The sequence below is a fragment of the Paramormyrops kingsleyae genome, chromosome 15 (genome assembly GCF_048594095.1).
Source record: "Paramormyrops kingsleyae isolate MSU_618 chromosome 15, PKINGS_0.4, whole genome shotgun sequence".
Lineage (NCBI taxonomy): Eukaryota > Metazoa > Chordata > Actinopteri > Osteoglossiformes > Mormyridae > Paramormyrops > Paramormyrops kingsleyae.
The window spans coordinates 20,160,397-20,285,764 of NC_132811.1; the positions used below are offsets into that span (position 1 = coordinate 20,160,397).

Here is a 125,368-nt window from a genome sequence, read left to right on the forward strand (position 1 = left end):
GCGTCTTTTGATGGCGACTTAGTAGGACGTGGGCACCAAAGCTGCCTCCGGTTGTCAACTTTCACCGTGGACGACAACTTGCCTAGGGCGCCACATGGGCTTCGACCGCTTCTCGATGTCAAATCAGTATATTATCGAATACAGGGTACTTCCTATAAAAGACCACTGGGAGGCGATAATGCTTTACAATTTCATTCAGGCGTAATCAAAGTAATTCAAAATCATGTGACAACAGTTATTCCCCGTAATGTTTAAATCGTATAATATAAACAATGATTGAATTATGTTTGTAGAAATGATTTGAAATTGTGAAATAAACCCTAGTAATCGTACTTTTAAAAGCCTAACACAGAAGTACTATCACAAATAGAACAAATATCCGAATAACACTAAGAATACATGTATTAAATATTATCACTTTGAACAAAATATTTGTAGGAAAAGTAAACCACTTGATTGAAACTAAAAGGTAAAAAAATAGAAGCATTTCAAATATTTTACTTTTGGTATGTGAGTTTGCTTGATTCTACCAGAACTGTAATCACCCATCCATCTGTTTAACCAGTACAGGGTGGTCAGGGGTGGGGGAATCCATACCAGGAACATGAGGCACAGGGCAGAGGAACATGCTGGGAGGGATGCCAGCCTATCACGGGCCAATTCAGAGACACCATTCAACTGTGAGAGCCTGCAGACATCGAGCAAGGCTGGGATTCAAACCCCAACACTTGCGGTACAGGGTAGCGATGTTTTCCAGTGAACCACTGTTCAACTTTGACATTACACTGTACACAAATCAAATCATATTCATGGGAAATCCTGGCATGTATGCTATATATAGGTGAGCCATCTTGGGGGGGGTATGGCCGTGCAAAGTGTAAGAAAATGTAAAAACTAAAATGGTTCAAAAAGAGCAAGTTGCATAATTATAACACATTTTGCCACTCAGAATCTCGTAAAGTATAGCAGTTTGAGGATGAATATCATGAAAGATATTATTCAAGATTATTTATTTAATATTTTAGCACAGGGATTTTATCACAGCAGTAACACATTTAATGTGTACCTCTAACACAGTCCTGGTTGAGCTGTGTTCAGCTGTTTGGTGCTGTTCGGTATATATGAGCCTATATTAATATCATCTCTCTCTTCTTCGAACAGACGGCACAGATTATATCCCGTAGCCCACGTTTTCCAAAAGGGCGCCAGCATGTGTTTCCTTTAGAAGCGGCGAGCCTCAGTACATTCGGTGGCTTTTTTGTCACGCCGAGTTCGCTGATACGGCTTCCCCGGCTTCCCCGGCTGCCAGCAGCCCCTCTCCCAGCAAAGTGTGTGGTCCTGTACGGGCGGCTGAGCGAGAGTGGAGGGCAGCTTGAGGAGCCAGAAAAAGCCGTCTGCTGCCTTGAAGTTCATTCCAACGGTGTAGATTTCACAAATCATGTCTTTAAGTCTTTAGTGATTTACTTATCATCTCATCTCAGTTACCAAAAAAATAAATAAATCTAGGGAAAAAAACGACAAAAAAAAACATTTAGTTGTATTTGCTCCAAACTGAACCAGTAATACAATGCTGATGTAAACAGGAGATCATTTCATTTTCATCTACTAGTCTTCTTCGCTATCAGGGAGTTGTCGGTTACAGAAGTAATCCATTTCTATTCTCCATGCCGACACATGCTGTTGAGATCTCACACAGACATCTAGATGGGGTAGCTAAGAGTTTTACAACTGTAATCATACTTTTTGGAGATATTTAGTGTTCATGATTTATATGTTTATTCTACAAAGTCATGGTAATCATGCGAGTGTGCATGTATAATTTAAGTGTATTTTATTTATTGCCACTGAAAATACTTTCATATTAGTTCAAATTTCCTGTGGCCCTGATCAGGATAAGCAGCTGGAAGATGGATGGATGGATGGATGGATTAGTTCCACTTATGCTACAGAATCAGACAGACAGGACAGCCAGTATCATGGGATGAAGGAAAACTGATTACCAAATAAGCAAGACACTCCACAATCAACACATGGTCCTAGAGTAATACGAATATTCAAGTGCAGATCTGCAGCTCCCTGTATGTCGTCTTAGTAATACTAAAAGAATACAAATGAAATAACTTTGCAGGCGCCTTGTTGGCTGTGCGGCCAGAACTGGTCCGTTTCATTGCGCTACTCCCTGAAAAGAAGATAAAACATTTAAATATGCCATCGTTACTCATTCAAACGCTTTTCCTGTTAGAAGCCTATAGTGTCTGATGTTGATTTGGTACCAACTTCCTGTCTTAATTGAAGCCATTATACTGGCAACTCGATGTTGCAATTTTACATAACACGCTGACTAAAGGATTAGTATAAATTGCTGCCAATTCATTATGTAAATCCGACATCCCCATGCCGTATCCGGATGCGCTAATAAATATGCGAGTTTTCGTCCTAAATAAGCCCTTAAATACTACACCGAACTGTGTCGAGTTATTCTCCTAATTGATTTGTCCCCTTGCCAGCGTTATTGCCGCTTTTAGGGAATAGCATAATTGCACACTGCCCTGGCAGGCCAGAAATAAATAACGATCCGTTTTTTTTCCCATTTGAGGATCAAGCTGAACTGATCTGGGTTGCAAGCGGTTCGACCAGGCGACCTTAACAACGGTACACCACATGGTAAATTCCACCCATCATTCGATGCTTAAGATCTCTTTAATCTTTTTAATGCCACTAAATCATCTTACGCAAAAAAATAATGCATGTCCTGGTCAGGGGTCTGAAGGCCTGCCTCTGATAACAAAAAAATTGGAAAAAATGAGTACCTGTGGATACCGTGTACCTGCTTACGTGGAGGTGGGATTTTTTTATGTATTTTTTTTTTAGTGAATTGTGCTGAAGACAATACCCTGGACTTTCCTGTTCTACAGATAAAAGACAGCAGCACATAAGCAAAAGCTGTGAAGGTACCACTAAATGATGCGCTCATATGTACCGTGGGCTTTCCTATACGGCACGCTTCCTCCGTGGAAAAACAGCGTCTATTCCGTGACAACTCGCCAAACGTGCTGATCATTTACATTTCTGAGCCGGGGATACCGCTCTAGGCAAAAGGCGGCACTCGGAGGACTCATATCATAATGAGATGATATGCAGGTAAATGACTATACATAAAGTTTGCCCATTACATATATATGATACTATTTATATATCTAATCACTTCTTATTATATATAGTGCCGTTGATACATTCAAAAGTATGTCAGTCATATTTCAGAAGGCATATAAAAGTGTATTAAATTTTAAACTATTAAAAGAACAGTCACCACTAACTGATCAAATGCCTACCACCCAATAGTTGTGACGCACGCGCAGTATCCCCCACAATCCAGGGATCCGATATTTTATTAAGGAAGTAATTGTTGCCCGATCAACTGCCCGAATATTTCCCTTAAAAGTTTAACATTGTCGTGTATGAATATATATGTGTGTATGCCAGGTCTCATAAATCCGTGTTAAAATGAAATGCACGAAACTAATTGCTTATTGGCTTGATGAAAATGTGAAAACAAATTTGTGTGGCTACTGACAATTACGTGACAGTGGACAACTTTGTTTTTTACCGTAAATCTAGCTCGATTAATATCTTCGCCGACTACCAGTTAGGACACAGGGAGACGGTTTAATTTGTGTATGTGTGGGTGGGGGGTTATCTTGCGCTCCTCGCCTCAAGGACTTTGGTACAGGCAGTGGGAGGTCTGCCTATCTGATGGGTCCTTCGGACTAGGGCTTGTTTAAAAGGAGCGTGAACAGCAGCATGTGAGCAGAGCAGCGGGGAGCTGTCAGTGTCAGGGGGCTCCTAGTGCAGCAGCAACGGTGGCACGGCTCTTAGTGCGCTCCCAGCCGGCTTTCTGTCTGCATGCATATGTATTGGTACTTGGGAATTCTTTGCGTTTCCCACTTTTTAACTAGGTTTTTTTTTTCCAGTAAATTGATCGCACTGTAGTTGAATTGTAGTTTTGCTAGGTATCCGAGTATAGGTTTTGGTACTTTTTACCTGTTGAATATTTCCAAAGGGGAGCGGCTGACTTGGCAGACTGCAGCTGATTTATTTATTTTTGTGCAAACACTAGTTGCAGGTGTACTCCCGTTTAAATCTCTGTTACTGTGTCTATTTTTACAGACTTAGAGTGTCAGTAGTTGCAAGAGCCGGCGAGTGTATTTCTACTATATTTCTCAAGGCTGATCAGCGCACCTTTAGGGACCTGTAACTTATTTAAGTAAAATACAGAGAAGCAGGTTGCTCGTCCGTGCACCGAGTAACTTATTTAGGTAACGTTACGTAAAGGACAGGCAGCTTGCTTGTTATTGCACCAAGTCCCTCCTTTTTGGACACTTTGCTCCGTGCTCCTGCTCCGGACCTGCTGTCCCTCCCCCTCGCCACAACCGTCACCATGATCCACATCCTCGGGGAGTTTTTCGTGGTCATCCTGAAGGTGCTCTGGGCTTTCGTGATGGCCGGGCTGCGCTGGCTCATCCGGCCGAAGGAGAAGAGCGTGGCCGGCCAGGTGTGCGTGATCACGGGCGCCGGCGGTGGCCTCGGTCGCCTGTTCGCCCGGGAGTTTGCCCGGCGCCGGGCGGTGCTGGTGCTCTGGGACATCAACAGCCAGAGCAACGAAGAGACTGCCGAGATGGTGCGGCAAATCTACCGTGAGCTGGACAGCCCCCGACCCAAAGACGGTAAAGCATCGCTGGTTCGCTGGGCATCTCTATAGCGCCCCCTTCAGGACGCGCAACTAGCGCGTAAAACTGCTTCTTATTCACAAGTGCATATTGTCGATAATCTATTTCTGATTAACTATAAATAAATCAAACTGCACCGGAGCCGCATGGCTGTGTAAAACATGCGGGAAGGGGGACCTGTGCGGGTCTGCCTTAAAATGACAGTCCCGCTTTCCACCCGAAAATCCATAAAAACGGCTTCTGTGCTGCCGCACCGCCGTTCAGACGTAGGGTTATCTGCGTCCGTTTGCACGGGTCAGACTTTCCTTCATCCCCGGGAAGCCGGGGCTCTGCTGGGTATCTGCACTCTTCCGGGGCGGTATCACTTCCAGCAGATTCCCTTTTCCTGCAGATTGCTCTTTCCTTCCAAAATAATGCGCGGTGAGATCCTGAGTGGCCCGAAACTAAGGCCGGGTTTCTGTAGGCATTATGTAATACACTGTATGTATGTCTCATAGTCTTGATTGTATTGCTTTTTCACAGCTTCGCCCTGTTATTCCATTGTATATAGTGTCGTTGTATGACTGTTTAGTGTTTAATTCTTCGGACTGCACTGGCACGTCGTTCCGGTTTGCACATGTATTTGTTCTTGGCCATGACAAAACAACTTATTCTGACAGATGGAGTGAAATGAAACTAATGACCAGGAGGCTGCTTTAGTCAGACCACCAGCTTGGTGGCTGCCTGGAAAGGCAGGCTGCTCGAGTGGGGTCACCCTGTCCCCTCACGTTCTCCCGTTCCCGCCCGGCCTCAGGAGCAGTGGGAGGCATCGAGGAGGTGCCCGCGTTCCAGCCCCAGGTGTACACCTACGTGTGCGACGTGGGCAAGCGCGAGAGTGTCTACTCCACGGCAGAGCGGGTGCGGCGGGAGGTGGGCGACATCGACCTGCTGATCAATAATGCCGGCGTGGTGTCTGGCCACCACCTTCTGGAATGCCCCGACGAGCTCATCGAGAGAACCATGATGGTCAACTGCCACGCCCACTTCTGGGTGAGTGGCCCCGTCCTACGTCTCCTTCACGTGGCCTCCTGACTGGAGCCATGATGGTGACTAAACCCTCACGGCACCCAAGCTTTCTGAGAACCTGCTTAAAATAAACGGGTTAACCTAACTTTAGGTTATTCTACAGAGAATAGGTAGAAACGCATTATGTGAAGTTGGCTTTGGCAGGGCCTCTTCGACAAAGGCCCCTCCCCAGGCAATTTAGGGGAAGAGTGGTGTTAGACTGGTATACCCCCCCCCCCCCCAACTTGGATGAAGTCATGTTTTATTAGATGTGTGGACCTTTCTGTAATAAGAGCGAGGCCGGCCAGGCACAGCATGCTCCCTGCTCTGTGCTTTCCCAGGCCGCTCTCGGAGTGTGACGTCTCGCTTTGAGGAGAGGCAGGAAACTGGATGTTTATCTTAAAATCTCCACCTTAGAACAGAGAGAGCCGGCGCTGTGCAGTTTCAGATCCCCTGCTGCATGTGTAACACTCTCTCACATCCCGTTCGTCGGCGATGACGTGATGCCCAGCCTTGCGCTTAATCCCCAACTTGAGAGGCAGATGCGTGTGCGTTCTGGTCATAGTAAACGTCAGAGACTCCCCGAGCCCCCCCCCCCCCCCCCGAGCCCCCATCCCAGCCGCTCTCTGAACACGGCATTTTTTCATTAGTTTGATACGGCCTTTTGCGATGTCTGCCAAAGTGAATATTTGTGTTAGCCTGGATTTACTGTTAATATAAAAATCTAAAGGCTTTGTCAGAATGACAAAGAGGAGTTTCCACAGGGTCGGGTCGCAAACCCATCTATCTCTGATATAAACAAACTTCAGAGAGCAGAGGTGGATTTAGTCAGACCGTCTGTCTTGGGAATAGCCGTTTTGTCCAAAGTCCAATGTTCTCCTAACCCTCTGCGGATGGAGTAGGTATCACGGCTCACGGCCGGTCCCACCCCCTCCCGCTGCTTCATTAAGGGAGCGCTTTCTTCGCCAAACGAGTGTGGAGGCCGTAAACGGGTCCGGGCCGCTCCTGGCCAGCCACCTTTCTAAGTGCTGTGACAGTCGCTTGAATGTAACTGCTGCAGATTTGGCTCGGAGACCAACGAGCATGTCTACCTTGGGGGGGTTTGTGAACAGTTTGTTAGTGCTCACTTCCTTTTCTCTACTGGCAATTGTAAGGGGACTTTTCCCTTTGTGTCGCTGACTGACTGGTGAAATGGACCGTGAGAACTGTTTTTGATGTCTTTAACAAAGGAGGCTTCTTTCACTCTTTGATAGTTAAACATCTTCATTTTCGTTCAGGAGTCTTTTGCTAGCCCATGGCCCCGTCAGGCGGCCTGTATGGTCTGTGGGGATACTCATTAGTCTTTTGTCATGTTTTCGTTCGCTTAATGCGGAACACGGTCTCCCTTGGGAATAAGATGAAAGCGCGGGCTAATGAATGGGGACAGGAGACGGCCGGGAAGCGAGGCCGCGCTTCATTAAAGCCGCGCACTGGCTCAATGCGCTGCGACCAAACGCTTTTTGTTTGTGTAGCCAAATAAAACTCAAAACACACGCATGTAATTGGGCCGTGCATGCAGACGCCTAAAGCCTGCTGCCTTCCTATTTTTATTTTTAAATGTGAAACCAGAAGCATGGGTCTTTTTAGTGGGGGTCTAAGCGCTGGTTGGGGTGGAACAACCCCCCCCCCCCCCCCCCCCCAAAAAATAAAAAATCCATCTGGTGGCTCTGCCCCCTTTGCTGAATCTGCCAATCCGGATGCACTGTGCGTCTCCTACGCTGACAGACTGCATGAAGACGTTCAAATCTTCTGGGGAGAATGGTGAGGTCTTAACTGATTGTGTGACCACAGTATGCAGGGTATCCCGAACCCCCTCGAAAAGCCGGCCAGAGTGGTGTTTGGTTCGTCGGGGGCTGGCGCGGTGAACGGCGAGGTGGTCATGGTTTACTGGCTAGCTGGCATTCTTCGAGTGGCGCGACCCAGAAACACTTGTGGTCTGTCACGGTGTCAGTCAGTACAGCTGTGTCCCGTGGGCTCGCAGTGTGGTGGCCCCTCATTCCTGCCTGACTGCAGCCAACGTGACCTGGCGGGGTGGTCTGTGGGCCCGACTGTTGCATTTTGGGAGGGTGGGGTGGATTCCAGATGGAGGGCCGGTTTTTTGGATTACATGGTGGGAATGCGGCTCAGATGTGCGAGCGAGCAGGAAGTGAGGCAATTATCTAAGCATGGTAGTCTTCCAGACTCGCCCCCCCCCCCCCCCAGCTGAGGCCCAGCACCTCCACTCTAATGTACCGGGAAGGTTTTGGGGGTGGGGGGCTGCAGCTGCATGTGCAACAGGGAGCAGCGCCAGCTGTCTGACCCGCCATGACAGTTTGAGCAAACTTAACGCTGGGGGGGGGGGGGCAAGAAATTGCACAAGTGGCTCGCCTGGACCCACACTCATGAACACACTGAACATATCTGCTGTCAGCCAATCATGTTGCCTGGCTCTCAAAGCATTATTAAATTTTTTTTTTTTTGGGGGGGGTGCTTTTAATCAGAGGCTTGCTCGTTAATACTTTAAGTTCAGCCTCTTTCCTGGAGAAGGGTTAAAGGTTCGTTTGGTCTACTGAACATGCAAGAAAATTGCAGATGGCAGGTTTTAAAGGAGGGCTCCGCTCTCAGGAATGCAGGGGACCGTATTGTGTGTAATTTTCCTACATTGTCCAAGTCCTGTGATTTTTTTTTGGGGGGGGGGGGCAAGGACTGCCTAGGAATGCATCCAAGCGGGCCGTGGATGCGGCCGCACTGGTAATGAGGATCTGCTGCCCGACCCACTTATTCCACAATTGGTTTCTTGTCCGGGGATCAGCTTGATGAGGTGCCAGGCGGCGGGAGCGGGTTTCTCCGATCTGCATTCCTGCCCGGCCTGGAGAAAGGGGGCAGCCAGGCAGAAGGAGAGGGGGAACGAGGAGGAGGAGGAGAAGGAGGACTCTTATCTCAATGGGTTCTATGTGGTGCTGGGCTCGGGGCACCTGGGCCCCGTGTCAGGTCCTGTTCCAAGTCAGCTTCTCTGTTCGCGCTCGGGGTTCCAGTCCAGGTCCTAATCCCGGTGTCCTGCTCGAACCCGTCCCCGTTTCTGCAGCGCCTGATCCGGTCGGCCTGCAGAACAAGGCAGCGCTTTGCGACACACGCAGCTTCAACGGCAGACGCCGGCAGTGCAGCCATCTGCGTTTTGTTTTTGTATTTGATAGCTGAGTAAACTGAGATCTTAATTAGTTCACACCCCACACCCCCCCCATCTTGGTTTCAAAGGCCAAATGATCTGGGCATGTATGGCGGGTTTGTTTACGGTCGGGTGATACGTACCTTTTGCGTAGCCTGAAAAGTAAGCCATGCTAATTGCTGTTTCTCGCCTTGTCTTTTCATAGGGCCGGCGGGGGGTAGGCTGCAGGGTTTGGGGGGGGGGTGGGGATGGTGGTTCTGCAGGGTGGGGGGGGGGGGATGGTGGTTGCTGGGTCTGTCACGATAAGTACTTTTTGTTGGAAGACATTGTCCCAGAAATAATTGCGATGAACAACATTATCATTTTAAGACCATTTTATGCCACTGATATAATATAATGGCGTGATGAAGCAAGCACACCCTTTCAAAAAACAGTGCACTTTCAATTCATAAGAATATGCAGATATTGTAATTGGAATGTCAAAAAAAATCCTACATAAAACCACACAATGCTTTGGGTGTGTAGCTGCAGGTTTCTGATCTCTAACATCTGACTGCGGAGTCCAGTCAGCAGTGATGTGATGTCATGTATGGTCAAGCTGATGTATAGGGACATATTTGAGCTTGACCACATATCAGTGGTATCAGAGTAAAATGAGATGATATTCTGCAGGACATTTTGTTGTACATCTCCCAAACTGACATTCCAGAATTGTACGTTTTCTTTGCTTTTTCGGCTGTGGTTAATGGCTGCATTTCTACAGCTATATAGTGAATTACAGTCCCCGTGAGCATGCGCCGTTTCATGCGGTCACGTTTATATTTGCACTGTCAGGCAAGGGCGTCCGTGACAGACAGCTGTTGCGATGGCCCCTTTCCAACTCCCACTGCAGTTTTTGTTCCCAGCTCGGAAAACTGGGTGGTAGTTATGTTTTAGATGAGTTCTTGGGTTTGTTGTATCGCCACTTTTTTGCCAGTCGACATGCCGCCTCATTCACGTTAATGGGCTCTCCTCTCATTCGGCTTAACACCAAAATGTTCCCACACTGAAGCTGTAGAATGTGGTTTTGAAACTGAATCCATTTGGACTTATTCTTCTGAACTTTCTAGCTGGAATTATGCAGTGGGGGAGGGGACACACCTATTAAAACATGCCCCGATTAGCCTTGAGTAACACGTTTGAGTAACCTTCACCTGTCACTGTCCGCTGTGTGTGGAGGAGCTGTCTGTACTGCATCTGCTGCACAGAGCAGAGGTCTGCATTCCCACAGGACCCGTGGCAGTAGAGTACAGTGTGATACATTTTCACTTTTCAATGGGGGAGCAGGAGAATAGAAATGGTGTTTTGTTTTATCAAACTTATTCATGTTGTTGAGTGAACAGGGCATTGAGTATAATTAAAAACAATGTTGCAGTAGTAGTTTAATAATAATGATAATAATAATAATGATAATGATAATAATAATGACAAGCAGGACGAGACGTAAAAATTGTGGGTGGGAGTGGAACAAAATATGACAAGTGGGTGGGTGCGTGGCAGAATGTTGCGGGTGTGGGCGGGAGCGGAATCTAAATTCCGTCGTGCAGACATCTAACGCAGAGAGCGGACGAGAGCAGAAGCAGCACGACTGGCTGTTGGTGGCGTTCATTCTTATGTAAACACAATTTGACAAAATCGCGGTCAAAAAAAGTATCGGTCATGTGCGTATATCGTTCGATAAGTTGATAGCGTAATTATCGCGGCAGGCCTGGTCGTTCCGTTGGCTAAGCAGCTCTGGAATGGTAGCGTTAGCTTATTGATCCCGGATGCTGATCAGTTGAAACCTGATGATGGTTTTTGTCATCACCAGAGTTAAACCGGAGACGGGCACTTAACCTGAAATGCCCTCGTTTATATTTTATTAAGCGGCTGTTTTGGTTACCACAGGGTGAGTAACTACGGCCATCTGGCTCGTCCAGTACTGGTCCGCAGAGCTGGCTGCGTGTTCGGCTGCTCTGATCCACGGCAAAGCTGCGGGCGAAGCTCGGACGGGGCTCTCTGTGCGGGGAAACGCAGTTGCCAGAGAGCTGGTGTTTGGACCGGGACCGCCACGTCCCTGAGGAGTTACTCTACTGTTTTGGAGGGGCCTGGGGGGGGGGGCTTTGGTATAAGTGCTGGCATTTAGAGGGAAGACTGCCACAGTGAAGCTGCTCGGTGCAGCGTCCGGGAGGCGAGCCGGGTGACCTGAACTCCGCAGCACGGACCAGAATATAAAGTGAGGCTGGAACGTGCAGATCCCCACGAGCTTCAGAACCGGCGGCGGGGTGACACCCCCACAGATGTCCTGCCTAAGATGGGGTGCTTGACCAGTTGAAGGCCCCCTACCCCACTATCTCACTCTCTTTCTCTATCACACACACACACACACACACACACACACACACACACACACACACACACACACACACACAGACACACACACACAGACTTTTCATTTGGGGGGAGGGGGTGTGTCTTGGACAGCTTGCTAAATATAGTGACACCGACTAAACGGCTTGGTGCAGTGGGGTTAAGTTTGGCCCCTGTAATCAGCCAGGTGCAGCACAATGTTAATAGGTGTCTCTCTTTTGGGGGGGGGGGGTTTGTAATGTACTAAATGGACTGTGTCATGCGAAGGCAGCCTTGATCATATCTCCGTGACTGCCTGGGGGGGGGGCTGTAATCATGCTGGGGTCTCCGGGGCCCGAATCAAGCTGCTCCGATGCAGAATTCATTCCGCATTTGTTCTCCACGTTTAGCTGAAGTAATGTTTAATTTGCACGCACCCCCCCCCCCCCCCCCCACCAGCCTGCCTGTCAGACTATCATGCAAAGACTGAATATTTCATCAGAGTGGCTGTTCTGGTGCAGGCTGGGTGTGAGTAACGCTCTCCGTTCGACCAGCTGCTCCAGCTCAGCTGTGGAAATTCCTACATACGTTGTACTGGTTGGTACTGTTTTTCGGGGGGGGGGGGGGGGGGGCTTGTGTTGATGTAAGGGCTCTCTTTATAAGCTGCATATACCTCCTGAATGATCCCACATCTGTTGTGTGAAGAGCACCCCCACCCCCCACTGATGGTATGGTGCTGTAGTTGGTGGTCACACACCAAGGGTGTGAACTGCTGTCCTTGAGGACTTGTGAACCAGACAGGAGTGGTGGGAGGGGCTCCGACATTAAATCACAAGCTTTTACCCCCACGATCAGGCCCAATTCAGTCATATCGTGTGTGCGTGTGCGTGCGTGTGCGTGTGACAATGCCACACCATCAGCTGAGCAGGAGGACTCTCACCCTCATGAAAACCATGGGTCCTGTTTTTCTTCCACATTTTTCTCCTGCGGCAGAGGTGAGGTGTAACGGGTTCTGTGGTTCTCCTCCCCGCCCTGGTACAGTAATGCGGGCCTTTATTAAGTTTGCACATCCCTGCTTTGGCCTGTCACTGTCACTTTTGACCTGGTGTTCCTTTTAAAAATAAAAGCTCCCTCTCTGTCCCCATCCCCATCCCCACCTGCAGACCACCAAGGCGTTCCTGCCCAAGATGCTGGAGATGAACCACGGCCACATCGTCACAGTCGCCAGCTCCCTCGGCTTGTTCAGCACAGCTGGCGTGGAGGTTGGTGTTCTGCGGGCCTGAAAGCAGACCGTCACCCCAGAGCGCGGGGCTGGGGTGTTCCGCTTGGTAGCCTGGCTCTGTTGCCAACTGTGGGATGTGATTTGCCAGACCCCCCCCCCCCCCCAAGAGGGGAGCTGTTTTTTGGGGCTGGTTTTCACCTGTGGGAACACAGGCATCCGGACTGGGGTGTCAGGGGTCCTGGATCGGAATGTTGGACACGGGCCAAGCCTGGGGGTCGCCTCGTGGATCTGGAGGCCGGCTCCGGTTCCTGCCCGCTGGCCAGCCTTTTGCCAGCGCCCCCCCCCAGAGAATCGAGCCGCAGCCACGTTGTTGTGCTTTCTGTCATCCCACCTGTTAGGAACGGCTCAGGCTTTATAACTCTCCTGTAAATATTAATGCTGAGGCCCTCTAGATCATACCCAGATGTTCCCCCTTTCAGTCTCGCCCCACCAGCTCCGTTTTCCCAGCGAATCGCCTGCTTCCGTCCTTCTGCCTGTCCGTGTCTACTAGTGTAACTTAAAAGAAACCACAGCATTTTTTTAACCTATCCTTCCCAGAATGCATCACATGATTTTTATAAGCTTGCATGAATTTTGTGACTGAAAGTACCTGTTTTATGTTGTGGGCACGGTCTCTCTCTCTTTTTTTTTTTTTTTTTTTTTTTTTTTTTTTTTTTTTTTTTTTTTTTTAAATCCATTACGGTTTATCTCAATGCGTCTGTGTTTACTGAGAGCTCTTTGAAGATTATTACCATGCAGTACCACATCAAAACATTCCTGCAGAGCTAAAGCTGCTCTTTAACGTAGACGACTGAAGCTGAGGGCCTCGTTCTGGGGTGGGGGGGTGGTGTTTGCCTATGGACGCCATCTAATGAGCGTTCCGGCGTACGGCTTCACCCTCTGCTCTCTCCTTGCCAGGATTACTGCGCCAGTAAGTTCGGCGCGATTGGATTTCACGAGTCCCTCAGCCACGAGCTGAAGGCTGCAGAGAAGGACGGGATCAAGATGACGCTGGTCTGTCCCTACCTGGTCGACACCGGAATGTTCCGAGGCTGTAGGATCAGGTGAGTAACCCCAGACTGCTGGTGTTTCCCCATGAAAGTAGCCCGGTGTAGGTGACACCCCCACACAGGAAACGATGTCCTCTAGACATTGCTTAAGTCTAATCCTGTGCTGAGCATGGCAGGGCTTCAGGGATGATGTTTTCTGAGATCCTACACACCTTTTCTTGTTGGCTGAAGCATCCTTTAAGTGGCCAGGACTTTCACCTTCAGCAGGTGTTTGTTTTCAGACCGTCTGATAACCGTTGACCGTCTGGTTATGCTAACTCCCCCCACCACCCCCCTTTCCAGGAAGGAGATCGAGCCGTTCCTGCCCCCACTGAAGCCAGAGTACTGCGTGAAGCAGGCCATGCGGGCCATCCTGACAGACCAGCCCATGATCTGCACGCCTCGCATCGTCTACATGGTCAACTTCATGAAGAGGTGGGCCCTGCGTGGTTTTTCGATGATCTGGCTCTGAAGGAGCTTGGCACTGTCCGCTCCTCAGCAGGCTGTCTTTCCGGAAGGCTCTTAATGTTGCTCTTGCTACTGGTTTAAACAGTACTTTTGTTAGGTTCTTGTTTTGCTTGGTAGATGTGTAACTCTTGTTCTAATACTACTTACACTTGTACCTGGGCATCCATTGTAAGCTCAGCTTAGCTCAGTAGGTCCTGATACCTTTCCACACTGCTTTCAGCCTGCCACATTCATTATTAGCCTATTAAGGACCTGATTTAAGGTAGGGTTGGAATGAAAACATTCTGGAAGGGTGGGGGGTAGTAGGAACAGGACTGAGAACTGCTGGCTTAGCCGCAATGAAGCCTAATGGACTCCTTGATGGCACGTGCTGTTTGTTGTACTTGGACAAAAGCATCTGCCATATAAAGTAAATGTAATGACAGTCCCATCATGAGGAAGCTTACTCTTCTCTTGTTTTCCCCCCCCCCCTGCCTTTTCCCAGCATCCTCCCCTTCGAAGCCATCGTCTGCATGTACCGGTTTCTCGGAGCAGACAAGTGCATGTATCCCTTCCTGGCTCAGCGGAAGGAGGCCATGAACAACAACGAAGCGAAGAACGGCATCTAGGGGGCGCTGTTCCTAAGGGTGTCCATTTCCTGTAATAAAGAGGATAAGACCACTGAAGGGCCCTGGGAGAGAGACTGCTGCCCACCTGCTGCACTTGCATTGTGCAAATGCAAAGGTTCAACATATTGTTCCTCTGGAACAACGAAAGCTGTGTGCTACACTAAGGATTTATTTGTTCTCTTTAAGGTTTGTTTAAAGAAACCAACTGTCTATATACTGTCAATAGTTTTGAAATCATACAAGGTATTCAGTAATTAACTACTTCCGTAACGTAGTCTCCGGTATCACTTAGCATTTGGGGATATACAGTATGTTACTGTGTGAAGAGCGAGTCTCGTCACTTTGATGTAGAAATGCACTGTAACTGCACCTCCCACACTGCCGGCCGCCTCCGTAGAGCAGGACTGCATCAGCCTTCCACTGCACTGCTTCCGTGCCGCGGCGACGGAGCCCATGTCAGACTCCGCAAGGGGGTGGGGGTGTCCGTGTCAAATACAGTGTCTTGGATCCCAGTCCTGAAATACGACATCAAACTGATTCGACCGCTAACTGCTGTCAGATCAAGTCGCCATACTTTCTCCTCCCGGAGAGGTCAAAGGTCAATGCTCTGCGGCTGTACAGCTGAAATTTAAACAGTCGCTATGTGAATAACAGCGGCTGTGATATTTACCTCTCGCCTGCCTCATCTCTTCCCATTTTTTTTTTTTTTTTTTTACACACAAGTAAACTGGTTAGAAAGTTTACCTGAATGGTTGGGCTCAGCAGTGGGCATTAACTGGTTAACAGAATTTCTGATACACCCTAACGTGGTGTACATCCACGCATTGGTATGTCCGGCCCGAGTCATGGAGTCATGGAGAAGCATTTCATCGATGCATTAAGTTGTCAGGCCAGGAGGGAGGTTAATACTTCACTATGGTGATTAATGACTGCCCAAAAGGGGGGAAGGGGGTGCGGGTAAACATTTTGGTTCTCTTAAAACGTCATCTTCAGAGGCACAGATCTGAATTAACTACATTCCAATAGGGTTTTTTAATTGACTGTTATCAGCCTAAAACTTCTACCTCTAATTGTATGCCATTTGTTGACAATTATGACAAACCTCCTTTTGTAATTTTCTTTAAAGACTGCTCATTAGAGGAGCAATTTTTATGTGGTTATGATGTTTAGTGTCTGTACCTAACTTAAATTAATAAAATGATTTTAGATTATTATCTTTGTGTGTGTGTGTGTGTGTGTGTGTGTTTCTACCCCAAACCACACCCCTTGTGTTCTTTGTTGGTATCTAGCTGTTTAAGTGCTCTTAAGAAATGGATATTGCTGGGTTCCATTTACCTCTGAGGTTGGAACTCGGAACTTTGAATAATGTCACACCTGAATTAACTGCGTTCCAGTACAGCAAGTCGGAAAGCTACTTAGTAATACCAGGGACCAGTTTCAAAAAACAGGTTTTTTGCTTAGCCGGATAACTTTTCAGATTCGAGGTGCCCCAGTTTAAATGGACTTTATTTTCATTCACTTACATTTAACCCAGACAACTTTTAAACCTGATGTTATCCGGCTAAGCAAGAAAATCCTGATTTCTGAAACCGGCCCCAGTTCTAACCCGGTGAATTGCTAGCCATTGTTAGAAATATCAGTTGATAATAATGCATTACACAGTATTTTGTGCATAAAACACTGTAGCAAGATACATACAGATAGCGGCCGGACAGTATTGGGTGTGCGCCCGATTTAATGAGCCACAAATAAGATGCAAGTGATAATAAACAGTATATAACTACAGCTATAACTTTTATTGATAAAGGGCGCAGCCATCTTGAATTCTGAGCTTGGGGTTGAGTATATTCCTCCGGCTTCACGAGTCGGAATTCCGACTTCAGGGGGCATGAAATTTACGACTAGGAACTCAGAATTTCCGAGATGCTTACATTCATGTTTCCCTCACTTCCTGTGTGAGACAAGGCCAACATATATGGGGGGGGCGGGGGGGCAAGGCAGCAAGGCCTCGGTATTGCAGTCACACACACCCCCCCATGGCAACCGAGGAAGGGAAGCTTGACGCCATTCCTTTGGGTAGTAAACACTGGTAACAAAAGCATTTAACTGTGAATGTGTGCATGACCTGGGCCAATATCACCCATAATCTTAACTTGGGAAGGATGGGTGGTCATTAACTTCAGTCATCTTCCCATCATGCACTGCAGCATAGGTGGGTGCCACACAATGACTCCCCATTGGTTCTGCAATGCGCTTCGGCTGTCTTGAAAAGCGCTATGTAAAGTAACGTTCATTCATTCATGCAGTCAAAGGCCGATATCCCATGTGCCAAATGTGAACCAGAAAGCGAGGAACGCACCAGAGTACAATAATACAACAAGCCTTTTCTGTACATAGTCCTGGTATTAACCATCACTCAACAGAACAGGGTTTTAAACCGATGACATCCACACAAGTGAAGAATCCGGCATTGTCATTATCATCGCCCTCATTCTTACTCTGATTATTTCCCCTTCAGTCCCTCCCTCCCAGCATGGCTGACTGATGCACCACAGCCTGTCGGAACTGGAAACTGGGAATAATGTCACATCTGAGTTAATCGTGTTCCGGTACAGCGTCTACACCGAGCGTTACAGCACACTTTAGAGAAGCCTGGTGCCATTCCTGATAAACCTGCGTGTGACATGCCCCTCGCCATGCTGCCGGGTGTTGTCACCCCGCTTGGGTCACGTGACTCACGGGGGCCGTCTAATCGCCTGCACCGCCCCCCCGGTTAAGGAGCAGGAGAGTAAGTGCACACTGACACATGCTGATCCTGGAAGCAGATAAGCCACAGGCAGCCCCTGCAGAACTCACAGAGAGACCCGTGCGGAATGTTCTAGCATGCAGCTCACTTTGGAGAGGCACTAACATCTAGACATCAATGATGAAGAACGTCCATCAATACCTTGTGCTTCCTAATGAAGCTCTGATTGGGCTGATAACCCAGATTAGCAGAGCAGAAGAGTACAGCTACTTAGGATGGACAGAACCATCCGGACACGAGGAATGAATCTGTTTCAGAAATTATCAGTTCTCACAATTCTCCAGTATGAGTCAGAAAGTGGCTTACTGGAACTGGAATGTTCTGTTCTGTACACACTGACAGATTGGTTGGCAGTCCACCTAAGAATGGACCTTTTCAGGTCCCGATAGGTTACAACAATCCAGAACTGCATTTGATCCATTGTGATCCTCCCTTAGACGTGCTGATCTCTAGGATCAGGTGATAGGTTGGGATGTGTTTGGATCTTTGTCTTGTGTTGGTCAGTTTTGGTGGTTTTTAGTAATGATCTGTTTATCTATCTGGGAAACCATGAAATAAAAGACACTTTTCAAAGAACAAAGACTGGGAACTTAACAGCGAACTGGAGCAGAAACCAGCCCGGTGCCCATGGCCCATTCTTCAAAGCGGACCTGCACCTTTGATGTCGAAATAAGACACAATGCAGGTTTTCAAATGTGAACTGAAGTGGTTTTACTGCATTTTCCATTCAGTTACAGACACAATTTCACAACGCACCCAGTCAGAGGACATCCCATGTGTCAGAAAAACTTTTTTTTTTTTAATATTTTTTAAACCCTCTTTCATAAACATTTTGAAAGGGCATCTGCGGGCCCTCTTCCGATCCAGCCACGCAATCATTAAAACACATAAAATGGGCAAAGATGTGTAGTCGACAAAACTGGGAGGAGTAGGGGTGGCCATAGATATTGAATTACTAGATTGGTTGTGTAGTCCGTTTGGCTGCCCTGCTAACCATAGGGTTCCTAGACGAAGGCACACACAGTTACCCTGGCATAACAGCAGCTTGTGTCGTCAATGAGGAATTACATTCTGATCTAAAAATGCTTACTTTTCTGATATGTGGATTTAGATGCCATACACTTCAGTATGGTCGGGTGTGCTTTTATGTTGAACCATTCTAGTAATTGTATCTCTATGGTGAGGGGTAGAATATGTTTGTCACCCAGCTTAAAAAAACCCACCTTCAGTTTCTGTGGAATAGCACCTCGGTCAACATCTAACAGCGGCTCCTGGCCCGTAGACGTTCTGTGCACCGTTAATCTGATAAATCTCTTATTTTTTCTTTTTTTTTTCTTTTTCTTTTTTTGCGTATGGTATTCTGAGAGTCATACATATCCATATAGTTAGATGAATGTCAGCATAGAAGCCGGATCACTATATATGAAAACAATCACTAGAGCTTTCACTGCACTGGCGCTGGTTAATTAACCTCAAATACTCAAGCATGTTATTCAGTGATAAAGGATAAAAACAAGGTGAGAAGCTAACGCTAGCTCGTCGCTAACCCTTAAGGTACCAGCAGCTTATTTTTTTTTCTTCTGATACAACACTGGGCAACTAGCAGAAAAAAAATCTATCAAAAGGGAAAATTTTCTAGTTATATTTTGTTTGGTTTCCCTTTATTTAACAGTACCATGCATTAATTCATTTCTCTTAAACTTACTTAATGACTAATTTCTCTTTACAAATGATCAATAAGAGTAATGCTTTAGGAGAGGGTAATCTTCGCATGGCGAGTTGCGTGTTGAGGAAGTGGCAGGGCCAGGGGCCGGGGGGCCAAGGGCCCGCTGGGTGGGGGGACTCTAAGCGACGGCCTTTGATTCCTTGCAGTCCTGAGAGTCTGAGCTGCTCTGTTTATTGTCCATCCTGCCTCCCAGATGTTGCGGCTGCCTGGAATACGAACACACACACACACAGCATGGTGAGGCCGGGACACAGTTATACACCACCTCCGGCCCCATGCCAGCGCTGTGGAAGGGGCCATGCCATCTATAGGCCCCTGTAGAGTCACCCGTCTGCCACGTCAGGACGGAGCCACCGCTGGAAACATCTCCGTAACCTTTTTCCGGGCCCCACCTACTATGAAAATATTCTTGAATCGTTCCAGTGGCTTCCTTTTGTTTCCAGGCTCGTGTCTCACCTGCCCTCCCCCCCCCCGCCCCCCCCGGGCTTTCGGGAGAGGAGCCTGCCCGGGGTTATCTGTCCCTTGATGGCTGGTGATCAAGCCCTGATAGGAGGCATGCAAAGTGTCCGATTAAAACTGCAGAGGGAAGCCCAGTACAAACAGGCAGGTGTTATCGGGCCATCGGAACCCCGAGCAGGGACAATCCGAAATGACGGAGGTACCCATACTGGGAATTGTGATCCAGTATGGCAGCTGGTGGATGGGGGGGGTGATCCCACACTCTCCTAACAGTGACATTTAAAGGGCAAATGACTTCCATGTCCGGGAGCCATGGGCAGCTGCCTTTCCTACACGACTATTATGGCTGGCCAGTGGCGGACATTTAGGACGCGGATGAGACGCCAATGACGGCCTGGCCTACAACCGAGCCCTGGAGCTGCTGTTCCTCCCCACCCAATTCTCGCACCATTTAATACTCACGGTTCTGCCGGAACGTACTTTTCACGCGACCCATTTTCTACCTTCGTCGGTCCATCCACAGGGTCCAGTCCTTGTTCTGACAGCTGTTTCAAGGCACTTAAAGCAGCCTGTTGGGAAGAAACAGAGGAGGACATGAGGGGAGGGGAGGAGCACCCCGTTATAGAAGCAGGTGGGGGTGAGGGGTGGAGAAGAGAACCCCATTGGAGAAGTAGATGGAGGTGAGGGGTGGTCAGATATAGAAGCAGGTGGAGGTGAGGTGGAGGTGCCCTTTAAATGCATGATAGAGAAGCAGGTGGAGGTGAGGGGTGAAAAGCGGAAGGAGGTGAGGGGTGAAAAGCGGAAGGAGGTGAGGGATGAAAAGCAGAAGGAGGTGAGGGGTGGCCCAATAGAGAAGCGGGTGGAGGTGAGGGGTGGCCCAATAGAGAAGCGGGTGGAGGTGAGGGGTGGCCCAATAGAGAAGCGGGTGGAGGTGAGGGGTGGCCCAACAGAGAAGCGGGTGGAGGTGAGGGGTGGCCCAACAGAGAAGCGGGTGGAGGTGAGGGGTGGCCCAACAGAGAAGCGGGTGGAGGTGAGGGGTGGCCCAACAGAGAAGCGGGTGGAGGTGAGGGGTGGCCCAACAGAGAAGCGGGTGGAGGTGAGGGGTGGCCCAATAGAGAAGCGGGTGGAGGTGAGATGTTGCCTGTTTGAAAAGTGGATGGGGGTTAGGGGTGGAGAAGAGCTTAAGAAACATGGTGAAAAGGAAATCTGACAGAATCGACTCAAACCAGTAACATACTGGCCCACTCAATGCTTCTGATAACCCCACAAGGGAATGCCGCAGTGGGAATATGGTACTAGACCTGTCTGATCCATGAATAATGTGTTGGGGTCTCAGACATGGCCCCCCATGAGCGAGATGTCAGACGGTTGTCAGGTGGGGGTCCGGCTGGCCTCTGCCATGAGTCAGCACTCAGGCATGTGCCAAGATGGCCGCTGGGGTCGTGGGGGTGACGCGTGTGACGACGCAGGCATGCCATCAGAAACAGAGTCCAGATCCTCTTACGCAAATGCACATGCAGGAATGTTCTGTGTTTTGATACCTCAGGACATTCAAAGTCACCAAAACGTTTCGGCCATTTTTGTAAAACTACACCTACATTATTACAGACAAACTCACTCTATGATATTTTAAAAGTAGTCTGCCACAGGTTTGAAGGTCAGGTCACCTCTGGCGCACCATGAGGTGTAAGCAGAGTATTTAAATCCTCCGTAACACCCTCCCCCGCAGAGGCGTGCTCTGTCCCCAGTCGCCTCTCCGTCCCTGAGCGAGCTAGCGGCCGTGTAGCGAGAGCGACGTTCAGGAATAAATTTTATTCTGCAGGAAAGGCGATCGTGCTGAGATCCGATCTCTTCTGGGAAACATGAATCTCCTCACATGGAGCTGATTTGTGCAGGAATACCTGGTACCGTATCAGACCGGGCCCAGCCAGGCCCGAGCGGGGTAAGCGTGGCTGGCACCGGCTGACACATGCTCTCTGGCTCCTGCCGATTGGGTCCAGATGTGCAGAGCGTCCCATGTGCCGGGGGTGGGGGGGTGACATAAATCTCCCGAATGGTGCGAGCTGCACGCTGAGTGGCCCCCGCCCCCACTACTTAGTGGGGGGGCCAAAAGAGGTGCAGAAATCCTGGGCAGATGTGTGCATGCACCCCTGCCCCCTAAATCCTCGCACAGCCCCCCAGGCCCCCCCCCCCCCAATGCAAATTAACCAGGAATTAGCAGCACTCCAATTAGGGATTGATTCTTCTGGTGTGAAAGTAATAACGCCCCCACCCCCCTCCCGCCTCTGGCCCCCCGTGGCAAAAAACTCCAAATAGAAACACTAATTCTTATTTTACTTTTACGGTTGGATCTGGACATTAAAGTTCATCTTTTAAGCAGAGAGATGAACATAGAGCAGAAATCTATGTTGACAAATAGCCCTGAAACGTCCTTGCAGAAAAGCGTGTAAAAGTGCGGCTCAGCCAGACACCATATCTCAGCACATTTGAGGGCCTCACTGACAGCACAATAAAGAGTCAAAAATTAGCAGCGGATCAGCACACAAAGGAAGCCAGGTGGTCACACCCAGAGCCACGGATCAGGTTCATGAGTGCGACACAATGTGGACGAGTGTGTGCTGATATGGAGGGGAAGGAGGCTGTCGGCACCTCCATCTCCATGGATGCTTCCAGAAAAGCTACGGCTGACGCTCCAGAGACACCTCTCACCCTTCCAGAAGGGGAGTTTTTGTCAAGAAAATCACCCGGCAGGCAGATAACCGTGACCTAAACCCAAAATGAAAATGCATTTCTGTTAGGCTTAAAACCCAATGTGGCCCTGAACACACTGCCAGGGGGCTTGTTTGAGATGTGTACAGATAACGTCACATCTGCTGAATATTGACTGTGAACTGAAAAAGTGTTATCATCCTCTTAAAGGGACCCTACAGAAATACCCATCATCCTCTCAAAGGGACCCTACAGAAATACCCATCATCCCCTACAAAAGGGCCTACAAAATTACCCATCATCCTCTCAAAGGGACCCTACAGAAATACCCATCATCCCCTACAAAAGGGCCTACAAAATTACCCATCATCCTCTCAAAGGGACCCTACAGAAATACCCATCATCCCCTACAAAAGGGCCTACAAAATTACCCATCATCCTCTCAAAGGGACCCTACAGAAATACCCATCATCCCCTACAAAAGGGCCTACAAAATTACCCATCATCCTCTTAAAGGGACCCTACAGAAATACCCATCATCCCCTACAAAAGGGCCTACAAAATGACCCATCATCCTCTCAAAGGGACCCTACAGAAATACCCATCATCTCCAGACACCGGGGTGGACAGCGCGGGTGGCCCTCATCACCCTGCCGCCCGTCGCCATCTGATGGTAAGGATGGCCCCTGGGTTTCCCCTAGAACAGGGCTGGCAGGTCGCGGGCCATGGCGTGCGAAAGGCCGCCCTCCATACGCAGCGCAGCTCTTCCTCTTGCTGGCAGATAAACACCATGAATCATCAGGGGGGATCGGGCCCTGATAAAGGCCAGGCAGAGCCGGCCCGCACAGCCCCGGACAGTGGGCCCTAAAATAAATAGCCCGCTATCTGCCACAGCATCAGCCACTGACACCGTTATTTTTCTAATGAGATAAAGCGGCCATTGATGGACACCAAGTGTGACATGGACGCGATGAAATATGTTTAGTCTAGCAGACAGGCCGGGAAGCCAGACATCTCTGTCAACGAGGAAATGAAAGGGGGGGGGGGTGTCCAATCAAACAGCCCCCCCCCCCCCACCCCCAAACGCCTCACCCTGCCTTTAGATAACAATGGCCAGCAGGATTAGGTTGCAAAATTAAGATATTTGACTTTCATTCATCTATTAGGATGCAGTTCAATGGCTGTAAAATAATACCTGAATTTCACAAGGGCTTCACTTCCGTGGCGGAGGAAGGAGGAAATCCGTCATTCCCGGGAGCCTTAATGGTTTTCCCGATTGCGGCTTCATCACAGCGGTCGCTGGTCCCACACTCGGCGTTCTGGGTCAGTGCTGATGGGGGGTGCTGGGGGGGGGTGATGAATGTTCCGGCTAAGCCTCTCCATTCTCAGAGGTGGGGGGGGCATTCATCACTGGGGGGGGGGGGAGTGGGGCGTTTGGCTTAACGGGCTGGTGGATGACTTCAGTAAAACTGGGGGGGGTGGTGGGTGGGAGGGGTACCTCGATCAATGGTGTTGGTAATGGCCCAGTCGTGTATAATTCTGTGATAATTCTGTGACTCCAGCCTGGCTCTGCCTCCCCCGCCCCCCCCTTCCCCATCAGGGGCGCTGACGCAGATAGAATTTGCATCAAATGCAATTTCTCATGGCACTGGGTCCAAAACCATCAAGCTGCCCCCCCCCCCCCCCCCCCCCCCACCCCACCTAACACGCTGTTGTTTGGTTTGGTTGCTACCTCAACGCAGAGAACAAAGCTGGGAGCGATCCGGCCTTTTCCCGAGGCGTCTTTGGTGGGGAGACGGCGATCGGCCCAACCCTGCCGCAGTGCCCACAGGGCCAAGCCTTGTCTAATCATTGAATGCATCTTCCTTCATCCAAAGATAAATATTTACACATTTCAAGGAAAACAAACATTTAGAGTCTGTACTATCAGTGTCCAAGGAACGGTATATGAGAAAAGTGAAGCTGGTCTGGCGTCCAATCGCTGACAGCACATTAAAATCGCTTCGCCCCCCTATGATGCACAAATGTGTCAGGCGGCGTGACGCTCGCAGTTACTGCACTCTGCCAGTCGGGAACTCTGCTGTCACTCCAGAGAAATCCGTGAGAAGCTTTCTAAGGCCGCGGCGGCGGATGGGCCCGATCGTTTACGAGGCACCGGGTCATTTACAGAAAGCCGCAGCAAAGCGGGACTCTGGCGGCCTCCTTTGCCGCAGGAGGTAACTCGAACCCGGGCTGGGCGGGGGGCTCCTGTGACGCACGCAATCGCTCACCACATCAAAGCCCCGGTGGGTGGGGCGGCTGGCGGCATGCTGCAGAACGCGGGGTTCACCTCCCTGAAGGAAGAGGAGAAGGATGTGCTGGAGGAGGCGCGGGAGGAGGCGCAGGAGGAAGAGTGGAGCCAGCTCAGCAGAGGAGACAGAAACAGGACATACCACAGGCCTCCGCTCAATGAGCTGTGAAATCACCCAACAGGAGGGAGAGCAGGAATGTCAGGCCGCTCTCCGGGCCGGGGCTCCGGTTTCCGTCCTGGGGGGGCGGGTGCCCGCTACATTCACCCTCCATACAGCAGGGCAAGTCCCACCAGACCTGGTCCACCAGCTAAAACACACGGTTTTGCATCAGGCCGGTCTTTAACCTCTGTGATGCCCGTGTCATGCATCTGGCCCCGCCCGCCCATCGCACCGCCCTGTAACGTTCCCGTCCAAAGAGACTCACGGTGTTTATTTACCCAGAACATCCGTTTAGCTGAAGCGACTCGCCCAGCTTCAGCCATTTGTACAGCTGGATGTTTAATGGGGCAATTTACCGAAATAGTGGTTAGGGTTCCAGGTTCTAGCCTCGTTCCTTAAAACACTCCCAAGACAGCGAGGGGGTGGGGGCCAGAAACCAAGTCCCACAGAAGCTGAGTGAGAGTGATGGGGGAAGAGGGAGGAGCAGAAGAGCAGGAGGAGAGGGTGTTCGCAGGGGGCGGAGAGAAGCAGGTGTCCCCTGTGCGGTAACATGTGCTTTTGGCGTTTGCGGCTAAGCGACCCCCTATCGGGGCACGGCGTGATCAGAGCGGCATTAGCAAGTAATGCGAGATCCATGTAGAATCGCTCGGTTACACATTCTGGATGGAAAGAGGCGGGTAGAGGAAGGGCGTCCAGATAACCAACTCCGCAAGGCCGCTGCGACGCGTTCTCGATGCGGCTGTTACGGCCTTATCATCTTCTCGGGGCCTCAAAACAGACAGAACCGCGCCACATTATGCTGCCTTCATTATGAGCGCTGAACTCCCAGTGCAGAGAGCGTCCGCAGGGTTGGTGGACTCCAGCGACATGTGTGCATCTCCATAATATGAGGACCCAGAACCAAGGACGCCAGCCAAGTGGAAATGGTTCATGAGGACCTGCATTCATACATCCTTATTGAAACCTAAGAGGCATGTGAGAGCGTAGAAGGCCATGCAGACCTCTCTAAAGCACACGATGGTTATTGATTATCTTCCTAAAAAACACAAGTGGAACCAATGTTAAATAAATATTAATGTTCTTCATAATACAGACGAATTCCCGTTAAATCTACTATTGGTTTGAAATATCTCCTCAGCATATAACCAAAATTTAATACCCCAAAATAACAGTATTTCAATCAAGAGAAACAGCTTCTTGGATCGGTCCTTATATTACACTCCTTGTAGCTTTGAGAAACGTACTGTAATCAATAAATATCCATAAATTTAGACAGGTAATGAATGACCAACTATTCAAAAACATAAAAAGTGTTTAAGGTGTTTCAGTATTTTTGAGAGATGCCGTTAAACTGCCGCAGGATGACGTCCGTGTCGCAGAGACACGCAGGACCTGTGGTCTCGCCAGGCCACAAACTTTGAGGCAAAGCAGTCTGCCATGGCACAAGATGTATAAATACACATGCAGATATACATACAGACACACACATGCAGGCAGGAGACAGGAGGCAGACCAAGGAGATGGATTTTACTAACAGAGGAAGACATAAATTATGGGTGGACTGCAGCTGCATGTCGTGGATCACTTGGAAGGAGGAGGCACGGACCTATTTCCAGGATCCCCATCTCAAGGCGGGACGCCCAAGACGGGGGGCAGGGCATCTAAGGCCCACCACAAGGGACTGGAAGGGGGGCAAGGTTCCGGCAAACACGAATGTCCCCGTGAATAAAAACAGGAACAATAAAAGCAAAATTTAAAAAGAACAAATTTTCCTGCTTCAGAAATGAAAAAGGTGAATGAGCTTATGCGAGTTTGTTTGGACTAGAAACAGAAACAGCCAGACATGGCCCAGCTGCCGAAAATACCAGGAGCAGAGCTACTTTCCAAAAGAGATGGAGGTTATGTTTGTAATATGGGAAAGCGGCTAAGCGATAGTTAGACGACATCCAAAAACATTCCGCGATAAAACTCGGCACGTCGCTCACAGACCCCAGCAGGACGGAGCAGACAGACACAGCCCCCAAAAGATGATCCCAGATGGTCTCTCCCATGCTGCACACCGGGCCGCTGCCTCCGGAGATGTGGAAATGAGCTTCGTCCGCGGGTCAGACCCAACACCGTCAAACACGGCTGCTCTGGAAGCAGCCGCGTTATTAACTTGTCAACAGGTTTGAGGCTAATTTTGTAATGAAATCACGAAGTAGAATTAACAGGGAAGAACAACAGGGACGGCAGCCAAAGCACACACTTAACCTCAGCACGGGCCGAGGGGTCGGACTGATTCCCAGCAGATGTTCTGCTTCCACGGAAACATGCTAAAGGCTATGTTGCTTTGCAGGCCTTTCCGGGGGATTCCGGCTGTCTCCCATTCCTTGGCGAGCTGTTAATTTGGTCATTCTTGTGGGTATGTCGGTAATTAACTCGCTTAATGATTAAAAGCCAAGGGAGACGGGGAGATTTTCAATTGTGAATGATTTTCCCAATCCCCCCCGCCCCCCCGCGTGGCGCCTCGTTTGAATGGGAATGCAGCGAGCCTGCATCACGACAGTGGGCCCGTGCTGATAACGTCTGTATGCAAACAGAGGTTCCTCTGGAAAGACCTTTGCATCACAGAGCGGATTAGAAGCGGAACCAAATCACTTCCTGGCATTTAAAGGAGTAATGACCGAAATATCACGGTTACTCCTCTTAAGCGGAGACCTTACGGAGGCTCATTTGCTTGGTGCTGTCCCGCGTACCCACCGGCCCGGCATTTTGCTGGGACGCTGCCTTATTTGGTGACAGAGGTCCGGAGCGTGGGATGGTGTGAAGGCGGATCGTTCCGGGTGACGGGGACGATACAGGAAACCGCGGGAGGTGACAGGTGAAGGACGTGGTTATGGGAGAGCTGATCAAGGTGCTGAAAAGCTGCATTTCTCAAGGAAAAGCCTGTGAAATGGCCGCAGCGAAACCGACAGGATGCATGTGAGAGCTGATGAAGCCCCATCGCAAGGAGGCGTTTGGGAAGGGGGGGTAGGAAGAGGGGACGCTGGGCTCTGACAGGCTGCAACTCAATCATACGGGTTGAGAATGCCCCCCCTCCCAACCCGGCGTGGGCAAGGGGAATGCCAATGAAACGGGCTACTGTTCTGCACAATGTGTGTGTGGGGGGGGGGTGTACCTGTAATAATAACTGGCCTGGACCCCACAGACGAGCTGCCAAGTTCCCAGCAACACCGAAGCCCCGCAGAGTCACCCCATTCTGCAGCACGCCGGAAAGCGTGACAGCGTCGCCATGGATACCCGTGGGCTCATTGTGCAGCTGGTGATCAATAAGGTCTGTTTACTGAAAACAATAAATCCTGACATAGAGGGGCGGATGGACAAAGGTGTCTGCCCAGGAACAGCGTGGGACACAGGGGTGGAGGATGGTAAACCCCCGTACCTGAGCTTTCGGGTGTGTGTAGCATTAGCCTTATGACTGTGTGCCCACCATACCTGCATCCGAGAGAACCAATCAGCCAGTGACACGCAGCCATGGATTTCTGGGGATTTTAGGGGGTAGGGGGGTAGAGGAGCCAAAATAAATAAATGAATAAATGAACAGCGCATCCTGCCCCAGAAAGAGGCAGTATCAGGTGGGGGTGATGTTTCTTCTGTTGAAGGTGAACTTTCCTCGCACTGTTTATTACGAGTCAGGCAGACCCTGAACACCAGCTTCTGTAGTTTAGCGCACAATTAGAGTGCACTAATCACAGGCAAGGCAGTAAAACGGTGGGAGCGCTGGAGGGAAAGCGGCTGTGAGCAACTCTCACCGGGGGAGGGGGGGGTGCAGCCCCCACCCCCTCTACAAAGGGCACCCACAGTCCTGGAGGTCAGGGTACTAATGGTAGACCTCCTGGCCTTCCCCCAGCCCCAGAAAACATGCCGTCTCCCCGCCTCGCCATAAATCAGCAGCCCTGCCCCCCCAGGCCCGTGCCACCCCTGTGATGTCCCTGGACACGGCTCATTTCAGAGCCAGGTCACATGACCGTGGGTTAAGCCGGGCCTCTGATGGGGCCCGGGGGCCCAGGGAGGGACGAATCCAGGAGACCACCGTCCATTTGGTCCAGTTAGTGAACATACATTTAGGAAACAGCCAGTCACAGCGTGTAAGCGGGGTCTCAGATCGCGGGGTCCAGGTTTAAAAAGTAACCCCACACCTCGAGCTGCAGGGCCTCAGGCGGCTGCCAGAACGTTCTTCAAACGCGTTTCATGCACTACGCCTCGGACGCAGGGCCGTCACTAATGAGTTTCACCTGCCACACGCGGAATAAAATCACATCTGAAGGCATTGAGGGCTGACAGGTCACAGCAGGGAGAACCATCACCCTAAAAGCAAGATTCACTGTCCATGTTCTGACGATGCTTTTTTGGGAAAGGGCCCTGCTTCCTGTGGCTCGTGTTTCATTCATTCGTTTAAATTTTCATACCCGGGGTCAGTTTTCCCAAGCAGACTAATCTCTATTTACCCATGAACGGGTGAGTCCTTTTCCCAGACACTGTGCTTTATCTCGGAATAAGCAAAATGCTGGAGGCTGGATGAAGCGGCAGGTTTTTTATTATCAGTCAGAAAAATAACAAGCAAGGCAGCGGTGGGGGATGGCAAGCGTTGCGTGGTGGGGGGGGGGGAGCTTCTTCCTGTTACTTACCCCAAGGATCCTATTGCATCACAAGATGAGGAGGCTGGATTCTCTCAATTCCATAGTTTATTTCCCTGAGAGGCAAAACTGTCTGCCGGAGGGGGGGGCAGGGGGGGGAATCGCCAAAAGACTGTTATAAGATACCACCTGGGCTTCATTTGGGGGGGGGGGGGTAATCACAGCTCACACCTTGACAACAAGCTTTGTCTGTGTGGAGGTGGTGGAGGTAGGGGGGGAAGCGGCACGTCTGCTAACGAAGGCCTCATTTTCTCTGGCGGTGGGGGGGGGGGGGAAACTGCTGAGGCTCAAGGTGGCTCTATACTTCAAACCAAATAGACAGAACTGATATCAATACGACGCGGTATCGCCTCTGGTCCCTGACGAGAAAATCCAACCGGGTGATGAGGGGGGGGGTTTACAGGCATGCAAATTAACCCTGAGAGCACGAGAGCGCAGGCTGCACTATTGTTTACATAAGATAATGGGGGGGGTGGGGGCTGATTCGACGCCCCCATTAAGGAGTTAACACCTAGCCACCAAGTGCCATTTGTCTGACAAAGAAAACAACTGCGGAAGAGTGTACTTTTGTAAACATTTCCCTGTATTTTGGTAAGGCGGAGTGTCAGAGGAGAGCCCTTCTTTGCCGGTAAATCGGCGGTTAATCATTACAAACAGAGATTACTGTGGAGGGTGGGGTTTGGTCAGCAGTGAGCAGTTTGGTGAGCAGCGGCGTAACGGCCCTTTGCGGAGGCTGCCCGGCATGATTAATGCCGAAATGCTCGTAACCGCAACACGCAGAGGCAAAGAGCAGCAGGTTTATCATGGTGCCGGAGTGGCCCGCTGCAGCAAGAGAGAACATTGGTGCCACTCGCCCCGCAGAATCACCTGGGCTGCGGGAACGAGCAAGCGTCACGTGAGGAAAGGCGACCCAGCACGTGTAAAGACGACCTTGGAGAAAAGAAAGTGTCCCTGGCATTTACCTGAATCTTTTGTAAGTGAATTTCGACAATGGAACAGAACATCACAGTCCTATCTGATACAATCCAGCAAAGTGGCTGCTGTAATAACCCATGCCTGATGCCCTCGCAGGCGCTGGTGGGACAGGGGCCGAAAGGGACCCCTGATTAATGGACGTGGGGTGTAAAAGGTTTGCACAGTTCAGTGAGAGCTGCAGCAACGATCAGTAAATTTGCACACCTCCTTTAATCTCCCTAATTAATGGGCACAGACGGATAACCTTGTTAACGCCTCTCTTATACAGTGCGGAGTTGGGTAGAAAGACAAAGATCGCTGTTTCTTTTACTTTTAAATCAAATCAAATACGTACAGTCAGACAAAGAACCTATGCGGACGTGTCACTTCAGTCTGGAATCTTCTTCAAGGACGACGTCCCTGCTGACTTTGGTGTACATGTGGGGTATAAAATGATCAGGCGGCCGCTTCCTGAGCTGCCCCACTGTGTTTCCGCAGCAGAGGAAGTGGCAGCCGGCTGTCTCAGTTGGAGCTGGTGTACTGAGGTGTACAGCGTGACTGCTTGATGGAGCGTGTGAGCCGGGCAGATCCTGCGGTCATACCGCTGCACTGCTGCTTGGGGCTGGCGGGTAGGCAGCCTGTCCCTCAACATTGCAGTATTTCCAGCACTTGAAACAGCTTGACGACGATTAACGTCAAATTGGCTTAAGCTGCGAATTTAAGCAATAAATTTCATTACATCGCTTCAAATCTCAACAAATCAGGAGCACACACATTAACACTCGCATCTCGGGCTTCGCACTTGCATATCAGGCTTGCATCGCTGGTGCTGCGTTTTCGGGGCCCAGGAAGATTGAGGGTGTGGACAGACGGGACCTCAGAGGGCAGCTTAGCTCATGTCAGGCCCATCCTTGTGTGTGTGTGTGTGTGTGTGTGGGGGGGGGGGGGGGGGCTTATCAGGTGTTTTCATTTTGAGAAGCCACTTAAACTATCAACAAGTTCCCTAATGCGCAAGTTCATGTTTATATTTTTGTAGCGACAATCACTTCCTTTGGTGGGTCAGACTGAAGCAGTCTTAGTGAGGACTGCCCCCCCCCTTGCCCCCCAAGTGGTTTGCTGGAGTTCCCAGCACTCCCAATCTCCTGACTTGAAAGTCATTTCCTAAGTAAAACACATGACAGACAGGCCGCGTGACTGATCGTGTTTGTGTCCGCACCTTGTTTTCTCACGGGGGCGGGTGCCTGTGCCCCCCCATCCCTTCCTTGGGGAACCTCTCTTCAAACATGGCCTCATGCAATCTCATGCCGGTACCCTCCAGGTGATGAATGGGACCCAGATCAGCCCCATGCCTCCCACTGAAGTGCCCCCCCCCCCGCACCGATGCCTGAACCAAAAAGAGAGAATTCTACTGGGAGGTCACTGCTGTAAAGGAACGGAGGGGAACCATCGCTGTCATGAAGACCACATTTCAGCTCGTTCTCTGAAAGGCCTCAACAAGGGTGTACAAGTATGTGACAATAAATAAATTCCTGGGGTATGGGGGTAAAGTTGAGAGCTAAAACATTGACCAAAAACATAAAGTGACACACTGATTTACAGTATGAACTCGGGCCGGGCCAAAGCGACACCCTGATGTACAGTATGAACCCGGGCTGGGCCAAAGCAACACCCTGATTTACAGTATGAACTCGGGCTGGGCCAAAGCGACACCCTGATTTACAGTATGAACCCGGGCTGGGCCAAAGCAACACCCTGATTTACAGTATGAACCCGGACTGGGCCAAAGCGACACCCTGATTTACAGTATGAACCCGGGCTGGGCCAAAGCGACACCCTGATTTACAGTATGAACCCGGACTGGGCCAAAGCGACACACTGATTTACAGTATGAACTTGGGCTGGGCCAAAGCGACACCCTGATTTACAGTATGAACCCGGGCTGGGCCAAAGCGACACCCTGATTTACAGTATGAACCCGGGCTGGGCCAAAGGGACACCCTGATTTACAGTATGAACCCGGGCTGGGCCAAAGCAGCACCCTGATTTACAGTATGAACCCGGGCTGGGCAAAAGTGACACCCTGATTTACAGTATGAACCTGGGCTGGGCCAAAGGGACACCCTGATTTACAGTATGAACCCGGGCTGGGCCAAAGCAGCACCCTGATTTACAGTATGAACCCGGGCTGGGCCAAAGCAGCACCCTGATTTACAGTATGAACCCGGGCTGCGCCAAAGCGACACCCTGATTTACAGTATGAACCCGGGCTGGGCCAAAGCGACACACTGATTTACAGTATGACCCCGGGCTGGGCAAAAGCGACACCCTGATTTACAGTATGAACCCGGGCTGGGCCAAAGGGACACCCTGATTTACAGTATGACCCCGGGCTAGGCCAAAGGGACACCCTGATTTACAGTATGAACCCAGGCCAGATCTCTTCAGGCAGTGACAGGTTGATATACAAGTGACAAATTTCCATCATTCATGCAAGACTATATCCCAGAATGCACCAAAAATGCCAGCCCTATAGCCAGGACTCAGCTCAGTATAACTGAGCTCAGTGTGATGCTAATATCCCTGACACACAGCGTGTAACACGCAGCTGCATATTGCTGCCTCTGCAACATGACGTTCAACTCAACGAATGTGCAGCTCTGACTGACTGTCTTACTGCAGGCCCACGTCACATCACCGGCATCTCAGCCGGTGGTTCCTGGACCTTACTGGAGCCTCCTCAGCTGAAGGAAGAGCTGGCTGTAGCCCACAACCCTAACCCCGGGTGTCACGTACTGAACGAGCACACGAGAACAGCACCTCCGGGGGTCACCAAAGAAAAGGTGCTCCTCCTGACAGGGGGGCCTTCAATCGCACACCAGAGCTTTTAAGCAGCATGAGGCCATCAGTAAAGGCCTCTCAGAGCGCCGTTCTGCCTTATCTCACCACGATGATGTCTGAAAGGGCAGTTTGGGTGTCAAAAGTCTGCTTCGCGTAAACGGCTCTACCCCAGATGCTGCCAGGGGGCAATAGATGCATAATGCAAGCGTCCCGCGACACCGCGAGAACTCTTCCAACAGCTGCGAGCTTAGTAACGTGAAGACCCCCGACAGAGGCGTCCTGCCGCACTGACATTTTCATCTCCGCTGCGGTGGGCCACTTCAAACGTCGCGGGCAGTAGGTGGCCAGGCGGGGGCTTTCTCTGAAGACGCGCTCAGCGGTGGCCCCGTCATGAATCAGAGCTGCCAATAGCCACCCACCCCCCCTAACAGGTGACTCCATCCACCAGCACAATCAATCCAAACCCCCCCACCCCCGACATCACAGACAAAGGCCCCCGTCTGCCACATTACAATCACCCAAAGAAGACCAGTGCTGAGGAGAAAAGAGCCTTGGCCCCTAATTAACTGTCTTCGGAGGAATTATGTTTTCATTCTTGGGAAGCTCATGCGGTTCATATTTACTAATGCGTTATCTTGCAATGATAGCCGCGAGCCAGTCTCAAGGCAGGGGTCTTAACTTAGGACAGCAACATATTCAATTCCAGTAATGAAAGGCAAATTGCAAATTGTGAGCCATTTGTGTGATTAAAACGAAGGCCATGGCATATTCCGAGGAGCAATGACCTTGAGAGCGGCCCGTGGTCTACGTGGAGGGCGTCACGTCCACCCGCGTCACACTGACCTTAGAAGGACCCATTCCCTGTGTGAAAAGAGCTTTTCCAGCTAAGAAAGGATTTCCCAGGTAACGGTGACCGTGAATCAGGAATGGGTTTGTATGCAAGCTCCATCACAGGTCAGAATATCTGCCGTGCATCCATCTATTAATCCATTTACTATACCCACTTGTCCTATGCAGGGTCGCCAAGGTCCGGTGCCTGTTCCAGAAGCTACGGCTGCAAAGCAGGGAGTAACCCAGCTTCACGGTATGCCTTTTACCGTGCCCGGCACATGATTACCATGTTTTACCACACGCATAGCACGTTTTACCAAGCACACCATGCGTTTTACTATGCATACTGTGTGATTTACTGTGGAAACAGCAAGTTTGTGTCACAAAACGGGCTTCTCCCCTTCTGCCCTACTGTCCCCAGACACAGCAGCGAGCTCCGAAATGACGAGAAAGACATCACCCTAACAGCCAGTCACACACCGGTGCTCTTGGCAGCAACATCAGTCTCTAATCCCTCGATTTTCATTCCGCGGGCCATGCTGACAGTGGACAGACATGGTGAACAGAGAAGGGGGGGGGTGCTCGGGGGGGGTGTTCCCACATTTACATCGGATAACATAAGCGTCTTGTTTTCTGCCTGGTTAGTGCCGTACAATGCGGACGCCAGGAAGGAGATTCAAGGATATTTAATTCAGGGTTGCAGAAAAACAAAGAACAGGAGTAGCACAGCATGGCTGGGGACAGCTATCATTAAATGACCTTTTTCATTAACACAAAGAAGCGTGACAAATGAGGTTACCGCCATTCAGGTCCCACGCGCTGACGAGATTGAATTCGACTCACACAGTTGGATAGTAAATAAACAAAACGGAAGGGAAATTCCAGATCAATTAGTTGTGTCGGTTCTGTCGTTCCAGAGATGACATCACTGTGGAATTAGTGGAGCGTTTCAAAGCAGTTAGTGAAACCTCTCGGAGGTCGTTATTGACTAAGGACTCACTGTGCTCTTTCTACAAAGACCTTTTACTGTTTACTGTCCGTGCCAGGCGATTAGCGCACAGTTAATGAGTGAGTACATGAACAGAGACCTGTGAGAAATTAAAGACAGGCCGAGACACAGAGACACACGCGTGATACCTGGTCATGGCTAGCCTCGACGGAGCCCCCGGTGCCGTGGAATCCCATCTGAGCGGGCGACAGAGTCAGGTAGGTGAGAAACTCTTTGCCGCTCTGTCTGTCGCTAAACTGCACCTGCGTGACACAGAGATAACGGGACACGCTTTAAAGAGCGAGTCGCCCAGCCAGCGCGCCGCAGCGTCTCACCAGACGCTCCGCAGAAGCTGCTTCACGAAGAGCGCCCTCCTCGGAGGCCACACCGACGTCCTGAATTAAAGGCATCTCACCGAGGTCCCTCAGAGAATGAGCCCACACACGCTACTCTTTCATAGCTGGGTTTGCTCCCAAAACACCCCTGTGGTATTTCTAAATCAGCACAAAAGGATCATGTAGATGCTTTCAGACAATGGAACAAAGGCGCTCATGTGGGAATTCTTCACACCATTCTATTTCGGGTGGAGGTGACCAGCCTGGAGAAGACTGTCATTTCAGGAGACTTCACCACCAGAACCTGAGATGATCATGCTTGCTAATCATATATGTCAAACGTGGTAGAGGTCTGTTGATCTCTAGCTGTATACCAGTAATTTTATAGAGAAATGGTGTCCTGCCACATTTTTAGAATATTTGAATTTTTGAATTTAACAGTGCACTAGATACAAGGTTCATAGGCATAAAACCATAATTATTATTAGTATTATTTTTCTTCTGTTGCTACGGGCTTTTCAGGGCGTCCAGACCTATGACCCAACAGCATATTTAAAAAATTCCACATAGACGTTCACGTACATCAGTAGAAACACAATGGATACCGAATTACTCAGAAAAATGTGTTAATGTCAGCTAAAGAACATAAAAATGACAGTGTGAAAATGATTTAAGGTAAGAAAAGAGAGCATATATTCATTTCTCTTGGTCCCGGGTGTGTGTGAGAGGCCAGGGGAGGCAGAGCTGTGTGAAGAGCCAAATACCGTGTTACACAGCCACAGCCCCATTTCTCTTCTGGGGGGGGGGGCTCTCAGCTGTAGCCCTGTCAGGTGTGGGGTCGTGCCATGTCGCATTTTATCCATCTCCTGCTGAGGTCCGCTCTCACCAGCAGACCACAGGGTGGCTGTGGAAACCACCATCTGCGATGGATGCGAGCCGTGTGATCACCTCAGCCCCCAGCCCCCCCCCCCCCCCTGTCAATCACTGTCAATACTGCATCATCGGCACTCAGCCTCAGGCTGCCATGGGGCCCAGGGGAGCCGGGTGTGCAAGACAGACAGTGCAAAATATTCAGAAAGAACCCCCTCCCCCCCTACTGACAGCATGTTATTTACACTGCTCAGTGTCAGGAACACACCCGCACGCGGGGAGGGGCTGTATCGAGACCAAGTAGGAGACCGCAGTGCTGATCATCTGCTCCAGGGGTGCCAGATGGACGGCTGGCCCAGCCCTCAGACCCGAAGCATGGTTCTATGGCTCTATGTGTGTGTGTTTTAGAAAAGAAGAGCATGATGGGATATGTGAAAAGAAGCATCCCTATGTACCTGTATTCATACTTCTGCAATTGACAAATAAACCTTCATTTTATGGATTTCACCCAGAACACACACATTTTATTAAAGAAAACCATATCAACCCTGGCAGGTTTCACTGGGGTATTCACCATCCCCAGAAGATATGAATTCTGGCAATAAGTGAATGACAGTATTTTGCTTTGCAGCCATTTAGGACAGCAGGGATGTGACACACAGAGAGCTGGAATGTTGGGCTGCCCCCCCCAGCCCCCTCATGGTCAATGGAGCCCCGCAGACACGGCCCCCAAGCCTTAATGCCGGGAGACCTAGAATGTACCCCAGAATGTACCCCTGGCATGTTCCTGATCCATCCAACCAGTAACAGGGACTGGCTGGTTCTGTGCAGCCCAGCTTCAGGAACAGCCAACAGACATGCTTTACCATGCTTTACCATACTTTAACACGCTCTCCCAGACTCATGCAAACTTGGACCCGCCGCTTTCCTCCTAACCGCGACCCGGCCGGCACGATCTCCCGCGCTCACGCGGACGTGGACCCGCCGCTTTCCTCCTAACCGCGACCCGGCCGGCACGATCTCCCGCGCTCACGCGGACGTGGACCCGCCGCTTTCCTCCTAACCGCGACCCGGCCGGCACGATCTCCCGCGCTCACGCGGACGTGGACCTGCCGCTTTCCTCCTAACCGCGCTGTAAACTGGCCGCAGGTGTCGGCGGCGAGTGGAGAAGGCCGCTTTGAATGGTGGACACCTGGATGGGAGCATCTCGCACCAAAGGCACCGCCGGCCTCTCAGGCATGTGTGTGTTTGGTCTGAACAGGACATGAAAGCTGGCACAGGCCGGACCACGCAGTGTCCCAGTGCGGCAGGAAGGTAACACTCCACGTCGACATTCTGAGCACAGGTGTAAAAGCATAAGCAGCGATATCGATTTGTAAATATGTATATAAATTACAGGCTCATATAAACCTAATCATCTTACTAAGGAGCCTCAGGCTTTAACGTCACACAGCTGCCTATTCAGACTGACAGGAAAATGCCTCTCTTTCTGGAAAAGTCACTGCCACGTTTGCCAAAGGTCAGCACCAGGGTAAGAAGGGTCTGCCGGAGGGGAAGGATTTCATAGGAACAGCAGGCTGAGCCTGGACACCCCTCTGGTCCACAGAAAACTGAGTTACGGGCACCGGGTCGCTAGGCTATGAGCGGAAAGTGGACACTGAGGCATGCTGGGTAGAATTCTGAAAACCACACAATCTGTGTACAGCTGCAGCAGGACATTTTCCAAACAGATGGAAGCTGCCCAGGTTTTATACATAGGGAAGCAGCAGCCAGATAAACAGTTTATGGCTTGCTAGTGTTTGTTTATGTAATCCAAAATAATACGTTGCTTTTTATTCAATCTTATAAACACGCACGACCAACACAATGGCTACAAACCTGACTGTGGTCAAGCCATGCACTGCCATAAGTATGGAGGGCCTCAAAAAAGTTAGAGGATCTGCTGGGAACATTTAAGATTATGGCTTTTTATCCCAGATTATCAGATATAGCTATGCATTTACACCCAGTTTTCTGAAGTACAGTTGCAATTACATTTGCAGTAGCATAGGATGTCAAGCAAATTAGAGCAGAAGCGCAGCTTCATGCATCACAAAAGTCACGCTGAGCCACAGATTCAGAGATTAGCCAATCATTCCTTTCCAGATGCCAAACGCAGGAGCAGGGTGATTCATAAAGGACAGTGATTAAAGAAAAAGTGGTTTTCTGGAAAAACTAATTGCATATTATATATATGCACTTTGTACTTCATACACGCCGGCTTGGCATAGAGATGACTGAACCCCTTCAAGAGGTGAGTTCTGCTTTTGGAGATGATATTCCACACACCAGAAAAGTGACGGTTTAACAGTGACGGACTAAAACGCAAGCGTCCAGCTTCCTGCAGTACCTAAACCTTTCTGCTATCCATGTGAAACTCTGCACAGCACATCATGGGAAGAGGCTATTTAGAGAGACATTTGAGATTAACCCTCTTTTCCATTTCAGCCACATGTGACGTTTGTATATTATGTATATCTGCATATCAGTTTACCTCACCTGTGATGACCATCCCACAATATGTACTGTATAGAGAATGGTGACACTTTCTATGAATATCATGTCTATAAGAATCTACGAACACATTAATAACACATTATAATGCATTCGTAAAGCATTATAAACATGGAAAGAAATATTCATAAAAATGCATAAAGACATCACATTACAGGCATAACACAGCCATGTACTGAGTATGAACACAGCCAAGTGGAAATTAGCGGGAGAACATTTTAAAACAAATTTGAGGAAGCACTTCTTTACACAGCGTGTAGTCAGAGTATGGAATAGTCTTCCTGCTATTGTAGTGGAAGCTAAAACCATGGGTTCCTTTAAATCAGAGCTAGATAAGATTTTAACAACTCTGAGATATTAGCTAAGTTCTCCCCAAACGAGCTTGATGGGCCGAATGGCCTCCTCTCGTTTGTAAATTTCTTATGTTCTTATGTTCTTATGTGTATTATGCATTATGAATGCTTCATGAAGCTTTTATCTATAATACACTGTAGATACCTTCATAATGCAGTACAAAGCATCATAAATTCTTATACCGACCATTATAATGCATTATGGATGACAGCATCAACTAAAGCAGGGGTTGGCAATTCTATCCAAAAAGGGCTGTTGTGTGTGTGGGATTTTGGTACAATGAGATTACTAATTAGAGGACTGATTGGCTGAAGTGTCCTCAGACCAGGGTTTGAACAGCTGACCTAAAGGTTAACCCCAAAAACCTGCACACACACTGGCCCTCTGCGGATAAGACTGGCCACCCCTGAAGTGAAGTGTTACCCAGAGAATATCATGGAAGCGCCCAGTTCCTGTCAAATATGAGGAATATATGCATATTTATGGGTTTTGATGGCCCTCTGACAGGGGAATCCCCCACTCTATAATAATGGTGGAGAGTGATAAAGGAGCAAAGCCCAGAAACCCTCAGCGGAACCTTCTAGCACTGTATCGACGCTCAGTCTGCTGTCAGCTGACTTTGGTCTATATGTGCGGCTGAGTGGGTTAGCATACTGTGCCTGTGATCGGAAGGTCACCAGCTCTAGTCCCAGGGTTGGCAGGATAGCTCCACTTTTGGAACCTTGAGAAAGGCCCGTAGCCCCTAATTCATCCAGGGACTGTCTGATCTGCTTTTTCAAAAACGTACGTCACATTGGATAAAATAAAATAAATAAATGTAAAACCCGTATACAGACATCGCAGTACACGCTGACGCTCACATTTGGTACGCTGGGCCGCTTGTGAGGCTTTACAAACGCACGTACATAATCTTCTGGCGACTCTGCGTCCCGCAGCAGATGGGCAGCCAGCTTCAGCCCTGCCGGCCAGCTTCAGCCCTGCCGGCCAGCATGCGACAGACGCAGTGCTTTTCCAGGCATCCCAGCCTGTCCATATGCGTTTTTTTTTTCGATGTGATGTGGCTGAATTTTAAGGGGAAAGGAAGCAGTAGCAAACATTCTTACTACTTTCTTGATTCAATATACAGCTACTTTTGTCTTGGTCCAGTTCATTATGCAAATTAAGCGATTTGCTTTTCTGTTATGATTCCTTCTTATAGAACAGTGGGTTAGCATACTTGCGTGTTCTGTGTACATGTTAAAGCTGCTTTTAACACAATGTATTGCCCATATGTCCTCATAGCAGTAGTGACGCTGCATTCCTGCAGGTAGTCCTGTGCATGTGCGGTATGCAGACGGCTTGCTGCAGAAGTGGGGCTTTGGCCTGCATGGGATACCATTGCAGCCTCTGTGCTGAAGGAGGACATGTTTTGCTCACCCGGGGAACAGTCAAAAAACTCTTGGGATAAACCCAGATTCAAAAGGCAAGAACAAACGTTTTGAAAATTGACTGAACTCGGATTCTGTTTTGGGATGCGACACCGCAGGGGGTGCATTCAGAGTTAGGAATGGGCCGCAACAGACCCAGAAGGAAAGACATTCACTGACTAAAGCTTTTTCCTTTTTAAAAATTGGGGAATTAAAGAAGTTCTGCCATAATAGAGGAGCATCAAGCTTGGTAAGCCATTTATATCCCCAGTGCGGGCTGTTTAACGACACTGCCAAGAGCTTAGGACTGAACTGCATTTCATGTTTTTCCATGATGAAATCCACTGAGGAATTATATCTGCAATTTTATCACAGAGAGATGTCCAGATATCTCCAGCAGATTAAAAGCTTTGTGCCACCCTCTGATCTGGGGTCATGTTCCCTCCTGTCGTTTGTTTGTTTGTGGTTCGATCTCGGCCAAAGCCTGCCTGTTCATCACGCAGGCAGGCGTGTGCAACTCTGACACACATCCCTGCCAATTTGGCAAATCGGCTGGCCCTGGGTGGCTGGGCTATATGCCGATTGGAGGAATGGCGAGATATTCAGTACTGGCAGCCAGTGACGCACAGGTGCCAAAGCAGCCAGCAAATCATGATTGGAGGAGTGGTGAGACCTTCAGTGCTGGCATCCAGTAACACGCAGGTGCAGGAATGACCAATGAATCCTGATTGGAGGAACAGTGAGACCCTTCGGTGCTGGCAGCCAGTGACGAGCAGGTGCCAAAGTGACCATCAAATCCTGATTGGAGGAGTGGCAAGACATTCAGTGCTGGCAGCCAGTGACACACAGGTGCCGGAGCAATCACTGAATCCCAATTGGGACTCCATATTCCCGTGTGCTGGGCATGGAACTACCTGCTGAGTATTATGGAATTCTGGGTCATAAGCTCTCAATTAGGAGCAGCGAAGCCTAGCTGGTGCGAGGCGTCTGGCACCGTGGAAACGTTACTATCAGCATGCTATGTATGCAACACACGTGTAGCAGCAGGCTGGCAAGCTGCATTTGCACACGCGACAAACAAGCAGCATCATACCCCCACAGGGTGAGGGGGGGGGTCCCTCTCCATCACTGAGAAATAGCCATGTCTCCATACCCACCAGGTTCCATGTTCAGAGTGAAGTTCAAACCACAGTCATATAAGAGGAGGACCAGCCTCACCGAAAGATTTTCCATGCCTGGGGGGGGGGGGGGGGGGGGTTAGAGCCAGCTCACAGGAAGGGTGGACACGAGGGGGGGGGGGGCAGATGGAAGCTGCATGGAGGTTGTACTCTGCATGGTGCATACCAGCTCACTGAACCATGCAAAAAGAACTCATCAGCTATCGGGGGGGGTGGGGGGTGGTGATGACCTGCCGATGAGTAACACCCCATGTCAGTGGGGGGGGGGGGGACTTCATTTACAGCTCGATGGCATATGGGTACATAATGAATAGGGTCCAGGTCAAAATGTCACCAAATAAAGTTCTGGTCACCTTGCACAAAGTGGACTGTTGAGATGACCCCCCCCCCCCCCCCCCGGCTTTGTTTATTTTCAGTCTGGGCATGCATCCTGCCCAACGAGGCCCAGCAGGGACGGGCTCGATAGCGCCCCCTCCCCCTTCACACAACACACCGATCAGCCCTCCTTCAGAAAGCTGAACAAAGACAGCTAATGTTTTACCAAGAGTCTCACCCTGTCCCAGAGCACAAGGAACTGGGCATGCTGCCCCCTTTAAAGCCATACCTAAGCCCCCACAAGGGAGGGAAGGGGGGCACAAAGCATGACACACACCTGACAGGCCACTTGGAGTTTCCCACAGAAATTGCCTTTAGTGGGTCCCGCCTCCATCCCTGCTGGGGTTCCTGGTCTGCAGATGTCTGAATAGGGGGGGGGGGGTTTACAGAGTGAGGGCAGGCCAGGATACCGAAGCGCGTGAACACGTGCAGGAAATGGCGGCGGCGTATCAGACATCACTTCCTGAAATCCCAGAGCGACGGTGGCCTCCAGCCAAACACTCGTCCCGGTGCGACCCAAACTCCATCTGCACTTTCCCTCCAAGGAGTGGGTTGGGGGGGGTGGGGATGCATCTCACTGGGGGCTGACCGCAGAAGCACGGACACACAGAACGTGAGGAGTCCGTCTCCATTAACAAAATTAAAAGGAGGAAAATCTATTTTCTCATTACTTCAAAAAATTGCATTGATGGGCCAAAGTACTTCTAAATCAAAACATGACACCTTTTCTGCAGCAATATAATCCTGCCTGATCCCCTGTGGGAACAGAAGGGCCAATCGATACTTGGAAAGAGCCATCGGTCTAATGAGACTCCCCGTTTCTAATCTTGACAATAACATGAGGTGGAAGAATCTAGTCTGTCTGGAAAAAGAGCAAAAATCGGATTATTTGTAGACACAATACTGGGGTCCCATTGATCGACTTTCACTGCTTCTACTTTTAAAGGGTCACTGAGATATTTTCAAGAATAATGATGATATATAGTCCACCTCCCACATGTCCCATGCAATCCCACACGCCACACAAGCACCTGCCTGTACAGGCTTCACTGGACACCCCCCGCCCCCCATCCCCGGGACCCGCCACTTGCAAAGAACTGGAGGGGGTCCGGATCAGGCTACGTCACTGTGCACAGCTGCCCGCTAAAGCAGAACCTGATGTTTCCCGTGTTTACGCTTGACTCTGCTCTATCGGGTTACAGGACCCTCAGAGAAAATGTTTTTACTGTAGATTATAAAAAGCATCTGCACTAGAGCGACAGACTCTAAGACACTAAGGAGGGAACCATGAAACATGCATTGACACATGAGAGCAACAAGTCCCGTTAAGAAAGGAACCGTGAAACACACATCTGCACACAGGAGCAACAGGCCCCGTTAAGGAGGGGACCATGAAATATGGATCTGCACATGAGAGCAAAAGGCCCCGCTAAAAGCTGATTTATACCTCTGCGTCGAATCAATGCTGTAAGTATGCTGTAGCCGTAGCCCTCGCCGTAGTCTGACCTCACCACCCCAGAAATGTAACTATTCGTTGCAACAACGTAGACTGCAAAAATTGTGATTGGTCCACTTGGTGGCATTTGTATTTTTAGGGGAGCGAAGAAAGACCTCCGTTTCCCCCCGTAACTGAAAGCTCCGCATGCACCCCCGCCCATATTCCCTCCCATACCCGAAAGCCCCGCACGCACCCCCACCCCCGTTCCCCCCCGTACCCAAAAGCACGGCATGCACCTCCGCCCCCGTTTCCCCCCGTACCCGAAAGCCCCACACGCACCCCCGCCCCTGTTCCCCCCCGTACCCGAAAGCCCCGCACGCACCCCCGCCCCTGTTCCCCCCCGTACCCAAAAGCACGGCACGCACCCCCGCCCCCGTTTCCCCCCGTACCCGAAAGCCCCGCACGCACCCCCGCCCATATTCCCCCCCGTACCCGAAAGCCCCACACGCACCTCTGCCCCCGTTCCCCCCGTACCCGAAAGCACTGCACGCACCCCCAGCCCCGTTCCCCCCCCGTACCCAAAAGCCCCGCACGCACCCCCAGCCCCGTTACCCCCCCGTACCCGAAAGCCCCGCATGCACCCCCGCCCCCATTCCCACCCCCATACCTGAAAGCCCTGAACCCGGGCCAAGTAGTCGAGTTGCTGGGAGGGCCGCACAGAAGCGCAGGGCAGGGGGGCCGTCTTGCCTCCCCGAGTGCCCCCGGCCTCCGGTGCCGCGCCATTCAGCAGCTCCCGTGCGATGCTCGCTGTGTTGCTGCTGCCGCCGTAGTAGGGGCCCGGGGCCGGGGCCGGGTAGCTAAGCGGGGGGGCGCCGGGGCCGGCCTTGTTTCTGCTGGCCTCCATCTCCTGGTAGACATCGGGGGATAGGTGGAGGATCCCCTTCTGCACTGGAGGGAGTAAAGCAAGAGCAGCGGGGGGGGGGGGGGGGGGGGGGTCATTGTAAGCCTTCCCAGTGATTTACACTCACACACGGCTGGCTCTCAGATCCCAAAAGGGCCCCTCTCACCGAGACCCCAGGAGACGAGTCACAGGAGCCCATCAAGTACTGGAAAGGGGTGATTTAAAGTAACATCACGGAAGTAAACCCACATCGCGATGCCATTTAAACAGAGGTAAACCAACATCGTCCATGAAAATGGTTAAAACCTCAAAGTTACTTCTAGCATCACACAGCATGGACAGTCAACCTTTTCTTATTTAACCGGTTAATCTCCATGGAGTCTGGCAGGCAGCAGCCAGCTCCAGTGCAGAGCCAGTGGGTTGTGTTTTGCATGAGTCACTCTACAGGCTAGTTCTCAAGGCATGCGAACACACTCTGGATGCACACTCTGTATATACACTGTACGCTATGAGTAGCAGAGTATGTTACTCTTGAGATCACATTTATAAAACGTTACAGATAGTTAAGCATGGCACAGTCTACACATTCACAGTGTCACATAAGTGTATCAGAAAGACCTTCAGCACATGACGCACCGTTGATGGTAAATAAGAGCAAAAGAGTAAAAGATCCATTCATCCACCCGCTCGCAGTGTTGCTACAAAATCAAAGGATGATTCAGCCAAATTCTGTCCACAGCAGCTCTGGCCATCAGAGTAGTTATCATCCTGTTACAGTCACTGTAATACGATGAAAGACAAAGATCTATTTTGCTGATTTCAGCATTAAGCGTCTACCTCAGCTAATGTAACCCGATATCAGGTCACACTGTCCAGAAGGTTAGCCAGGGGACGTCACTCTGTCCATTCAAGGGTAAGTGACACCCTCCCCAAATCGCTTCATTCTGTCCCAGAGGTCAACAATTTTTTTTTTTTTTAATTTTAGGACTAATCTTTTGTTGAACATGATTAAGTAGATGGTCAAAGAAAAAGAGCACAGCCAAAATTATAGTGATTAAAAAGGTTTCAGGATATTTTTATGTCTTTGAAAGTAATCATTTAAACATCAAAAAATGCAAACACACAGCTGTTCTAAAATTATAATATAGTTTCAGTTCAAAGCAAAGTAAAATCAAACAGTTACATTATAAATGTGTTTGTATTCTTGGATTAGATGAGGCAGAGAGGAGCCAGAATAGAACTCTATTATATTTAATAGAAAAATATTTTAAATCAAGCCATACAAATATATAAAATGTTAGTTTAATCTCAAACCAAGACATCTTAACGTTCAGCTGAAATGTGGATGTTAATGTACAAAGCATAAATAAAGGTTCTTATAAATTTTGTTTGAAGATTAACTAAATAGAGTTGTGTGCAAACAGAAGGGAACCAAGCTGTCTCAGCCCCCCCCCCCACCCCTCATGGTCTGGTGAACTACAGCATGATGAAGGACAGTGACAGGAACCAGTATGTGACTGTGAATGACGTTACTATGGAAGCATAAAGCAGAATAACTGCCATCACAGAACCACAGCTGGCAAAAATCGTGTAAGGTCCAACAAAATGAACTAGTACTGCTACCAGTATGGACAGTGATGATCCAGCACTGCTACCTCTATGGAAAGTGATACCCAGCAGTGCTATCTGAACCTGCATTGATAATCCAGAACTGCCACCTGTACCTACAATGATGAGCCAACACTGCTACCTGTACATGCAGTGATGGTCCAGCACTGCTACCTGTACGGACAGTTGTGATCCAGTACTGGTAGTTGTATATGCAGTGATGATCAAGCATTGCTACATGTACAAGATGATCCAGTACTGCTACCTGTACATGCAGTGATGATCCAGCACTGCTAGCTGCACATGTAGTGATGATCTAGCATGGCTACCTGTACCTGCAGTGATGATCCACGGATCTACTGAAAAGTCTTACACCACACGCTTTTCCCATTCAAGTTTTCACCATGCAGCTCAGCTAAGTGACACACACACACACACATCCCATAATATAATCCCGTACACCCCTCATGACAGAGCAGCTGGCAGCAGCGATAAAATCCATTTCTGTTTATACGGGCCGCAGAAATAGCTGCATTCTGCATGGATATCGTAAAGTGGCAAGGTGCGAGCCAACATGATGTCAGGCTTTACAGCACATGCATACGCACACGCACGCAGGCCTCCAGCCTCTGCACCCCACCCAAAATAATGGGCTTCACCCTGGAACTGCTTCTGGGTGGACACCCAGACCAAGGCCCCCTCCTTGATTTAAAACAGATAACGATTAAAGTCCAAACTGTAAATCAAAACGATGAAGCAAGATGTCAGAGTCCAATGGAAAAAAGCACAAAGATGAGGAAATGAAATGTGGCAAGGAGGCTGAGCAAAGCCATCTGGAGCGCACACGGCTGGGGCTTCTTCTAAGACGGCCATAATCACGCCTCCCCGCTCGCTCGCTCAGCTCTCTGGGGGGGGTGTGCCCTAATCACGCCAGCCTGCTGCCTACTGAGGGCACCGCACATTACCCCGATCGAACACCGAGGCCGTTCTGCCAAAGGTGAGTGAAAGGCTGGAGGATTGATGCGTGGGGGCGGTGCCTTAATCGCTCTGCGGGACGTCTCTGGCTGTAAAAGCCGGGTCGTAGGAGTTAACGGCAAATTGATGGATAAGCACAGCCCTGTTCGATATGGCACTTACACCCTGAGAGCACGCAGAAATCTGGCAATAACTCATGGTAGACTTCATCTCTCAGGATCGATTTCTGCTCTACGTGTTTCCGATCGCCAACGCCATCACCTGAACCCGGGCTGGCCTCTTACTGCTATTGTTTACATTTGCTACCTCTTTTCCACTAGTTCGGTGCTGGTGCCGGTGCTGGTGCAGACAGGGAGTGGCACGACCTGAGAACCAGCCTACATTTCCACTGGTTAAAAAAATGTTCCCGTAAGAGAATGTGGTCCCCCCCCGCTCCCCTAAAAAGCCTGCCTACCAACAATGAACACAGGACAATGGGGCACTTTTAAATATTTTCCGTTCCTCAAAGTTCCACATGTTTTTTTGTAGATTTGGTAGTCTTTTTTTTAGGTTTTTTAAAAATTAAAATGTAGCCTGCTGTCTCCAGCTGTACTTTAATTTCTGCATTTTTTCAGCAACCACTAAAATCAAACAAAACATCAAACACTAGAAATAACAAAAATGGCTCTGCTGAAGTTTACAGCGCACTGTAACCCCTCCCCACACACTAACATCACAGGTTTCAGACCAGCAGTTCTCTGGAGCTGGGCCAGAGCCAGTTTTTCAGACACGGCACCAGCAGATTGCCAGTGGAAAAATTGGGAACTGGTTGCAAATTAGGCACTGGCTCGGCACCAGCAGCAACACTGCGTTGGGGGGAAAAGGGATATAGATGACTTGGATCCAAATGGAGGAGATACATATTTCTGTAAAAGCGGAGCCGTGACTTCTCTCTCTGTCTGAGGGAGTTTGCTATGCAAACGTGTAGAGTGTAGGATGTGCACAGGGTGGGAGAGAGCAAAATTATAAGCAGGAATGGAGTGTAGAGATGAAAAACGAGTCACTTCTTTGGTAGGTTGGTTGGCTCTCAGTCTAACAGTGTCCACCACACATGGATGACGGATGATGATCCTCCCATCCCTGATGACAACCCCAACGGCCCCCACAAAATGCGGGTTAGAAATCCAGACTGTGTCATGACCTGACCGAGGCAAGAGAGACACAGGACCTGTTTGCATGCATGTGACCTCGTCTGTCATCATCATATGTTGTGGGAATTGGGGGGGTGGGTGTTTGATGGCTACTGAGGAAACACAATGCCGTGTTTTCAAAGCAAATAAGTACAAGTGTTTTCTTACCATTCTACCATCAGATTTACAACTGGGGCCCTTCCTCAATGCATAAGAGATAAAATGACTAAATTAGTAGCCAGTCGATTGGATGGAGAAGATACGTACATGGAGGCTGTGAGTAAAACAACTAAATTAACAGCCTGCTAATCGGACAGCAGCAAGACGTGTAGGCCATAAGTAAAATGGCTAGATTAGCGGCCAGCTAACTGGACAGCAGTGGGAAGCAGAGGTCGAGAGTAAAAGTTAACAGCCTGCTAATGGGACAGTGGCAAGATGTGGAGGCTGCGAGTAAAACAGCTAAATTAACGGCCAGTTAATCGGACGGCACTGAAACGCAGGAGAAATTAGTAAAACAACTAAAGTAACAGCCAGCTATTTGGACAGCGACGAGAAGTGGAGGTTGTGAGTAAATTACTCTAAAGAATTCTAAATTAGCGGTCAGTTAATTGGATGGCAGTGAGATGTAGAGGCTGTGAGGAAAATGGATAAATTAATAGGCGATTAACACATGACGGTTGCGAGTAATTCAGCACCCGGTTACTCGGATGCTGGTGAAACGCAGAGGCAGGGAGTAAAATGGTTAAATTAGTGGCTGATTAATTGTACTGGTAGCAAGACATAGAGGCTGTGAGTAAAATGGGTAAATTGGCCAGCCCATAGATGGCGGCGAGATGCAGAAGCCGTGAATAAAAACGGTTAAATTACCAGTGGCTTAATGACACAGCGGCGAAACATGCGGGCTGTGAGTAGCCTTTTCTGCTTTCTGACAGCCTGAGGTTACTTGGCAGCCAGTTATCTGCCCACAGCTACTCCTGAATATTTTATTTCTGCTGTAATCAGTGAAGCTGACAGTCAGACAGTATGCTTGGCTCGGCACAGAGCAGACCGGCGATGGAGGGTGAGCGTGGTGTCAGCCGAACCTCTGCTGCAGGGTCCTGAGGAACTGGGCATCCCATAACCATCCTCTTACTCCAAATCGTCAAACCTTTGTTTTTATTTATTTATTTTCTGAAATTCCCCTTCTCACTGAGTTTCAGCATCTAGGTTCCACATTTTTATTTTATTTTTTTTTTTTTTTGGGGGGGGGGGGGGCATCTATGGTCTCTGCATTGCAAGTTCTTCTGTGTCCAGAAACCCGAGTTGTTCAGGACCGTGGCCATGTCCCAAATCCTGAGTGACAGGTCGGACCCGTGCCCAAAAAAGCTGTGGGTCTGGATTTCACAGGCTTGGGACCCCCCCCGCCACTCCGCGCATCCTGGGCCAGGCCAATACGGAGCATCAGCGTGGGCGGCCTGAATGGATGGCGAATTTGCAGGCCCCCCACGTGGCTGGATCCCCCAGCCCCCCTCAGAGATTAAACAGGAGTGAGGGTCGTATTCAGATGGAAGGGAGAGAGAAAAACAACTTACTGGTGCTGGTAGCTTCTGGATACGGTGGCTTTTGTCCATTCCAGCCTTTGCTGTCTATCTGCTGAGAAATCAAGCAGGGTTGGGGTTGGGGTGGTAAGACTGCAGCTATGGTCCTGCTTCTCATTCACACCCAAAGTCATGCTTTAGGAGAACATCTCTACACCATCTGCACACCTTCCATCCAGACCAGCCAGAGGAAGCCTCAGCCAAAAGCACCTCTGAGAGAGGACGCCCCCCCGTGAGGGAGGGGGGCCCTGGCACCTGCCTCTGACGGAGCCTGTGTGAAGGTGGAGGGTTTGTAGCCCAGTTGCAGCAGCATGGCCTCAGCCGCGTTCCTCTTGGACACCTTCTTGTTGGGTCCCGTCCCTGTGGCGACCTCGTCACACACCTTCACCTGTGTCGAGAGACCACATGAACCTGAACCTGCCAGGGCTGTCACAAAAACTTTTGATGGCAATTCCCTAGTTCAATATGTTGCTTGATGAGGTAGAACATCTCTCAAGATGTTATCTAATATGACACAAGATGTCTCATCTAAAAAAAAAAAAAAATGCAACACTACCTGTCCTGACACATTTCTGACTCCTCTGTTCAGTCAGGAATGGCAGAAAGTCTTCATGACTCTCTGACTACTGGGAATGCTCTGGTAATAAGCACATCACCATGCTCCCAGCCGCTGGGTGTCATGTGTGACTCAGCAGGATATCTGAAGTGCCTTTTACAGGAACTGAACTCCTTTGTACTGAAGTCCATTGTATGTAGCCAAAGGTTCCCAGTGTACTGTGACGCGAAAGTCACATGCATATTCAACAGCACTTTACAACAATAACCCAGCGCCGCTCATGTAAACCGAAACAATAATGCCATAATCATAACACTGCGGATTAAAACCCGAATAGACCTTAATGTACGAGGATCCAGTTACACAAACTGCTGAAGCCACTTTACTGAGCAGGGTTTGGATGCGGTGCATCTGTTGCTACGAAATAGATAAGCAGCTTATTATTATTATTTTTTTTGAATAACGAATGAAAAGCTTTCTGCATGGTTATTAGCATTTAGCCACAGGTACAGATATATAACAGGGGCTGCATTAAACAGGGCAAAGAACAGAAATCTCATTTATACCCCAGCCAGGGCAGGAAAGGTATGGAAATGTTAGAAGTGAACAGAAATATAAAAACACACAAAACCAAGGCCCAACGCCTCCCTGAAAGAAACCAGTAGAGTCACATGATCACCTAGGAACCATTGGCATGTGACACTGACACGGTCCACCAGAGTGGCAAAGCACCTCGGAAACTGAAAGAGAAAATCTACCACGCTGGCTTTAGAAAGCACCACTGTGCCGTCTGAATATCAGGAACATGACTCTAATCAGAATTCCCACTTTAATCACAAACAGAAAGTCGTGTAAAACACCGGCTGGTGTTTGTCTTTCCCTTACGACCTGATCTGGACTTTTCCCCCTATCTAGTTCATAATACTCCGAGTCGGAGCATGACCTCACTGGGGAATTACGCTACTGAGAAATCCTGCTGGGCTTTTCTCCTTCGCCTCAAAAACACCAGAGGAAATAAACAAGTACCTACTGACTACCCGCAAAATGATGGGGGGCGCCTGGCCCCCACCTGCACATGAGATCGAGGGCCTGGAATTCTGGTCCAGCATCTTGGAAAGGTTTGCTAAGCAGAGAGCGTTGGGCCAAAGACACAGCAACACAATAACACTGCAGTATGAATGTGGCCCCCCCAGGATAGAAAGTGAGAGTATCCTAGCAGAGAGTGAGCAGGAATCCACACATTCCCGGCCTCCCCTCAAATATAAACGACAGCAGTAAAGGACTGTACTGAGCAGCCTGCACATAGAGACCCCTGTCTCCTTCCTTCCTGCCTCCCCAACAGGTGCCCGACCCCACCTGCATGACAAACTCCCTCCGTCGTGGCATCCCCCTCTCCGACAGCAGCACATATTCCGGCTCCTTCTCCTTCTTGGCCTGCTGGATCTGGGCCAGCCGGCTGATGGGGTTCATCCCTTGCCCGTATTCTGGCCCCGTCTGTCCTCGGAGGGGAGAAGGGTTAGGGTGGGGGGAGTCAGGTCTGCCGGGGCCAGACGAGGTCACTCTGATGGCGGTTTAAAGCATGCCATGCCCCCGGCCTGGCCCAGTAGGTGTCCAAGTGACTGAGGAAGCTGATGTTGTGCTAATGGACCTCTTGAGCTGCTTCAGTAAATGCTGCTGATGCCCCTCTGAGGTCCTCACCTTTAAAATGGTCTTGGGGCGTTTTTTGCAGCGGATTTTGGGCTTTTCCACCACGGGGATGAAGGGCAATTTCTTAAGATCCTGCAGCACAGAAAGGGCCGCCCGTTTCTTGGATAGCTTTTTGCTGTTGCCCTCACCCTCAGCCGTGTAGTCGCCCACCGTCACTCGCGTCAGGAAGCTCTTCATGTGGGGGGGGCCGCTCTCTTTCAGGACCTGGGGGAGTGTTAAAGAGAGCAGCAGAATTGGGAGGCACATCAGCATGCAAGTAAAAAAAAAACCATCTCAGGGATTCAGGATCATGCTCCCGGTCAAATGACGACATGACTCAATCGTGTGAGACACCTGCTGGAGTCACATCAATAAAAGAAACCACTGCCCCAAATGATGACATGACTCAATCATATGAGGCACCTGCTGGAGTCAGATCAATAAGAGTGATCACTGCCCAAAATGACAACGTGACTCAATCGTGCGAGACACCTGCTTGAGTCAGATCAATAAGAGAATCCACTGACCAAAATGATGACGTGACTCAATCGTATGAGGCACCTGCTCGAGTCAGATCAATAAGAGAGATTAATGGCCAAAATGACGGCGAAATACACCAAGCGTCTTTCAAAGATGTTCATACAGAGTCTTCAACGGCATCATCTCACTCAGAGTACATTCATCTCATCTTACTCATGCTACTTCATTTAAACATAGAAGATATGAATAAACAAACAAACCAACAAGCATCTGGCGTTTGGTGCCGAACAGATAAACAGATAAACAAAGATTTCCAGCATTTGAAATGAGGGGCATTCATTATTTCTCTTATTGCATGTGTGTAAGTGTTTATTGAGAGACATTATGCAGATCTGACACATTAGCATTTGAAGCTGAGCTGGCTGTGAGTAATTTGGAGCATGGAGGCAGTCCAAAGAACTACCATGAGGAGCTTTGATAGGAAGCGGATATTGGATATTTCCCGAAGACCCGGAGCTGCTAGCGGGTGAGGGGCGGGGGGCTGGGGGCAGATTGTCACGTCTCCGACGGCGACAATCTCTGTAATCGCAGCTCTATTTTCGTTAAAAGAGCTGGATCTCCAGTCAGCCGAAGGGCATAAAATGAATCAAAAGCAGTGCAAGTGATGTCATGCGTTTTCCGAGAGTGCTGAGCGCCTCACATTGCAAGTGGCAGGTGGGATCCCATGCTGGGGGGGGGTCACACGTACACACTGGACCCCAGCACACCTTTATCCCTGCCCTCCTCAAATCAGAAGTGAAAGCCAATGGCCCCTCTCGGTGTTTTCCCATGCCCCCCCTGCTCTGGCAGCCACACAAACCCTGACTCACCATTCAGGCTTGCCTGCCCCCCCCCCCACGCCTGCCCTCACCTACATGGCAGCACCCTCACGCCCCTCCACTGAGGTGCGGATGTTACGATCCACCCCGCTGAGCAATCGGTGCCAGTTTGGCAACGCTGGATGCCCGCTTCCCGCACGGTGATGAAATCACAATGTGTTCCTGACAGTGCGGCCGAAAGTCCCCAGGAGCCCCTGGGTGTGGAATAATTAACTTCTACATGACACCCTGTGGGGGGGTGCCACGCAGAAGCGCCGGGGTGCGATGTATGCAAAGCGTGTGGCCCTCACACGTGACAGACATGGGGGCGCATTCACACGTCTGTTTATTACCGCACAGTGGGTCACAGGCCACCGGCAGAGCGCCATCTGGGCCATCGGGAGCTGTAGCGACCTTGAGCGTGGCAGGTCCGCAGCGGCAGGCTTAGCGGCGGCAAGGGGCCATGTGACATGCAGGGGACAGTTGGGAGGTCAGCAATCTTATCAGATGGACATCAGCTCCAGTGAAACCCACTGTGACCTCTCTGTCTCTCTCTCTCTTTCTGAGGCAAGCTGATGACTCCTTCAAAGACTGGAGAAAACCCTCGAACCCTGTAAGCCATCGTCATATCCTCCCTCTCTCCATTCCAATGCCCCCTTAATAAGCATCTATTCTTCCCATCTCCTGTACATTTCAATGGATAGTCACATGTTGTATGATCCTTAAATATCACACCAGAATACTGAATTGAATCCAATGATTGATGTCACAAATTCCATGTCGGGCCTCTTTCAGAAGGATCTTGTTGGCCCTCTGCAAGGCCTTAGGAAAGGCAGAGCCAATCAGCAAATGGTCCCAGCCAAGGCTAGCCCACAGGGCAGTGCGGCACAAAAAAACGACTTCATGTTGGCCCTTGGAAACTTCTGTCGGATCCCTGGGACTTACCAATATTTACCAAGGCAGGGGCCCTATTGTAGACATGGCAAAATGGATTCTTTTCAAGTGGTGTCATCATTGCCGTGCCCCATTATGAGTTTAACAATTAATTAAGTCCTTTGAAAGACAAACTCTGACTGCTGGACCTAGTTCCTGTTTTAAAAAAGCCCAGTGTCCACACAGCCGATCAATGATTCACCGAGCTGAGCTCCTTTGTCAAGCAGCCATGGACTGAGGGAAAGCAGGACATTCCCGAAGTCACGTCTCGTTCATTCAGCGAGGGGCTGCCGGGCATGGGCACACTCTCACGGCACCACGGACCTGGTCCGGCTCGTCCTGGGGAGAGAAACGGACTCTCTGTAACCCTATCAGGCCGTATGACAGCGCCGTGCAGACAAAAAGAGCCAGAGAGCACAGTGGATGAGACTGTCAGCCAGAGCGGCTCGGGTTTCTGCACGCCGGCTGCCCAGCGCAGTTTGGGTTCGGTTGCCATGGATGCGGTAACCGCGGTCGCCGCTTCTCCAGGGTGGCTCCGCCGTGGCTTCAGGTGTGCCCCGGGGCAGGTGACAGTCCCTTTGGTGCACGTTAGAAGATACCCCTCTGTGTAGGTGACAGGGGGGTCAGTGTCCGGGGAGGGGGGTGTTATATATCACCGAAGAGAAGGGGGAACTTGGCACAGGATGTTTGCCGCTCGATGGCGGCAGACGGAGCTCGCAGACGACACAGAATCCGGCGCTGGCTTCTGATGTTTCAGCGCCCCGCTTCCTTCGCGGGCCAGCGAGGCACAGGCTTCTGTCTGGCCGTGGCCCCCCGCCTCGTGAACCCAACAGGCCAGGGATGGCGTGCGCCGATGGGGGAGGACGGGGGAGAGGCCTGACTGCGTTGTGAGCCTGGGGAGGGCTCGGGGAGGGCCGGGGTGTCAGACAATGGGCCGGACTGAAAAGGCCTTTTGTAGACTCTGACGGAAGGATCTTTGAGGGGGAAGCGCCGGGTCCAAGTCTGCTGCCCCCATACTGCGGCATGACAGTAACAGGCACAAACCCGGTGATTCATGTGCTGAGTCCTTTGAAGCCAGTGTCTGTTTGATATTACCTGAGAAGGGTCTGCATGTGTGTTTAGCTTTCCTGAGATCCCTGCTTCTCCCTCTGGCAGAAGCAAGCCCAGAACCACCGACATAATTCACGTAGAATCATGGTGTTAAAGGCTGAAGTCACCAGCAGCCTCTCTGTAGCCAAAGCACAGACGCCATTCTGACCTGTATAAATCTGAGCTTTGCAGAAACAGAAAATGCACTGCTCTCTCTCTCTCTCTCTCTCTCTCTCTCTCTCTCCCCGAAATGCCAGGGCCCCAAAATTTCTGGAAGGACTTTGAGTCTGGGCAGGGCTTCAGCAGGATCTGAGCACGGTGCAAAAATGTTTAGTGCAAACACTGTTTCTGATTCGGGGGCCCAGTGGCAGCAAGGGGGAAGGTGTCCGTTATGGATGAGGACAGAGACAGGATGGGGACAGAGACAGGATGGGGACAGGACATGGTTAGGGACAGGGACGGGAGAGGGACAGGATGGGGACAGGACGGGACATGGTCAGGGACAGGGACGGGAGAGGGACAGGATGGGGACAGAAACAGGATGAGGACAGAGACAGGATGAGGACAGGATGGGACATGGTTAGGGACAGGGACGGGAGAGGGACAGGATGGGGACAGGACGGGACATGGTCAGGGATAGGGACGGGAGAGGGACAGGAGGAGGACAGGACGGGACATGGTTAGGGACAGGGATGGGAGAGGGACAGGATGGGGACAGGACGGGACATGGTTAGGGACAGGGATGGGAGAGGGACAGGATGGGGACAGGACGGGACATGGTTAGGAACAGGGACGGGAGAGGGACAGGAAGGGGACAGGACAGGACATGGTCAGGGACAGGGATGGGAGCGGGACAGGATGGGGACAGGACGGGACATGGTTAGGGACAGGGACGGGAGAGGGACAGGATGAGGACAGGACGGGACATGGTTAGGGATGGGGATGGGAGAGGGACAGGATGGGGACAGGACGGGACATGGTTAGGGATGGGGACGGGAGAGGGACAGGATGGGGACAGGACGGGACATGGTCAGGGACAGGGATGGGAGCGGGACAGGATGGGGACAGGACGGGACATGGTTAGGGATAGGGACGGGAGAGGGACAGGATGGGGACAGGACGGGACATGGTTAGGGATGGGGACGGGAGAGGGACAGGATGGGGACAGGACGGGACATGGTCAGGGACAGGGACGGGAGAGGGACAGGATGGGGACAGGACAGGTACAGGATGTGGACAGTACAGGACATGGTCAGGGATAGGGAGAGGACAGGGACAGGAACAAAACAGGGACAGGGTCGGGACAAACATGTCAGACACAGCAATCAGAGGACAAAGAATGAAGCACCAATTTCCACAAGGCTTATGCAAACCACAGAAATAATCATGCAAAAACACCTGAACAGTATTAATAATTTTTTTTTAATGGTTCGGCAGTTCCGGTAGCTAGTAAAAGATGAATGAGTGGTATGAGTGGCAGCGGACGGAAGTGAGGGACTTTGGGATTCCGCATGGGTAGAGCTATGGGGACAAACGCACATGGAAGATTGTCACACCATGTACATCAACACAAGCTTGCAGAACAGGGAAGCTGGTGGCCATGGCCTAGGTGAAGACCACGCGACATGCAGGGTGGAAGCACCGCAAGCAGCACCGACAGCAACGTGGAGACTTCTGGAGAAGGGCCCAGAGAAACCCGACCCGCTGCTTCCATGGAGACAGCAGGCTGCTGACGCGCGTGTTCTCCATTACCTGGAACGTGACGGGAAGGTTCCTCTTGAGTGCGATCTCGTACACCAGGCTGATCTCCGACTTGCTGGCGTCGCTGCTGTCACAGGCCTCACTCTTCTCCTCCACGCTCTGGAAGGGTTAAAACAGCCAAGGACTGCAAGACATTTCCGGCTGGAGCCCAATGTCTCCCCCCGCCCCCCCCCCCCCCCCGCCGCTGCCTGGTGCATCCTACGATGGTGCACTCGAAGAGGGAGGCCCATGCAAGCCTCACCGTGACACGAAGACCGTCATTAATTGTGCAGGCGGGCTCGCCCACAGCCAGGACCTGCGTGCCATTATACTGTGAACCATCTCCTTTTCCTCCAGAGACCTTTTTTTAAGTTTCTTTTTTCCTTCCCCTGACAAAGGTATGGTCCCCAGGGGGGGCTGAGGGGGTGTCCACTGATCAGTACTCTGGTGTCTACATACCTAGGCGAAAAATCCTGTACGAAGCCAAGCCATCGCTGCAGTCAGATGGCACTGATTTCCTGAGCTTTCATGGACCCTGGGGGTGGAGGGGGGCAATGGGACCGTTGCATTTGAATATTATTATCTAGCTGCCCCATCTGGCTGTCAAACATACCCCTCATTAAAACTAACAATGCCAGGCTAAGAAACTGCAGTTTCCACTTGTTTTGTGATTATAGTCCTATTTTTTTACATGAGACACTGAAGGGGAATCAGAAAAACAATCGTGGGGGTGTCCCGAGCCCCTGGGTGTGTGTGAGCAGCATGGGCTCCCGCTGAGGATGAGCCACAGTGGCCAGACTCTGCTGGGCTTACGGCGTGGTTTTTAAAGCCTTTCAAGCTGCATAAAACAATTTAAAGGCAGTAACACTAATAACGGTATTACTTACCATATAGTTTAACGCTCTAAAGAGCTTAAGCCTACAAATATGTGCACTTCTGTGCTAAACCCCATGTGTCTTAGGAGCGTCAAGCCGCCTTTGAAGGTAGATGACTGCTGTGGGGGGGATGGGTGGGATTTTGGGGAGTGTCACGCAGGCCCTGGTACGCGAGAGTGCCCAGGGCATGTACGGGGATCGTGTCTTTCAATTTGTAAAGCAATACACAGAAGCAGTGGATGACAAAGGGTGTATTATGAAGACAAGTGTCAGACAGGATGAGCAGGGAGCCAGAACGGCTTAAATAACCAGCATCCACGCCAAGCTTTTCGCAAACACTGAAATCTGATTTCCGGTGGGGGGCTTATATAACTGCGGAAATGCTTCCTGAACGAAGTGTCAAGTAAAGCACAGCAAACTTCCAAAAGCCTTCTGTAATGACTAAATATAGATCATTAACTTTTGCTTAGCCATGGGGAGTATTGCAAAGCACAGGAGAATTGCTGAAAGGGGGAAACTGTGGGAGCGGGCGTTGCTGTGGAAGTCCAGTGAAAGGTTACCTGGTGTGTAAGGACCCTAAGCTAGGGTTACCAGGGGCGTAGGGACCCTGAGTTGGGGTTACCAGGGGCGTAGGGACCCTGAGTTGGGGTTACCAGGGGCGTAGGGACCCTAAGCTAGGGTTACCAGGGGTGTAGGGACCCTGAGTTAGGGTTACCAGGGGCGTAGGGACCCTGAGTTGGGGTTACCAGGGGCGTAGGGACCCTGAGTTAGGGTTACATGGGCGTAGGGACTCTGAGTTAGGGTTACCTGGGGCATAAGGGACCCTGAGTTAGGCTCACCTGGGCATAGGGACCCTGAGTTAGGGTTACCTGGGGCATAAGGGACCCTGAGTTGGGGTTACCAGGGGCGTAGGGACCCTGAGTTAGGGTTACCTGGGGCATAAGAGACCCTGAGTTAGGGTTACCTGGGCGTGGGACCCTGAGTTAGGGTTACCTGAGCGTAGGGACCATGAGTTAGGGTTATTTGGGGCATTAGGGACCCTGAGTTAGGGTTACCTGCGGCATAAGGGACCCTGAGTTAGGCTCACCTGGGTGTAGGGACCCTGAGTTAGGGTCATCTGGGGCATTAGGGACCCTGAGTTAGAGTTACCTGGGCGTAGGGACCATGAGTTAGGGTTACCTGGGGTATAAGGGACCCTGAGTTTGGCTCAACTGGGCGTAGGGACCCTGAGTTAGGGTTATCTGGGGCATTAGGGACCCTGAGTTAGAGTTACCTGGGCGTAGGGACCCTGAGTTAGGGTTACCCGGGCGTGGGACCCTGAGTTAGGGTTACCCGGGCGTGGGACCCTGAGTTAGGGTTAACTGGGCATAGGGAGCATGAGTTAGGGTTACCTGGGTGTAGGGACCCTGAGTTAGGGTTACCTGGGGCATAAGGGACCCTGAGTTAGACTCACCTGGGCGTAGGGACCCTGAGTTAGGGTTACCTGGGCATGGGACCCTGAGTTAGGGTTAACTGGGCATAGGGAGCATGAGTTAGGGTTACCTGGGTGTAGGGACCCTGAGTTAGGGTTACCTGGGGCATAAGGGACCCTGAGTTAGACTCACCTGGGCGTAGGGACCCTGAGTTAGGGTTACCTGGGCATGGGACCCTGAGTTAGGGTTACCTGGGCGTGGGACCCTGAGTTAGGCTCACCTGGGCGTAGGGACCCTGAGTTAGGGTTACCTGGGCATGGGACCCTGAGTTAGGGTTACCTGGGGTCGTTTCTCAGGAATGGGTTCGTTGCGGAGGACCTGCAGGGCCTTCATGGCAGCATTGTGGCGTGCGGCCTGGCGTGTGCGCCCCTCCCCAATGAACTCACTGCTCCCCACCATCAGCTGCACGTAGAAGATCTTGGGCACTGGGTAATGGTACCTGTGATGGAGTGAGGCCAGAGAGAGAGAGAGAAAAAAAAGGGAAGAGAGAAACAGAGCTTTTGATTTATAAGAGGATTAGGTTATGGAAAACTGGCAGTTTTATCATCACAGCACAACCCAGACAGGAATAGGCATCCAGGCGACAGGATCAGGTCCTCCGACGTATCTGTGTGTGTGTTTGTGTGTCTATGTCCTTATTGTATCAATGATATCCTAAGAAAACCACAAAAAGTTAAAGTTTCAGTTTGAGGGCGACAGGGAGTGGTGTACATGCTCGTACTCCTAAAAACATGGACCCCACTCATACCAGTAATGGTACCTGCCAAAGGTAAGTACCCCCAAAAACATGGACCCCACTCATGCCAGCAATGGTACATGCCAAAGGGGAACAACCAGCAACGGCTACTCCGGGGCAAGGAATTCCCACTGTAACCGACCAAGACCTCCCAGCACACACTCCTCATCTTCTGGAACATTCCCATAAGCATTGCAGCATATTCTCAGGGTGAGCGTCTTTGACCGCGGCTGACTGGGTTGGGGGTGACCGGCAGCGGGGAGATTTATTTCCAGAGGGGATCCTGCAGCATATTGCTGGCTCGGTTATTAATGTTTGAAGGCAGGGCGATGCGACCGGCTCGCAGCTCTCGGGGGTCAATTACATAACAATGGCTGCTGGGTGATTCCGGGGAGCGGGGCTCCTGCACAGGCCTGATTTAGGCAGCGCTGAACAAAGAGTCCCAAGCTACATTTCTTATGCTTTATTTTAAATCTGCTTCACTCATGCTGGGCTGTCAGGACACTGTTCATTTTGCAGATTTAGTAGACCCGCACACCCCAATGTCCCCCCCCCCCTCAGCCACCCACCCCAGGATGGAAGATCTCATCAGAGTGAGGACCACAGTGCTGTGAGATCCAAAGCTATCCCACCTCCATCCAAAGCTACATCGAATGGCACAATGAGCAAACGGCCAGTGGTGTGTTTTCCCAGGAAAAATATGGTGAAGTACTTCAGTAACTCAGGGTTACCTGGTATAAAACAAGGACTCCACCTTCATTCTGATTTATAATGAAAAACCGTACAAAGATATTTCCAGCTAAAACCTCATTGGTTATATTAGGCTTGTTTGAGGATTTTAATATAACTCCCATCAACTCTTTTGAATGAATACATCAGCAGTACTCAGTCTGCTTTAAAACAGAATCCATGCAAACACATATCAAAGCTAACATCACATGTCTAATTTAGTGATGTGCATTTGCCATATATCTTCTTAATGATTGATTGTTATATCCATTATGATGCAATTTTTACACACTGGGGCAATAAAAGCCACAAGTTTAGTTGAGGCAAAGGTTCATTTTTAGAATGAACTTTGGATGTTCTCGACATAATAGAAGCTAGTCATTTTTACTTTGATTGACATGGAAGTAGGATTCATGCTGATTTACAGGGAATGCATGCTGATTTAGAGAAGACACACACTGATTTACAGGGTATCCATGCTGGTTTACAGGATACACATGCTGTTTACAGGGGGTGCATGTAGATTTACAAAAGATGCATGCTGATTTACAGGAGATGCACACCGATTTATAGGAGACACATGCTGATTTACATGAGACACATGCTGATTTACAAAGGATGCATGCTGATTTACAGGGGATGCATGTTGATTTACAGAGATGCACGCTGATTTACAAAGGATGCATGCTGATTTACAGGGGATGCATGTTGATTTACAGAGATGCACGCTGATTTACAAAGGATGCATGCTGATTTACAGGGGATGCATGTGGATTTACATAAGATGCATGCTAATTTGCAGGAGGTCCACACTGATTTACAGAGATTCACACTGATTTATGGAGAATGCCCACTGATTTATAGAGAATGCCCACTGATTTATAGAGGATGCATGCTAATTATAGGGAATGTATGCTGATTTACAGAGAAGGCACACTATGCTGACTTACAGAAGATGCATGGCGATTTACAGGGGATGCACACTGATTTATGGTAAATGAATGCTATTTATGGAGAATGCATGATGATTTAGGGGGGATGCATGCTAGTTTGCAAAAGATGCATACCAATTAACAGAGGATGTATGCTGATTTACAGAGGATGACTCACTGAGGATGATTTACTGTGGATGCACACTGACTCACAGCGGATGACTTTCACATTCAGCTAAATTTACATTTATTGCAGAGGATTTCTCTGAACATGAAACAAAATGTGCTATGTAAAGTATACAACCCCAGAAAGCCATGTTTAAAATAGACAGCAGTACCTAAATTTCACTAAATTCAGCTGTACATGCTTGTGCACAGGGTTATGTGAGCTGGCTGAACAGATGCCATCAAGGCACAGGAACGTTCTTGTTCTCCAAAACAGTTTGAGGTATTTACTTTTGGTTATTATAGACACTTTTATTTGTCCCTTGAGACATGTAATATCAGCCCAATTACCAGATTTGATACCAACTGAACACATTTGGAAGAAATTAATATCAAGACGCGTGGCAAAACCACCGGGAAAGAAGAAAGAGTAGAGTTACATGGCTAATGAGTAGCAGAAGAATGTTCCTGCCTGATAAAAGTGGAGTGTGTCCTAATAATCACACTCTGACTGGAAAAAGTGAACAAAGAGAGTTCGGGAGAGTGTGCCACTGGGCAGTACAATGTAACTGAAACCCTGTGAGCCTCAATTAACTCTGATTTACTCAACCAGAGCATCTCACATTGACAAACAAGCCATAGATTTTAGTTAAGCTACAGTTAAGCCATAAAACTCATATGGCCAAATTAGGCGGTTACACGTTTGGAGTGTGGGAAGGACAGGCTAGTCACGGTCAGCAGGCCACTACAAAGTTGCTCTGTATCGTCATTGTGTGGCCCTGACTGATGCTTGGTCTTTTAAACACACATATCAAAATAAACTTGGGTTTTATACAAAAACATGAAGCTGACATGCTTCTACGTTGTCAGGAGCGCATAAACTGTGACATGTGGATTGTAAAGAAGGATTTGAACATTTACAAAACTCTTATGTGAAAATGTTATCTCAAGACGGTGACGTTCATGGGATCACTGTGACTCCACCCTTGTAAAGCGACTTTGGGTTTGTCAAAGGTACTATATATTATTATTAGTATAAGATGCTTACTGCAACATCTGAATGTCTAGATTTGAACTAGGCCTGACCATTTTCTTTCTTATTCCTCATGGATATCAGGGTATCTCAGAACATGGTCTTGTAGGTTTACCCAACACCTCCTGGATGGGTGGTCTGAGGTTCTCTTCTTGAATCTGTTGATGTTTCCTTCAGTGACAGCAAGTCACCCTGTTTGCAGGCACCAAGATGATCCCAAATCCATGATTCGTCTTGGCATGTTTGTTTAAATGTAAATGTCATAATTTTACACCACTTCGCTTGACTTCTGGTCTGATGTTCTCCCTGTGGAACACACACGTCTCATTGTCAGATGCAGTTAGACTCCTGCAGGCCGATGTTCCAAAATATCTTGAGGCACATACAGATCGTTTTTAAATTGAGTAGAGCATCAAGATCCTTCTTGGCAAGCAGTGGTTCCACCTAGTTAGTCCGCCACGTATTATATTTTTAACTGGGGTCTTACTGGTGGTGAAGTGGAGGAAAGAGTCTTACAGAGAGCAGAATGTTGTTCTTCACTGACAATATCATGCCTTGTTTTTGGCAGGATGGCCACACAGGGGACCATCTTCCACTCTACAAAACACTCCACTTGCCCAGCATGGCTCCGTGCTTCAGTGTACCCTCAGGGTTTAGAAATGGCTCTGTACTGACCGAACTTTCCATACTGACAGGCATCGATGATGGTCTTTTTATAGAGCACTTCAGGAAGGTTGCGTATGTTTCAAGAACTTGTGGCATGACTTCACTCCGATGTTAAGGAGTTCGGGTTAGTCCGGTATATATATTAGCTAGAAGGGGTCTAAATTAGGGCTGATCTACACCAGTCTTTATATATACCTTCTCCACACCTGAAGTTCTAACACCTTATACATCAAACATTAGAATGAAGGACTACGCCTTGGTGTTCTCTCTCAGTCCAAAAGACCTTAGTACTTACACTGTTAAAGATGTGCTTGTAATTAGATAAGGGGCCAAAGCCTGTCCAAGGTAGCTGATGCAGAGGAACCTTTCTTCTGACAGCGGGAGGTCAGAATGGGCCAGGCCAGGAGGAAAGGCTGTGGGCAGGCCTGTACCATCAGGGATGGGGGGTCAGGAGGAAAGGCTGTGGGCAGGCCTGTACCATCAGGGGTGGGGGGTCAGGAGTAAAGGCTGTGGGCAGGCCTGTACCATCAGGGATGGGGGGTCAGGAGTAAAGGCTGTGGGCAGGCCTGTACCATCAGGGGTGGGGGGTCAGGAGTAAAGGCTGTGGGCAGGCCTGTACCATCAGGGGTGGGGGGTCAGGAGGAAAGGCTGTGGGCAGGCCTGTACCATCAGGGATGGGGGGTCAGGAGGAAAGGCTGTGGGCAGGCCTGTATCATCAGGGATGGGGGGTCAGGAGGAAAGGCTGTGGGCAGGCCTGTACCATCAGGGATGGGGGGTCAGGAGGAAAGGCTGTGGGCAGGCCTGTACCATCAGGGATGGGGGGTCAGGAGGAAAGGCTGTGGGCAGGCCTGTATCATCAGGGATGGGGGGTCAGGAGGAAAGGCTGTGGGCAGGCCTGTACCATCAGGGATGGGGGGTCAGGAGGAAAGGCTGTGGGCAGGCCTGTACCATCAGGGATGGGGGGTCAGGAGGAAAGGCTGTGGGCAGGCCTGTACCATCAGGGATGGGGGGTCAGGAGTAAAGGCTGTGGGCAGGCCTGTACCATCAGGGGTGGGGGGTCAGGAGGAAAGGCTGTGGGCAGGCCTGTACCATCAGGGATGGGGGGTCAGGAGTAAAGGCTGTGGGCAGGCCTGTACCATCAGGGGTGGGGGGTCAGGAGTAAAGGCTGTGGGCAGGCCTGTACCATCAGGGATGGGGGGTCAGGAGTAAAGGCTGTGGGCAGGCCTGTACCATCAGGGATGGGGGTCAGGAGGAAAGGCTGTGGGCAGGCCTGTACCATCAGGGGTGGGGGGTCAGGAGGAAAGGCTGTGGGCAGGCCTGTACCATCAGGGATGGGGGGTCAGGAGGAAAGGCTGTGGGCAGGCCTGTACCATCAGGGATGGGGGGTCAGGAGTAAAGGCTGTGGGCAGGCCTGTACCATCAGGGATGGGGGGTCAGGAGGAAAGGCTGTGGGCAGGCCTGTACCATCAGGGGTGGGGGGTCAGGAGGAAAGGCTGTGGGCAGGCCTGTACCATCAGGGATGGGGGGTCAGGAGTAAAGGCTGTGGGCAGGCCTGTACCATCAGGGATGGGGGGTCAGGAGGAAAGGCTGTGGGCAGGCCTGTACCATCAGGGGTGGGGGGTCAGGAGGAAAGGCTGTGGGCAGGCCTGTACCATCAGGGGTGGGGGGTCAGGAGGGCACATACAGGTGTTTGGAGCTTTGCTGTTATGAGGAATGTTTGGGGCTCGTTGCACTACTGTTACACTGTGGATGGGGGTCTAGTAAACAAGCAGCCGCATCTGGTCCCAATTAAGGGGACACACAGTGCAGACTGGGGAGAGGCCCTCTGCACTGAAAACCACGGCTGCCTCGTGTGATCCCGCACTCCTAAGTGTGTGTGATGATATTGGCACGAGGAAACCGAGGCGCATGGACCTCACCGCGGCTGATTATCACACATTAGTGCCCCGTATTTCCGATGGTACCGACACTGTGGAGCCAGACTTCGGGCTGGGGGGCGCTCTTGCTCGGACAAGCGCCACTGTCTTCGGACGCCGGTCATGGCACCGGACGGCCGAGTCGGCGAGAAGCGTCCTCAGAGGCTCGGCAATGCGCTCCAGCGCTGAGCATTCCTCAGGCCACGAGTCAGTGTGTTATGTAAGACGGAACCCGGCCCGCTAATCAGCTCCCAATTAAAGTACAAACGAGGCAGAATGAGACGTCCTGTAACCGGCCCTCCCGGCTGTTACCACGGTAAACAGGGGACCTTTGGCGGAGCTGGGGCGGGCTGCCTGTAACCAATCCTTCCCCACCGTTACCACAGTAAACAGAGCTGCATGCGGCAACAACACGAGTCTGCTTTCCGTATGAATTATGAAGGGGAAATACATCCAGCTATGTGTTTGTCTCACAAAAGTCATATGCAATTTATTTTAAAATTCAAATGCTCCAATTTCCCGCTCTCTCAGGAAGTGTGAGCTGAACCTCTCAGTGGTAACAGAAGAGTTGCATTTACCTGCGGCAGGCATCCCGGCCCACTGCAGGGGACAAAGAGGGGCCCTCGATTGATCCAGACCCCACGGGCTGGCTGCCCACTCCCAAAGCCCACTGTCGGCAGTCTGATTTACGTGTCTTGTTCCCTGATAATAACTAAACATATCCATCAGAGGAGGCTTTAATTCTCTGACTCTGGCTCCCGCTCCCTTGGGGGGGGGGGGGGGGGAGGGGGGGGGCATTACCCCCTGACTTTGAAGGACGAGGGTGCTCCTGACTTTTTCTGAAGCCGTGCCCTCTGGGCGACTACCCCCCTCTCCCCCCCACTTCCTCAGGCGCTGCCATCACAGGCGCCGGATTTTTGTTATTGGGCTGGGCGCCGATGGTCACCCAACTCCATCCTCTCGCGGATTCATTAGCGTCCCCCTGTGGTAGTGTCTGCACAGCCTCACACAGTATCCATCCACGGGGCCTCAGCGCTGCTTGGGGAAGACGAGTGCTCCACATGCAGCTAGTTCTGCTTCATACACAGCCAAATACTCGGGCTGCGGAAATGTGGGATGGTATTCGAACCCTCGACCTACTGGTGACCCACCTGGGGCACCTGTCCCGAGCTTGAGAGCTTCCCTAACATGTCACACATTGACCTGCAATGATTGGCCAGTCTGTGAGTCACTGCTCGCGAAAATGGAAGAAACAAAAACAGACAGATATGCAAGCTGAGCCGATACGTTAAAGTTTCAAGAACGAGAGTGCAGTCCTCTAACAAGTTAAACAGCACTTATGCTGCATTCAATTTGAACTCTTAACTTGGCAATTTCGAGTACCTAGCTGGAAATGTCTACTGGAACACCCCCTGAAGTTAGAATTCCTAGTCAGAGGAATCTACACAACCCTGACCTCAGAACAAAAGTTATAGCTGTAGTTATATACTGTTTATTATCACGTGCGTCTTATTTGTGGCTCATTAAATCGGGCGCACACCCAATACTGTCAGGCCGCTATCTGTGTGTATCTTGCTACAGTGTTTTTATGCATGAAATACCATGTAATTATCAACTGATATTGCTAACAATTCACTGGGTTTGAACTGGGGCCTGTTGTGCCCCACATTTGTTTTGCAAATTTTGCTGATGGTCAATCCGTGCAGCAGCCACAGAATTTCCATTGCAAAGACAGATGAAATGACGGATATGAAATCGGAATGATGTTGGAGGGCAGCACTGCCTGACCTGGGTCGTGCCCATCACCACCCTGCCCATGAGAGGTGGTAGCCACCCCCCATCTGGCACCACCTTGGACCCACCCACATCCCAGTACTGGCCCCAGCAACTGCCCTGAATTGGCCCCACCCATTGCCCTGTATTGGCCCCACCCCCTGTTGGCCCCTGCCTTGAACACTCCCAAAGCCTGGTATTGGCCCCACCCACAGCCCGGTCCCCACTACCCTGCCCGTAAAAGGCAGCCCCCCCATGTAGGCAGGCTCCAGTTGTTACATAAGCCGCACAGCTGCAAAACGGGATTAATGGTGCTTGGTCGCCGGTTGGGACACCGCGTATGTGAGCTCCACCAAGGCCCAGGGAGCCTCCCCTACGCCCCTGCCCTGGCCCCGTGCCCCCCCCTCCCCATGGCAGCGAAGTGGCGGGATGGTGGGAACATGAGCACAAACTTGGAATCGCTCTCGCTTTCCCAGCTGTACTTCCTCTCCTGTTACACGGGCGTTATGTTTTTTTCCTTTTTTCCTGACTGTTTTTCCCAAAAGTAAATGCAGAAAACATGCAGTAACAAAATGAGATCACGTAGCCCGGCCGGGGGGGGGGGGGGGGAGGCTGGGGGCCGCCTGCAGGGGGGCACGGCTGCCGGGGGGGGCAGGCAGAGGGCTCTCAGGGAGGAATGTGAGCCCTCGTCTCTCAGAGCTCCACTGGAGAGGCAGCCAGTGTCTCCCTGTCCGGACAGAGAGTGACTAAACATCCTCACATCATTAGCACAGACTAAAAAAGAAGGCAGACATGCTATCTGAAAGTGATTAATTGTCATTGTTGACACACTACAGCACAGCGCACAACAACAAAATGTGTCTTCTGTATTTAACCCAAATGTGACATAGCAGTGAGCAGCTATCATTTAGCACCCAAGGAGCAGTGCTTGGGAGCAGCACCTTGCTCAGGGTACCACAGCAGTACCTTGCTGGTCGTTGACTAAAACCAGCAACCTTCCAGTCACACGCACACTTCCCTAACCATTAGGCTCCTACCTAAATGATGACAAGATGAATGGATTAGAGTTAAAAAAAACACAAACTGAAGCATACCAAGCACATTTACAATCAGCATTAGCACTCAGTTTCCTCTACATATGGTCATATTGCTGCTGAGGTTCAGGACTGGACTCTGAGGTACAACAACCTTTCCCACCTCCCACCATTGGAGTGAAGAGGCTTCAGTTTGTGATTCATAAGTATGATTCTTCAGTGTACACACACGATGAGTGTTTCCTCAACACATGTGCGTCACGTGTTTCTTAAGCATGTCACGTGGGCTCAGCCTTGAACCACGGCATGTCCTCGCCGTGCTTACAGAGGTGAAGCACTCCTCCCGTCTGGCTGTGATTTGGCGTGCCTCCATCAGATTGTTCCGGAAAGACTCTCTCCAGTTTGGTTTGCCTTATTCCAAAATGGAAAAACTCAAAGGGAGGAAAGCCTTTCATGCCTCGGACGTGGGCAACTGGCAACAGACGCTCTCCCCAGCTACCATTCCCGCCCTGGGGGGCGAGCAAAGGGGGAGTGATCAGGGAAATGTTCTGGAACACCTGTGCCTTCTCTGGACATGCTCACAGAGGGCCGGACGCCTACAAAGGCCCCCATGAGGGCATGACCTCCCCAGAGGCTCATTAATAAGGTCACTTTTAACAGGGCCGAGCAGGCTTTGCAGTTTTTATTAAAACTATAGTGCCCGCACAGTGTTTGCTAACAGTTTGATGATAAAACAATGACATTTACTGGAAACTGAAGTGGAGCTCCTGCAGGACACTGATCAGCCTCCAAGTAAATACAACGCATGCTGCTCATGTCTCTGGTTTAATGCCGAACACAGCCACATCACCTGAACCTCCGTGCATCCACTTCCCAGAGCCTTCCATCTGTCCGATACAGCGGCCAGCGTGCTCCCAAGCCAGCTTCCTGTGCCGGCAGCCGGAAACGCCAGCGAAGCACGGCTAAGTACACGGAGGGCCAGAATGAGAAGCGGCCGATGGCCCATGTGTAACTCTAGATGCTTTTATGAGCCCACCAGGAGAAGAGCTTGTACGTTTGTGTGGACGCCATCTGACTGTGCAGTCAAAGCCCTACAACAGCCAGACGTGAGAGGGAGAAAAGGGGCAGGACTAAGATGGAAAGGGGCGGGGCTACATTAAAGGGCACCACAGTGTGAGATGGACGGGGGCAGGGCTACAGTAAAAGGTACCAGAGTGTGAGTCAGCATGGGGCCGGGCTACAGTAAAAGGTACTACAGTGTGAGATGGTAGGGGGCGGGTCTACAGTAAAAGGCACCACAGTGTGAGATGGTAGGGGGTGGGGCTACAGTAAAAGGCACCACAGTGTGAGATGGTAGGAGGCAGGTCTACAGTAAAAGGCACCACAGTGTGAGATGGTAGGGGGCGGGTCTACAGTAAAAGGTACCACAGTGTGAGATGGTAGGGGGCGGGTCTACAGTAAAAGGCACCACAGTGTGAGATGGTAGGGGGCGGGTCTACAGTAAAAGGCACCACAGTGTGAAATGGTAGGGGGCGGGGCTACAGTAAAAGGTACTACAGTGTGAGATGGTAGGAGGCGGGGCTACAGTAAAAGGCACCACAGTGTGAGATGGTAGGGGGCGGGGCTACAGTAAAAGGCACCACAGTGTGAGATGGTAGGGGGCGGGTCTACAGTAAAAGGCACCACAGTGTGAGATGGTAGGGGGTGGGGCTACAGTAAAAGGTACCACAGTGTGAGATGGTAGGGGGCGGGTCTACAGTAAAAGGCACCACAGTGTGAGATGGTAGGGGGCGGGTCTACAGTAAAAGGTACCACAGTGTGAGATGGTAGGGGGTGGGGCTACAGTAAAAGGCACCAGAGTGTGAGATGGTAGGAGGCGGGGCTACAGTAAAAGGCACCACAGTGTGAGATGGTAGGGGGCGGGGCTACAGTAAAAGGCACCACAGTGTGAGATGGTAGGGGGCGGGTCTACAGTAAAAGGCACCACAGTGTGAGATGGTAGGGGGTGGGGCTACAGTAAAAGGTACCACAGTGTGAGATGGTAGGGGGCGGGTCTACAGTAAAAGGCACCACAGTGTGAGATGGTAGGGGGCGGGTCTACAGTAAAAGGTACCACAGTGTGAGATGGTAGGGGGTGGGGCTACAGTAAAAGGCACCAGAGTGTGAGATGGTAGGGGGCGGGTCTACAGTAAAAGGCACCACGGTGTGAGATGGTAGGGGGCGGGTCTACAGTAAAAGGTACCACAGTGTGAGATGGTAGGGGGTGGGGCTACAGTAAAAGGTACCACAGTGTGAGATGGTAGGGGGTGGGGCTACAGTAAAAGGTACCACAGTGTGAGATGGTAGGGGGTGGGGCTACAGTAAAAGGTACCACAGTGTGAGATGGTAGGGGGTGGGGCTACAGTAAAAGGTACCACAGTGTGAGATGGTAGGGGGTGGGGCTACAGTAAAAGGCACCAGAGTGTGAGATGGTAGGGGGCGGGTCTACAGTAAAAGGTACCACAGTGTGAGATGGTAGGGGGTGGGGCTACAGTAAAAGGTACCACAATGTGAGATGGTAGGGGGTGGGGCTACAGTAAAAGGCACCACAGTGTGAGATGGTAGGGGGTGGGGCTACAGTAAAAGGCACCACAGTATGAGATGGTAGGGGGTGGGGCTACAGTAAAAGGCACCAGGTATGAGATGGTAGGGGGTGGGGCTATCGTAAAAGGCACCACAGTGCAAGATGGAAGGGGGCAGGTCTACAATAAAAGGCACCACAGTATGAGATGGTAGGGGGTGGGGCTACTGTAAAAGGCACCACAGTGCAAGATGGAAGGGGGCAGGTCTACAATAAAAGGCACCACAGTATGAGATGGTAGGGGGTGGGGCTACTGTAAAAGGCACCACAGTGCAAGATGGAAGGGGGCAGGTCTACAATAAAAGGCACCACAGTGCGAGATGGTAGGGGGTGGGGCTACAGTAAAGGCCACCACAGTGTGAGATGGAATGGGGTGGGACCACAGTAAAGGGCAGAACAGGGGGAGATAGAAGGGAGCGGGGCAACAATATAGGGCACCGCAGTGAAAGTCGGAAGGAAATGGGGCTACAGTGAAGGGCAGCACAATGTGAAATGGAAGCGGTTGAGTAAAGGGTACCGAGTTGTGTGATTGAAGTGGGTGGGGCTACAGTAAAGGGTACCACAGTGTGAGTCAGCATGGGGCTGGGCTACAGTAAAGGGCACCACAGTGCGAGATGGTAGGGGGCGGGTCTACAGTAAAAGGCACCACAGTGTGAGATGGTACGGGGCGGGGCTACAGTAAAAGGCACCACAGTGTGAGATGGTAGGGGGCGGGTCTACAGTAAAAGGTACCACAGTGTGAGATGGTAGGAGGTGGGTCTACAGTAAAAGGCACCACAGTGTGAGATGGTAGGAGGCGGGTCTACAGTAAAAGGCACCACAGTGTGAGATGGTAGGGGGCGGGTCTACAGTAAAAGGCACCACAGTGTGAAATGGTAGGGGGTGGGGCTACAGTAAAAGGTACTACAGTGTGAGATGGAAGGGGGCGGGGCTACAGTAAAAGGTACCACAGTGTGAGATGGTAGGGGGCGGGGCTACAGTAAAGGGCACCACAGTGTGAGATGGTAGGGGGCGGGTCTACAGTAAAGGGTACCACAGTGTGAGTCAGCATGGGGCTGGGCTACAGTAAAAGGTACCACAGTGTGAGATGGTAGGGGGCGGGGCTACAGTAAAGGGCACCACAGTGCGAGATGGTAGGGGGCGGGTCTACAGTAAAAGGCACCACAGTGTGAGATGGTAGGAGGCGGGTCTACAGTAAAAGGTACTACAGTGTGAGATGGAGGGGGCGGGGCTACAGTAAAAGGCACCAGAGTGTGAGATGGTAGGGGGCGGGTCTACAGTAAAAGGCACCACAGTGTGAGATGGTAGGGGGCGGGTCTACAGTAAAAGGCACCACAGTGTGAGATGGTAGGAGGTGGGTCTACAGTAAAAGGCACCACAGTGTGAGATGGTAGGGGGCGGGTCTACAGTAAAAGGCACCACAGTGTGAAATGGTAGGGGGTGGGGCTACAGTAAAAGGTACTACAGTGTGAGATGGTAGGGGGCGGGGCTACAGTAAAAGGCACCACAGTGTGAGATGGTAGGAGGCGGGTCTACAGTAAAAGGCACCACAGTGTGAGATGGTAGGGGGCGGGTCTACAGTAAAAGGCACCACAGTGTGAGATGGTAGGAGGCAGGTCTACAGTAAAAGGCACCACAGTGTGAGATGGTAGGGGGCGGGGCTACAGTAAAAGGCACCACAGTGTGAGATGGTAGGGGGCGGGGCTACAGTAAAAGGCACCACAGTGTGAGATGGAAGGGGTAGGAGCTACAGTAAAGGGTACTGCAGTGTGAGATGGAAGGGGGTGGGGCTACAGTAAAGGGCACCGCAGTGAGAGCCAGAAAGAGGAGGCGTTATAATAAAGGGCACCGCAGTGCGAGTCAGCATGGGGCAGGGCTACAGTGAAGTGCACCACAGAAATTGTTGGGGTCATAATAAAGGGCACCATAGCGAGACGCAGAAGGGGACGAGATCACTGTAAAGAGGCCCATCCACGAGGGCAGCCGGCCTGACAGCTTGACTGTGAGCAGACACAGGCCGCAGACCACCCCCGAATGGTCCAGGCTGACCCAAAACCCACACACCCCATGATGGTCATTCAAGTATCTCCCACCACATCCGTGGGCGGGGGGTAACTGGGATTCATCCGAGGAGTTAGTTTAAACCATCGGAATGAGGCAGGATTTTGCCCCAAAACTGAGACTGAAACTGCTTTGAGGTCGCTGTGAACTGAAATGTATACCCTGGGCTAGCGCTACATTATTGTGCAGGTTTAATTGTGTGCATTCATGCCAATCAGCGCCGCCATACCAGCTCACACACTCCCTGCATAGACGTGTAGGCACTGTGGGAGACGCTGGTGCGAGGCCGGCCTGGGGCTCGCCACTACGGCATGCGTGTGTGCGTGAGTGTTTTTGGAAGCGACGCCCTTGCGGTGCTGGCGGCACTGGGCTTTTGGCAGCTGGTCCACACGCGGCTCGCACACACAGGAATGTACCCTCGCCAGATCCGGCCCGCTCAGTTTCTCAGAACCCCTGTTCACCGACTCGCTCGGGATCCAGTGGAGAAAATGAAAGATGTTTGCTTTGAGGGAACTCATTTGTTTACGATTTCATCCGGCGGGACTTTCTGGGAACGGCGTGCCGCGGATCCTTCCGGCCGGTATCGCCGCTCCGCTGGCTGGAGGCGTGTGCGCGGGATCCGGATCAGGTGAAGAGGGAGCCCACCACGAGCACCAATATTTATTACATATTAAACGAGCTTCCAGCTGATGTCGGGCAGGTGGGACCTCATTTTGTATGTGCAGAGGTCCAAAGAAGGAAAATGAGGGTGTCTAGGAAACCCCCCAGCCAGCAAGCAGTGATGAACCCCCCCCCCCCCCGTGTCTGCCATGCCTCAGAGCATCACACGCATACTGCACTCCGCCCCGACGTCTGCGCCGAGATGTTTTAGGAATGAGAGAAATCGTCCAAACCCCTATCTCTGCACTCTGCACAAGGGAATTGGGCAATATTGAGATCAGAAGGGAGGGGGCATCACCAATGCTGGAAACAGATTCCTATTCCCCCCCTCCCAATCCACCAGTGAAGGGTGACTCACACCACAGTGATCCCAGACCTCCCAGTTATCCAAGGGAAAACCAGCAGATGGCCCAGTTACAGCCATTGGCGGGGCCCACCTTACATGCCTTCGGGGGGGGGGCACTTCTGGGGCCCCCACAGATGGTCTCTGATTCAGCATGGAAGGGAACATCTTCACAAAGAAAATAATGAACAGAGGCACTGGGTAGTGAGGTATGCTTCGAGAGCCATGAGGCACCAGAACCCCGATCATCATTTATTCTGCTTATCTGGTTCCCTGCGTTATATTTTAAGAACTAAACCCCCTTTCCAGATGGCCCTGCCACCAGCTGAAGGGTTATCCCATCAACAGATCATGAAGGAGTCCTCAGTGCGACTGTCCAGTGAATGTAATCAAAGCAGTGATTATCAGAGGATGGCGGATTGACGTAGCTTTCCATGAGCGCCCGGGGCAGTCGTTCCGAGTGTTCCTCCAACGGAAGCAAGACTTGGCTCACAAGCGCACCGGGAAACATCGTTGGAGGACAGCACAGATAAGCATCAGCATGATCGTCCTGCCAGTGTGACATAACTTTACAGTAATACCCAAATCAGCACGCAAGCTGAACTCCCTACGCAAATCAACTTCCAGCCACCCCCATCCAAATTACAGCAAAGCGTCACATCTACGTGGGAGAGGTACTGGGGGGAGTTCGGGGAAGCCTGTGGGACCCCTCCCGGCACAGTCATGGACACACAGTCCTCTTATTATCCGATGACATCATACTATCTTAGCAAAGTCTCAGCATCCTCCTTTGTGTCCTTCAAGGTTATTGAAAACTGGAAGACTCACCCTTCTACAGGAATCAGTGGCTGGTCACGCCACCACACACACATCACAGTACGGGGGGGGGGGGGGGACTCACGCAAGGCAGGAATTTGTGACTGGTCACGCCACTACACACACAAGAGTATATCCCAAACCATCTACCCCATTTATCTACCCCTGACCATCGACCAATCCATATCTATACCTATCTATCGTTCTACCACAATCTACCCCTAACCATCTATCACTATCCATACCTGTCCATCTTTAAGGATCTAGTCCAATCTATCCCTATCTATACATATATATCCCTATCTCTCTATCCGTCCTTATCAATCTACCCCATCTATCCTTAATGATCTACCCCAATCTATCCATACACACCCACCCCATCTAACCTTATCTATACATATCAATCCCTATCTACCCCTTACCACCTTTCCCCATATGCCCCTAACCATCTATCCCTAATCATTTATCCATAACTATATACCTCTCTCTGCCCGTAGCTGTCTATCCCTATCCTTACCTATCTACCCTTAATGATCTATTCCAATCTATCCCTAAATACCCATCCATCTATCTATACGTATCTATCCCATCCACCGCTACCCATCTATCCCTATCTACCCTTAATGATCTATTCCAATCTATCCCTAAATACCCATCCATCTATCTATACGTATCCATCCACCGCTAACCGTCTATCCCTATCTACCCCTAGACATCTACCCTTATCTATAGTACTGTGCAAAGGTCTTAGGCAGCTAAAGAAAATTATATTGAAAAGGTCGCCATGTTACAGTAAAACTGTGCCATATCAGGGATTGACATAACTGGGTGCAAGTATGCATTAATGCAACAGCGCAAATACTTACCGTGCATTTTAACCTTTATGCCACAAATGAAGTAGGTTAAAATGCCGCATATAAAGGTTAAAATGCATGACAATTTCTTGTCATATTGGCCCAAATGCACATAAAATACGTACGCAGTCACGTTGTTACAACATTCGATTGTCGCACGTATTGCTTTTAAAGGTGAATGCGTACTTGGGTACCAGTTATGACAATCCCTTGCTATTATGCCTGTCAAAGTGTGTCAGCTTAGCCATTTCAAATCATCTGCTAAAATCACTCCAGTATTTGCAGCGACCGTCCAATACAACCTGGATTTTTTTAAACTCACCCCCAAGCACACCTTATACAGCTAATCAATATCTCAGTGTCAACAAACTTTTAAAAATTAATTAAATGAGCTGGTGGTGAAATTTATTACATACATGGAATGGCTGAGGTGCCCCTGAGGAGAGGTTTGGGAACTGAAGCGGTGTTCATCCAGCCATCCAACTAGATATCAGTAACTTTTTGGAGAACAGAAAAAACAGAAATTCTTACTAATTTTCATATGTTTTAATGCTCCATTGTATTTTTTTTTGTTCTGGCCACTTACTATCCAGATTAATAGCTTTAAACATTTGACTGAACATGAGACATTTGCACAGTACTGTACCCCTAACCATCTATCCCTATCTATATACATCAATCCCTAACCATCTATCCCTATCTATATACATCAATCCCTAACCATCTATCCCTATCTATATACATCAATCCCTAAGCATCTATCCCTATCTATATACATCAATCCCTAACCATCTATCCCTATCTATATACATCAATCCCTAACCATATATCCATATCTATCCCTAACTATCTGCCCCTAACTGTCCATAACGTCCCTACCCATGGATACCTAACCACCTATCCATCACTATCTACCCCTATCAATCAGTAACTATGATTCCCTAACAGTCTATCCCTAACCATCTAACCCTAACTATGATTGTCTAACAGTCTATCCCTAACCATCTAACCCTAACTATGATTGTCTAACAGTCTATCCCTAACCATCTAACCCTAACTATGATTCCCTAACAGTCTATCCCTAACTATCTAACCCTAACTATGATTCCCTAACAGTCTATCCCAGCCAGGTTGGCCTATGCTCATCACAGAGCGTCACAATTAGTATTGTGAGCATGCATCTTTAATGCTGGACATCGACTGGAATATCTTTATTTAAAGCCCATCTGTTCATTCAGAATAGCATTTAGCATTTAGGACAGGAGTGAATGTATAAAGATGGACAGCAAACGAATAACGGCTAAACAAACAAACGATAAATAAAGCAGGACATGGTCTGAAGCACTCTGTTTATACACAAAGTCAGATTAAGCAGCTTAACAGATGTGGCTGGGCTCTGCTGTTTTCAGTGCTGCAGCCCTCGTGGGTACTGTAAACACTGCCATCCTGCCTCCCCCCCCCCACTGAGCAGGCCACACTGTATCGCATGCGTTTACAATGGGATGAGGCCTCCCATTAAACTGGGGGTGGTGAGGGGGGTTTCTCTCTGGTGTTTCTCGGTGACTGAAACACAGAGGAAGCACATACCAGTTTCTGTTCTAAAAGTGGTCACATGACTGGTCCCGGTTGTAAATGATGAGGCCACCCTCACCTGAGCTTTCCACAGAGAGAGAACAATGCATGATGGGATATTATCAACTAGGAGCAAAAGACAGTGTGAGAATACATGATCCAATCAGAGGCTTTAAACAGCTCTACATAAAAACTACATAAACCAATCAGGCTGCACGCAATGCCTGGGTCCCCAACCAATAAGCTCTATACACAACAAACCAACCTATGAACAACATATTCAGTACATATACACACTTCAACACCATTTACAATGCAGATATTGTTTTCACCTAAGAATAGAGTATCTAAGAATAACAACATGGCACAAGCGGAGTTCAGTATGGGAAAATGTAACATTACAGAATGTGTGTCCACTGCTTTTAATGGGGCAGTACTGCCCCCTGGGGGCGAAGGACAGAAGTTCACCAAGAGTTCAGCCATAAAGTTAAAGTTCAGGATTCTCATAAGCAGACGATTCCTCTGGGAGTGACTGGCTTACATGTAAACAAACTTATTCATGCTGTCCTTTGATAAATACATTTATGACACTTTTGGTTGCATATATAAAACGTAAAATAGCGTATCAACAGATGGAAGACAAATGAAGACACATAATTGCATTATGTATTAAAACCAGATCCCACAGATTGTGTTTACAGTGTGATTTAGTTACGATATGAATACTGGCAGATTTGTAATAGATGTGTGCTTATATTCAAATGTCCCTATATATGCGAGGTACAGATGCTAATATGAACATGGAGTAACAGGCCGTCATCACGCTTCATTCAGCTATTTCAGCATCTGAAAAGAATGTTTAGGAGGATAGTGTTGGGATGTAAACCTTCAGAGGGCTCCTGCGTGCCCCCTAAACACCAGGGGAAGCCGTGCCATCTTACCGCTGGTTGAACATCCCTCTGAAGTTGTAGTTGGCTCGGTAGTTGGGCACGGGCTTGGGGTCCAGAGGTCGGTAGATGGCTGGCTCTCCCCTCTTCATAGCCAAGCCGTTGAGCTCCACTGTGGGCGTGATGCTGCCTGTGAGAGAGAAGCTGCCAGTCACAAACCCCCCTGGTAGGGGCCCCTCCTACAGCAACAGAGCACCCCCATTCAGAGTTAGTGCTTCCTAACTTAGGGTTACCCAGACTGAAGATGGAATAGCCAACTAGATACCATGGAATATTTTCCTCAATACTGCCTCAGTGCAAAGGTAACTCACCGGTCACAAGAAAAACCTTGTAAATTGTTTCAAGTAAAAAGAGTTAAAGCATGAGAACAAAACAGAGCAAAAATATCACACGCCATCTTTAAGTACATTTTACAGCTGAATGCTAGATAAATACTGTATCATCGGGACACATCATTGGCACTTCACTAAGCCCCTGAGGTCACAGAGTCCTCACATGTTAATTCTTCATCTTGTTCTTTTTACTTTGGTGGGCTGCATCCTCGCCAGACATTAACTTACATTATATGGAGAAAAGTATTGGGACACTTAATAATTGAACTCAGGGGTTTCATTCAGACCCATTTGCCACAGGTGTATAAAATCAAGCACCTGGCCATGCAGTCAGGTTTACAAATGTTTGTGACAGAATGTGTCATTATGAAGAGCTCAGGGAATTCAAGTGGGGTGCTGCCACAGGATGCCACCTTTGCCATAAATCAGTCTGTGAATTTTCTCCCCTGCCAGATATTCCACGGTCAACTGTAAGTGGTATTACTGCAAAGTGGAAGCATTTAGGAACCATAGAAACTCAGCCACAGAGTGTCAGAGCATGTAAAGTAGCAGAGTGGAGTCATCGAGTGCTGAGGCGCGTAGCATGTAAAAGTCGCCAACACTCTGACTCAAAAGCTGCAGAGTTCCAAACTTCCCCTGACATTAACCCCACCACAAAAACTGTGTGCTGGGGGCTTCATGGAATGGGTTACCAAGGCCGAACAGCTGCATGCAAGCCTCGCATCACCAAGTACAATGCGAGACGTCAGATGGATTGGTGTAAATCACACTGCCACTGGACTCTGTAGCAGGGAAAATGTGTTCTGTGGAGTGATGACTCGCGCTTCTCTGTCTGGCAGTGTGATGGACGAGTCTGCGTTTGGCGGATGCTGGGGGAACGTTACCTGACTGACTGCATTGTGCCAACTGTAAAGTTTGGTGGAGGAGGGATAATGGTTGTTTTTCAGGGTTTGGTCTACGCCCCTTAGTTCCAGTGAAGGGAACTCTTAATGCTTCAGCATACCAAGACATTTTGGACAATTCTATGCTTCTACCTTTGTGGGAACAGTTTGGCGAAGGTCCTTTTCTGTTCCAGCATGACTGTGCCCCAGTGCACAAAGCAAGGTCCATAAAGACATGGTTGGGTGAGTTTGGTGTGGAAGAACTTGACTGGCTCCCACAGAGCATTGATTTCAACTCCATCGAACACCTTTGGGATGAACTATAATGGAGATTGCAAGTCAAGCCTTCACATCCAACATCAGTGCCTGAGCTCACAAAAGCTTTTCTGAATGAATGGGAAAAAAGCCCCTCAGACACACTCCAAGGTTTTGAAGAAAACCTTCCCAGAAGAGTGGCAGCTGTTCTAGATACAAAGGGGGGACCAACTCCATATTGACACCTATGGGTTTAGAATGGGATGTCATAAAAGTTTCTATAGGTGTAATGGCCAAATGTCCCAATACTTTTGTCCATACAGTGTAGTTATGGTTCCAATATGAAGCTTTGTAATTGAACCAAAGTGCAAGGGCTCCCCCTGCTGTCTTTGACTAGAAATTTCTGACATCACAACGTACACATCACATTCCATCCAAGGTGTACCCTGGCCTTGTGCCCTGTGCTGCCTGTGATTGGCTCCAGGCCCTCCCCCCTTGGCCCCTCCCCCCATGGCCCTGACCAGGATAAGCAGCACGGCAGCATGTCACTCATTCCTCGCTCTCCTTTCTGATCGCGCGTCTCCTTCCCAAAAACCAATATGTGCGATTACGATAACGGTGCAGTCACCCCCCCTCCAGGATAACGGTGCAGTCACCCCCCCTCCAGGATAACGGTGCAGTCACCCCCCCTCCAGGATAACGGTGCAGTCACCAACAAGCCCCTTGTGTCAGTGTGCATTTCACACACTCATGAAGCTGCCACATAGGTCAATACAACACGCCAAGGTCTCAGCGCTGAGCGCTAACTCACACCCACTCATCCATCTGGTTAAGCAGTACAGGAAAGCTAACCGCCTGACTCTCTGATGATACCTAACTAACCACGAGAGAGGGGGATGCGAGGGCACACCCAGGCAGGCAAGCAGAGGGAGGTTAAGGACCCCAATTCCTGTACAGGTCAGACATGCATCTAGCCTTCAATATGGGGGCTGGACACTTCAATGAAGTTCTGGAGGCAGTTCTGAGTCTCTGAATTTCAGAACATAAACTGGAGAAGAAGCATCCAAATAGTACAGAAATCACCTCATATGCATTTCCCGGACAGAACGGCTCATTAACAGTGAGGAAAAGAACCACAGGGGGGCTCACACACTACCTGGGTTGCTGTGGGCTTCCAGCTTGGGCAGGCGTGGTGAGGGCCTAGGGAGACTGGACTCTGTCAGGGCTTTGGATGCTGTGCAGTGCTGGGCCTTTTTTATGCTGGTGCCCTCCGCCTCCCACACTTGCTCCCCGAGGGACAGCTGCACAGTGAAGATCTGCAGAGATGGCCGGAATCAGACAAAGAGTAGAAACAGTGACCTCTACGGGCTGCTCTCAGAACAGCAGGTGGAAGAGAGACTAAGGTTTCCAGCCTTCATCAAGCAATGAGAGGATTATTAAAATCACTCAGACAAAACCTTTTAAAAGTAGTTCATCCTGCTTAAACCTCGTGATGCCAAAGAACAGAGACACAACCTCAGCTTTTTATTCTGATTTAAAGTAAAATGGCTATTCTCAGGAAGCCATCACAATCTGCTTCTGTTTGCTGGGGGAAGGTGTGGGTAAAATCTTCCAGTTAAAACAGCCAGTTAAACCAAGTGTAAATAAAACTGTTAATAATCATACTCTTCGAGAACTGAAATCCAGCACTGACCCTTCAAGAACTGTTATACCACTGTGACACTACTGTATAGCTAACTACAAATATTAACAGGATATAATCAGCACACCTACTTGCGGGTGTCAGCGTCCCCCTCAATCACCCCCACACCCCAGGGGTCAGTAGGGCCATTTTTAAAGCTATCAAACCCCTGACTGACTAATCTGGATGTTTATGACCCCAGTGAGCTTCTGCACACCCCAGTGAAACCAATGAGCTTCCACATACCCCACCGGAAAAAAATCTTCCACACACACTCCACTGAAAGCAAACCAGCAAGCTTACACACACCGTGCCAAAACCACTGACCTTCTGCACACCCTGCCAACACCACTGACCTTCTGCACACCCTGCCAACACCACTGACCTTCTGCACACCCTGCCAAAACCACTGACCTTCTGCACACCCTGCCAAAACCACTGACCTTCTGCACACCCTGCCAACACCACTGACCTTCTGCACACCCTGCCAACACCACTGACCTTCTGCACACCCTGCCAAAACCACTGACCTTCTGCACACCCTGCCAAAACCACTGACCTTCTGCACACCCTGCCAATACCACTGACCTTCTGCACAACCTGCCAAAACCACTGACCTTCTGCACACCCTGCCAAAACCACTGACCTTCTGCACACCCTGCCAATACCACTGACCTTCTGCACAACCTGCCAAAACCACTGAGCTTTTGCACACCGTGCCAAAACCACTGAGCTTTTGCACATCCTGCCAAAACCACTGACCTTCTGCACACCCTGCCAATACCACTGACCTTCTGCACAACCTGCCAAAACCACTGAGCTTTTGCACACCGTGCCAAAACCACTGAGCTTTTGCACACCCTGCCAAAACCACTGACCTTCTGCACACCCTGCCAAAACCACTGACCTTCTGCACACCCTGCCAAAACCACTGACCTTCTGCACACCCTGCCAAAACCACTAAGCTTTTGCACACCGTGCAAAAAACCACTGACCTTCTGCACACCCTGCCAAAACCACTGACCTTCTGCACACCATTCCAAAACCACTGAGCTTTTGCACACCGTGCCAAAACCACTGACCTTCTGCACACCCTGCCAAAACCACTGACCTTCTACACACCCTGGCAAAAACACTGAGCTTCCGCACACCCACCGAAACCAGAGGACAGCCTCTGCACAGTTTTCTGGAGAATATTTACTGTTTATGTATGTATAAACCTGATGTCATTATAGATTATTATTTACATATATATTTTTGGTGTCGGAGAATGTTAAACCACGTATGAAACTTTATTAACAGTGTTGTTTAAATAATAATTACCTCAAGAAAGCACAAATTACTCTTTGGTACCAGCAACGTTACAACTTCACAATAAAAAATGAATGAAGTTGATAAAACCGTTATGCAGCACTCAAAAGTGAAACAGCGTAAGCTGGACATCGGCAGAATAACTGCACCAATGACCTTGAGTTGACTGTGACCATCAGTGATGGACTCTTACGGAAGTGGCTGGCACACGGCACTTCACCATGAGCCATGCGTGTCCTACCTGTCACACGAGATGCTGCAGTGCAAATCTTAAATTTCATCATCAGGGGTTTGTGCCTGACTGTGCACGTGAATCCCAGATTTTCATGTTCGGTGGACACTAGGGATGCAACGGTACTCGGTAAAATACCGGACCGTTCGGTACGCGCTGCACGGTCCGATACGCCCTTGTGTACCGCGGTATTTCGTTTTTGCACTTCCTTTTGAAAATGGCGATTAATGCTTATCAGGCTCCAGTTAAACAGTAAGCGCCAATGAGCGAAAGCCCTCCACCGTGAGTTAATGTCCAATCACTGTTGTGGCTCCACCCACTCGCCCTCTCACACTGACGTAACTGGAGCTGAGCTCGCAGCTCGGTACGCAGACTCAGAAAAAAAGAAAAACAAACAATTATGGCCAGCACTAGCGGAACAGTTGAGAGGCAGAAGTTTGAAGAAGCACCAGCTTCGTACAAATGTCCAGTATGGATTTTTTTCAGGTTCGCTGTAGAATACAACGACCAGGGAGTCAAAACAGTTAATAGAAATGTCACTGTTTGTAAACATTGCCTAACACGTGTCCCATACGCTAATGGAAACACGAGCAATATGGCTAAGCATCTCAAGCGTAGTCATGCTGATATAACGGTTCCTGAACGGAGGACAGACGAAAAGGTAACTGCAGGTAAACAAGTATCTATCGAAAAAGCTTTTCAACAGACATACCCTGCCACATCCGGTAAACAGAAGAAAATAACCCGTGCAGTGGGAACGTTCATTGCTAAAGATTTGCAACCCTTTTCTGTTGTCGAAGATGCGGGGTTTTGCCACTTAATTAAAACGCTTGACCCACGTTATGTTGTGCCCTGCCGTACACATTTCAGCGACGTTATAATTCCCGACCTCTATGACAAAGCGCGCAAAGCCATCGAAAACGATTTGGCTCAAGCACAGAGCCTCGAGTGGAATATAGAGTATTTAGAGCACTTTAAGAGGCACTTTAACATTTTTTAAAGTGTTTTTGTTTACATTTTGTAAGTTTGAATTGTATACATGTATAGATATTTTATACATAAATAAGAGGCAGTTTATTATTTGTTTTCTTGTGTTATTTGTAGTGTTGTATTTAAACCGAACCGAAACCGTGGCCCAAATACCGAGGTACATACCGTACCATGGGATACCTGTACCGTTGCACCCCTAGTGGACACCATGCACATAGTTATGCGTCGACCGCGTGAGGAAATTGACTAAGTGTTTCCAGTAGGTGGCAGCAGTGACTTTCACAGAGCAGATGTCAACAAAGAAAGAATGGAAGAAGAATACATAAGAACATAAGAAATTTACAAACGAGAGGAGGCCATTCGGTCCATTAAGCTCGTTTGGGGAGAACTTAACTAATAGCTCAGAGTTGTTAAAATCTTATCTAGCTCTGATTTAAAGGAACCCATGGTTTTAGCTTCCACTACAGTAGCAGGAAGACTATTCCATACTCTAACTACACGCTGTGTAAAGAAGTGCTTCCTCAAACTTGTTTTAAAATGTTCTCCCGCTAATTTCCACTTATGGCCACGAGTTCTAGTATTTAGACTAATATTGAAATAGTAATTTGGCTGAACAGCATCCAGACCCGTTAGAATCTTATAGACCTGAATCATATCCCCCCTTAGTCTCCTTTGCTCAAGGCTAAACAGATTCAGTTCCGCTAACCTCTCCTCATAAGACATTCCTCTAAGACCAGGAATCATTCTCGTAGCTCTTCGTTGCACCTTTTCTAAAGCAGCAATGTCCTTCTTGAGGTATGGTGACCAAACCTGCACACAGTATTCTAGGTGGGGTCTTACCAAGGAATTGTAGTTGTTGTATCAAAATTTTCATACCGGCCAAACATTACACCGCAGTATACAATAGTTTCAAAAGCCACACTATTTTGGCACCTTAAAATCTTGTCAATAAAATTTGCCGAGTCTGTCTGTAGGGATGTCAAAATGTGGCAGTATACCGTACCATATTACCTTAATACCACCCAAGCCTAGTAAGAACTTTAAAACTGTTCATAAAAGTTTACCCATTTGTTTATACTTGTTGAATGTTTACAAGATTCTGCACTCGGGACTGCAACGACACGCAGAAAATTAAAGTATGAATCAGGCTTAACAACGACACAGTGCAGCAAGACATGTGTTAAACCCAATAGAGAAAATAGTGCCCCCCCTACAGGAGGCCGCTACCTTGGCGTGAGCCGGCCCGCGCTCGTTCAGGAGCTTGTACTGCGGCTGGATGCGGTTGAAGCGAGCCAGCTCATTCACCAGACACATGGGCGTCTTCTCTTTGGGGTTTGCCATGTTTTCCCGGGGAGAACCTGCAGGAGGACACAGCCATGAGGGGGCGGGGCCTTGCAGGCCCCTGGTGGGGCCACACCAGACGGGGATGCCCGCTGCTAGCCTTCTGCTAGTGATGACCAATATGATGCTTCATGAACCATTTGCTGCCTTCTTTGTCCCTACTAGATCACGGTTTCCCAGTCCAGTCCTTAGGGACATACAGGTAGTCCACACGTTGTGGGAGCTGGGAGGGAGCAAAAATGTGGACTATTTGGCAGGGAGCTGGGAGGGAGCGAAAACGTGGACCGTCTGTGGGTCCTTGAGGACTGGGTTGGGAAACACTGCACTAGATGGTGCTCATGGTTTGCTTTAGGGCATGCTTTGAGCCCTTTTCTGAACAGGCAGCACCATCTAGTGGTGTCAGAAAATATAGCAAATAAGCATTTTGGCCATCACTACCTGATGAAAACACCTTTCCAGTTCAAAAGAAGAGCAACTTAATTACAGTCAGTTATTATCCTTTTCAGATGAGGAGGTATAACCTTACATATTTAAAATAGTCACCACCTAATATTCTTCAACACATTAATCAAATATTGCATTAAATAAAATTACCAACATCTGTCAACATGACAAAGAGTGATAAAATCATAAAAGATAAACGCACCAGCAAAAGGCAGATGACATTTAGCATAATGGTTCCTCGAACAAGTAAAACATGTGCGTGCTTTTTACAAATCAGCAGGAAATGAGCAAATTATATGCCACAGCCCCAGTTTGACTGAGGCAGTTCAGGGTTGCCAGTGATCAGTTTCCCATATTGGAGCCTCTCGGTAAATAATGTGAAATTTGAAATGCATTTTCAGCCCAGAACATACCCTGTTCAGCAGCTGGAAGTGTCCTGCTCATCCTCACTGGGTAAACAGACAACCCGAAACATTTCAGCAGTAATACCTGCTACAAATACTCAGAAACACTTCATCAGAATGCAACCCATGTGTTACCTGTCACCCTATTTCAGATGAATCCACAGTGCTCTGCAAAAGGTAAACTGCAGCTACGGTGCATGGTGGGAATTATATGGGGGATAAAAAAAAATTATGTGAAACGCTGAGCAAGTCACACACAATACAAAACAAAAAAACAGGGGCTGTGGGGTGAGAATGCACTATAAATTAACATCAGATCACCTCACCCACCTGGGGGGTTGGTGGGCACGCTGGATTCCACAAAGCCGGCAGCGCTGGCTGGTGGGGGGCAGCTTGGCGTGGCGGCCTGGGCTGTCCCGTTGATGGAGGGCTGCAGACTCAGGGCGCCTGGGCCAGGCAGCGCCGCAGGGGGCAGGACGGGGGTCAGGCCGGCCCCGCACAGGGGGGCTGCACTCTGCACTTTCACTTGCGCCATCCTCTTCGCCTGAAACAACACAGCGGCATCCCAGAAAAACAGCTAAGATGAAGCAGAACAGCAAACATGTCTGATCTCGTGGAAAAGAAATACGACAGACGTGGCAGGAAGGGTAATACATGCATCTCACACAATACCTAAGTCGCTGTTCAGTAGCGATGGCCGAATGAAGCTTCATGAACCATTTGCTATATTTTCTGACACCTCTAGAGGGTGCTCTCTGTTCAAAAAAAAAAAAAAGGGCTCAACGTATGCCCCAAAGCAAACCAAGAGCACCATCTGATGTCAGAAAATGCAGAAAATGGTTCATTCACTATCAGTACTGTCTCACCCCCCCCCCCGGAGAGAGCGTAAATAAACACATAATAAACACAGCCTAAACCAGAAAAGGGTAAGACCGCTTTTCTGAGGCTCTTTCAAATTACACATCTTTTACTGAGCAGCATAATTGATTAAAAAAAAAAGCATCTGTGACCCTGATAGAAAGATAAGAGATGGATGGAAGGATGGATGGATGGATGGACGGACGAAAAATTAGTAATGAAAAGGAACCGTTATGGTCATTCTGTATCGAAGAAGAGTCAAACAGCAACACAACATCCCCATTGGGGAAGATGGTGGCACAGGAGGTAGTGCTATCGTTCAGCAACCGGAGGGTTGCAGGTTTGAGCCCTGGTTCCTCCAGACCCCATCAAAGTGTCCTTGAGCAAGACACTAAACCCCAAATTGCTCCCGGTGTGCAGGTTGGCCCCTTGCATGGCAGCCTCCACCACCGGTGTATGGATGGGTGAATGTGAGGCATGTATTGTAAAGCGCTTTGAGTACTCGTAGGAGTAGAAAAGTGCTATATAAATGCAGTCCATTTACCATTGCAAAGGCATTGTGGGGGTGATCAGTACCAACCAGGCCAGTCACAGATCCTCACCGTCGGCCTCATGAAGAGCCAATGGGATACGTCAGTCTTCCCTCACAAGGTGTGAAGCCAGCTGAGCAAGCAAGCTTTTGTGCAGCCTAACCAGTCATAGCCAACCCAGCAGAGCCCTTTCGGTGTGACCGGCTCAGTGCTGTGTGATACCGGGGCGTGTGACCAAGCACCAAACAGCCACTATGCTGGATTCATACACAGCACCCATATACATGTTTACAGGTGAACCATACTCAGGCTTAAACGATTTACCACTGACTGCCATAAGACAGGGAGTGGACAGGTAGCTTTACCCAGTACAGAACGTTAGTAGAGCTTATGGGGGCTGGGGGAAAATTGATCTTATGATGTACAGTGGAATGTTCCAGATGTTCATTCCCAGCCCTCTCCTGTGCCTGACATCAGGGCAGCTAGCTGACTGCATGCTTATGAGTTAATAACCTAGTGGGTAATGTCGAGGGTCGTGACGCCACAAGCTGCCGGTGCCAGCATACAGTTAAGCTGCTGTCCTGATGATGACCAGCCCCCTTCCAGCATGACAACACAGAGGGGTAATCCATGAACAGCACCCTGGCCCCAATAAAAGCAGTATATTAGGCTCTGTGCAGTGTAACAACGCCCCCACTCTACATAGCAAAACTGGAGGGTGACAAGAGTCACAGCACATCTATATGGGCTGGGGGTCATGCGACGCCGGTGGGGGGGCAGACATACCACAGCCTCCATTTGAAATGCAGCTGACCCCCCCCCCCCCCCCCCAAAAAAAAACACACCACATTTGACAGGAGTGACAGGAGTGAGAGAGCATCTGTATCCACTAGGGGTCATGCAGTTTGAGGAGGGGACAGGGATAACACACTGTCCATTTGAAATGCAGCTGATTCCCCCCCCCCCCAAAAAAAAGCCCAGTCGCTGGCTGAGTGCCGGCACAGGCCAGCGGGGCTGTCCACATCTACAGCCCGCCGCCAGCCCCGGCCACCCCCTGACGGCTGCCCCCCGTCCCCTGTCACCCCCTGTCCCCTGTCACCCACCGTCCCCTGTCACCCCCATCCCGGCGGCGCATCGGACATCATGGCTGAAAACGAGCGAAGGCGCCCCGCTCGCATCACGGAGCTGCGCCCCCCCCCCCATCTTCCCCGTAAGCCGCCAGTACGGCTGCGGAGCGCCTCGATGGCGGGACACAAGACACGGCGAGCGGACGGCGAGTCGAGCCGGCGATCAGGCGCGATTTTACCTGCTTTTTCCCAGGGACAGACCCCAGTCACACCTCCGACATCGGCAAACACTAAAGAGAGCTGACGGTCCCCCGGGCGCGACCACCCGAGTCAGCTGGCGGGGGGGAGCTGTCCGCGGCCCAGTAAGGCAGTTACGGAGAAACACTACATTGCGAAGCAATTATATAATTTGAAAATGTAAAATAAATTTATAAATGTATAGTGCAATTATGGTTATATACAAACGACGAAGCCGCTGCGCTCAATATAGATTTATGAAATGGGTCCCCCCTCTCGCAGATGAAAGTAATGGTACGTTCCCGCTTCCGGGTAGGGCTGGGGAGTTAAATGCCGAGCGGACGGGGGGGACACCCGACGTCCTTCTGTGGGGGTATAGTCTGCGGTCCGAGTTATGTAACCACACACAGGGTTTTAAAAATAAAATACGATTAATCACGCATGGAGACGAAGTCAAAGCAATTACAAAAATAGTCGTTACTCGTACCTGTGCACATCCAATTTGTAAAAAAAGCGAACAAGGAGTTCAGATCCATTAAAACAATCAAATAATTAATTCCACAGTACATATTTTTATTATTTTGATTTTTGAGTCGTGTATTAAGAATTGTATGAATGCTGGTTATACAAGTCCAAGATCATTAATAATGAATATTACTATAAAGTCAGATAATTTATTATAAAGCTAAGCAAACCTAATGATCATATTTTAAATTGTATTATTAAAGATGATATTTCATAATTAATATAACAAATACATTAAAAGGCAGATCGGACGTTCTGGATTATATGCAAATACTCAAATTTACACAAATTTAGCAAATATATCAATCTACTGAGTGCAGGGTGAGTTTGAAGCCTGGCACGAGGCAGGGGACGCCGTGGACGGGATGCCAGTCCATCGCAGGGCACCAGGCAGGGGACGCCGTGGACGGGATGCCAGTCCATCGCAGGGCACCAGGCAGGGGACGCCGTGGACGGGATGCAAGTCCATCGCAGGGCACGAGGCAGGGGACGCCGTGGACGGGATGCCAGTCCATCGCAGGGCACCAGGCAGGGGATGCCGTGGATGGGATGCCAGTCCATCGCAGGGCACCAGGCAGGGGATTCCCTGGATGAGATGCCAGTCCATCGCAGGGCACGAGGCAGGGGATTCCCTGGATGGGATGCCAGTCTATCACACGACACTTTCCCACAATTCTTTAACAGAGTACTCGAAGGAAGCTCTTGTGAGCACAGGGAGGGTGTGCAAACCATCCAATACGCACAAAACTCTGCACACTGCATGTAAAATGGAAGAATGTAACTCAAACTTTTAAGAAAATACACATTATTAAGAACATTTTAAGTATTGTGGCTCAGATACCAATACAAAGCGGACCGATTCTGACTGAAGAAAATAAATGGTAGTAACCATACATCTTACATCTGTGCATAAATAGCTGTCCATTTAAAAAGCCAATTTGTTTCTTTTTGCTGTTCATCCCATGAAGGTTTTAAATGATCCTAAAGCAGTTGAATGTATTTTTACAGCACAATGTTGTAATGTCTGTCCGTAAAGGATGTAGATGCATTAGACAGTTAAGAATTAGGAATTATATGCTGCCATTTTTTCTCCAGAGTGACACTACAGCATACAGGTGCAGGATGTGCATTACAACATAGCAGAGCAGCGCCAGCCATAAGGCTGGGAGGGCCGTGTCAGCAGATCACTGCTAATTCCCCAGAAACATTTCGGGGCCCCACGTGACTGGAAGCAAGTTAGTAATGACGCCACCAGATGGCGCCGTTGGCATAAAATTAGACCAGAACCTGGCTGCATAGCGATCAAAACATGGTTAAAGGAGATGATGGGGAAGCTGCAGGAACCATAATACAATAGCATGTATCATTAGCATACACGAGTGAATTTAAAGAAACAATCATAGAGTCAGGGCACACAGACCTAAAGGCATCAGCATCTGTTTTCCATATCCACACATTAAAAAGTTCAATTTCAACACATCCATGTACAAATACACAGTGCACTGAAATACCATTATCCTTAGGCCCCTTATACATAAGTGCGAATACAATAAATCAGTATATGACATAAAACGACTCGCCATGTATTCCACACATACATAATTTTAACCATATTTATTACCCATTGTGGCCACTGTGACTTAGCATGCTGTCATTTTGGATGATTTGTGATTATTTACTGTAAAAACTACGCAGATGCAACAAATATGAAGATAGACAACAGACACTAATCACTTTAACTATAGCTTTTAAAAATAAGGTAGTTTTGCTGTGTGTGAAGTCTTAACAGCATGTGTGACAGCATGTGTGACAGCATGGGTGACAGCATGGGTGACAGCATGTGTGACAACATGGGTGACAGCATGGGTGACAGCATGTGTGACAGCACGTGTGACAGCACGGGTGACAGCACGGGTGACAGCACGTGTGACAGCATGTGTGACAGCATGGGTGACAGCATGTGTGACAGCAAACTCGATGTCATTTGTGCTTTACTGTTGTCACCATATTGGTTTATAAAAAACACCTCACTCAGGAATTTTTGGTCCTTCTCCTCTGTTGTCTTCTGGCATGTTTTGTTCTTTCTTGCCTGTTTCATGCACCATTTTGTTCAAATTATAGGAAGACTGATATTAATGGATTGCCACACACTTCTGTCAAGTGCCTTGAGACGACTGTGTTTTGAAAGGTGCTATATAAAAATGAATTTATTTGAATTACGAAGCATTTTTTTTAATTATGCCCTAGTCACTGCTGGGTCACAGCAGCAAATCAAGCATAAACATCCCAACTATCACTCAATGTTCACATGCTGGCCGATTTGGGATTAAATGAAATTTCAATCAGGTTTCCTGGGCTCCATAAATTGTTTGTTGTATGTGTATGTACAGTGTGATGGATCCAGGATGTACCTCAGCCTTGTGTCTGGGATAGGCGCCAACCCCCCCCCCCCCCCCGAAACACACACAGTGGGTGGATGGATCGCTGTCATGGAGATTCCTCTAGATTCTTCAAAGAGGGAATTATAGCCTGTTACTGTGGCCCTTAATCACCCATTAAGCAAGTCCCATCATTACTGCCATAACCCAATTTCATTATAACAAACTTACAAAAATGTAGCATTATGTTTTTATATATTTCAGTGGGCATTATTGTCAGGTATACAGTGGCATGAAAGAGCACTGCCCCAGGATCACAGTGACAGACACACTGCAAGCGACAACAGGAGGGTTTATAGGCCTTAAACTGCATCTACTTGAGATGTAAGATAAATGAGAATGTGCACATTCCCCGGCCAAACAAACCACATCACTACAGTGAGGACACACATGGTATAGCACTGCACCCTTAAGGGTGATGTGGTCTGATCTTCTCACAAAACTCACCTTTCAAAAAAATCGGTCTCCTTCAAGGGCAGGCTGCTGGCAGGATCAGGTTACCATACCTGCTGCCCCTGTTGAGGATAATCTTCTCTGTCTCAGTGTCTCAACGCTGTATAGCTCTTAAACTTCCATTAATCCCAGACAGCCTCAGAACACGTATTTGCAGAATTCTTAGTGATTAGTAGGTTGTTTTTAACATGAGTACAGTTCAGCCTCTGCCTTAACTTGTTCAAATTGTATACTAGTTACTCATTTGAACCAAGCTGAAAATACAGATTTCTGGTGATGAGCAGTTTGTTAAATACAGAAGCCTCAACCCTATATGTACTTTGCATGGAGTTTGCATGCTCTCCTTGTCTTATGTGGGTTTCCCTCTGCAGACATGCAGCCAGGCTGACTGGTGTCTCCAAAGTGCCCACAGCGAGTGACTGCGTCTGTGTGCCCCGCGATGGACTGGCACCCCGCCCAGGCTGTACCCAAGCCACGTGCCGTGTGTGACCTGGGACAGGGGACAGGCTCCAGCCCCCCCCCCCCCCCCGCCCCTCATCACACAACTGACCACAGGAGCAACAATTAGCCAATAAAACGAAATAAAGATGAACTTAAAACAATAATCAGAGAAATATGCAGGCAAGAATGATGGATAAAAGACCAGGCTTTCTGGGTAACAATGACAAAATGCACAGAATGGGTCTTGCTTTTTATTATTAAATTAAACAGGCACAGTTTATATGTACCTCATACATTACTACAACTAATTCTCAAAATAAACACTTCCCCCAATTTTGTTTTTATTTTTCTAACAATCCACAACCCAATAGTTCTATCAAAGTAATAAAAAAAAGAAAAAAAAAGAAAAAAGAATAACAATAATAAATAAAATGGGGGGGGGGGGGTATGAAGCATCACCAAGCTTCAACCAAACACCCATCATATCAGGGTGGGGTGGGGGGGTGTTAGAGATGCTCAAAGTCAGCATGCAGGACCTTCACACAGATGGTTCCCACTCAAGCAGCGTTTCCCAATCCAGTCCACGTTTTTTTCTCCCTCCCAGGACCCTGCAAGAATGTGGAGTGCCTGACACGAGATCAGGGGGGAGTAAAAACATGGACCGGATTGGGAAACGCTGCAATAGAGAGACTCACTACTATGTTCCATTTTGAAGGGAGCGGGACCCCCAGTTGGGAGAGGCGCTGCCCGCACGCGCTCTGTGCTGCTCTCTCTCAACATTGGCGGCCACAAATCCCGACGACAACCATGGAGGGTTGCCCTCGCCGACATGACACTCCAATCCGGTCTGAGCTTCATCCCAGTGACTCCAGTGCCACTCGCAGACAGAAACCCTTCACTAGAAAGCGAGCAAACGCAGTCTGGTCGCCACCTCCGGATATTAATCAGACAAAACGTATAATAAAGTAAAGTGGACATGATGCCGGGAAGGAAGATTCCAGAACTCTGGACAGGTGACACACGTCAGCGGTTCTCCTTCGGATCCGAACCTGGCGGGCAGAAGGTTGTGACGTCTCTACGAGCTCCGGGGCAGAGTGACACTTCAAAAGGGCTCCTGATGAGCAATAGCGTATCAAACCCTTCCTGTAACTGCCACACTAAGCCATTTATAATTACCGTGACTGTACAGACCTAGATGCACCGATGCTAAAGGCTTGGAGAGCCTTCAAGAAGACCTCCAGAACAAAGAAGCAAGGTACAATCTTTAGAAAACATACCACACACAGGCTTTATATTACAGGCAATATATTAAAATATTTTTAAAAGAAAAACACATTTATATAAAGTGAGGACTGTCTATTATGACCCTAGCACTCATTACTAACTTAGGTTTTTTTTATATATAACAATTTAAAAACCCAACAGTGTCCTTACACTCACTGTACTTAACATCGTAACAGTCTTTTTGGTGAAAATATTTCAATCGAATGCAAAATATTACCTAGGAGTTTTATAGTGGATTTTATTAATTCAAAAAGTACCTGAGCCAGATGAACCACGATGAGCGAAATCTCTATCTAGTCTAATCTTGTGATCTTTACGTCAAACTATTTTACAAGACGCCATGTCGGTGGCGAGGGAGTTCAAAGTGCCCGACCACGCCAAAGACGACCCCCCAGGCCTCCTCCCAACCATCAGTCAAACCACAAATGCATGTGCGCGCAAGCGCGCACACAGACGGCTTCTAAAATGGGACATTTCAGAAGATTAAATCATGAGCCATAAGGTAGCATGTACACATAAATGCAACAAAAAGCCCGAACTGATTTCATTTCAGCTGTGTTCAAACGTCGAGAGCCAAGAAGCAAGCACTGGTGAAAAACAGGCGAGTTCATTACGTCCGGGCAAGGATGACTGGTCTGGAATAGGGTCGATACTCGAAAATAAATAACCCCTTCAGCTCACAACTCAACGCCTCATCAGATAAAGACAGAAAATAAAAATTGTGGTGCTGTAGCAGAATAATTAAATGCTAAAAAGTTGTTAACGTACCTCAATAATTATTGTCACAGTGCATATTTTTAAAGTTAAAAACCAAAAGTTCTTGGGGTTACGATTCTTAAATCCCTTACAATCAACCTATGTGATTTGGAGTTTCTCTTGTATAAGCCCAAGCAGGATTCAGTTATTGCACAATACAGAAGGACCATAAAATCATTAAAAAAAAAAAAAAAAAGGAATAATTTCAAACAAGTTCTCCCTGCCAACTCGATCCACGTTGGGTGCATTACATTCTGTCATCTTCACAACTGCTAAACATGCATCCAAAAACAGGCCTGGAGGTCTTCAGCATATCGGGTCCATCGTTCCAGTCAGAGGTCAAAGTTCAAAGACTGAATCATTAAAAGTGCTTATATACTCTGTAGGACTTTCTTCAGGAGTATGACAAAGTTACTCATTAGCAGGTATCATCTGTTAAAAGAAAACATTGGTTAATGACAAACATTCATTGTTAACTACTTCTTACCATTATAATATTCAAGATTTTTACGTGGGTTGTTTTTCATATATATGATGTACCTATAAATCAGGGCAAACAGAAAAACAGCAGGAATGAGAGCAGAAACTCACCGTGATACCACCATTTCGTTTTCTTTGGGTTCTTATTGCACGTTCTTACATAGAAGGAGTTATCAGGGGGGCGTCGCTGTCAAACACCAAGGAGAAGAGGAGAAAGAAGACATTAATGACAGAGCAGACAGGGTGGGGCGTCGCTAAGGGGGACAGAGAGAGGGCGGGGACGTCGCTAAGGGGGACAGAGAGAGGGCGGGGCGTCGCTAAGGGGGACAGAGAGAGGGCGGGGCGTCGCTAAGGGGGACAGAGAGAGGGCGGGGCGTCGCTAAGGGGGACAGAGAGAGGGCGGGGCTTCACTAAGGGGGGACAGAGAGAGGGCGGGGCTTCACTAAGGGGATGAGGGGGCATTGCTTAGGTGACAGAAAGAAAGAGGGCGGGGCGTCGCTAAGGGGGACAGAGAGAGGGTGGGGCTTCACTAAGGGGATGAGGGGGCATTGCTTAAGGGACAGAAAGAGGGCTGGGTGTATGTAAGGGGACAGATAGAGCGAGCAGGGTGTTGATTTATGGTCATTTTATGGTCCAGGGGTTTCGGGGCATGTCGCCCAGGGGCCTCAAGGGTCAAACAGTAACTGCCTGTCATTAAATAGCAGACGGACCGTGACTAGGGCAGTAATTTCTTAATGCCAGAGCAGAAGGCTGTACACTGCAGATGACCGCAGTATTTATGAGGCGAGGATCCATCTGCGCATATACATGCACAGGCAGAGAGACATGCACAGGCAGAGAGACACGCACAGACACACACACAAGGTTTTTGAACCCTTCCTCTGCTCTTCCACGGTCCCTTCGTTACCTTCTCTTTACAGCTGGACAGCATGCTGATAATGCTAAGGCAGACCGACTGCACGGACAATGCTGGGGACCAGTCCTCCGTCAGGATAGACAGGCAGATGTGGCCGTTGCTGTAGACGTGAGGATGCACAGGGATGTTCTCTCCAGTGAACATGACCTGCATGGCGGAAAGGCACAGAACATGTGAGCACCTCCATAAATGTCTTAGGAAATCAAACAATCCAGCAGGGGGCGCAGTCATCTAAGGCAGGAAGAGCAGAAGACTCACTGTAACAGCTGAAACAACATGCAGCTGGACTACAGTCTGTACCCTAACCCAGAGGGCATATGCTGTGTTACCATCCTGTAGCTGAACTATAGTCTGTACCCTAACCTAGATGGCATATGCCGTGTTACTGGCCTGTAGCTGGACTATAGTCTGTACCCTAACCCAGAGGGCATATGCTGTGTTACCATCCTGTAGCTGGACTATAGTCTGTACCCTAACTCAGCTGGCATATGCTGTGTTACCACCCTGTAGCAGGACTATAGTCTGTACCCTAACCTAGATGGCATATGCTGTGTTACCGGCCTGTAGCTGGACTATAGTCTGTACCCTAACCTAGATGGCATATGCCGTGTTACTGGCCTGTAGCTGGACTACAGTCTGTACCCTAACCCAGAGGGCATATGCTGTGTTACCATCCTGTAGCTGGACTATAGTCTGTACCCTAATCCAGACGGCATATGCTGTGTTACCGGCCTGTATCTGGACTACAGTCTGTACCCTAACTCAGCTGGCATATGCTGTGTTACCACCCTGTAGCAGGACTATAGTCTGTACCCTAACCTAGATGGCATATGCTGTGTTACCGGCCTGTAGCTGGACTATAGTCTGTACCCTAACCTAGATGGCATATGCCGTGTTACTGGCCTGTAGCTGGACTATAGTCTGTACCCTAACCTAGATGGCATATGCTGTGTTACTGGCCTGTAGCTGGACTATAGTCTGTACCCTAACCTAGACTAGGGTGGCCGAGAAAGCCCAATGCAATTCAGGTCTAATAGAAAAACACGCTGCAAAGCAACAAAGCATATTATTCAAGTTCATAAAGAACCTGCAAACACACTGCAAACTCAAAGATGCTACACAAATTCAGAAAATACTTTAATAAAAATGACAACACATGCAAACCAAATGCACTGCACATTCACAGACACGCTGCAAATACAGAAAACAACTGTCACTTTGGAAACATGCTACAGATAGCCACAGCACAATGGAAGTGTTTCTGTAGGACACATTTTCGGGTGGTCCCATGCTTGTGATAACGTTTATAACGTAAATGTTAAAACTTTGCAATTAATCTGGCAAACTGATTTTTTTCTTTTTTATGTCTCAGGCAGATCACCATATAATTGACATTTGTATATTTATTACATGAATATAAGGTAATAAAATGGACAATGTCGCTATTTACGTAATTATACTGATGATTTCAAAATACAGTACAGCTGTTTCAAATGTTTTTCAAATTACAGTACAGTACAAATTAAATTATTGAACTGTGTATAATTCAAATGTGCTATAATACAGTACTGTACGTAAAATATAGCTTACTGTAGTATTATAATATGTGTATTGGTGGCTCGTTTTTGGCGGTTTATCATCAGCTGTGATGAGTCGATATTTGTCATTGAGTCATCTGAGATGACTTTCTTTTTCCCCGTCATGTTTTCATGTTGCATTAGACTCAGGCAGCTAGTCAGAAGCAGATGGGTTACCACAAGGCAAAGTAGGACGATCATATATATATATATTCCCATATGTTGTCAGGTTTAAAAAGACCCAAAATGAACACTAAGCGGAGTACTTGATTACTATAAGCAAATTATTTAAACAGTATTTGTACAGGGATTCTGTCCCAAGCTTTTTGATCCATATAAGCGGTTTCCACTGTAACTTACTTTTCACCTGTAAATTTTCACCATTGGCTCGGCTGAAAAGTACGCCCAGAAAGCATCCTCCGTTGTGCTGTGGCCACTTGCAGTACGTTTCCGAAGTTGCGGCTGTTTTCTGTATTTGCGGCGTGTTTGTAAAAGGCGGCACGTGCGTTCTCATTTTGATGAAAGTGTTTTCTAGATTTGTGCAGCATCTACGAATTTTACATTTGTTTGCACATGCATTATGAACTTGAATAACATTTCGGTTTTATTTTGAATTTCATTAGGGCGTCTTGTTTTTATTTTGAATCGCATTGGGCTTTCTCAGCCACCGTACTAGACAGCAAGTGCTGAATTACCAACCTGCAGCGGGTTTATAAATACCAGATTCACCAAGGGTACCAATAATGTTCAAACATTGAACAGCAGAACGCTGCTGAGATTCACTTCAGCATGAGACTCAGACCAGACTTCAGTCTGGGGTAAAAGCTCGAGCAGGCTTTGAGCATGAAGCAGAGGCCTTGTCTTTCTCACGGCCAGGGAAGCAGCAACATCAACACATCATCATTATCATCATCATCATCCATCTAAATGCTTATACTGGTCAAAGTCTTGGTGGGAGGGCGGAGCCTATCGCAGGCCACACAGGGCTGAGGTACACCCTGCATGGATCAGCAGTGTAATAAAAACACTACTGCTACTATTACTACAGATAATCATAATGAAGATTAGGGAGATAATAACATCAACATTGACTGTTATTAACACTGAAACCTCATCTGTCTGTCATTGTGATACCCGAACGGGTCGTGTTTTAGTCCTACGAAGGTCACTGTGTCATCCTCGTGTCACTGAAAGACAATAGGCGAACGTTATGTTCTCTTTCAGCGAGAGGTCGGGGGGCTCGACTTTCCGCGTGCAGGGGGGCTCACCTGAGGTGAATCGAAGGGGTATCGACTACTGAACTTAAAAAGCAGCTGGAATTTCTCTCCTTCATACAGTGTTCCTGGGGCGCCGTCCATATCGACGATCCACCTGGAAGAGGAAGGAAAATATGAGGGAGGGTAGGTCAGTCCGTGCGCGAATGCTCACCTCACCGCTTTGCGAGGGGATCAGTGTGGGAAGCGCAAAACAGATGAAGGGACATGACGTCATCCCTACAATCTCTTCATAAAAGCCCATATGGCCCGGGAAGGGATTCTGCATGCATGAATCCAGCATGCAGATCAGCCAACTCATTACCTCAGTGCACGTGCAGCAGGTGACCAATCAGGTCGCATTTCAGGCAAGGAGGAAAAGCCGAAGCCAGAGATACCCAGAGGGGGGAGAGACACCAGCGACGGAAAACAAGAGAACATGGAGGCATGGGGGTGCACTGGGGAGTAGGGAGGAGCACAGGGAGCACATATCAGTGGGGAGGAACGCAGTGGAATATGGAGGCGTGGGTGGGAACACGGGGGAGCAGAGGGGAGCACGGAGGAGCACGGAGGGCGGGGGAGGAGTGTGGGGGAGCAAAGAAAAGGGGGAGAGCACAGAGTCCTCGAGAACGAGTTCAGCAGGTGACAGGCGCGGCAGGCTGGGGTGCGGCGAGGTGAGCCAGCTAGAGTGAAACCAGGGGCCGGCTGAGCCGGGACAGCCCAGTGCCCAGCCCTGCAGTGCAGCTACACTGCAAGCACACTGGCCTTGCTCTGTTCACACTGCATAGGAAGTGCAACAATCTGAGCAGACGACAGAGGGGTCCGTCCCAGGGCCTAAATAATGGAAGATTAATCAGCACCAGGCAACGAGTGTGTAACGCGAGACGGTGCGCATCATTCATCTGGCTGCAGTCAGCACACGGGGATGTGCACGCTGAGTCACTGTGACAGTACAATCAGCACCCATGCGGTCCAAATGTGTTGAAAATCAAGCATTTCAATCACTTGGGGGTTGGGGGGGGGGGCATACAAGCACAGTGGGGATGGGGGGGGGGGATTCATATTTGGACTATACAGACAGAGGTCAACATCAGATATATTACAAATACATTCTACATTCAATCCTTCATATAACAAGCAGATATACGTTGTAGTGTCAGAGGGTAGCAAAAGGCAACAAGGCTATGTGCAGACAGGCAAGGGCGTCCGTGTCAGAGCCGTGGCCCAATCAAGGGAATTTAGAGATTTCAGGCATGGGTGGGTATCAGAGACCCTTTCTGAGGGTCAGAAACGGAGGGTGCCAGAGAGGGGGGGCTTTCAGGGGTCGACCTTCCCATCAGGGCAGGAGGATGACAGTGAGGAATAAAACAAAAGAGCAGCAGGATTGTCTGTACAGATCTGTTCACCCGGGGGTCACATTGGTATGATCTGCTTCTGTTTCTATGGCGACTCACCATCCCTCCCCAAGTCCACACCACGCCAAAACCTCACACTGATGCTACTCTGTCCATTCTGCCAACTCCTCTTTTCCCAGCTTCGGGCCAAAACCATCCCAAAATCTGAAAATGAAAACCTTTTCTCTCTGGGACATACAGACACCCCCCAAGCTGCCCCCACCCCAAAATGCAGTAAATGCAGCGGAAATCACCAGCAGCTTCACAGAAAAATCAGATTAATCATCTGTTTTCAGAAACAGCGGCTCGTATCAGACAAACGGGATATTGTGCAGTTGCGATGCCCAAATAAACCGTCCTGCGTCTTCCCAACACAGAGGTCTGGGAGCAGATGACCTGACCACGACCATGAGTCAGAGCGGAGATCACGCCCAGGACCATGGGGCTTTAGGTGCCAGAAGAATCGGTCCCGGTCCCAGTCAGCGAAGCGACAGACTGCATGGAAAACAAAACAACTGACATGAACAGCATGTCTTATGTCCATGTCAGTGTGTCATGCTTAAATCTCACATACATACTGTCTGGCCAAAAAAAGTCAAGCCTGAATGTAAATAAGAAAGTATTTATGATTTAATTAATGATTGGAGATTTATTACAGCTCAGCAACGTTAGACAGCAATGAAGTGAAGTCAGCTGAGTACCTGAATCTACTGAACGGCCAAGCTATCCCATCAATGGCTTTTTCATTCCTAATGGCATGGGTGTATTCCAAGACTATAATGCCAAGATTCATCGGGTTCAGGAGCCTGAAGAATCATTCTCACACATCAACTGGCCACCACAGAGACTTGACCTCAACCCCATTGAAAGTCTTTCGGAGTGGTTCAACCACCTTATCATCAACACAAGATCTCGGCAAAAAATGAATGCAAATCTTTGCGAAACAAAATGTTGAGATATTGCACATGCACGTGCACCATAATAAAAGCTAAGGTCCAACAAAACATTAAAGGGTGCAACTTTTTTTTTGGACAGGCAGTGTATGTATAATCTACTTGCGATTTTTTCTTGTGCTATAACCAACAACATCAAAACTTATATGGCTGAAGATGATGAAGATACATTGACTCTGAATCAGCCTTTACAAAATGTGCATGTGTGGTTCTGTGGTTTGATCACTGCACTGAAAGAACCCGGATCAGCTCCAGCGTGATGAGTGTCACATCTGGCCGTTTCATCTGGCCCAGCTGTGCATAATTAAAGGTGCGGTGAGCGGAGTGCTTGGTGGATATGGGGCACGGGTACCAGCGCCGGTCCACAGCCAGAATGCGGCATTACATCACCAGCTGTGCAGAACAGGATCTCAGCAGGATGTCTAAGTGTATAAATCAGAGATGCACTCAGTCAGGCAGCACAGGCCCAGAATAACTCTGACAGTGAGGTTCCAAACCCACCACACTGCCGAGGGTCAAAAAACAAAAGCAGACCGAGCTGCTCTGGGAGTAGAGTCCGCTCCCACTGACATTCCTGTTACGTTCCAGCGTAGCTGCATGCAGGACACAAGGCTAAGGACTAGGCCCCGTCCAGTCAAACCCAAGAAACACGAGCATGTGACCAAACACAAACTGCAGCCGCTTACCAGGGTAAGAGAGGCAGGCGACCCTCCCAGAGGCGAGGGGGGGGGGCAGGGGGCTTAGGTAAGGCAATGGGCCCCCTGAAGAGGCGAGGGGCCCCAGGGAGAGATGGGGGGGGGGGGGGGTGGGGGGCAGAGAGGCCCCTGAAGAAGCAAGGGATTTGTGTGAGAGGTGGGGAGGAGGGGGGAGGTGCAGGAGAGGCAGGGGGCACAGGGAAAGGCGAGGGCCCCCCATGAAAGGTGGGAGGCCCCCAGGACTGGCAAGAGGCCCCACGTCTCATGCAGGGTTTGCTGCTACTGGGACAGGCTACATACAAAGTTGTTTGTGCCCCTTGTTTACTTATTCATGCCATAAAAGCAGCTCTAACGCAGTGATGTGCAGCCAGTATGACGAACGCGGGCTGACTGCAGTCATCGCAACAGCCTCTCACACGCTAATCAAGGGTAAATGCCAGAGAATCTTGAAAAGACCCCAAAAAGGCTGGCAAGTACTAAACGAAGCAATCGCCACGTCCATTAAACTGATTGGTTATGGTGTTCCTGGGGGTGACACTACATTAGAGCTCATCTTGGCATTTTATTCAAAGGCCAAAAACTTTACTGAAATGGTTCAAATACAACCAGCAACACAAAGTGCTCCTGATTACAAACCTTGGAAAGACATGGGTTCAATTTTTATGGTAAAATGGGTACAAGGCAGGTAACACCCTGGACAGGATGCCAGCCTATCACAGGACAGGAGGCAGGGGACACCCTGGACAGGATGCCAGCCTATCACAGGACAGGAGGCAGGGGACACCCTGGACAGGATGCCAGCCTATCACAGGACAGGAGGCAGGGGACACCCTGGACAGGATGCCAGCCTATCACAGGACAGGAGGCAGGGGACACCCTGGACAGGATGCCAGCCTATAACAGGACAGGAGGCAGGGGACACCCTGGACAGGATGCCAGCCTATCACAGGGCACATATGTGCACACGCACAAGCTATACTCAGTTTTAAGATCCCATCTGCAGGCATTGTACTACGAAACCCACAAGAAATCCACACAACATAGAGAAAACAAGCAAACTGCAGACACAGGGTTCAAGCCCCCACACTGGATGTCAGTCTCCCACCCAGGGGACGATTCAGAGAAAGACATGACAATATTAGCGGCCAACCCAAGGTCATCAGACTGCTCTCGTAAAACACAAAGCCTGCTTACTGTTATTTACTCCTAAGATGGTCTTGGTTTCTTTTAGTTATACACGGATGTCAAAAATGCTCTTTTAATTTCCAGTTACAGGGAGAAAGTAAATAAGAATTTGCCAATTAAGGGAAACTAGTGAAATGTGTTACAATGGAGATTTACTCAGACAACATAACTTCATTCATATCGTCTGTTATCTGATTTCTGATTTCAATTTCCATATTAGGCCCAAAAATACTAAAAATAGAAAATCATCAACTGAGTTTAGCAAAAAGAACTAACGTACATTACATAACATAATGATTGCATTTTCTGAGCTGATGCCAATCATGACAAGACAGAAAGCTCAGTTAGTCATCCGAAAGTTCAGCAGTACCTCATGAACCTGAGAAGTAAAGGTGACGAGGTGTAAGGGACCAGACCCGGTGCCTGTCCAGTAACAGACGACCCAGTGCCTGTCCATGAAGGATGCATAGTAGACCATGAGACTTACTGGACCAAGAATGGAAGACACATCCCTCCATCTCAGCCCATGAAGGACATAAAAATGCTCTGACAGACTATACACATACCTCTGAACACAAAGCCACACTTAGACAGGTAGGGGGGAGAGAGTGGGAGAGAGAGTGAGATTTTAACAGGTATTAGAAGATGCTGAGCACTGCAGCTGTTTTCTGCTAGAGCTCCATGCTCAAAGTGGCTGCATCAGGGATCGATACCTCTTCGTGGAGTAACACTGCCCAGACAAAAAGCCCTGCTCTGCACCCACCTGTGAGTGTGAGATACTATGAAAACCGTGGTGCAGGAGTGCGATCCGAGGAACCCGGAGAACCTCGGGCCTTACTGCCTGGAGGAGCGCACCTCCAGCACTGCCGAGTACCGATCTAACCCAGGATTATTGATTATTATTATCTCCTAATGTAAGAGCATAGATATTTCCTGATGTCGGAGCATAGATATCTCCTACGATATATCCTAGTATAAAGCTATGTCACACAATCTTTAGATGGAGTGTCATATACAGAAGTTGGTATTCCAAATTTCACTTGACTCATTTGCAAGTACACTGCCCGGACAAAAAAGATGTCGCCATTTGAATTTATATCAGCAAATACTTAAGAGTCAATGACTGGATCATATTTACAGCTCAGCAACGTTATGCAGCAATAAAGTAAAGTCAGCGGATTACCTGAATTTACTGAAAGGCCAGGTTACACCTCCATTCATCATGAATGGATCTTTCTCTTCCCTGTTGGCATGGGCATATTCCCGGACAAGAATGCTAAGATTCATTGGGTTCAAATCGTCAAAGAGTGATTCAGGGAGCATGAGGAATCATTTTCACGCATGACTTGGTCACCACAGAGTTGTGACCTTAACCTCATTGAAGGTCTTTGGGATGTGATAAAGGAGGCTTTATGGAGGTTCAACTCCTTGTCAATACAGGATCTCAGTGAGAAATGAATGCAAATCTGGATGAAAATACATGCCGAGATGCTGCATAAGCCTGTGGAGACAATGCCATGACGGATGTGCCCCATAATCAAAGCTAAAGGCAGTCCAACGAAAAATTCAAATGGCAACTCTTTTTTTTTTTTAAACATATTTATTGTCTTATTGAGGCACTGTAATTTGTACTTATATTTTGTGTTTAATCTGTGTTTATCAGTGGCCAGAAGGATGTGCAGAATAAGATTTTCATTGCATGGTGGGACTCACTGTTTATAGCATACATGACAGATTGGAGCTGGGAGGGCACAAAATCGCAGACTATCTGGAGGTCCCCAAGGACCCATATGAGAAACTCTGGAGGTCACATACAATCCTATTTTATGAAGCATTCCCAACTCTACGAAGACTTTCCAATCTCACATAATCCTGGCCTCAACAAAGAAAAAAACACACCAAACCCATAAGAGGAGACTGGTAATAAGGCCACCCCAACAGCACCAAACACAGAGCTAATCGTCATCACCGGCTTATCTGAGCATCTTCAGGCTACTGGACCACCTGCTAAAATCCGTGGAGATTTTCACCACCCCTGGGCCCAGTGCATTCCCCAATCTCCTGGCCGTTTCCCCAAGTTACGCTAACAGAGGTGACCCTGAGGGCCACGATGAAGAAAAGATGACCCTCAAAGTTTCATGTTGGCAACTGACTATGAGGATCTGCCTGCAGAGGTGCTCTGGAGATTGGGAGACCCTCCTGCTGCAGTCTCTTGGGGATGAGCGAGGTGGATCTGCCATCGCCATGACTACATCCGTTCACTGTAAACTACCTTTTCCTTTCAGAGATGAGAATGTGCCCAGAACCAGTGGTGAATGCCTTGCATTTATAAGTCCTCCCAATAATTACTGAAGAGGATACTCTTATCTTTAACTTTCCCTGTTACTACTGCTGCTGCTGCTAATATCTGACAAAAAGTCAGACATCCACGGGGACACCAGAGAGATGCACCATGGGAGGGAGACAGGCGTGAGCGTGTTGGGTTGGGCCCAATCAGCTCTCCTTCTTATATGCAGTTGGTGTGCCTGTTCTCCATGAATAACACCATCTCACCATTCACCCTCGACGACGAGGAGAGAGACCCAGACAGACGGCATATTTTAATTACAGGCACAGATCTAGGGCAGCGTATCACTGTACCGAATATCTGTGTCCCTAAAGATGGCTCCCCGCAATCTAACTTTCATACACTGCAAGTTTTTTTTCCCCTTAACTGCGTACTGGACGCCAGTGTAGATACTGTCACTCCTTTAACAAACCCGAAATCCGCTAATGCTTTGAAAACAGCTTGTGGTGGATTGGCCTGATGGATATGGCGAGAATTACATCCCTCAGACATAGATTATGCTTCCTATTCTAATCCAAAAAGATCATACCGGAGGTTGGATTACTTCCCTAGCCTGTTAACTATACATACTGTACAGTTTTGTCAAACTGCCCCACCACACTTCCAGATCACAGTATATTTACACTCTACATTCAGCCTAATCAGACCAAAGACCAAATGCTGGAAACTCGACTGTTCATTACTGTGGGGTGGATTGTAGCTCAGCTGGTTAGGGTGCTGTGTCTGTGATTGGAAGGTTACTGGTTTAAAGCCCAGGGCATTATGATGTCACAATTAGGCCCCTGAGAAAAGCCCTTAGCTGCCCCAGGGACCATCTGGCCCAGCTTTCTCAAACATTTTCTTTGCTTTGGATAAAAGCATCTGGTAGATCAGCACCAGGTGACTATGACCTTCCTTATTAAGGAAAGCTGGGAACATCAAAATATGTGGCCATATAGTTTGCAAAGTTTCCTTACTTAAGAGATGATCGGGGGGGGGTTGGATGGATGGATGGAACAATAAAACACACACAATCCAGAAGCTACTGGAGTCCTCTCATGAAAGCAGACAATGACAGAAAAGACTCGTCTTCATCACAGGAGAGGGACTTTTGGCATTAAATCAAGTGGACAGCATCAGCAAAACAGTCAAAATAAGAACAGAATGAGAATTCCAGAAAAGCAATTACACACCACCCAACATCAACTAACATCTCAGATTTTCAGTAAAAGCTTTACTCTGGTGACAAAAGTAGCAATGCTTAGAGAAAATTCAGCCTAAAAGCTCCTACACCAAAAAGGAGAAATGCTGTATATAACACACTCTTGGTTTGGGAAAAAATCAGAAGATACCCGAAACTAATATTATATTCTCAAATTATGCTGAAGCCAGATCTTTCCTCATAGTTTAGAACTACAGATTTACAACATTTGACAAAGTCCAGAATGACAAGTTTTTCAGTACAAGATTTTTTATTGGTTTTGAAGAAAATCTTACTCACACCACCCATTGAGTAAGAAGGAACAGGTGCGGACAACACAAAACATCAAGGGCGCATCTTATAACTAAGAGGTGCCCAAACTCAGTTTACAAACACATGCAGCTGGGATACTGGGTGAATGACTTGTATGAAGAAGGTAAAACATTTAGAGATGAATGATTCATGTCATACAGACTCAGAGCTTAAACGTGCAACATCATAGGATATGTATTGTTTTTTTGAGTATGTCATGACACACCAAAATATGCTTGGGATAAAATTATATTTGATGATTCAATGGATAGATATGTAAGAAAGTATTTCCAAGGTAAGTATTCAGGGACAGAATTTTAAGTTTTTATTTTAAAAACCCCTGCATACCTCAGTAAGGGAAATGCCTGCAGTGTCGTAAATTAATTTTATTTTGCAAATATAACAACTCGAAAACGAACAATTTTTAAAGATTAGAGTAAAATATAAATATTACAGGAAACTAAAGTAATATAAGATTCATAGTTTGTTAAAATTAATGGTTTCGCTAAGCACTGAAAAATTATCACACACCCACACACAAATATATATTATACGCACACAGAAATGTACTGCAAGTATGTAGCATAGACATGTTAAATGAATACACTCACCCACAACCGCGCATAAATCATATTTACATATAGCTGCAATTATGACTTGTTCTGTCTCCAGGTAGTACTAATCTATCACCAGCTTCCTTACTTATGTTTCCGCCGTTTTGTAATCCGCTAATATTACAGTAAATTTCAGGAGTTTTTTTTAAGCTAGCCCACTAAAAACCAGAGGATCATGGAGTTTGTGGGGCATAGCCAAACCACCCCTTATGGCAGACAGATTATGGGTCCACCTCTTCAGTTTGGCACCCCCACATTTAAAATGGTTTAAAATGAAATCAGCCGCGAGAGAACACGCAGATGAACGTACAGTATAACCTTCAACCGGTATGATGTTTTTTGGGTGGGGGAGGGACAAGATGGAGTAGCAACAGGAAGTCATTAAGCACCAGTTAAATTTTACCAGCATGTTCATTCAGACATTTATTTACAAATGGAAAGAAAATCGTCATTCAAAGTGGTCTGGAGCGACCTCGAGTCGAAGCGGGGAAAACCGAGAATGTCCCACCAAGGGGACCCAATCTCACTCTCACAGGAAATGCTAAGGACAAATCTAAGGACACTTCAAACCAAGCACCCCTGGATAGCAGCATGCAAAAAGGCAGGGAGAACACAAACACTGCTGCAACCGCACAGGTGTAAGGAGGACAGCTCTGCATGATTTACCCAGAACTGTACAGGCCTGGAAAAATACACAAAACAAAAAAACATGCAGACCCTATACCAGAGAATTGCCCATGGTCTCCAAGTTCAGAGCATAAAAACAGTGATTCAAAGATGTGACTCATAACTCATAACCCAGTGCAAGGCCTAAATACCTCACTACTTATTCAGATGAACAAATTAAAGCTTAATCTCCACTGAAGTATGACTGCAAACGAATGTGCATCGTATTGTCATTCAACAAGTTAGACTCTGCTCCCAGTATTACACAACAGAAAACTCGAATAAACCACACTGCTGGTGTGTTGAGTGTCTGATGAAACCGGGCAGATGTCAACTGTGTCACATATCACTGTCTCAAAACGCATCTCTCTCATTTTTAGGCTTTGGAATTCTCAAGCAGCTAAAGCACATCTTTCCACAGATAAAGGCTCTGGGTTTCTGGCATAGTGGTGGACAGTGTTCCCCTCCTTGGTGCCCTCACGTGTTCTTCTAATGTCCTCAGATCAGCACAATGGGCGTACATGCTGAGGCTATCAGAGGCCTAGCAGCAGACGCCCACTGACTTCTGGCCCATTAATGCTGCATGAGCAGGACGCTGCCCAGAGATACCACGGCAGATCGACTCGACAGACATCCCCACTGCTGGCACACCTGACATTCCTCACAATGTACGATCATTCAGGTCTATTCAATTAATGTTCACAGGTGAACAGCATGTGAGCAGAATGCTAAAAGCGCTATGAGCAGGGAGCAGCATTAGTGACAGTCCGGGTGGACACAGAGGAACAGCCACTGCCGAGCAACGGAACAGCGCCACGAGCAGGGAGCAGCATTAATGATGGTCCCGGGGCCACAGAGGAACAGCCACTGCCAAGGGACGGAACAGTGCTACGAGCAGGGAGCAGCATTAATGACGGTCCGGCGGCCACAGAGGAACAGCCACTGTCAAGCGACGGAACAGCACTACGAGAAGGGAGCATCATTAATGACGGTCCGGGGGCCACAGAGGAACAGCCACTGTCAAGCGACGGAACAGTGCTACAAGCAGGGAGCAGCATTAATGGTGGTCCGGGGCCACAGAGGAACAGCCACTGCCAAGCGATGGAACAGCACTACGAGCAGGGAGCAGCATTAATGACGGTCCGGCAGCCACAGAGGAACAGCCACTGTCAAGCGACAGAACAGCACTACGAGCAGGGAGCAGCATTAATGACGGTCTGGGGGCCACAGAGGAACAGCTACTGTCAAGTGATGGAACAGCACTACGAGCAGGGAGCAGCATTAATGACGGTCTGGGGGCCACAGAGGAACAGCCACTGCCAAGGGACGGAACAGCACTACGAGCTGGAAGTAGCATTAATGTCGGTCCGGCGGCCACAGAGGAACAGCCACTGCCAAGAGACGGAACAGCGCTACAAGCAGGGAGCAGCATTAATGACGGTCCAGGGGCCACAGAGGAACAGCCACTGCCAAGCGACAGAACAGCGCTACAAGCAGGGAGCAGCATTAAACCGGTTAACCCTGTAAAACAAGCAGAGCCGACAGCATCTGAAAAACAGTGGCAGAAAGGTCCTTGCCAGCGTGTTTTCACAGGTTTCCACGAGCCGCCCGGGACACTCACTGTGTGATCGTGTTCTGCACGCTCTTCTCGTTCAGGGTCATTCCAGGGGGAGGATCATTCTGCAGCGCTAATAGCTCCTTCTGCAGCCTTTTCTGTGAGAGAAAAAAAGTCAGGAAAGATGCTGTTTAGTTCATGTGGGACATGTGGAATTAACAGAACAGGGGATGGTTAAGTGATCAGGCGGCACCTGTCAGTCCACATTAACTGGAACAGAACCTAAGAAAAACAGAACACCACAGAAACAGCCCAGTTTGTAAACAAACACTCCTGTACTCCATCAAATTAAACATCTTCACCTGCCTAAACTTGATTTATGGGCACAAGGCTATTGCTAAAATGTACTTTGACCCACAATAACACGCAGTTAAATTTTACCCCACCCAAACAAGAAGTGAAACAGCCTAAGACGGAAACTAAAGAAAAATTGCTCATGAAACAGGACTTTGGTAAATACCGCCAAGCAGCTTATAAGAGCTGATAAACTAATTTGTGACCCATAAAACAGCAAGGCTACAGTTGTGAACCACTGGAAAGAAAAGGTTTTAATTAGAAGCATGAAAATAATCTGTACAAGTGTGAGAAAGCAAACACAGGGGGTCTCGTTTCAACTGGGAAGAGAATAAAAAAGCAAGAAAGGTCACACAGCTATTCATGTTTTCATCCCCTTTTAGCTGGAAATCTCAGGCTACACCTCCAAGGTCCGCACCTGACTCTCATTAATCTTATTTAGCACACAGATAAACTGTCTTATTATTACCATCTATAGCAAAGCATCAGAGATACAAAACGGACTTCCCCAGAACGGTGTGGTGGAACAGGCGTGACCTGTCTGTGATCGTGAAATTTTAACATTAAGTAAACCCCAGTGTTTGGACACAATGCCCCTGCAAAAACCACAACAGTTTGCACTGCATACAGATGTTAATGCAGATGTTAACAGAGCAGTTCCACCTCTGAGGAGACTGTGGGGAACCTGGGTTGCCCCTGATGAATGTGAACCTCATCACTCATTTTAATACACCAGATTGCTGAGCTTTATTAAACGGAGCGATTGGGACAAGCAAACACTCAAGTTATACGAGTATTAAAAACGAGTGCAATGACAGCAACCTGAATCAGCTTGAATCATAACCCAGCCCAGCAGCTGCACATCACACAGGAGCCTCTCCCCCGAAAACGGTGTCAAGCTGAACCGCGGACACCATCCGCTGCCCAGTGGCCCAGAATCCGTACGGACCCAGACAGACAGACAGCCTCCTCTTAAGTGCATGTCACGGCCCCTAAGGAAGGAGAATCGCGGGCTTGATTCAGGCAAGTTAAAATGCCACCCAGAAAGATGCCGTTAAGGGTCACTGGGCATCGACCGTATTTCAGGATGTGAATAATGAGGCGTCGCTAAATAAAAAGAAGAAATGACCTTAAATGCATGAACAATATCTGTACTGTAGATGGTTCCGGTTTCATTTTAACACAACTGATACAAAGTGTAAAGCAGGCGGACTTGTAAAAAAGCACCGCAGGTGACCTGGACGGGTTGTTTACAAGGCAGACCATTTCTGACGGGGAAGAGCACCTGTCATGGTCTGGTACGTGCGTAGCAATAACACCCAGCCTCCAAGTGCATCCAAACACAGCGGGACTGGCAAATGGCCTTTCCGTAAGACGCGATTTAATCCCCCCGCCGACCCGGACCGGCCGCCTGCTCCCTCCATCCGCCACTCGGGAGCCGCAGCAGCCGCCCGTCCTGCCAGACAACAGCCGAACAAAGGTGGCTGCACCTCCTTGCAGGGTCGGCGGACTATTCAGGGGGTGATCCCGGCTCGGTTCGGTCGGGCACGCCATCGCTCGGCTAAGCCCGTGTCGCTTCCGGCCGATCAGCTGTCCCTCTCCGGATCATCCCCCTGTGTTGGTCGCCTTCCGCGGGACCTCCTCGACCGCCGGCGTGTAGCACCACCCCACGGACACGGGGCTTCCCTCCCGCAGTGGGATTCCACAAGCAGGCCCGCAGTGACCAGTCACGGCCGCGTACGGAAAGCATGGCGGAGCGCTTTCGGGTTCGCTTCGACACTCACCTGCATGGACGCCATGATGGAAACCCCCCTGCGGCAGGCTGGCTAGCGGAACGCAGACTGAAGCTGCGTCACTGTGTCATGTGGTCGTCACGTCATACGTACGGGGGACCGACTGGCCCAAGCAGGAATGACCGTTGTTGTTTACGCTTAATGCGCCCCATGTGGCGTTCGGAGGTACTGAAGCGCCAGCGCAGTACATTGAGAGAAAACTTCGCCGATTAATTATCAGAATGGTCATTGTACAGTTTAACTTTTAAGGAGATTCCAAGATTAGAATCTACAGTATGGCAGATAGTAAGGCAACTGTTACACTATGGAGGATTCTCTTAATTAATGATTGACTGATTATTAAGAAAAACATCTACAATAGTATTATGAGGAGTGTTTGTATCACATATATTATTTAATGACCTCCTGTACTGAACAAAATTATAAATGCAACGTTTGGTTTTGCTCCCATTTTGCAGCAGTTTGAGAAAAAAAAATCTAGGAAAACAAAGAGCATGTATTTCAAATTTTGCCAAATAAGATTTTTTAATTGTATTTCTAATTTATGTACAGGTGCATATCAAGTTGATATCAGCAAGTTGATGAACGTTCCTTATTATGGGAACAATAAATGGGCACAATAAAAGAAACACGATGCCCCAGATGCCAGAAGTTTTGCAGGACCATGCCATTGACATGCTTGGTGCAGTGATATGCACTAGTGATGTTCCCATGAATGAATCATGAGCCTCCATTTCTCTACCATAAGAGGCCTCTGCTTTTGGCAGTGTGTCCAGCTGGTTTTACAATGACAGACCATGTGGCTGTATACTCACCAGACGTGTGAGCATTTTTGGGATGTTCGAGATCAGTGCATAGGACAGCATGTTCCCACCAATATCAGACATTTTCACGAAGAAGTTGACCAGTGGGACAGCATTCCACAGACCACAGTCAAACCCTAAGGAGATGTGTCAGACCACTACCAACAAATGGTGGTCACGACTCAAAATGTGGGAATTCATTTACAAGACCCATCTTGTTTTTCAGGATATCAGTGATCAAGACAGCTTGATGATTCCCTTTCCGAAGCTTGAATTTCCATTTATTATTTTCTTTCCAATAATACATTTGAAATGGTTGGATGTTCCTTTTATATTTGTGTTCGGTATAGATATTACAGTGCTTAATGAAGTTAAACAGCTGGATAGCTACTTTTCCGCATGACCATGCATGGTAAACTGTCATTCACATCATCTCTGAAGATATGTTTCATAAATATCCAAGCACATTTCTTTGGAATAAACCGCAGAACTGAAGTCTGCCTGTAATTTAAATGAGTTCCACAAAATGTATCCTCCTACTTGCCAAATAAAACCTATTAGTTTTATATATTGATTCATATCCCTGCTATTATTTCACAATTATTTTCTCTTTTTACTGGACCATTTTGTTTCTCACCATAAAAGTCATGGAGACAGCCTTTGCCAAAACAAGTTCTCAAGACCATTGTGTAATAGCCATTCATTGTTTAATAGTCACTCATTTCTAAGGAAGTGGTTTGAATTAAGATAAAACTACATTTGAATATATATGATTCATAGGTATTATCTTCAGCATTGGTAAAAGCTTGTTCCAATTCAAATTTATTTTTGTAAACAATTGGACTGTTTTCACACTTCACACTTATAAAAACAGAATTTGTAAGTTGTTTTTCCCCCAAATCTGACTCATAACTCCTTTTTTTCCTTTATGATTGCAACTAGAAGTGACAAGTTATTGAACATAATGGAGCCCTGAATGTTTAAAACAATTCCTACTCCAGTGCTAACTGAAAGACAACAGAACCAGATTTTCCAGAGAGAAGGAATTGCTGCTTTCAAAACAGAAGTGGCATGTTTAGATGCCGGGCTACAGTACATCCCACTCCTGAACAGGTCTGACCACTTTCAAAGCACCGTTTAACGTGAACGCACTGCATGCAAAATCAATGGATCTTTCTGGGAAAGACAAAGACAGTGTGTTACACTCAGCAGAGAGTGAATTAAGAGTAAAGACAGCTTTCACACATCTCGCCTTGTAAGAGCAGCAGTAAACACATTCAGATTAAATTAGCTGCTCTCATGTTTCAAAAGGGGTGGAGTAAAAAACACACTGTGTCATTCTGCTAAAAATAACACCCTGTCACTGTCACTGTGTGTGGCTACCGAATGAAGAAGCCTGCATCAAACACAGTCAAAGAGTATATTTATATCAGTTTCTCAGCAAGACCCGTAAACCCCGATCCCATGTTAACATAGGAGCAGGGGTTCAACTGTTATACCACCCAAGAAAAAATAAGCTATACTGATAGAATGGATGAAGTAATTGATTGATTGATTAATATCCTTCCTTCCAGCCACTATCCACCCATCCATCCATCCATCACCACATGTCTAATACAGCATTTTAGTGCAAGTTATTTATACTTTTGAATTTATATTTGTTTTGCTGCCAAGCAGTAAAGGGTCTGAGGATTCGCAAGAAGGTCTGACAAGTCAGTGAATGTGAACAGAATGGCACCCTGACTGCTAATGCTTGTGTAGCATTCTGAGTGTTTCATCTCATCCTAATCAATTCCGTTAATAACGCTTATGAATTCAAAAAGTCACCCCGATTTCAAACCACTTCCCGTGATACATTCAATGTCTCAACGTCTGCTTTTATGGTGACTGTGACTCTTGACATCTGCTGACAAAAGCACAAAGGATAATGCTGGTAAGTTTTTTTTCTTTAATCTATCCAGGGCCAGCCACCATTTACTTACTGTATAGAGTGAATACTGCAGATAATATACAGAAATGAGCAAAGCAAACCATCTGCTATCATTGTTTAAGTCAGACATACAGTGCTCAGAATCTTGGGACGCTTGCTAAACTCTGTAAAAATTTTGCATATTTATTGGTTTCAAAACAGAAATCCATTGACAAACAACGCTTAACATATCCACACATATCATCTGCAAGGACATTTTCTTTTTATCATCCATCGTAATTTTTGTTCTTGCCATTTTGCTATTAATTACAATTGTAGTCACTTGCTATTAAACACAAATGCTTGGCATTCTATGTTATTGCAAAGGTGTTACTAATTAAAAAGCACCACAGGAGACTGCTTGTTTAACAATTTTTAATTTAGAACATCTTTTTAGGGCTATATTTTTGGTTTCAATCAATTACTTCTTGAAATTAATGTTGAACTTAAAACTACTGGTTGTTTCTACTGTGATATATATTGCAAACAAATTAATAAAGCAATGATTTTTGTTATAAAACCAACAAACTTGCAATATTTTACTGAGCTAAGTCCCAAAACTTTGTGAGCACTGTATAAGTCTATGGACAACTGTCACAAGCACTTATTATAAGTAATGTATCACAAGTAATTTTGTAATTACTCCTTTCATTGGATTCTTTACCCATATCCTTTTAATAAGTACGAAGACAGTTAAACACTCGTAATGTGCGATTTGGCTGACATGTACATTGCTTTGGACAAAAGCGTTTGCTAAAAGAAAATGCAAAATAATTCTACCAGGCCACCACTTTCCTTAGGTAGCATTCTTCATATGAATCTATGCCCTGAAATTGTAATAGGCAGTCAGATGGCAACTTTTTACATTTACAAGATTATTTAATCCACAGTTGAGCATGTATTTCTTTTTGTTCTGATCACGCATATCCTGACTTTTAATGTGAAACCTGGCACCAGTCTAACAGCATGGGCAGATCTCAGGACAAAACAGCCGGACCCATCCATGCATTTATTACATGCCACCCACACTGAGCAAGCAGCGTCTGAGGTTTTACAACAGACATTCAAAAAGCACAACCCTAAAATCAAACTTCTAAAGGAAAAACAAAAGCTCTGCCAAGCATCACAATCTTAAGTTTCCTGAAATACTCACCCTTCCTTATTCTCCTAAATATTCTTTCAGATTTAATCAAGATAAACGGATGTCCAGCTGCATCTCCAGGAAACTTCTTGCAAATGTTCTGCAGCTATGTTCTCTCAATCCACACTTCATGTTACATTTCGAATCAAACCCATTGATGTAAAAGACCAAAAATGAACAATACAACAGCGAGAGTACTTGAAGGAGCATGACATCATTGCAGTTTACCAGTGTCCCAGAAAATCCTGCCAAATCTTAAGGGGGCGAGAAGCCAGAAAACAAGAGGAGAAACAGTGTGAAGAACATACCCCACTTTCTGCAAATGCAAAGCAGGCAGACTCAGGTTCGAGACACCTTGGAGGGTACAGGAGTTTACTAATACTTTAATGGACATCTGCATCAGCTGCAGAAGCAGCAGCCATCTCCTAAGGGGTAACAGAAAGCATCCCTGCAAGCTGAAGCCCTATGAAACCACAGAAAAGGCAAAAATGCAGTCACTTTCAACCGATGCATATATACACAATGACACATGCCTCCATGTTTAATTAGATAATGCATATTTATATACAGGACAAAATTAATGTCTGCATTAACAGATGTTCATAACCTTTAGATTATGCATCATTTTAACTGAAGTAAAAAGCTGGTCAAATGGCTGAAGTCATTATTTTATACAACATGGAACTGTAAAGTATTTAAAGTATGTAACTCATTCTAAAATGGGTGAAACATACTGATGTATTCAGTGAATAAATTAGTAAAACAAGGAACATAAAAGCAAAGAAATATCCTCCGATCAGAACTTTTCTCTTAACAATCTAAGAAATTTGCGGCCATGAGGAGCTCCAGTGCGATCTCGGGGGCGATGGGGAATTCCGGGATTTCTGTCGAGCTGTTGGTGTATCGGACCTTGTAGGTGAAGTACATGCACACTTTGGAGAGAACATGAGAAGGGATCTCCCTGAAGTTGACTTCGTTGGTTTCATTTTCCGCAAACTGACCTGAAAGGGAAGCGGCCAGCAACACTGAACACAGGGACCTACAGCAGTCCCTCGCACACGGCGATGCCAGTGCCTCTGTGCCATTTCCCACAAGGGACTATGGGCACCACAGCCACACGTTCTACCACTCCTTTCTATAGAATCAAAAATATTTGCCTTTAAACTTTAGAATCCAATACATTAGTGTCTTCACCATACCAAGATGTGCAAGTACAATGACCCATAAAACCTACATAAACACATTATGAACCCGATCTGGCTGAAATTCTCACAGACAAAAATGCCTTAAAGACAGGAGAAAAATGCATGCATAAAAATACACAGTCCCAGGCAAATGTCTGGACACACCTGCTTTTATTATTCTCTCTTTTTAAGCTATGATATTCACATTATGGTAAAAGGCTTAGAGAAAATTAAGTAATACATATCAAATATTGCAACCACCAAGAGAAGTATTCAGCAATTCAACAGGGTAAAGGTAGTCTGGGCAAAATGTAAGTGAACGAATATGAAGTCCATTTAAACTATGGCACCTTAAATCCGACAAGTTACCCCGATAAGCCAGTAAACCCGCTTCGTAGTACAGGCCATGGCTCTATAGGGTTTAGACGGGGGGGCACTCCATCTCTTTCCCTTTTCACAAGATAATACTTACTGCATAACTTCAATGAGCGCTTAGGGTTGTTATTTGGGTGAAAAACAAATGATTTTCAGTAGGCATGTCCCAACATTTGACTGGTACTGTACATTCATATTTTACCCAAGTTTCATAGCAATAATACTGCTGAACTCGTTAAGAAAAGCAGGTGCAGCTCTGAGATAGGCAAGCTTAGGGCACTTTCCCACACATCACATTGTTATGCCGACCTGATTGCAGTTGAAGTCGGAGTCTCTCCATTTGTCAGTGCATACTTGATTTTTTTTTTTTTTTTTTTAACTGTTTTCTGAGTTTGTATCTTTTTTCAAGACTGCGGTTGTATTGTGTTTAGAGGCAGGCTGTTTGTATACGTGATCAACAATGAACATTTTTGCAAGTCCCACCCCAAACCACCAAAGTACCAAAAAAAGTACCTCAGTTGCTTTGGTACTTTGAGTACTGGAGTCACCGAAAAAGGGAACGCACTGAAAGTACAGTACCAGGCACAGTGGAAAAGCACCCTTAGAGCAAGGGGATTTTAAGGCGCCGCCTTCCCTGAATTTGACTGGCTAGCACCTATAGGACCGAATGTGTGTGTAACACTAAATGTTTTTCTTTTATGGCTCCCGCACAGTCGCAAAAGCTCACCTGGCCCACTCAGCATGGCTTTGATCGTGCCAGAGGTGAGGGCATGCTCACGCTTGACGATGAATTCATGTCCATCTGAAGAGATGAGTTTTACATACATAGCATCTGGCCCCTCACAGCCACCATAGATCTTTTCTTCTCCATCTACATAAAGTTTGCAAGAAAATGGATTAGAGGCAGTGCTGGAGCATGGTGCTCTTTCTCTGACTTTAACAACTACAAAAACAACACACATGGGAATATATTACAAATATCAATTATTAAAAAGTGAAAATGAATTGCCAATAGAAGTCCAGCGAAAAGTTCTCCATTCATAGCAGTAGTCAAGTAGCAACTTTCACTAACCCATTGCTTCTTGTGTGAGGGATGACCACTGTCTTCCTAAAAATATAAATGCAAATGATTAACCATGTCACCTACCAATTCAAGGAAAGGTTAGAACAGTATCTCTTGGAACTAAGTAAAAGGCTTTCCTTTTTAGGAGTCCTATAAGCAGGTGTAACATTCCTTTCCACCATCTTCCTTTCGCCAGAAGGTCTCATTAAGGGACTGAGTACAGGGCACTTCCCCCAAAGAGAACATAACACATACAAACCAGAACTTGGAGGCCAACCAGAATAACATTTTCCTGGCACCACATAAGACCATGAACTGTATACAATTATATACAGATCACCATGCAGCAACAACAGCAATATCCACCTGGGACCGGACATTCAGGCTGCACAATAGGACCAAACACCCAGGGTTTCTCTGTGCTTAATGGGTTCAGTATTTAGAGCATAAAACGCAGGCCTCAATGAATCTTAAGTAAATGTAAGAACAAAGCAACAACGCGGTGAACTAATACTTATGGCTGTACTTCTTATCCATTTTAGGTGCTAATTGTGTAACTTGATTTCAGTAATTATTAAATAGTGCGGTTTAATTTCCACAAACATCAAGTTACGGACCAGATGTCCAACCAACTGTCTTAACATATCACAGCAACAAGAAAGAGGAAAATCAGATTTAAAGGCGAAAAGTGGCCCGAAACGCATACAGACCAAGTTATGCGTAACGACTGCCTCCGCAACATGGGGTGCCGGGGTGCATCGACTAAAATGCTACCGGTAGCTAGCCTCAGCCTAATTATAAAACAGACATGCTTTGTACAAAGGTGGAAATGGGGACATCGGAAACACGACGAAAAGCACAGTCTGTCTTTCCAACGAAGCACGTACAATACAGAGTGCACTACACCGTATGTGACTTTAAAATTGGCCTGTAAAGTTACAGTAGTATATTATATTTAAATATCACTTTTTATATAAACACAGGCAGAAGTCTGGTGGCGAGGTTCTATCTTCGGGTGCAACCATGATTACGGTTAATCTGCTGGGAGACTAAAAAAACAACTTCAAATTTATACTATTCTAGAACCTACTGTTAAAATACAAAATAACAATAAACTCAATGAAATACGAGAAGTATAATTAGAGAACAGTTTAAAGAAAATTACCTCGCTACCAGAATTACCCAAAGTGACGGCTTCTTATCTGTCGGCCCGAGCTACCCGGAAGACCATCCGAGCGGTACGTCACTATTTACTTCCGTGTACAAAGACGTGAAAGGTTTGGTTCCCTGTTATTGCAAGATGCACGGTTCTTTTCTGTGCTTGTTTTCCATAACAAACTATCGATTCAAATATGATAAAGAATTAGCATTGGTTTAGTGATCATACGCATCCATCCAGATTATCGGCCTTCATAAGGTTAAAATAATGCTTCAAATACATTTTATTATTGTCCGTAATAGCTCAATCCATTTGACTTGTTTAGTGTCAATTTCACATATTCAATTAGCAAAATTGGCATCTATCTATCTATCTATCTATCTATCTATCTATCTATCTATCTATCTATCTAATCTATCTATCTATCTATCTATCTATCTATCTATCTATCTATTTTGTTGTGTATCCTGTAAATTGTTTTATGTTCGGAACTAAAATTACATGATCTTTTTTTCCCTTAGAGCACAGCTTAGGGCCAGCCGTCTTCAACTCGCAGGCGCACTGGCGCACACTCGCGTCCAGCCTAGTCACTATAGTTGGTCTAATTTGGATCTTGTTCTATGTTGAGTGTACATTAATGGTTCATCGTGTCGTCATTGCAACTTGGTCTCTATTCAAGCTGAATTCCCTGCCTCATTTAATTAAAGAACGTATTGTTGTCATTCTAGCCATAATTACATATAACCTGACATCTAATGTTAAAAATTAAAGATTTATTTTGGTAATTAAAATAACAGTACAAATGATGCCACAAAAGTTTGATGTCTTAAGATGCATTCCTTACACAGATCAAATCAATATTTCCTTCTATCTTGAGTCTGAGAGCATTGATTCACGGACACTCATCCCACGTTTGACAATGCAGTGATAGTTTATAGCTTACGTTTATATTTATCTGGGAAAGTATTATGACTAACGGCCATGTGCTGCTATTCTAAGGGACTGAGGTGTGGGTGGGCAATGATGTCAGCAGAACATACAGTACCTCATGTGATGTCCACGCTTTTTGTGGTTTCATTAGCTGGTGAGAAGACTGTGTAAAAATAAATAAAAACAAGCTTCGTTAACTACAAGTTTAGTGATATGGGGCATTACAATTAAATCGGATGATTACACACAAAAAGAGAAACATTTAGTTGACGTAAAACAAAGGTGTATTTCAATTGTCCTGCAGGAATGTGTAGTATGTGATTTACGTCGGTCACTGGTCTATGCAGCTGTAATGACAGGAATGGCGTTGTGGTGTTGACCCATAGCTACCACAGGAGGGCGCTATGAGCCAAGGAACTTGTGCTGGGTAATCTTCAACCCCTCGCAAAGTTCAGGCATATTTCAGAACAATGAGTTTGGCTTGGGTTTGTTTCATTTCAAGCAGAGTAAATGAGCAAAGAGCCTTTGACGATATTGTGATTTTCACCTCCACAAGGCAGCCAGGCATTTTGCAGAAATAGTAACTGTATTGTTATTGTTCTATTCATCTTCCGTTATCTGGAACAGTGTTGTGGAAAGCCTGGAGCTTGTCCAGTTCAGCACAGGGCACACAACTTTGGAACACCTCACTGGGCACACTCGCCCTCTATAACAATTTACAGACAGCCTTCTATCAGTTAGCCTACCTCCAGGTTTTTGGACAAAACCCACATGACATGGGTATAACATGCAAACTCCACGCAAATAGCAGAAGTTAAGCACTGAACCACCACACTGCCCATTTCAAAGTATGGCAGGTATATTAGCTACTGTGTAACTGCCATGTAAGGCACAATTGCCTTCATTACAGTCATATGTGGTCATAAATGATGTGAGATGATAATACAGTTGATAAAACACCTCTGGTTCCCTAATGCTAAGTGCCATGTCTTAGAATTAAGCCTAATCTGATTTTGAATTGATATTCACTCATTAAGGTGTAGTAAAATTAAAAAGTGTTGATGATTAATGTCACGTTTCTTTGGCAGAAGTCCTTGCATCAGAGTGTCCCTGCTCTATCTCTGAGTAAGAGAACATTGACAAAAATTGTCCTTTGAGCAACTTTCTGGGAGATTTTGGCCAAACAACTCTACAGTACTAATCCTAGCCGATGTTCAGCATCAGTGCTGGCACCCCGATCCAAGGCAAAGTGAAATCGGCTTGTAAATCAGAGCCCCCTCAGAATTTGCCCCCCTAGTTAGCCACCTATATCGCCTATAGGATTGACCTGCCCTGGACATCGTTGTTGGCCCCCATCAGCCTTGGCGGTGTCCCTAATCACGGAAGCTTCTGGCTAAGTGCAGACTTGAGCCGCCACTGATGAGATGGCTGCTAGCCTTTAGTGGCGGTCCCCCCCCCCCCACACCCCTTTTGGTAATGGACAGGGGCAGGTGATCCCAGAGCACTGACCCCACCGAGTTATCAGTGTGTCTATAATGGCCTAGGGGGGGGGGGGGGGGGGCTGGGAGTTGGGTTAATTAAGGAAGTCCCCCCCCCCAGGTGAAAGGTGAGGGAAGCAAACCTGCTGAGCCCATGCGGCAGCCAGCAGCTGCTGTGGCATGTTAAACAGGGGCCTGACAGCCTGGCATGACAGCCACCTCTGTCTGTGTTGCATCGGCTTGCTGGGGGGTGTGGGGGGGAGGTATGACATGGGCTTCTCCCTATTGGGTAGGGTGGCATCATACAGTGTTGGGTGGGGTGTTGTGTGAGGTACTATCGCATCGACCAGAAGCGGGACTCAGACCCTCAACACTGCAGGTGTTAGACAGCAATGCTGCGCACTAACTGCAACGCTGCACAGGGAGATACGAATAATATAAATGTGAAATAAGCATTTTCTTTTTAATTAATATCACCCTGGATATAACTTGTCATTTTACGATCACAATGGCTCATAAAATAACCTTAGTGCAAAAATAAAGTTTTTATGGGACTTCTATTATTTACTTTTTAATGGCTGCATTTATTTTAATTCATAGTGATTTCAATTATCATTTTTATATCAGCGTCCCCTGTAGGCCATGATTAAATGTCATGATTAGGTTTGATCAGCAAAGATTTTCTGTTCTGAGCAGTAAAGCTGCAGAAGAAAAGATACTCTGCTGAAGTACTGTGCTGATGTTATACAGGAACACGCCGTGACATGGGGTAGAATGTGACTGGGTGTGCATCCTATTTGCTGTGTGACCACGTTTTCAGTTTGACTATTACATCACTCCTCCATAAATGTCTAATATTATTGTTATTATATGTTTACAAGTCTGTGTCACAGGCTTATACACACATGGACTCACAGATGCACTGGCTCACAGACACATGGAATCACAGACTCACATGCTTTCAGACACATTAACTCACAGTCTCACAAACTGACACACACATGGAATCACAGACTCACATGTTCACATACTAATACACTCACAGGACCACAGGCTCACAGACACATGGAATCACAGACTCACATGCTTTCAGACACATTAACTCACAGTCTCACAAACTCACAGACACGTGGAATCACAGGCTCAGAGACACATGGAATCACAGTTTCACATGTTCACATACTCATACACTCACAGGACCACAGGCTCACAGACACATGGAATCACAGACTCACATGCTTTCAGACACATTAACTCACAGTCTCACAAACTCACAGGCACATGGAATCTCAGGCTCACAGACATATACAATCACAGACTCACAGACTCACAGGCTCACAGACTCACATGCTCACAGACATATAAACCCAGAGTCTCACAGACACACAGGCTCATAGGCTTGCATGCTCCCGGACTCACAGGCTCAAAGACACATGGAATTATACACTAGCAGGCTTACGGACTCACATGCTCAAGACACAAACTCACAGGCTTGCATGTTCTCCGACTCACAGGCTCACAAGCACACAGTCTCACAGACATACAGACTCAGAAGCAGGCCTTTTATAAGACAGAACTGATGACTGGTGAAACATGACCCACACGTGTAGTCTGACACGGCTATGGCCTGTTTTTCTGTCAGTCTCTCTCTCTCTCTCGCTCTCTCTCACTCTGGTTGGTGCAATGTAGCTGCGTAGGAAAATCTGCCTTTTTTCTCATGACTCCTTTTTCAAATCCGTTTTTAGCCGGAATGTTATCCTGGCGGCAGCTTCTCGCCAGATCTGTGGGACGGAAACACAGTCGGAGGGGGCTGGAGTCGACTTCACAGACTCTTATAGCGACCCAAGGGATCTGTGTCTCATCTGTTCCAAGCACACGATCCTCAGAAAAGGCTGGAAATAAAAATGAAACTGTGAAAATGCGAATACGAATGGCTGGTGTAGAGTGATATTGCTGCACTCGTACCGTGATGCTCTCAGGCGTGACCTTTCAGCCAGGGACTGTGACGGTCATATAACTCTTTACACTGTACTCATTGTTCAGTTTATTTTTTACTTTTTATTTATAAACAGGTAGCAGGACAATCACCCAGCACACGGATAAAAAAATAGACATCTAATGTTAATTTGGCAGGAAAGACGTCTCCAGTTTGCCTTCCAATACGAAGCGCATAATGGCAGCAGCAAAGAAGTTCTACCATTAAAACTACCTATAAACTGCTGGTTTACTTTCAGATATTAAAAATAATCTATTTTTAATTTTAATATTAATAGGTAGTAGTTTAATATTAATAGTTTAATATTAATGTTAATTATCCCAGATCTCATTTGGTTACATCTGTACTACATATCAAGTATCAGTATGACTGTTTCATTGCCACTGTGCGCTGTTAATATTTATTGGTTCATTTATGTACTTTGTGTAAGTATGCCGTTAGTCTGACTCCTGTCCACTAACACAGGCGGCCACAGGAAATTAATCTTCATCTCTTCATCTGTCAGCTTTATCCTTTGGATATAAACATTAATCCCGTGGCCTCTCAGTAAAGCCAAAATCATGGCACTCTCCTTTCCCTGGATGGGGGGGGGGTTTTCTCCAATGTGAAATGGTCCTATGCTGTCAAAGGGGGGCTGTAGGGGGTATGAGCTGGCCTTCCCTACGAAGTGCGCGGTCCGGACGCCCTCCTGGCCTCTGCCTGGACACGGAGTCACTGTCACATGTGGCCTAACATACGGGAATTTTGAATCACCTGCCAGGTTTATTCAGGGCGCGGGTTGACCACCCCCTGGGTTTGCACTGTGCTGGGGACGTAAAGCGTGAACATAAACACGTAGCTGATATATCACGCCAAACAGTGACTCGCCTGCGTGATTCATGACGTCTGTCATGGCAGTGTCTCGGATATACACACAGAGGACTGCCATCTCATACTGGGAAACTGCTTATGGGACCAGATCGGCGGGGTAGCACTCTCATTTCTGGCTGGCCTCAGTTTACCTTTCGTTCGGCTATTTCGCAATATATCAAAGACCAGCAGCGCTCCTCTCTCACCACGACTTCCAGTTCTCCCAGTGCACACTCCATCACAGAGCCCGATACG

At 48.3% G+C, this 125,368-nt stretch overlaps 4 protein-coding genes across 8 annotated transcripts; 1 reads left to right on the top strand and 3 right to left on the bottom strand.

Annotated features, from left to right (window-relative positions):
* Positions 1–3,772: 3,772 nt before the first annotated feature.
* Positions 3,773–15,922, top strand: rdh10a (retinol dehydrogenase 10a). The gene is made up of 6 exons (XM_023794799.2): positions 3,773–4,724; positions 5,521–5,756; positions 12,486–12,584; positions 13,502–13,647; positions 13,936–14,067; positions 14,585–15,922. The coding sequence occupies exons 1-6, from the start codon at positions 4,439–4,441 to the stop codon at positions 14,706–14,708; spliced, it is 1,023 nt and encodes a 340-aa protein (XP_023650567.1). The 5' UTR covers positions 3,773–4,438; the 3' UTR covers positions 14,709–15,922.
* Positions 15,923–18,200: 2,278 nt separating this feature from the next.
* Positions 18,201–89,078, bottom strand: stau2 (staufen double-stranded RNA binding protein 2). 5 transcript variants are annotated; one of them, XM_072699794.1, is made up of 15 exons: positions 88,998–89,078; positions 86,634–86,847; positions 85,342–85,472; positions 81,057–81,216; positions 78,427–78,562; positions 59,855–60,014; positions 57,241–57,348; positions 52,142–52,354; positions 51,800–51,937; positions 50,147–50,275; positions 49,882–49,939; positions 44,325–44,605; positions 35,298–35,411; positions 20,162–20,268; positions 18,201–19,446 (listed from the first exon to the last, which is right to left on the bottom strand). In XM_072699794.1, exons 2-15 carry the CDS (start codon positions 86,836–86,838, stop codon positions 19,359–19,361), a joined length of 2,028 nt encoding a protein of 675 aa, XP_072555895.1. In that variant the 5' UTR covers positions 86,839–86,847; positions 88,998–89,078; the 3' UTR covers positions 18,201–19,358. The 5 variants fall into 5 exon arrangements, with proteins under 5 accessions (XP_072555895.1, XP_072555896.1, XP_072555894.1 ...); XM_072699795.1 differs by having other exon boundaries at positions 20,180–20,268; positions 49,882–49,942; XM_072699793.1 differs by having other exon boundaries at positions 49,882–49,942.
* A 4,011-nt stretch (positions 89,079–93,089) lies between these two features.
* Positions 93,090–112,268, bottom strand: ube2wb (ubiquitin conjugating enzyme E2 Wb). Its single transcript, XM_023794738.2, has 6 exons — positions 112,158–112,268; positions 110,086–110,177; positions 99,134–99,236; positions 96,280–96,435; positions 95,484–95,559; positions 93,090–95,324 (listed from the first exon to the last, which is right to left on the bottom strand). The coding sequence occupies exons 1-6, from the start codon at positions 112,170–112,172 to the stop codon at positions 95,311–95,313; spliced, it is 456 nt and encodes a 151-aa protein (XP_023650506.1). The 5' UTR covers positions 112,173–112,268; the 3' UTR covers positions 93,090–95,310.
* A 4,174-nt stretch (positions 112,269–116,442) lies between these two features.
* On the bottom strand, positions 116,443–119,988 carry eloca (elongin C paralog a). Its single transcript, XM_023794782.2, has 4 exons — positions 119,867–119,988; positions 118,711–118,746; positions 118,366–118,509; positions 116,443–117,080 (listed from the first exon to the last, which is right to left on the bottom strand). The coding sequence occupies exons 2-4, from the start codon at positions 118,712–118,714 to the stop codon at positions 116,890–116,892; spliced, it is 339 nt and encodes a 112-aa protein (XP_023650550.1). The 5' UTR covers positions 118,715–118,746; positions 119,867–119,988; the 3' UTR covers positions 116,443–116,889.
* Positions 119,989–125,368: the final 5,380 nt, after the last annotated feature.

What these genes read in the sequence shown, in the direction of transcription:
- rdh10a (XM_023794799.2), top strand. Translation starts at nt 4,439, where the DNA reads ATGATCCACATCCTCGGGGAGTTTTTCGTGGTCATCCTGAAGGTGCTC. An exon ending in CAGCCCCCGACCCAAAGACG is followed by an intron (nt 4,725 to 5,520) that starts GTAAAGCATCGC and finishes GCCCGGCCTCAG; the next exon opens with GAGCAGTGGGAGGCATCGAG. An exon ending in TCAGCACAGCTGGCGTGGAG is followed by an intron (nt 12,585 to 13,501) that starts GTTGGTGTTCTG and finishes TCTCCTTGCCAG; the next exon opens with GATTACTGCGCCAGTAAGTT.
- stau2 (XM_072699793.1), bottom strand. Translation starts at nt 86,838, where the DNA reads ATGGCGCAAGTGAAAGTGCAGAGTGCAGCCCCCCTGTGCGGGGCCGGC. An exon ending in AGAGGGATGTTCAACCAGCG is followed by an intron (nt 60,015 to 78,426) that starts GTAAGATGGCAC and finishes ACTCCATCACAG; the next exon opens with GTACCATTACCCAGTGCCCA. An exon ending in ACCTTCCCGTCACGTTCCAG is followed by an intron (nt 52,355 to 57,240) that starts GTAATGGAGAAC and finishes ACACTCCCCCAG; the next exon opens with GTCCTGAAAGAGAGCGGCCC.
- ube2wb (XM_023794738.2), bottom strand. An exon ending in ACCCCTTCGATTCACCTCAG is followed by an intron (nt 96,436 to 99,133) that starts GTGAGCCCCCCT and finishes TCCGCCATGCAG; the next exon opens with GTCATGTTCACTGGAGAGAA. An exon ending in TGTCCAGCTGTAAAGAGAAG is followed by an intron (nt 95,560 to 96,279) that starts GTAACGAAGGGA and finishes GGTGTTTGACAG; the next exon opens with CGACGCCCCCCTGATAACTC.
- eloca (XM_023794782.2), bottom strand. An exon ending in AGCCATGCTGAGTGGGCCAG is followed by an intron (nt 117,081 to 118,365) that starts GTGAGCTTTTGC and finishes CTTCCCTTTCAG; the next exon opens with GTCAGTTTGCGGAAAATGAA.